This window comes from Cloeon dipterum, chromosome 3 (genome assembly GCF_949628265.1).
Source record: "Cloeon dipterum chromosome 3, ieCloDipt1.1, whole genome shotgun sequence".
NCBI lineage: Eukaryota > Metazoa > Arthropoda > Insecta > Ephemeroptera > Baetidae > Cloeon > Cloeon dipterum.
The window spans coordinates 27800199-27935690 of record NC_088788.1 but is presented as its reverse complement, the minus strand read 5'-3'; the positions used below and the strand labels follow the sequence as shown (position 1 = coordinate 27935690).

Below are 135492 nucleotides of genomic sequence, written 5' to 3'. Positions count from 1 at the left end.
AGTGCGCATGTTGATCTAGTGCCAGATAAATACCTATTAATTAAAAAAATTACAAATAAAGATGGTAATCATTTACATCATTGTTAATGACACAATGACGTTTTTTGTGCAAAACTACGCCTATTTCAATTATCGTTTGATAGCAGCTGCGCTTTCACAGTCAATTAAGTCTAGCCATGCAATTACGGGGAGCGCGAACAGCGAGCGAGCTAGAGGGAGTGCACGCCTAATTTTGAGCTACTTATTATTATTTGCGCCGGCCGGTCCGCACGATTTGTGCTCGCCGGTGCTCAGCTCAACATCAACAGGCGGCGGACATAATTACATTAAACGGCCGGGCATTCCGGGAATAGATATAAAAATATATACACGGCAGGCACTCGTTGCATGCACGCCGTGTCATTTACACGGACCAAGCGTCGCTAATCGAGCCGGACAATATTATTAATGAAGCGATGGATGGAAATTCGGCTGGAAAAGCCAAAACAACCCCGCCCTGCTGGCCAAGCGGGCGGCCGCAATGAGGGTTCGCCTCGTTTTAATTAGGCAGCTGGATTGTTTTTGTCTCGCGCGCATGCAACGCCGTCTGGTCGGTCGGTCGGCTGAGCAGGCCGAATGGAGAATGTAAATGAGATGCCCGGCAGCATATTTCGAATTCCTGCTCCGATGAGGGTCATCTCATTGGCGGCGGGGCCGGGGATCGGGCGAGCGGTCGTTAAAATTATTCCAGCCCCACACAAGCCATTTATTTGTTTTCGAAAAACGATGTGCAGTGCTGAGAAGGCATTAAATTTATACCGCGCCGCACAGGAAGCACTAAAAGCTCACTCGCGCCTGTCACCCGCGCGCATCAGCCTGGGCATGCAGGCGGCCGCGGCCAGCCGCGAACAGAGAATAAAAAAGCTTTTTATTCGGGGTGACTCAGCGAGTCTAATGGAGGATTTTTATTCAATTCAAAAGGGCCGTGATGATGATGATGAGTTTGTTGTTATCTCGAGTGATAATTCGTGATTGCCGAGCGGCCAACCGAAAGAAAGATGCGCGCTCCCACCGCTCGCCGGAGCCGCGCCTGACCCGGCGAACACGCAGCGTGTGGGTTTGGGGACCTCCGAGTCAATTGTTCCCGCCAGACAAAAAGATTGTGCTGTGCACTCTTCACTCGCCTCTGTAATGGCCCGACAATGAACTTGGCCAGTTTTATAATTTATGTATCTTCAGCCGCTCCAATTGGCGAGCAAACAAGCACTGCAAAACAAAAAAGTTCATGATATCGGTGCTGATGAAAAGATGAGTTCGCATACTCATCTTGGGATTGCTTTAAAATTTATAAGTTTTAATTTACGCCCCATAGTGCTGTATTTTTTTCTGAAAAAACACGTGAGAAATTTTTGTATTATTCTTTTGTTGGGATTTTTCTTATTTAATTCCACAAATTACCCAGATTAGAATTAAGCTGTGTAAGCCTATAAGTAAGAAAGAGGCTTTGAACATATCAGAAAAACAGTTTATTGTGAGCAGTTAATATACGTTTAAAACAGTTCATAGTATTATAAAATTAAACAAAATCATTTCCAGATAATAAAATTTTTTAATATCTCTACCACTTGAAAATGACCCGGTAAATTCGATCGTGCACCTTTAGCAACTTTCGTGCGGTTAATTTCAATTTTTCAGCCATATTCCAAGGTTTTCCTCTCTCATTTCTCTCCACGTCTTCATCCTCGCACACCAGAAATTCCTATGGTGTACGAAATTGACGTCGACAAGCTTTTTGTTACCCTTCATTCAATTTGATATTATTTTCAATTTTCAATCTCACTGCCGCCAGTACGAAATCAAGGGGAAATTGTTCGAAACCGCAACCGCAGACCAGCAGAATATATTTATGCCCAGCATGCAATGAACGAACGCGCGGTCTCCACTCCACGCACACAACATTCAAACTCGTATATCGAGGTGCCCTGAGACGCGAGAAGGTTGCTTTTCACGTTTCCCAGCAGCCGCAACGGCAGCACATAAGGAGATAAGCAACCCACTCGATGTCAATCAACCGGGTTTGTGTCATTTGGCTTTTCAATATAAATCTTTTTAAAATTGACAAGCACCATCAGAAAACGAAATTCATTATATTAATAACTCGGGCCAGAGAAAAAAACAAGCCTGCTGCGCGCACGAATGCTGATGTAAATTCTTCTTGGAGAAATATTTAAGAATTTTCCACTCACGACATGTTATATATTTTATAATGGGCTTTTGCGGCTGCCGATGTATATCGCCATTGGGGAGAGGAATTTCCTTTTAAGAGACAATTCTGTTGAAATTAATGTTAATGTAAAACTTCAACAGTCACATAATAAGTATCAAATTTCGTCAGCAAGGGGCTGCCGACGCGAGGAGCAGAAATTATATTAAAATAATCGAGCGGCACCAATGTAATGTTTGAGGAATACGATTTGCATTATAAATTTAGACAAAATTTTATTGGCGCAGCCTTAGGGTTTTGAATCATTTCACGTAAGGGGATGATTGCAATTTACTGGCGCCGACTCGCCACTTGCTGGTTTTCGCACCTTTCCAGCGGCTTAAGGGACAACTGTCCGGCATTTCAATAAAAGACCTCGGTGCGGGGAGGCGAAAAGATGGCCACATTGTTCCCAAGCTCGGGCCACTTGTTCCATGTTATCCGCTGGAAGATAATGTTATTTGGGACCTGGGACCCAGTGAGCTCATAGCCCACGGGAAGTGCTGAGCAGAGGTTAAAAAAATGAAATATTTTAAGTTATCATATATTAAAATTTTTTAAACATCCTTTTGTTAGCTCTAATAATTTCATTACTTACTTTTTTTCAATTTTTTTTTTAAAGAATGAGACCCCCGCCATTATGAGAATGAATATAATTTATTTTACTAGACTTCACCACTTGAAATTCGTACTATAGTTCAATTTTGCTATTGTCATAAGGTGTGAATCTGTGTTCACTATTTCCGCGATAGTTTGAGAATCAAAGAGTGCATTTAACTCTCGTTTTTCTTTTCGGAAGAATGCTTGTCTTGTTTTTCTTTGTCTTTTAACAGCTCCTCTAACTCATCTAACTCTTTCAAGTATTCCTGCAGATTTTCTACGCTATCAATCGTCTTGTAAACAAGTGCACGAAAACATAAATTTGCACTTAACAATCATCAGAAAATCCTTATATCCTGTTCACGTATGTATTTGCGTGCAAACGTGGCATTGAGTACTATTCTGTTGAAAAAATCGATAAATTGAAGACATAAGTGAGGAAAGCCGGGAGAGGACATTTTAAGCGCAGGTGAATACATCGAAATGCCATAAAAATTAAACACAGCTGAGTAGCAGCACTTTTCGGAGAATACGATTTGCATCAAATTAGGTAAAGTTTTTTATTGACAGCCTTGGGGGGTTGAATCGTATCCTCATAAGTAATAATTTTATTTAAATTACGCACACACATTTATAAATCCCCGGCGTTTCTCAAATTTTATTATAATTTCCCCGGTCGAATTCTCCGGCATCTGCAGCTCAAGCGGCAGCTTCCACTTTTTGTGTAATGGTCCGAGGCCGGAGGCACTTTTGTATAATTTTATGTAATATGCTGCGGGAGAGGAGTCTGGATCCGCTGGATTTGTGAGGTGCGGGCCACAAATCATTTTGGGGAAGTTATAGTCTAGCTGCATGCGCCGGGAATAATACACATTTATAGCGGGGCATATATATATATATATATATATATATAACGTGCGCGAGTGCTCTGCTTTTCGAGAGTCTTAAAACGAGATTCACCTAGAGCCAGGCACACAGACACGGCACTTTTCCCTTCGAGAGGGAAATTCGAGCAAAACCATCGCCGCAGAAACGTATTATACACGTCGACGACGAAAACCACCAAGAGCGTCGGCAGGAGACTTTTTAATTAAGCAAAGCGACGAAAATCGATATGCATGCATTCCTACCTCTCGGCAGGCATGGAAATTAGTTTAGCAACCGGCTAATTGTACTTCTGCAACAGAAATTAATGTTCGCCGCTGCCTCTCCTCGCCGTGAGCGGCTCATCCAATTATGCTCATCGTCGTTGCGGTTGAAATTTCAAGTGCATACTTTTCGAGCAATCAAACTTTCCGCATGCTAATTTCCCTCCTGGTCTCTCTCTCTCTCTCTCTCTCTTCAGCCAATTGACGTCATGCACGTCAGATGAATGAATTTCATCTCAAACATTTAGAAAATAAATTTGGTCTTACGACTCCAAGTTCTTCACTGATTCTATAGGGAATTTTAAGTAGGAAAAAAGCCTCATTCATATTAATGAGGATTACCGTATGCAAAATTACTAAAAATTATCTTTCAAAATATTTCAGACTTTTTAAGGTTTCCGCATAATGACGTCCTCCAAGCAAAATTAGCCAAAATCCTTTTAATTAATTCCATTTATATACAAATAAATCATCGAGTGATGACTGTTATTAGTGGTTATTATGTTCCAGGGTTGATAACTGGACGTCTTACAGGTGCCGCCCACTTTTTCATTAGTGTAAGCCTTTCAAAGTCTGTTACTTCTCGTCGTTGGACAGTAGAAACTGATCAGAGAAAACAAGGCACTTAAGCATAAAGCGATCGCACAAATTGAAACAAAACGTTTTTCAAGTGAAGCAATCTAACCTGGTTCTCCCACATTACTTTAGTGTACTTTTGCAACTTCAAAGAATGAATGGATTCCGAGCATCAGAAGCCGAGATGGAAGATAATAAATTGGCCAATAAAAAGTTGTTACTCAGCAAAAAGCCGACGGGCGCCGCCTTCAGCTCAAACTGAAATTGCTCCAAATCCGGTAACTCTCCTGCTGCGGTGTATACCACAAAAATGAAATTCCCAGGCACTCAAACCCCTTCCTCTTGCAGCCAAGCAAAATAGACGCGGCCGAATGCGAGATATTTTCGGCAAACGCACCGGATTCCGTTGCAGGATAGGCACTAAAAGTTTAATATCCAAAATAAAAATTGCGCGCGACGAGCGCTCTTTCGCGCCAGCAAAGATTTCCATTAGACCCTTTTGTCGATAGCGAGCCAGCCAGATTTCAATAGCGCTCGTAATAATAAAATCCCCGAAGTTTATTGCTTTGCAAGTTAAACCCCCTTTTAATACAAATGTCTGCGAAGATATGTAAACTCGTATATTGGAGGAGCACGGTTTAGGGTTGTGTAAAACAGTGGATTTATAGGTCGTTTTTTCATTTCATTTCTTCAAAAAATTTACTTCGCACATTTCCCTCGGTGTCGGTGTACCCCAGATCGAGGTTTATTTAATTTTGTTTTTCAAATTATTAAATTGATTAAACAGTATAATGCACCACATGAATGATTTAGATAAATCACTTAAATGTCATTAAACTATAAATCAAATCGCAAAATTTGGTAAAACATAATGTTTTGGTTATATTTACGAAGCAGAAGAAACAAAATACAAAGAAAATGCTCAAACAGCATTTTATAATGTCATAATAAATAAATGCAAATTGTTGAAATTAATGCTTTCATATCTGATTTATCAAAGAAATCACAGAAAAACGATCCAGATTCATATTGAATGTGTTTCACATCCCCTGGAAAGACAAATGAGGTTGTTCATAAATCCAAGCGAACTGTGAGCAGCAATAGGCAGGATACGCGCGTCTCGTCATAATACAAATTCGAGCAATCTGTTCCCGTACGCGGACAAAATCATAAATAAGAGACAGCTGAACAAAGAGCGAAAATGCTCGGCGGCGCAGATCAGGTCAATATAAAAAGCATCTCTTGAGCCAGACAGAGAGGCCGATTGAAAAATTCGAGCGCTGAAAAATAATAAAAATGACAATAACTCCGCGCGAGCTGAGAGCAGAGAGCGAGGTTGCTTGCTTGGTTTTCAATTTGTGAAGAGAGGATCTTGCTCGGCAGGCAGGCAGGCATTTTAGAGCGATAACAATGAAGAGCGGTGTTGGGTTGCCAAATTCACTGGATCCATTAGATAAACACATCTGCGCGCCGGCATCTGATACTCTAATGGCCTAATGAATTTAGCTGCATGTTGATACCTTTGATATATTGCGACTCACTCCATATGACGGCAGCGGCGGCGGCGGCGCATATTGTGGGGTTCACTAAACAATTTTACCTGCTGCTTCCAAGCAATGGGCCATCTGCTAGCAGCTAGCAGCCAAGCCCGAATAATAAAACACGGCAATCCACGTTGATAAGTGTATCAGCAGCGCGAGTTGAATGGATAAAATGCCTTTCTTTCCCCCTCGGCTCGCCCCCGAAAGCAGCCAGCCGGGCCTCCGAAGGCATTCACGGGAATCGAGTGTGAAAAATGCGTTTAGAAGTTGAAGCAAAGGTGCATTTTTCCTCCTCTCACTCACACACGCTTTTCTTTTGCCGTCGCCGCGCGGCTGCCGAGGACAAGAGATTTCTCTTCACGCGTTTCTCTCCGCACTCGAGACGCAACCTGGCTGGGTGGTTTTTCCTCTGAGCCACTCGAGAAATTGAGAGATTTCACACATTAAATTTTAGTCCTCTTCAAAGAGCACTCGATCCGAGAGCAGTCTGTGATCCCTTGGTCAAATATTTCCAGCTTGCGAGCTCAATGCGCGACTAATTTCGCCGTTACATCTTTTTTAAGAAAAAAAAAACGCTTTAGAATTGTCATACACGCTGGTTCTTCCAATGCCGGTAAGATCATAGAATGACATAGAGAGTAATGAATGTGTTGTCCCAGCTGGTGGTATATTTTAGGGAATCTATAGGACACTACTTTTTCTGCACTTGAAAAAACTTAACCTTTTTTGTGTACTTTGGGAACAAACGACATTCACAAAATTTCATCCATTCAACCCCTTGACAGCCCATAGACATATTTCACTAAACAAGAAAAATTATATTGTGCTTTCCAAAACGCAGGGTGTTTGCGCACAGTGTTTCTAGGCCAACAGACTGAGATGGTAGAGACAATGCTTTTTGTTATACCCTCCCTCCAATGCAATTTCTATAGTGCAGGCGTGCAGGGTAATTGATGACCAACTGTCAAAATTATCCTGCTCTCTAACACAGATTTGAAAAGAATTATGAGGAATGGTTCCAAACCTTTTCTTCTTTCTAAATGTCCCCTGGATTGCACGACTCGCGCAACGTTTAGCTAAAACTTTTGAATTCTTTTTTTTTTAAGGGTTCAGCAGTGTTTGAACAAACAGAAGGGATTCCTGACAGTTGCAATCCAGCAAGTATTTAAAAGATGATGATTCTGTTATTAAAATTGAAGATATTCATTGATACATATACATGAAAATTAACAAAACATATCATACACTTCAGGGGAACTTATTGAGATTATAGCTTTTAAGCCTTTCTGAAAGTTGACCTGAAACAACTTGGCTTCAGTTAGATCACCAGCAAAAGTTATTTACTCAAAGCATTCTTCAACCTTAAAATTGGTATGCCGTACCTGAATGTTTTCTTCGGATTGTTCTTGCAGACTAAACTTTTGGCACTTTTGGAAAAAATACTGTGCATGAAGCATTTCATTAACAACTCTTTTTACTTTAAGTTAAACAATTTATGTTTAATTGATGATAATATTACAATTTTGCCCGTTCACTCGAGAGGTTAATTGAATTTTTCCTTGACCGATTAATAATAAAAAAATAATTAAAAATTAAAAAAACCGTAAGATGGAATGATTTTGGTTTTTTTCTTTCTTGCGTGATTTTGAAATCTATCGTCCTGACCTTACAAGCAAATGTGAAAATAAATTTTCTTTTTGAAATCTTAAATAAAAGACGTGAAATGTAGCAATTAGTAGAGACCGGCTATAGTTTATTAAGAAATACATCTCTTTATTTTCTCACATATAATATTGATCTCACAATCCGCACAAGAGAGTGCTATGCTGCTGGTCCCATCAATTAACCGAGTTTTAGTTGCGCAAGTAAAAAAGCAGCCCCCAATTAGACACCGAGTATAGAGGATAAAAATGCACGGCGCGCGGTACATAAAAGCTCGACTAGTTAATCAGTCAATACACTATATCATTCCTTAACCTTTTTTTATCCCTCTTGTTGGAACAGGATACAAATAATCGTTTCAGCGGAGCAACTTGGGCAGCTGTAAAAACGCTTTCAAATTCAAAAGCCTTTCGGTGTAATCCACATTCCAGTCAATTCGCTGCGTTTTAATTGATCCCCGAAACACGAGTAGCAAAAACCCGTTCGCCGCCCTTTCTTGCGCACGTTCATACAACGCGCGCGCGGCGCATAAACAGGAATTCTCGGCACTAGCCGCGCCGCGCATCTCACGCTTGGCCAAGTCGAGGAGCAAAACAACAAAAAATCATGTTTCAATTACCAGGTCCAAACGATCATTAAATTTCCACGCACACTACTCCTACTCGCTAACAACCCTGGCTCTGTATTTGAGGGTTGTGAAAAACGGCCTCTTGTTCTACAGAATATAATAATATCAAATATTTTTTCAGAGTTGGAAAGCAATTTTCGGTATGCTCTTAAATTTAAATATTTAAGAAAAGATCCAATTATTATTTTAATTTGAAAAATATTGCCACGTGCATTTCAGGTGTTTGGTGGCTATGAAAATTATTTTAAATTTATTCTTCAACACAAAAGGTGGTGTCTAGCATTTTTCATTTGATACGTATTCCTATACCCTCAATCTTGCACATTAGATTCTTTTTTTTTTTTTTTTTTGCTCATTTTATCCCTGTCCGAGGACCGGAGGACCGGGAAGGGCGCGCACTGCACTAGCACGAATGCTGAAACCCGGGTCCCAATAACACCGCGAACGGATAACATGGGCGCACCGGGCCGCACAGGGACCCAGCCTACTATGAAGGGCCACTTGCCTCCGCACCGAGGACTGCATTGAAACGCTAGACATTCGTCCCGTGAAGCCAAATCACGCATGCTGGAAAGGTGCAAACCAGCAAGTAGCGAGTCGGCGCCGGTGCGCCTCCCAGCCCGTTGAGCAATTTGAGCAATTCGAGTCACTAAACTAACCACTTTTTGCCATCTCTGACATTGGGTAGCCAGTATTAGATCTCCCAACTGCTCAAATACCTCACATTGCTTTGACACTCCTGAGAGTGCCTTAACAATGCGAGCCAATTATTCATTCAAATTATTCATTCAGAATAATTTTAATTCCAATTGAAACGATTTAAAGAGACCTTTAATAATCTGACATTTATAAATGGGATTGTTACAAGTCACTACAAAGCATATAGGTTTGAGTAAATTAACAATTAATTTTATTAATGAGCATGGATATTAATTTCCGTTTTAACCCGTTTTTCACGACCCCAAGCAGCAGGCACCGCAGCGCTAATTCACTTCTCTCTTTTCGCCGTGAGCCTGCTCATTTATTCGTCGAGGCAAAACAAAATTTGCCTGCAGGCTGCTCTCTATATTTGCGCCCTGTTCTAATAGACTCTGGCTGCCTCGTTTTCCCTCTGTAATATTTTCCTGCTCGCTCGACTTTTTTCCGCTGTTCCGCGCGCGCCTCACTCAGCCAGCCCCGTGTGCTGCCAATGCGCGGAAAATGTGAAAATAAAAAACGGCGACGAGCGAACGAGCAGCGCCCCCAGCGAAATGACAAAAAGATTTTGAGGGTTTTCCTCTGAGGTGGGGAGACGTGTTTTTCGTGTTTTTTGTCGCGCCGCGTCTGACGTCCTCTCGTAGTAAATCACGTCGCGTCACCACCGCCATTCCTGTTCGCCGCTGTCGGGAGGAAGCTGCAGTCGACCTTTTCGAGAATTATTCTTCCTTTTCATTCGAAAGGTATATACGAGGTGGCCACCGCTCGCGAGATGTCGACTGAAAGGGCCTGAAAAGAGCGGCTAATTTCTCAACATCTCTCAGGGGTGGCATCGTCGCCTCCCTTCCGCCTGCAGCGGGGGGCCACCTCCTCAACTCTGGCATTAGGGGACCATAACCAGCCGACTTTTCAATGAGAATGCTGACTAAATTACTGCGTTCTACTCCAGGGGATGTGAAAAATAGTTGCTTAGAGAATTATGACCTCTAGGTAGTCCTTGTTAATGATTGTGTTGTGGCAGAAAAATGTTTTCGGAAGGTAAAAATCTTCAAAGTGAACTCCTGCATCGAAGAAAACAACATTCTTCTCGGTGGAACATTAAATTGGACCCAAAGTAATATGGAAAAACAATTTTGTTGTAGAGTTGGTTTTATGAAACCATGACTACGGAACCCTTTAAATTAAAAATAGTATAGAAATGAGAACTTTTAAATGTATTTGAAGTTTTAATTTGTCTCCAACAGGCGCTACACAATTTAACTTTTTAAATGTCGTTTTTTTCTCTGGGGTTGAATGAAATAAACAGAGGGAAAAGGAGATTCATACACATGAGTGAATTTTGGTAAACTTAATAATTGAAAAAATAGGGAGAGGACATTATTTTCAATTTTTTTCAACTCGAACAGAATAATACAAGTGACCGATTCTGACCATTTATCACATCCCTTGCCGCGCACTCAAAGGGGAAACTCGATCGTCAAATTGGCCGGGGTAATAATTTAATTGAAGTCGGCCTGCGGTGCGTGCTGTGCCATTTACATATCAACAATTGCAATTTCAACGTCGCAGCGGCAGCAGACAGTCGAGGGGGAAATCAAAAAGAAAACAGTGGCAGCAGTTTAATAAAGCCATCCGCAGCTTCTCGCCTCTCTTTTATCAACGAGCATTTTTCTGACGGATTCCGAACGATTTTTCTTCTTCTCCGCACTCTCTCCTCCTTTCGTTATTTCTTTTCATACCGACGGAGAATTAGAATAACAAATTAGACAGATGGAATTCTCGCCGAGTGCGTGCAGCTGGGTGGCCCAAAGTGGCAAGTTTCGGTTTCGCGGCAAAACGGCTGGAAAAAACACAGAAGCTTTGCTCTCGCCGTAATCCCGTGCCGCCAAACTTTTGCCGCGCGCGTGTAATTAAATTTCCTGCTGGTGCGAAAAGTGCCGCTTTGAATAATTTCCCTTTTTCTTTTGCTTCCCCCTTTGAAATAATATAAAAATGCTCTAAACGCCGCGCGCAGGGACCGAAGCAAGGCGAGGATTATAAATTTCGCTGCGGAAAAGCGGTCATGCCGCCGGCGTTGCTTTGAATATATGCGTCTTGGGGGATGTATTTTCCTTTACGGCTTCAAGGAGCACTTTATTATTTACTGATTACAACGAACGTCATTTCTCGTTGGGAATAATTACAAAATGATAAATTGCTTAAATTACAGCTACTTACAGCTTGATATTTTATATTTCCAGTCTCTTTCACGGCGAAACCTTTTCAAAAGAAACATGATGCAATGAAAAAAATGATGATTCTACTGATCATACAATAATAGCTACTCCCACAAGCAAACAAATAGGCATGGAAGGCTATATAATAAATTGAAAAATTTGTAAAAGAAAAATTAATATCACGCGCTCTCGTATAGTACAGCAGCTGCCCTTATTAAAGCAGAATAATTTTACTCCAAAACAAGATTCATAGCCACAGTTTTAGCTGCAGAGAATTTAGAATCAGTAGAAAAGCAAGTGATATTAGTTTTTTTTTTAAATTTTTCAGTTTGTTAGCCCTACGTTCCTATTTGTTTGAGTGTGTGAGTAGTCATTGTAAAATCAATATAAAGAATTGAATTCAGCTCTCATGATTTTCCTTCTTCTCTAATTTAAAAAAAATGATTAAAAATTTGGCAAGGGAAAACCTTGCTCTCCATTTTTCATTTCAAAACGGATGTTTTAATATCTTTTTTTATTGAAGAACAAGGGAAAGGAAGCGATAAAAACAAATGGCATGCAGCGCAGCAGGACACTCACGCCCAAAATGATTGCATAACCCATAAATGCGAAATTATCATGATGAGCAGTAAAATCCTCATTTAACTTGGTGTTACTTGAATACGCCACGGCAGTAAAGTAGATTTTATGTCACTTTCAAGTGTATCGCACGCAATATGCAGTGCTTGGACACCAATTAAAACAGTCTTAATCAAAAAAGTTATTACGCAGAGCAGCTCGTTAAACACGCTGACAAACACACACCAACGTGAGGCAATTAATGATAATTTTCCACTTGGCATGTGTGCGCAGCGCCCGGTGAATTATGTTTATGACAATCTAGCAGCACAGGGTCGGCGTGACAGCAAAACATCAGCAGCCCTGCTTGCGTAACACATATATGTAAAAAAAAAAAACACACACACACACACAAACACAAAGAGAGTACATACAATTTTCCCAAAACCACGTGTGCACTTTTTCATATTACCTGCCGCGTGCAAAATGGTGTAGCGAAGATAGAACCGGAGGCACAACGGGTGGTGAATTTTAATCATTTTTGCCCATCTGGTGATTTTTTGCGCGTTTTGAGCATGGCTATGGTAACAAAATATATGCAGAAAACGCAGTATCATCAAAATTAAATATTTCAGACCAGAGATTAGACTTTCATATAGCTTGTTAAATATAAATATTTTCATAAAAATTAGTCAGAAGCGAAGGAAATATAGTTTTGGATTAAATATCCCGGAGTAAAAAAAACTAAAGAGTGTAAAAAATAGAAAACTAAATTTCATTTTCCAACATGGAAAGCAGTGTGTATATGACCGCTATGAAACGCTGATTCAATTTGATCCTGATTTCAGCGAACAGGCTAAATTTGAATCAGTGTTGTGCATTTTTGAACCAGGATAAAAGCATTCGCCATCCCAATATAGAGCTGAGTTTTAACATTCGTGGTCTGACTTTTATTAGTATACTTATCAGGTTCAAACATTGACGTTTTTTCTAAAAAGCCTGAACAGTAAATTTTACTCTGGCTAATTACCCGCTAAAAATTGGGGTAGACGAGCTACGAGCTTCAAATTATTTCAAAAGAATAATTAATATCGTAATCAACGAATGACAAAGATTTCTTTGAAAACTTGATACAACTCATGAACGCACACACAAAAGCGAAAAAGACTAAAATTCTCATTCCTGGACACACACAATTTTCGTTTTGAAACATTGTTCGCGTTAAACACATACCATTACAATTTCGCGGTCGCGTAATTTTTATTTCAGCAGAAGCGTAGCGCGCAGAGTTTTTGCAGGCGCACTCGAAGCGAGTCGACTACCAAATTATGGGGTGATGCATGGCTTGCATCACCAAAACGCTAAGCGACCCGCACCGCGAGCAGATTTGCCGACAAAAAGTGTGACATTGCTCACTTAGCTTTTTACATGCATATACATAGTCGGGGCCGTGCGCGCATGACGTGCATACTTAATTGTGCAAAAGCTCCATCCGCGCGCGAGTATACAAGAAGAGCCGCATGCGGCTCTCTCGAGCCGGCCGAAAAGTTTTCCAGCACTCCGCCCACCTGACAGTGTAATATCTGTTTCATTATGTATAGAAGACACGGCGCAGCTAAATATAAAAGGGTTAAAGTGGTGTGCAATATAAGCAGCATCCCCAGCGCTGTGTGCACGAGTTGCCGACTTCTATATAGATATATCTTTCTCTGCTCTCACGCGCGTTTGATAGATTTAATGATGCGCGCTGCCGCCCGGATGAAAAAGTTAGCAGTCAGCAGAGAGTTGGCTCGTCGGAATATATTTATGTTCGTAATTGGAATGGTGCCGGGGCAGAGCTACTGCCGCTGGAAAAATTAATGAACGGCACCAGGTTCAACTGTGAGAGCCACTGGCGGCATTTTCCACAGCAGCTTTACGGCGGCCGATCCGTACCGTCAGCACCGCCGAACCCCGGTGAAAAACTGCTCCCGGGAAACGAGCCGGCTAACTTTTTCAAAACAACCTTTCACCTCAATCCAGCCAGCGGTGCAGACGACCTCCAGGGGACACGCGTGCATCCGCATTGTTGGAATAAATATTGCTACCCTTTAAATCATTTCAAATTATTGTTCTGCTTTGCATGAATTGCACGCCTTTTTCCAGCACGTCCTCTGTTTTCATCACAACTGGTGCACGGCGAACTTCCGACCTCAATATCATAATGGTGTCCACAATTCCTATTTAAAGTTCAAATGCTTTTCATTGTTGAATTCCTCGGTGTTTCTATATCAAGTGCTATAGTTATATTGCGTATATTATCTATATATTAGATTATTCAACCTCATTATGTACCTGGTTATTCTTGCCTTATCGATACATAAAATGCATTATAGTAAAATATTGTAAATGAGATATTGTATAGCTAGAAAGGGCAAACAATGCTAGCAAATTATTGAAAAAACGATTATTTACAAGAGTAATATCTCTCGCCGCACTGAAGCTATACATGGTGCTACAAATTTATATAACTTAATTTTAAAGACGCATACACAAAGAAAAATGGGCATTTTATGTATGAATGCGATTCAAACTGTCTAAAACCAGCAAAAAATGGCAAAGATTTCATATTAATAAAATAATAATTCGCTTGGAAGTCCTTATAGGAGATATTTCCTAAACGTATAATATATTTATTTTTCCTTTCGTTCAGTTACATTGCGTATTGCTTTTCTCTTTCTCTAAAAAGACATGATTGAAGATATTTTTTAATTTCAAATATGAGATAACTAAAAAATGTTGCCACAGTTTCGTTTCCTTTTGGTGACGTTTAAAAAAAGGCATCATCGTGATTGATTTGTAAAAAATTATTAAATGAGTATTAAACAGTAATCAATTTTTTCCAACTATTGCATTTTCCGTATTTGCGGTAAGTAATAATTTATTGGTATTGGCATTTGACTTAATGTGCTAATATATTCGGTACAATTTAGTCTTCAAAAACTGACAGTAAGAAATTAATGGAAGTTTTCAATAAAAATGACCTGCATATAGTTTGACATAAAATTGGTTTTTAGCTTCAAGCATAAGTCGCTAAAAGTTATTGGAAATGAAGCTTCAGAGTCTATTATCACGTCAATTATATTTGAATCATTGACCTGAAGTTTTTTAAATATTATTAAACATGATAGTAATTATAATTAAGCTTTTTTCAGTTCCATGTAAAAAATTAAAATTAATTACATAATTAATGGGAAAGGCAGGAAATTTTTCATCTATTGGTGTATTTCATATAAAATCGAAATCATCTTATAACATAAAAATGCTTAATCATTTTATACCAATAAAAACAAATTGATGCTATATGACAGTCAGATTTGTTGTCATTAGTCCCACTTTAGCACGGTTTATCCTGAAATCCCTCTCCTTTAGAAGAGCATTCTTTGAGGGCACGAACATTTTCCATCAACGAAGTCACTTTTTGTGAGGATTTCAAAAGAAAACATTAAACATCATCTTTTGTGTGTTCAAAACTACCTACGATATGTTGGAAAGTTTGTCCCAAGGGATTTGTTATTTCAAAAACATGCGATTATCCTCAAACCGTGAAAGATTAGGAAACAAGAAACGAGTGTACTCCTATTGAAGCAAATTCCAGCCTTTCTGCAATTGTATACCCCCTTTGGAGAGTAGCAAAGCAGCACCCTTATTTGTCCGTGGCAAAAAAGGTCCATTCGCGCCACTGGCCATCATTATTCATCGTGTCGGGCGTGCACATATCGAGACGTGTCAATTCGGTCGGGTGCTTAAATTTAATCAGCCGAAACACAGCTCGTCCATTAAACACAAAAAGTGACCCATTTGGCCACTATCGAGGAGAGCTATGGTGAGTGCGAGAGGAGAAGGAAGCAGCAAGCTCGCTGGCTCGACTCGGCTGCTCGCTGAGCTTGGCCGTGTGTGTTTGACTCGCTCCTTCCGGGGCCACCTGGGAAAGGGCCTTAGCACGACCTGTACGAAATAACATGGCTCAGAAGTCAAGAGAAAAATGAGAAAAAATCAAAGGAATCGTTAAACTTTGCGATAGCAAATTAACGAAATTTTCCTTCGTTACAACAGTCGCCTTTTTTCAGTGTCTTGCGTTTATCTAGAGGTCTCAGCCGCAAGATTTAAGGCGGCTGGCGCGACCAGCTTGGCCGAATTTTTTCTGGCGGCGGCTGGCTATTTTTACCGGCGGCTGGATCGTGAAGTTTGAAAGTGCTTAAAAGCCTGAAGGACCGAAAGACATTTTTTCTCTTGCACTTTTTCATATTTGACCCTTTTTCGCCGGTGGCTGGTGCAGCTTAACCAGTTCACGGTGGCTGGCGGCTGTCCACGTGACCCAAACTATTCCGGCTGGTGCGGCGCAGCGCGGCTGGCTGCGACCACTACATTGATCTAAAAAATAATAAAATAGCTGCAAAGAAGACAAGTTTCAAAAAATGTTAATATAATGTAAAGTTTTACAAAATTTACTCTCGTACTTAGAGTGATGAAATTTTCACTTCTTTCCCACGGCTGTTTATCCTCCCCCGCACGTGTTAAAGCCATTCGGCAGTGGGCCCGTTTGGCGGAGGAGGCCCCGGCTCAACCCACCACGAGTGCAGCCGCGGCGCTGGTAACGGAGAGCGCAGAAGCGAGGAGTAGTATCCAGCAGCTCGGCCAGCTCGACTAGTCAGACCGAAGCCGTTCGAGTGGATAAGTCGCTGCGTGCGTGATGCCGACAAATTGAGCCGAATTGAGTCGGCAAAGTGTGTTGTGCGAGTGGTACGTTTGGTCAAAGGGAGAGTCCTTGTTTTCGACGCGGCCGCCGATCGACGCCGTGGCGCCGATCCGCCTCGGCCCGACGATTCCCGTCGACGACTGCACTTTTGTTATCGGTCGGAGGAGATGCGCCGAAGCTGCTGCTGCTGAAAAACGCAGTCGACTCGCCCGCCGAATAATGATCGTTAGACAAACAGGTACGTTGTTTATGTGCGCTTGACAGACGGTCCGTGTGTGTGTTTGCTTTTTACCCCGGCGCACTTTTTCTCCAGCGTGAAAAAGCGACTGTCGTGTTTGTATTCCGAAACGAAATGACGTGATCATTATTTAACGTCAAACTTGTGTTTGTATACGTTGGATTTTAGCCAGAATGACTGTTTTTGTACAGCTGCCATATAGACGACAGGCCGGTATTATACTCACGCGAATAATCTGATATCATTCTGTGAAATGTGAATTTAAAAATTCATTTTTTACAACCGCAAAGAGAGAGATACGGCAAATAATATGTACTTGTTGATTTTTGCTCGACACAGAGAAACAGCAGCAACGGTGAATTAAGTCATTAATTGCGTCTAACGTGATTGTTATGGAAAGTGCATTTCCCATGTTTCGCGATTCGCATTTCCACGAGATCAAAAGAGTTAGTTCTTTCGAAACAATCGTGTTTTTGGGTCAAAGCTGTTATGCAATTTTCATCAGTTGCACCCAACGGGTTGCATACTTTTGAAAATTGGAAAGGCCAATCACGAGTATTATTATACGCAGTAAATCGGGATTAATGAGGTCTTATTGTGCATTATGAAACGGCACGGAATTATTTTGAACGCGTATGGAGCAGAGTGGAGAATGTTTCGACGCTCGTATCTGAACCTAGATCAAATATAGTTTCTGCTGCAATATCGAAGGGCCATTAATTTTCGTCCAGACAATAGAATTTTAGGGTTTGGAATGCAAGTTATTTCTAGAAAAAACATCAACCCCTAAGACTTGACGTTGAGAAATTAGGTCTCTGCAGATGTGTCGCAAAGGTCTATTCAACTCTTTTGTCTGGACAAGAGCGTAACACCCTGGGATCTCTCCCTGCATCATTTACCGATTTCCAATAACAAACTTTGTTTGCGTTCCTTAGTTTGAAAGCGCACGGCCCACAAGCAGAACTAAAAAGTAACAGGAAAATCCACATAACAATGCGCTCTCACTTGAGTTTATTACCACTTTAGTGTTGAAAAAGCAAAGGAAAGCACGGCAGCAGTGCTTTCCCGAACAATGCATCGAGAGGATTGCTTCCTCTGCGAGCGCAAGCATCTTGAAGCAGGGAAGTGACCCAAAAAAGTGCGTGGCGAATTTTAAACGGTCCACTCTCCCGAGGCGTAAATTGCAGCGCTGAGCATGAAAAAGAAACGTGTCGCCCATTTACATTTTTACATAATTGAAAACTCGGGTTTGACACAGCGATTAGAAAGCAGGCCTGGGAAAGAAAGAAGAGAATGAGCTCGAAGAGGAGTTAGGAGAATAATGACGCGACTGCTTTTCTCTGTTCAAAAGTCTCCGCTCAGTGGCGGAACGTCGATATTTATTGTAAGGAGCACAGCAAGAAGTTTTGTTTCGATGCTTACAACAAAGTATTATTCAAGATGAAAATAAGAGCTCTGAGAGGAAAAATGGAAGCATCTTCAATCGGAACCTTTTTATTTGATAAAAGTTTGAAAGAACTCTTTTGTTTTCAATTTTATTCATCCAATCGATAACTTTCGGTGTATAATAATCATAATTCAATATTAAAAAAGAAAATCAGCTGCGTAACTTCTTATTAATTATCACCCAGCATTCAGGAAATTCCGTGAGGCAACCTTATTATTTTCCACTAGATTTAAAGCCAACAAACACCTGTTAAGAATTTACCTAATTTTAAAGGCTTCCCCTTAATGAGATGCGGCTGGTGTTACGATTCGACGAGAAATCTGTCCCGAAGCCGAACAAAAACACGCGGAATTCGCTGAATTATCGCCCTACTCGCTTCTCTCGAGCCTCGAGGGCCCTTGGATAAATATGTGCAACGCGAGTAGCGCCACTGCGACTCAGCTGGCACTCGTCGCCTGCTTTTTGTTCGCTGGATGCACTGCTCTTTTCCATTCTCTCATTCCTCCCGAGAGCAGGGCATGAATTTTTTCAGAGTGTTCTGCACGCCGGCGAGCGGTGCATTCGCCCCGACATTTCAATAATATTTCTCTCTGCGCCGGTCGTTGGTTTGGTTTGCTCGCTAGCTCGCTCGCTTCGATGGCCGCCGCGAGCGTGCATGAATTATTGTCGTCGACTGCGAATCCATTAGGATGCTGGATTTCCATGATTTAACACCGTGTAAGCCGGCCAATGATTTGTTGTTGGTCAGCTACCCGTGCGCTAAACCCTGTTGTTTTCACGAAAGTATCAAATTACCTGCTGCGCCGCCAATCGTTCACGGCTCGGCTCGCTGCTTTTTCACACGCGATCCTTTTTCCAATTGCAACAAGCTCTCCCTCTTTTGTCAGCCCAGGGAAAAAGTCTCCAGCGGCCGAAACCGCAAAAAGGGAGATTTTCTTTCCGTGCCCGGCGTCGTTGGTGGAAACGAAATTCCCATAATTACTGCCGCCGCCCTTCTGCGCCCGCACGCCCGTCCGCCGCTGAAAAACAGCCAAATTACCTTTTCTATATTGTGTATAAGCAATTGTCTTTTGATTTTGCCAGCCAAATTACTTCTTTCTGCTGGTGTGCCCGCTCACTCGTTCGCCAGCCCGCTGATTGCGCTTTTTGTGCGCGCGGGAGAGAGTAAAAATATTTCCTCTATCTCTTTCCCAGGGAAGTGAAAGACTGCACATGTCGCTGATTATGTGGAGACCATTTAGAAATTTTTCAGCGATTCAATTGTCTGCTATTGCGTGAAGTTCATGATGGTCCTCAAATTTCCGTCCACCAATCTTATAACGTGAGAGTTTGCGATTTTTAAGTGTATTTACTGGTCTTAAAGGTTTACAAATTGGTATGAATAGAAGCTCAATACCAATAAGGACGATTTTTCATTGGATTTTTTTTTACGGAAATTCATAAGTTTCAATAAAAGTAAATTTAATCTACTAAATATAGACTTTTAAAATTATTCTGCTCGATCCTATTACCTCGTTGACTTGTTAGGAATCCTGAATGATTACGTTGTTAAGCAAAATATTCCCTTCGTCAGTTATTTATAGGATGATCGTATCTTTTTATCAGGGAATTAGTTTCAACCTCTTTTGAAGCACCAATGAGAATTATTGGGAATCTCAAAATGAGAATTTCGCCTTCGCAGAATATCTGACGTCATTAGTCGATTGGGTGCCACGAATAGCGACTCCGTTTTTCACATCCCCGCAGACTCATTCGCTGTATGGCAGCCTGGTTATTATTATCAGAGCCAACAAATCTTTCCTTTCATTAAAACTTGTGAAACAGCAGCAGTAGCGGCGGGCCGCGCTGAATCAACAAATGCCGAGCAAACTAACTTTTAACTCGGGCAGAGAACCGACCGACAAGCCAATAAAAACTATTATTTTTCGTATTGAAAAGAGGTGGCAGATACTATAAATAACGGGCAGGCAGCGGGCTGTGCAGCAGCAAAATGATTTAATTAAAGCATCCACTGACTAATCTCGTCATATTACAAAAGATTAGAGCTGCTTTTCTTGCTGCTCCGACTCGTGATTAATTGCCCAAAGCGGCTATTTGTGCCTTTTTTCCGTTCCCTGCCGTATTTTTGCTGCAACAAAGTGGAATTTGATTAAATATCATTCCATGCGATGCGTGTTTTGCGCTTTCCGAGCAAATTGCTGAGCCGTTTTTTATGTGTCTTTTTCACCATATTTTCCGGCGTCGGCGGTCATAAACCGCGTTTTATGACTCTTCGTAATAGAAATAATGCGTCTGATTAAAGAATAAAAAAAGAACGCCTGTTGGACGCGAAATAATTACTCACTTGGATCACCCGCGGCTGCTTAATATGCAATATGTACGCAATTAAGGCTTTTTAATTTTCAAAACTTGTGATAAATAGTCCAATAAAAGGAAGATTATGCCCTCACCAAGTTTCTCGCCGCGGTGGCGGCGGCTGCTGTTAGAAATTTTAATATGGGAAACGACATGAATCACGCGGGCATTATTCAGCATAACTTTCATCTGGCCTGACGTTAAAACTTCGGCGCGCCAAGTGTGGAAAATTTTAAATTATTTTTATGTCTCTCCCGTTCGCCTGCGCGCGGAGGAAATTATTTTCTTATTATTCTCTGCCGGCAGCTCCTGCGCGGCCGGAAAACCTTGAAATTAAACTTTTCAAAAGGGGATTAGCAGCAGCGAGCAGTTCGCCATCGCGGACAAAAAGTGTCGTGGCAAAAATAAAAAGCATGATTTATCCGAGTGTCATGAGAGTCGCGATTTGTTAGATGTCTTTCTAGTGAAATTATCGAGATTGTTTATACCAAATAATGTAGTGGAAGTTATTTTAGACCTGTCAAATACCAACCGCAACAGGCATTCGTTACCGAAATAGAGGACATTGAAATTAAATGTTGTGGAAATATTTACAAGAGGCTTATAAATTCCTATCGTTCGGGTAAATAATTTTCCCATTTTTCATTACAGTCGCATTTTTTCTACTTTGTTTCCATTTCAAAATAATGGTAATTTGGTCATGCCTTCTCCACACCGAGCTGAAATTGGGAATTTTACAATGTCAGTTCACTTGACTGAGTAAATTCGACGGTTTTTGAGCTAAACAACTCTCGCGTCGGTGCAAATTCAATCTCGCTTAAGTGGTTCTGAAAAGGTTCGTGTTCAGTCAGCGCGAATGATTGGCTTCAATATTCAATCTGTCTCAAATTCCCGACCCGCGCGCATTCATTGTCATTTGTTGCAATCGAAGTCGTTTTCGGGAAAATCGGCAACTGTTCATGCGAAAAGCAAGCAGCAGCTCGACGCGATGGCGGTCTCTTTTTGCCACGCGACAGCTGCCAGCAGCCCGACGCGGCCATTTTCCAGATGCTTTTCCCTCCGCCACTCTATGTGTCTATATGTGTGTGCATGTGTGAATAATATTTTGCTTTTATTTTTGTTCTTGCCGCTATGAAATTCCTCCGTCCGCATGCAAATAGCTGCGAAATTTGCACATAAAATATTTATCCTGCATAAATTTGTGGCGAAAGAGTTTTTCTCCAATTTCGCTTTCTCGTGGCGCACGGACTGCCATGAAAGGCAAACAAGGGCATTTCTGGGGGGAAAATTGAAACTGCCGCGAGTGAGCAACAAAATTCCGAGTTAATACACAAGCCACATACACAATAGGGCTGAGGAACACGCGTTTTTTGTATGTGTATATATTCTACATTCAAATTCATCACTGCTTGGAATGCTGAATGAGTTGCCACCAGGGGGATTTTTTCGCCGGGTGCTGGAATATCTTAACCTCGTCGTGTTCGTGTATACTCGCACACAACGTCCAGCAGCAATTTGTTTATATTGCAGTTTGTGTATATTTAGATGCGAATAAATAGAGCCGGAGGGTTCTTTCCAGCAGCCTGCAACCACTTGAGCTTGTATTCAAAGAAATGGGTCTCGCAGAAGATGTTGCGGGATTTTATTCATGTTCATTAAAAAAGTGTCAAGGACGACACTTCCTCTATCTCTATGTTTTATTTTTGTTAAGTTAAAACGCAATGATTAAAATCGAATTTTGTATCTTCAAGTGGATTTTTTTAAAATCAAGTTTGTTTATTTTTATGTCCGTTTTCCAAGGTTTTTTTCAGTACACGCAATATATAGGAATAGGAAATTATATTTAGAACGGGCGTTTGGAGTGCAAACAGAACCTAAATGTAATTCTAAGAACATTTGATTCGGCATTTCCATTAAACTATCAAGGAGCATCTCGAGCTGCTTTCATAGACGAGCAAACTTTAATTTCAATCAACATCACTTGCGCATCTCGAGAGGAATTTCCATTAGTTCAAAATCTGCACGATTTGCGTGCCTTTTAGCAGAAGGCATTTGCTTGAGCAACTCTCGCGCTCAGTCGGCTTCTTGCCGCTGCCGTGGCACTTTAAGTCATTTGTAACACAAACACAGCGGATTTCGAGGCAAAAACTTGGGCCGAAAGAGACGTCTGCGTTTGTGTAAGATTCCACTCGGCAGATTGCAAAAAGCCGCCACCAACAACCACTGGCACCACCGAAACTTGTTTTAATCCCACAAGTCGCCTTTCCATCTTTCCGCAATTTCTTGATCTTGTTAAAACTTGAGCGTTTTGTTTATCTTTCTTGAAACCACTCGAATTTCGTGTTGTATTTTCGCTCTTTTTCTTCGTGGCGAAACGAGACTGCTGGATGCTGAGCTGCAACGAATTTAATCAAAAAAGTAATTGCAAAAAGTTGCGGCGGGCCCTCCAAACGGTGCCGGGATAAGCAAAAGCGGCACGGCACACGTTCACGCGCATGTATTCTTATGTACTCGCACGCTGTGGGAAAAGCAGGAAAGTTCCTTCATCCCCCTTTTGAACGGCGGCAGCGAAATCCTGCTGTGTGCCGTGCCCTCGGATGAATCATTTGCGTGGAGGCTGCCTTGTTTTGAGATAGATCACGCAACTCTCGTTCTGACACATAAAACAGCACATTCTCCCGTGAGCACGAGAGCTGCAAGACGAGACGTGCTTGAATCTCGGAGCAGGAAAGAAAATATGAAAAATGGAACCTGGATGGCGGCGGCTGGTGCATTCTAGTCGATCAAAAGTTTCTAGTCATCGCTTGAACCTAAAGGTCCCCTGTACTGGTTAACTATGAAATAGATAAAAGCGCATCAAGTATGAAGAAAATGCTTTAAATTTCAAGGGCTCTAATTTACTGAATGAATTTTTTAACTGTACCGCCCTCTTGAATAACTATTTGATGAGGCATATAGATCAATGAAATGCTATTAAAAAGTATACTATTGATTAATTGAAATTTTGTATAGCTCTACAATCTTTGACTTTTCGAGTCAGTTTATTGTTAACTGTAAAAAAACAGTTCAATCCGGGCTTACTTGTAATATTTGTTCGACTCCTTTAAGAGAGTGTTTTGCGTCAACTAGAAATGACGATCCAGGCTTTATTAGTTAAATGCACCCTTTTGTGAGTTCAATTCAGCCACTCTGTGAGTGCAATTCAATATTCAATCAATGACAATTGAATTCATTGGCATATTATGTCCTGTCGCAGGCGCTTATTCATGAGAATATAATTCCGAACCCTTTATCCGCCTTGGATAACAGACGCATGAATATTTTAAGAACGTACTCTGGATAATAAATAACCGACCTGTAGCGTAATTAAAAAATATTTCCAGCGCGTGTTATTAAAATTCCGAAGATTGTTCTGTTTCTCGGTCTTTTTCTCTCCTGAGGAGAGATTTTTATGAGATGTTAAAAGGAGCAGAGAGGAAGACGACACACGCACGCAAAAAGCGATTTTTCTGGCCGACACCAGAGCAGAGGTTGAATTGAATTTTATTGCCAGGTAGCTTGGGCTTGAGAAATGATTTCTTCCCTGGATGATTGTGGTCGTCCGTTCCGTCGTCGGTTTTGTGAGCTGCAGACACGTCATCTCGAAATATCTTTCCTGTGTATGTGTGTGTGAATGTCGGAGGATATGGCCCCGAACATAACTCATAAATACAGTGGTATATACTGTACACAGATTGAGAGCCAGTTGGTTTCTTCTCACCGACATTCCTGATCCATTAAACACACAACACGCAAGCCAATAGATAACAATGGCACAATATCGGCCGGGAAATATTTCCGAGGATTTTCCGCTTGAAGACAAACTCCTTATTCTGCAGCACCTCTAATCCTATTAGCCGCGCCAGGCACGGACTGCGAATTAAAACCGGCTCATCGGAAACCACTGTCGTTTTGCAGGCGGATTTGCTTGCCTTCGCCTCCAAACGGGATCTTTCGGGATGGGATTTCTAGGCGGTTCGTCTATGTTTGCGTTGTGGCTGTGAAGCGGCAATGAAATTTGCCAACACACTCACAGTAATATTTGACTGTTAAAGTGCCACATTAGCAAATTACATGCTTTCCAAAACTATTAAGCTGCCTCGCAGCTACTGACTTGAGATAATTTAATTGGGTGTCTTCAAAAAAAGGCTTTATAGTCGTTTAATTAAATAGCACATTAAAAAAGATAAAAACCCACATCAAAGGAGAGAGAGCATAATTTACACTGGCCCTAAATTTAATCTGCCAGGTGGTCTCACGCATTCAACTATAAATTCGCTCCCTTAGCGATTCTTTGCCTCTCTTGGTCCTTTTTTGCCGCTGCCGTGAAGGGTAAGATTTGTCGGTCTCTATCTCTTCTCTCCTGCGTATACCGGTTAAATACCTTTATTTGATTAAGGCAATTAAAAGCTCTGGAGCACCTCTCGTTAATCAGCTCGACTGCGGAAATTGGATTTTGAGCCACTCCATCTAAATATCTCTTTTTGCCACCGCCGCCGCTGCCGCCGGAGCGATTTTCCCTGGTGACTCACTTTTTTACGCTCGCTTTCGCAGCCAAATGAAAATGGATTATTTTCGTCACACTAAAAGGTCTACCCGGTGGAATCAAACTTTGAGCAAAGGCACTCCCCCAAAACGGAAAAGCGTCAGATGCGCAATGAAGGCTACAAACCCATCTCACTTGCGCCCCTTTCTCCTCCATACACATTATGACGGTTTCCGATCACAATAGGATTTTTGCCATCCTTTATTAAGCCCCCGAAAGTTTGCAATTCGAGAGCTAACAGCCAGGCCAGAATTCCGTCCGAAATTAATATCTGAAGAGAGGAAATGGAGGCTGCTCTTTTGTTTGAAATATTCAATAGGTTCCCCCTGCCAGACAAAAGTTTAAAGTATTTTTCAATGTGCGCTACATCGACAGGGCACCATATCCAAGCTTTTCAATTGCACTATCTGCCAATTTAAAACCGTATCTAAAACGATCTATTTTGAAACACAGCATTTAATGAGATTATAACAGCGATTTTCCTCCCGCTCAATTTGCAGGTTTGCTCTCTCACCGAAAAATTTCCAAATTCCACCTTTTAGCAGCCATTAACAAACGAGCTGAACATTGAATCGGCTTTTCCTAATTAATATATTATTTGAGCGCAAATAACCGTTTCTGCGCCGCAAAAGTAATCCGCACACACATTTTGAAAGGCTTCCGCAAATCCATCGATGGTATTACGAATTCAACCCTTTTACGCTGGAATTCGCGCCCTCGAAACTCTTTGCGAAGCCTTTCATTCGTTTGGCTGGTGTTTAATTACTACTCGATGGAAAGTGAATTCGATTGTGCGGTTGGCTGCGTACACATGCCAAAAAGGTGCTCGCCGAAAGGGATCCGAATCAATTGTCCTTGCCAATGGAATGCGTACTTACACATTTAGAGGCGACTTTTCAAAGCGACTTTGCTCACTAGCTGGGATAAAGAGCAGAGAAAAGAAAGAAAGAAAAATAAAGAAAGAAAAGCCAGTCTCTCTCTCTCTCTCTCTCGCGCGCGCACAACGAGTTGATTGAAGCAGATCAAAACTCTCATTTTGCCGGCTCGCTCTCGCTTTTTATTCCTTTTGTGTGCGCTTTTGATAATCGAGGCCGATCTAACGAAATGCCGGCTCGAAGCCTTTTCACGCAGAGACCTCCCGCACGAGATGACACCGTTCTCGGCCGATTTTTCAGGCTTCGGAGGTGGCCCAGTCCGGACCTAATCTGACCTGAAACTTTATAAAAGGTCCGCCGCGAGAGCCGACGAATGCGGTATGTAATGATAATGGTAATAACAATGCTCGCTGGCGCGCGGCTCTTTGTCCCCTGGAATAAACTCTGGTAATAAAACACGGGCTCCAACTCAACGCTGAGCTGGGGTCCCGACCAACAAATAAGAGGGTATTTTCTCCGAGAGCCTTTTTTCTCTTTCATTCTGCATGTGATTCCGGCCGCCGCCTCAGCCGTTTATTGAGCAATCGGCTCCGTTTTAAAGCTTTTACAGGCCGTTTTATCCGGTGAATTATTTTTTTAGGTTCGTTCGCTTTTTCCGGACGGAAAAGCAGGTCGTAAAGGATGTAATCGCGTTTATGAGGCCCCGCGGCGCGTCGGCGAGGAGTTGCTGATTTTGCCATCCGACGTGAAAAATAAATTCCAAATTCGTGGCCTGGCCTGATGTTTCTGCCTTTGTCATTTGCGCCGCAGAAATCAATTTTCAATTACCCACTTCCTTTGTGCCATTGCCAGACTTGCCAGCACCCGGGTACTTTGAGTTTTGCTTTTGATGCACTCCTCCCTCCCTTTGATGCCTCGAGGCTTTTTACGTTCCAATCGCAAATTTTTCGCCCTTGCATCTGATACATGCGGTAATTCACTCAAGTGCGAGCTACCCTCGCACACTGCGCAGGGTTGCCAGTGGTCAAGAGGCGGAAATGAAATGTTTCGGCACGGACTGACAGTTTAAGGAGGCCTACTCGATCCCACTATGGCAGTCGTTTTCCACTTTCCCCAGTGGAACCATTAAAAATGCCTACGCTGTTTAAGCTCCAAAACTTGAATACTGTTCGATTAAAAAATGTTTTAAATACTGGAAAAATTCTTCAATTTTTAAAAAAAATAAAAAAGCATAAATGAAATATTTAAGGATCTGATCGCTGCAAATTGATGTACAAATTTATAAATTTTCAAACGCAACTGATGAAACATTAAATATCGAAGAGCATTACTTAGCAAAAGCAGACCAAGGCCTTTGTAATACCTCATTTATTTCTGCCAGAACAATCAAGCGAATCTTGACTAGTGATAAACGACACTCTTCTGGGTTTGGCAACCCTAGGCTACAAACAGGAGCCAGCCAGTTTCCTCTCCCATGATTTTCCCACTTATAAATTTTTCCGCGTGCACCTCGGGCTCATTTTAGCCGAGCGAATCGGAATAAAGTGTCAGGTTTGATGGAACGACGGTTGCTGCCTCGGCAGTGGCAATATCGCTCCAGATGATGAGCTGCTTTTTCCTGCTCGAATTCATTTCCTCGAGAGCTTTTTTGCTAATAAATTGCGTTGCAAGTCACACGGTACTCTTTTTTCTCTCCCTGGTGAATTACTTCATCAAAAAGATTCCCTTGCAAATTCTCTTTCGCGGGAATGATTTGTTTCGGACGTAACAGCATTTAGTCGCCCGCGGTGATCGATGATGATGATGATTCAGTTTCCTCGCCAGGCGAGATTAATCGTTCGCCGGTCTTTCTTGTAAAAGGACAATGCAAAAAGAAACGCTGAGCGGTGATTGATCGTCTGTATTGACAAGCAGCTAGTTTTTCCGCCAGCAAATTGTGCGATTTTGAAATTTTGATCCCACTCCAGATGAATATTTCATATAAAACATGCAACATGAATTTCTCTGCGAACGGTTTCGCGTAAAATTCATGCATACTGGGTTTTGATTTTCCATTCAATAATGTAATCTCTGGGCTTTATACAACATACGTGGTTGTTCGGCCTTTTTTATTTATCAAAATTCACGTTGTGAACCTTCGCAGCCGCCACACACGCTGCGCGCGCGATATTTTCATTTATTTATTGTTCGGCACTCGCGCACCGGTCTTCATGAATAAATCAGTTTTATGCGTGATTTTGATTAATATTTGGTGTGTAGCGTAAACGTATGCATCACCAGCGTGATGGATATGCGAGTATGAATTATTGTGTGCTCTGTTTACTCATTCCTCCCGTGGCATAATTATAAGCCATAGGCCGCGAGCTCTGTGTCTGGCTGGAAATTAATTTTCCAAATATTTGAATGAGATTGTGTGCTTGTTGTTGGGGTACCAAAGTGTTTGGGTTTACGATTTAATGAGTTTCGCGAGATTGATCAACACCGTTCTGGCTTTGTCAGCGTGGATTTGCGATTAAACTTGTCAAAAATTATTCCTGCGTGTACAATAAAAAATAATAATCAATAAATCCAGCAACGTTTACTAATAGAACATTCATTTTTATTTTCAGGGCTGATGTTTGTCGCGGCGCTGTGTTTGCTGCTTACTTGGGTGTCCGGCGCGTCCGCTTTGGACGAAAACTGGGCGCACTCGGCGTGGCTGGATGACCGGTACTTGGTGCGATGGACGCCGGGCGCAGAGGACATCACGTTCGAGGTTACCGTGGGCACGCTGGGCTACGTGGGTTTCGGCGTGTCGCTGGACGGGAGCATGCAAGGCTCGGACGTGGTGATCGGCTGGGTGCAGCACGGCCGCACCATCTTCCAGGACAGACACGTGTCCCGGGGCCACGTGGAGCCCATCGTGGACGCCAGCCAGGACTGGGAGCTGCTGCAGGGCATGGAGAACGACACGCACACCGTGCTCACCTTCCGCAGGGCCTACGACACCTGCGATAGGGATCAAGACATCAGAATAACGGTAATTATTTATACGCGCTGATGATGTATTGCGGTCGGATTCGTGGAGCGCCTGAAATTTGCTCCAGAGGTCGGTCGCCGCTTGAATTTATCGTCGCGCCGACTGAGAGAGAGAGAGAAAAGTAAACACTCGAGATAATAATTTAATAGCACTCAGAACGATATTTAATAGTTTTGTCCAAGCCTACCTGCTGTGCAATTGCCGTAAGCCTGAAGACATATTAAATATGTATTTCGCTATGTTCAGTTTTTTATGCAAATATTTAAATCATCTGCCTTGTTACAATCAGGCGGTTTCAATCTAATATGAACATATTTGTATGCTCCTTTACTTCTACTTTGCTAAAACTCCTAATCCATAATTATAGGTGTGTGCTCATGGCGATTTTTTCGCTTAAAGATTTTTAAACTAATGACCAAATAATTTTTTGAAGCAAGAGACTAATCCAGCACTAATCCCATTTAATGGCTACGCTTCCCTCTCAGACCTTATTTCCACACAAAAAGTTTGTGACAAACGCGCACAGACGTGTTTTCCTATAAAAATATGATGAGTCAGGCTTTCACAAAAGTGACCAATGCGCCCAGTGCGACAGATTGTAAGGCTTAGATAAATCTTGCAGGCAAGGGAAACACAAATAATCCGCTGACGGCAGCTTGCCAGTCATGGAGGGAAAATTCGGAATTCTTTTCATGCCGCGACCATTTTCCGCTTAATTAAATAAATAAACTCTGACAGAGCTTATCGGTGCCCAGTGACTTAACAAAACTGTTTTCTGGCTGCAAAATTCCGAGTGAGTGTGTGTACTTTGAGCAGCATTTAGTTAGCCATTGGCCCCGAGAGTTAACAATGCACCAGCTGGGCGTCTCAGAGAGAATGGATATCGAGGTACAATGCAAAAACTCCGTTTCTCTATTCTCTCAGTCTAATGGATATTGCAATTTTCAAAGCTGCTGATGAAACTGTGAAGTGAGCGGCAAACAAAAACCGAAGAATCCCATCCCGTATGGCTAGAAGACAGAGAAGCCGCTTTTAATACGGCGAGCGAGCCGAGACAAAAGACCCAGCCGGCCGTCGCGGTTCTTGAAGTTTCGCTCGGCCACATTCGAACTTAGTTCGTTCCGACTTACGTGCATGCAGACCAAAGTAATCAAAGGGCTAAAAATTGGGTCGATTTTGAAGCTCTCTCGAATAGCGTAAAGACGATCTCGCTCAGTCGCGACGGCAGTCGAGCGCGCGCGTAGGTCGATGCAGCGCAACAGACACCGTGTTTGCGCAACTTTGGCTTTGGAATTTATTTGTATGTGCACGCCGAGCCATAGACTAGTTATTTCTGGCCGAAATAAATCAATTGTGCAGGCAGAGAGAGCAATATTAATGAGGCGGCTCGCTATATGTATACAGTACTCGTGCTCTCTCACTCACTCGATAAAGGATTTCACGCACACTGCATATTATTCCACAGGGACGTGATAAATAGCAGGTAGCCATGGAACCGTCAGAGCTGAGCTGATTGCAGTAGTTTTTAGGGAACTTCGGTATCAGAGATTTGATGTTTACCATTATCCTTCCAAGATTATTTGACTTCTCACACATTTACCTGAAAGTATTCACGCATCGCATTCGCGTTGCAGGTTATCAAAGGAGATTTGAGAAACTTTTTTAAGTTAATAAATTTGATCATTAATCAGAATAATTAATGTTAATTCTGAGTAAACTCACTAGTAGGAAAGGGTGCATGTAATTTTGGCTAGCAAGGAAATTTCTCCGTAAATCGTAGTAGTAAATGTCTAAACTAATTTGAAAAACTTGCTTTTCATTTTTGCTTGTGTTACATCCTGGTTATGCAACTTTGTAGTCAGAAGTATGCCTTTAGCTCCCTAATTTCACAACTTAAATAGCATGCGTGAATTCACCCCAAAAGATTGGCAAAAGTTTTAATTGGCCATTTGGGTTCTTTAGGCCCTAACGTGAAGTTGACGGGTACGTAGAGTTTCCACCTCTACCTACATCGTTCTCTTGCAAGAGAATGAGAAATCATAGATGATTCAACGTCTGTGCTCGTAAAATATTAAATGTATAGCGTCTTTCGGAAAATGAGCCGGGTTCGTATTTCATCATGGATTTTAAGAGAAGTAAAAAGAATTCGACTCTTTCGCACACCCCTGTCCACTAACTCACACACAAGGTTCATTATTATATGGTGGGGGCCTCGTTGATTTTATTGAAGCATTGATTTTAACACAATAGAGCGAGTGCGAGCTAGAGAGAGCAAAGAGTAACTTTATTATCGAGCCGATGTCTTTCTCTCTGCCAGCAAGGCGTAATTATTCCGCATGAAATGCCGTGCTCCTAGTTAATTAATATTTAATTGCCCTTTTGCTTTGTGCGTTGAATCTTGCGCCGCTGCCGCCGCGCTTGCATTATTATTATTAAAGCTATCGTCCGGTGTAATCTCGTCAAGTAGGTTGGAAAATGGGAAACGCGCGTCGGCCGGATTTTCCATGTCAACAGTCAAGTGAATTTTTTCATAACGCTTCGCTACTCCCTCTTTCGCAAATGCGCGAATAAGCCGCCGCCGCTGATGGAAGAGCTGCTGCTTTGCCTTTACCGTTGAAATACTCGTGGAATATGAAATACGCTCTATCTGCTTTTCTTTTTGAGGTTGACGCTTCGCAGACGAGCTTAGGGGGCCTACCGTGAAAGGAAAATTGCAAAAGTGAAATGGCGGGCTCGAGGTTCGACCGATTTTTGTATGCAAAAAAAATACAGGTTTGTTCAAAAAGAAGAATATCAAGTAGAGTAAATCGTCGTAAGGGATAATAAAGTGGATTGATACAGGGCAACAATTGAAAATGTTTGAATTATTTATTCATTTATTTTGCAACAGTAAAAAAGGACCTTGCTACAGTATAAATTCAAATTTTCTTTCTCCAAAATTTACAGTTTTCCCCAAATTTTCTTGGCAGATTTCGATTCCTCTGGTCGAGGTCTATTCAACATTGTATGAAACCTTTTGGGGAAATTTTTTTGTGAAATAAAATCAGATTTCAAGTAGGGAGACAGTCGGTCCTCACCATTTGAAAAGCATGCTAACTTTGCAGCCAGCACTTTTCTAAAAAATTTACAGTGCTGCTTAGGTCAATATTGGCTACAACTGAATCCAAAGGGATGAGTTAATGCATTGACATCAAGGATGTTCCATGGTTTTGCTGTATCAATTCTTTAATTGTCTATAATTAAAAATTGGAGAGTTCCACAACAATATTTGAAACATATACTTGAGCCTTGAACACTGGTTCGCTCAATTTCACTTCAGTTAAGTCTGATGTGCTGTGTCAACGACGCCGCTGAGCGCCTCCAGTGTCATTTCTATAGTTGCGGTACAAAAAACTTCCCCGCAATTTTTTCGCAATTATCGCAAGCCCTCTGGTTTTTTCATCTTTTTTACACCGCCAGTGGCTCAATAATGGGAGGGAAAACGTCTTAAGTACAGGCTGGCCGTGTGTGCCGCGCCGGGATGAATATTTTAGGAGCGAGCAAGCGAGGGCTCTTGCTTATTTGGCTCCTACTTAGGTTTCCCATGCACGCCACCAAGAGAAAATGATTTGCGGGGATCACAAAATATGCTGCGAGTGTATGCTAAATAATTTTTCAAGAGTTGGCCTCTTCTTGTAAGGATGAAATTTTATTCCCCCGCAGACTGATATAATGTATATTCATGGTGCAGCAAAAACTGGTTTTGCAGTGGTTAGGAATCAGCGGGCATGCCGTAATATTCGCTTGAAAAATATCACACGCGCGCGCGGGAGAGCAAAAAAGTCCGGGTAAAAATTAACAGCCGGCCCAAGAGCTAGTTTTGTAGAAAGCTTGCAGAATTTGGCCAAAAACCATAGATCCAGCGTATTAGAGATCGTTTCTTACTTGAGACTTATTAAACGGCTGCTCTCGAACCCGTACATATAATTCTCTCGGACGTGCCGCTCGGTGCCAACTTTTGAAGGCCCTCTGAATTTGCCGTTTTTATTCCTCCGCTTAAGACAAGTTGTATTTTACCCGAATATTCGACCGCTCATTTCTGTATCCGCACAATTTTAGAACTTTTCATGCTCACAGAAATGTACAGATAGCAATGGAATGCCACCGTTAAGTTCGGCCATAACTCAAAAAAGCTGCTTTTTATCTTGCTCGGTGATCTTCAGTGTTTAAGAATTTTTTGTATCGTAAATATAGGATCGAAATAGACATCTTTCCATGATGGAATAAAACTTATATAACTCGTTGTTAATAAAATTTCATTTCCACTCCGTCAGTCGGCATTAAGTATTTTAAACTCCGTTGAGCAAGTCAAAATGTCCAAAAAATCAAGCTGAAAAGCCCACTAATATAGGCAAAAATCCCTATTTTATTCAAGCAAGTATTACATTCTGAGGTTTTTTATTTTTTCTTTAAAATCAGCATATTTGAGAAAATAATTATTTTGGGCCAATTATCCAAATAAGAAAATTTGTGCCTTTAATGATGGTATGTAGCTTCCTAAGAATTAATGATCATTTCCATATCAGGACATTTATACATGACGGCTCACTGAAGCTTTAAAACGAAATGCTTTTTATTCAAATGGCATCAAAAGCTATTCGTTCTCTCTGTAGAACCAACAGGCAGCGTATTTCCTCAAAAAATCACTTCAATGCACCATTTCTCATTTCTTGTTACTCACAAAAAAAATGGTGAGCAATTTTGCGAGAAAAGCGGCATTGCCACTCACCCTAATTAAATAAAATATGAAAAAGCACGCTGTTTTGCCAGCAGGATTAAATTGAATTGCCAATTAGCGATGATTTTCACTCCTCCCAGGAGCCAAATGAATGCCGCGCGTCGTGTTCATTATTTTTCCCAGCGAAAAAAGTAGAAACAGGCGCGCAAGCTTCTCTGCTTCTTCTTCTTCTCCGTGAGCCGCTCAATTCAAGTGAGCAGCAGCCAGCAAGATTCCTTTGAGACCTGCTCGAGTGAATTTTTATCTTGCGCGGTTAATAATTAAATGATACAACCCGCCCGCCTGCCTGGCCGTCCGGCTGTGTCCGTCCTTAAGAAAAAGTTGCAAATGATGCCTGCCTGTTCAATTAGTGTCGAATGAGCAGTTTTCCCCCCAGGGTGGTGAAGTGTTTTGCAGGCAGGCAGCTGCACAATTAAGAATTCAGGCACAGCTTTCCAACATCTACTTGAATATTTATAAGCAATGAACGCAGCCGCATATTTTGCATGTTGAAAAATGCTCGGGAAGCAGCCCATTTGCATGTGGCAAAAATGGGCTGTGTTGTTCAGGGGCTGTGAAAAAATGGATTTACTTTCCAAGGCACTCTCTAATCTTTTTTTTTATTTAAGTTCTAAAGAAAAACTTTAAAAAAATGGAGGTCATGGATTGTTTTAATTTTGTTATGATATTATATGAGTGATTATTCTACTCGTTACACATTTAGAAATTAGGTTTTATCGTGCCTCTAGTGTGAAACTTGAACTGACCCAAGAGTGGGTTGTCAAACTCTTGGATTCACAAAAAATGCTTCAATTTTATCATGTTGAATATTGGATAACAAATTATACAGGAGGCGAAGAATTTATTTTGCCTTTTTGTTCAATTTGCAGCATTGTCTTTTTCACGTCCCCTCTATTCTCTGGCTGTCGTCTCGTCGCCGAGAAACTTTTTAATCCAATTCAATTTTGCCAGAAAATGTCGCTTTTCTCACCCGAAACTTTTTCACCCAGTGCGCGCGCTCTGCTTGCTTTTTCGTGCACACTTCCACGAGCAAATACAAATAATCCGGACGCGCTTTTGCGCTCAGCATTTGGATAATTTATTCTCCTGGCGTGTGCTGCTGTTTTGCTGGCGCTCTCCTGTTTTTGCCAGCCGCTTTTTGTGCGTGAAAAACAAGGGCACAAATTAATATATTCATTTCCGAGTAAGTCACGCGGACGGCAGATATGCGTGCGGATTTTAAATTTGAAATTCGCCATGCCTGCACCGTCAAAAGTTCCCTCGATTTGAATAATCGCGATTGTGACGTTTGTGCGGGAAATTAGTGGCCAGAGATGGGCGCATCACACAAGCATTTAGGAGGACAAAAAACTTTTGCTTCATATACAAAGTCGTGCTTTATGAATAAGAAAGGGTTAATTCTCTTTTTTGGCGTCGAAACGATTAATCATTGTTTTCTTGCACAGCAGTAAAAATGAGTCCCACGGGAGTGTTCACTTTTTAAGCGGCTTCCTCTCTCTCATTCTCTCTCTCTTTCGAGCAATTTTCAAGCTGCTAGCGCTTTGCATACTTATATATATGTATATATTTCTCTTTTTCTTTCTCTCGGTGGAAAGCTCTTCTGCTGATGCAGAAAAAATCAACATGCTGAAATATCACTTGCGCAGCAGCATTTCAGGATTATACAAAAACTAGTTTCCAATGGCTTATGTGTGCCGCTTACTTAGATATTGCTGGAAGATGCTTGCTGGCTGCATCCTTTAATAAATTTAGCGATAAAATGAGAGGCGCTTTTCAGCATACATAAAAAGCAGCTCCGACCAAACAACATGGGCTGAAGGGTTCCCTCCTTGTACACACGGTGCGAGCGTAAAAAAACGCAAGAAAAGTCACCAGGCGGGCACCTCCTCTGTTTAATTTCCATGTAAACCCTGACATTATTGAGGCACTCTTTACCTGGCCGCAGAGCCGGTGAGAGAGAGAGCAACGAGAGAATGTATGAATTTCTTGGTGGTGCCGGATGCTTATCTGCGCGCGAACACGCTCATCAATAAATAAATAAGTAACGAGACGCTCTCTGACTCTGCTTTTCCCACAGAACGACACGATGAAGATGGTGTGGGCGTACCACAGTGAAGACCCGGTGCCCGGCCTGCCCATGCCCTACCACGGACCCGGCCAGCGCGGCGCCAGGTCGGCCTTCCTCGTGCTCAGGGTGGATCAGTCGCAGCCGAGTCAAGAGGTGCTGCACACCTGGGAGCTGCGAAATCCCTCGGTGAGTTATTGCTGGCCGATCGATGCCAAGGATTTGCCAAAAGCAGCCGCCGCCGTGCACGCGCCAAAGTTGCCCCGACGACGCCGTAGAACCCTCTGTGGCGAGGGCCTGGCCGACGAAACGGCGCCACCCCCGCGAGCAACCCCTTTTTGCTTGTGCTCATCCTCTCTCCCTGCTGTATCGCGCTGGTCAATCAAATTACAAAGCGTCCCATTAGTAATTCCCCCCTCTTTTTGTGCTTATGCTCAGGCGAGACGCCGGCATGCAAAAAATTGAGTACAGATAGCCTTGAAAAAGATGAGCCTCTGTATCTGAACCCAGTGTGCTTGCCCTCTAACGCTCAGGCGGCTCAAATTATAAAATTTTTCCTTGGTGTTCATTTCAGTGCAGCGATTAATTTTAGTTAATATAAAACCAGTTAAACGTTTACTGCAGAAATCTACTACTAATGCACCAGAGGTGTGCTCATTCAAAATTAAACAACAATTATGGTCGACAATAAACATATTGTACGAAAACAAAATTAATTTTCTCAATAAACTTGAAAACCTTTAAACTCTGATACTAGGCGTTCAGCTAACACAAAATAACTCGGTAAAAGTCTAATTTACGTTTTAGATTTTGATCAATTTTCCCTGTATGTCGTAACAATTTGGTGCGATCCTTGAGACACAATATACATGAATAGAATTTTGATAGCTCCCTAAAGTTGATAAGATATCTTATTAACGCATACATAAAAACTACTATTTCGCGCATCATGTCCTCGTGAACGTTGGCCTGCAATGGGGCGGGCGTCCCTCGACTTTGAGCGTGGTCCAAAACTTGATGAAAAAGTTGCTGCATCCCGTTTACGACTTTTGCGTGCCAAATTCCGCGTCACCCTGGTTCATTGATCAGCCAATGAGGCCCCAAGGGGAGATGGTCCCTTGTTAGGCCAAATGACGGTCGTCCTTACTTTTGAGGGCGGTAATAAAGTGTCACTGGTCTGATTCGGGAAATCCGCCTAGTAAATTTTTGATCCAGCCTCCGATTTGTCCCGACTGGCTGTAAAAATTTCACCGGTGTGTCTTGCGCCGCACACGACTTTGCAGGGATTTATCCCCGAAACTTATTTGCCCGCGCGCGACTTTTCTTCTCACTATACTTATCTGACCGTCTTTCCCTGCCTAGGTGCTGCTGCCGAGTACGCAAGAGTCGCTCAACTGGTGCAAAATCTTCAAACTGCCTGCCACCATGACTGAGAAAAGTCACATTATTCGAGTAAGTTTACTATCTGCAACTCGGCAAAAAGTTCCTTCTCCTTCTTTTCAAACACATGCCTCGCGCCTTACTTTTTAACCAGATAAATTTCCCTAGCTCCTAACTTCTACGCCGCTATTTGTACTCTGCTTCCAACCCTGTTCAAACATAAAAGATTTCTCTTGGATTTCTTTTTAAAAATGCATTTCTCTGCAGTACGAACCAGTGACACAGCCAGGCAACCGCCCCTATATGCACTACGTACACATCTACGAGTGTGAAAATGACCCAGGACTAGAAGATTTGTACCATTCACCCGGTGTCCCTTGTTATCAGCCAGACACACCGAAGCCTTACACTTCCTGCACAAATATCGTCTTAGCCTGGGCGTATGGCTCTGAGGTATGCAACAATTTTAATGTTAAAATACACAGGAAACATTTAAACTGTCTCAAAATACTTATCAAAACACGATAAGATATTTCAAATAAAAGCAAATCATTCTTTTTTCCAGGGTTTTACTTTCCCACCTGAGGCAGGCTACCCACTGGACCCTCGGAGTGGCTCTCGCTACTTTAAGATGGAAACCCACTACATAAATCCTACCCTTCACGCTGGAGTCAAGGATTCATCTGGAATCAAAATTTTTTATACAACTAAATTACGGCCAAACGACGCTGGGGTTCTCTCAGTCGGTATTGACCCGAATTGGAGACACATAGTTCCCCCCGGACAGCGAGCAGTTGTCTCGGAGGGCCACTGCATGGGTGTCTGCACCAACAGGTCGTTTCCCAGTCAAGGGGTTCAAGTCTTTGGAGTGATGTTGCACACTCACCAACTAGGTAAAGATGATATTTGCCAAACTGGAGTCGCGTTTTGAACATTTTTTTTCGTTGACAGGTCGAAAGGCAAGTTTGCGTCACATCAGAGGAAACAGAGAACTGGCGCCCTTAGCTTCTGATTCAAACTACGATCCGGAATATCAGGAGTTCAGGCGGCTGCCAGTGCCAACCCAGGTCATGCCTGGCGATCATCTTTACAGTGAATGCGTCTACAACAGCTCTGCACGCAGCGCCATCACCCTCGGAGGAGTAACCATTCGAGAGGAGATGTGCATGGCCGTCGCTCTCTACTGGCCTAAGGTCCAACTATCCCTCTGCTATTCCCTGCCCTCGCTGCCCACTGTCCTCCACTCGCTCGGCATTGAGGAGCTTTATCCGTAAGTTAAATAATTTTATTTTTACTTCTGATTTTTAATTTTGATCATCTAGTGGTTCTAACCCGGTGAAAATCAAGTCACCCCTGGAGCTGGCCAACATGACGCTGGAACACCGTCTGCGCAACTATGACTGGAAAAAAAACTTTTTCCATTTCCAGAAGACAACCCACTTTGGCTCCTTTAAGCCGCTGTGCTGGCACAGTGCCAAAAGAGGCATCTTGCCTGTGAGTGCCAAAATTTTTCACCTGCTTCTTATTTTTTTTTATTTCCGCTGGAACATAAATTACTACCAGCCTTGTTTTTATCCATTCTGCCCTGCTGATAATTTATGGTTATCATATTTTTTGTTCTCCTTTTTTGCCAAGTCGGAGCAAAGTAGAAAAACAATCTGTATGATAAAGCGCTCCTAGAAAACCAAATACGATGCACAGCAGCACATAAATTCACTGTCAGATTGCCAAGAGCAGCTCTTAGGAATCAATCACTTACTGTTGCAGGATACGGAGGAAAAACTGTTCTTCTTCCCGAATGTGAGCCGTCTTCACCGAGAGCCAAATCTAGGGATTTGCCGGTCTCGCAAGAAAAAGCTTGACGACCCCGGCCGGGTAGAGGTGAGCAACAGCATCGAGCACAACTCGGGCTTGATCAGCGAGACGTCGAGTCTCAACATCGGGCCAAGCCTGCAGGCTGGCCGGCTGCTAGCCCTGCTGGCTGGAGGCCTGCTCTGTGTTCTCGTGTAACGTGCTGTGCCGTCTGTGATTGTGTCTGCGCCCCCCCTGGGGGCCAGGAACACTCGTCCTCCTCCCCTCCTCTTGTCGACTTCTATGTCCTTGGAGCCATTTGTGTTGCGTTTGCCCATCCGTGTGCGTGCGCGAGAGATTTGTATGTTGCAGAAGAAAGCGTTTTAGTCTTGGCGTACTAGTGGCCAAGTCGACCGATTCGTTAAGAATTTGATGTTAATTTATCAATCATGAAAGTTAAAGTCGACGTGGATTTGGAATTTGCACTAATGTTTTTGTAGGTGGTAGCACGCAAATGGACCATGATTTGCATTCCTGCTCAGACTGAACGAGCACCCCATCATGATCTCTAGTCATCATGTACATACCATGATAATAGCAGTTGAGCTATAACTTGAATGTTCATTTCCACGTAACCATAGCTGCAGGATTGAAATGATAAAACTATTTTCCCCTTGCATTTGAATGAAACGGTAGCTAAAGTATTCATAATATATTGTATTGACAGCTGAAAAGATCTCAATATATATTTTGATGATAACACAGCGCAGCTATGGAAGCATAATAACAATATTCCTAATCAAATGGAAATAATTATACTTTGTCTGTACGCAACTGGAATCAAATTGATAAAATTCTGAGCAGAGCACAAAATTTTCAATGCCATGACAAAGTATCACAATAAAGTAATTCATTTAGCACAACAGGCAATGTGTATCAATTATAACATTTAACATACTCCGTATAAAGCAAACATTCCAGACCAGCAGAATTGAGTTGGTTCAATACTTTTCATATATAAAAAACAGAAACCTTCACTGAGATGTACCCCCAGATTTAAGTTATTGGTAGCGTAAAGGAGAATGTTCTGTAAATATGTATTGTGATAACTTGTATCATAAAAACGGACTATATTCAAAATGATGGACTTTTTTGTTTTGATTATTTGTATGAGAATTGATATTAAAAGTCACGAAAATTAAATTAAAGCTTCTTTATTTCAATCCTTTTCTAGAAAATATACTTGATAGTCTTTGGATGGAATTACTGGCATCAGTTAAGGTTCAGGTGCTGTAAGGCATTGTGCTTATGACTAAAATTGTTCGCACCGCATGTAACATTACATTTCTTTGATGTTCCCATGAGATCTATTTCTGCAGCAGTGGCTCTTTTAAATTTGTCCACTTCAGACTTCTGGACCAAAGACTTGCAGCATAGTCGCGACGTTGACAAAACTCACTTGGATCACCCTCACGACACTCACTGAAAATTAAATTAAAATTCCTTGCTTCATTTTATATTAATACTTCAGTACCTGATGTAGCAGCCATTTCTGATTTGAGGGCATAAAATGGAATGTAGAACGCTTTGCGCGCCCTGCGTTGGGGTTTTCACCACAAAAAACCTGATGGGCCATAAGAGAAACTTGAAAATTGGATTGGTAAGCAGAGGGTAGTTTCTGAAGATATTTGTCGCCACATTCCCAGGGTTCACAGATACTGAGACCACATCCTTTTGAGTTGAAGCCAGCTCTAATGTGAAGAGGTTCAAGCACGCTTTGGAATGGCCATAAACATCAAGCAAGTTGGCCTCCTCAGGTAAGTCCAAGTCATTGCAGAATTTGTGCGCCTCTGAGGAGACGTTGATGATTCTGCCATTCTTTGCCATTTTGGGGAGCAATGTCATTGTCATATAGAATGGCCCTGAAAATTCGTAAATTACCATATGCTTCTAAAGATAATTTTAATTTTACCTAAGTAGTTTGTTTGAAACGTCACATCATAGTTATCAGTCGTCAATTCCCTAGGATGGTAAAATACTGCAGCATTGTTAACGAGAGCGTAAATTTCATGCTCGCCTTCAAGAATCACATTATTCGTGAGAGTAAAATATGAAATCTCATTCCTTACATTCTGCCAATTCTTTGCAAAATTCTCGAATGCTTTTGAAGTCTGTAAGGTCAAGGTCCAAAGCGTACACTCCTTCATTCCCCGTCTTAAAGGCGATTTCATTAGCTACATCCCAAGCAGCATCAATATTTCGACAACCCAAAATCACTTGTGCGCCTGCAAAACGATGCAAACTGAATCATGTATGTAGCAAAAAGGAAAATTCACAAAAGTTAACCTCTCTTCGCCACCTCGTACGCTAAAGCTTTGCCGATTCCACTTGTAGCTCCAGTAATGACTACTGCTTTGCAATCTAGCCGTGCCCTACATTTGCACTTAGCCCCGCCAAAGTAGCGTCTGGAAGTTTGGGAATGTTAGTAGTAACAATAAAATCCTAGTATACATATTAACGAAAGCATTTTTGCTCAAATGCATTCCTACTTTATTGACACGGCAAGGGCAGTGACCGCACAGCACACGCTGACACTGATAAGAGTAACTCTCATTTCAATGGAACCTCTGTAAACCACACAACATTATGATTAATCTGATTGTATTTTATAGCTGTTGTAAACTAAATCAAAAGGAAATAAATATTCTAATGCGAGATAGAGGTACAAAAAAGAGGTTCTTCATTTATAAATGTATTTTAATTTTCATAGCTGCAGCTGGTCACCTTACCCAGAAACAAAAAAAATCTGTGAGATGAAACTTAAAGGTGTGTGAAACCGAAAAGAGGAAAATCGTGGGCTTTAGGGCTTTGCAAAGGGACTGTTCAATTAAGAAGACACTACAAGGCATGTACACGGTGCACAGAATATCTGGAAATTTTGTCATTTTACCGTCGGCCTGTATTTATTTAAAAATGTGATCCATTTATTCCTACCCCATAAAATTTATTTTGTGAGTTTAGAATTGCTACACTCCAGGGTTGCCTTTTAATTTTCGAGGTAAAAACAAAACACGTCTGCATAAACCATTAAGAAACGAGAAAAACACTGACGCTATCTGACTGACGCTATAGTTAATATGCTTTTTTATCTGCGAGCTCTAAATACGTAAGACATATATGTGGAAATCAGAATACCAAAAGTTGTTTTTGTTAGTGGAATGGTTGATGCGTTAGGTATTTTCAGAAATTTGTTGCGTTTGTAGAGTTATGCATTGTCTGTAAAAATTTTACTTCAAAAATAAATTTACAAATAACTTGAACTCATTTAAGAAGGCAATGCAAAAGAAATTAAGTAAAATCATTATGAGAAATTTTATAATATTAAATGGATAATTTAGAGCAAATGCGGATATGAACTCAATGTCATCATTACTATCACCCCAACTAAGCCTGCTACACAATTAAACCCAACAATAAGACAAGTGTAATTTGGATCTTTAACACGCTCGAAAACTGACCCAGGGTTTAAGCAGCTAGCTTGTTTAATGAATAGCAAAATTGTATGTGTTTTTCTCAAGATCATGTGTATACAAAATATACACGTATAATATATCCTGCAACATCTACAATGCTATTTGAAAAATTAAAATAATCACCATCCTATTAGGTCATTAGCGAGTATATAGAAAAGCTACAGTTCTCGCCGACTTTACCGTTTACACGCATCAAATCTGTCGTCCCTATACTAATAACATTGAAAGGCGAAAACTGTAACTCGGCGAGAACTGTAACTTTTCCATAATTTAAAATTATTCGTGACAAAAATTACAGGTGCATGATAAATTTCATAATATATCATTGTTACATAAGTAATAAATTGCACTTTCTCTCGTTATGTTTTTCAAAGAGATAATATGATAGGGAGCAAAAGTTCAAAATATATCATTTAGTAAAAACTGAGCATTTTTGTGCTTTCTTATATATGCTCTGAAACAGTAACAAAAAATAGGGCATGGGCAAAGACCAACGTAACTAGACTTCGTCTAATCTGACCAAGGCAAAAGACATTTTTAGAATATCTTTCTACGATGATAAAAATTATCTGTCCAGAACCGTAAGGACATTATAATAAATGTGTAAAATAAATGTATCATATATAACGTACTGAATTATTTCGATTATTTCATTATTAATTTATATGTATATTATGTATATCCCATTAGGTCCTCAGTAACGATTTAGTGATTGCCGAAGATTTCTCCTGAGTTTTCTTGCTCTGTTAACGCGGTTAACGCAACGCAAAATATTTTTGCGCAATCCGCAATCCGATCAGTATTGTGCTAGCAGTGCGTAATGCGTACAGCGACAGTGTAAGCGTGTGAGCCTTCATAGGTTTCAAAATTGCCGTGCGAGTGCTCTGTTCCACTCTGTTCTGCAGTGATTTTAAGAGGTGACAATAGTGTGAACGTGAATGTGAGATCGAGAAAAGAAAAATTGAATGCTGAATGCTGATTATGAAATGCCTTGTTACTTAGTGTTTTCGTTGTTCGTCACACCTCTGCACCACGTGGTTGAGTGGTTGAAAAGAAAGGGCACACGCAAAGAGCAGAAACACCAACAACCACTGACAACTGCTGACGGACACTGACTGACACTGACACTACAAAATCACCTGCTGAATAATAATTGTAATATTAGTTCGGATTAAATCTTCAGATGGCATACTATACTCTTACTCTCCACTGCATGAGAAAACCCCGCACAACTTGTTTACACACATCCGATCCCCACCACTTTGTCCTCTCCCAACTCCTAAGCGAACCAGCATGGTTGTAGAGAAGAGAGACAGAAGGGGAGGAGCAGGAAAATTTTGCTTGAGCGATGTGACCAGAGTAAGGACAGTATGATGTTATAATCTAAGACCGTCATCCTTTGACGACTTATTTAATTGCTAATAATTATTGCGCTCTCGTTATCTCCCTGAAAACCTAGGTAGGTCATTTTGAAAACTTTCAATTTTTTTGCTTGAATATAATGAAAATGGTGTGTCAAAATTGTGTTTTATGTGAAGCGTTTAGTATGTACGCGATATATGCGTATAATTGGTACTTTACCAAACTAAGCTCGCACTTATCGTATTTCGCTTGGTGGGGTTAATGATTCACACTGATTCATGCCACAATATTTACATTAGGTTCTTGTTTGCTCGTAGTGAGGTTGGGGACTGACCGAGTTTGAGGTAAAACAAACGAATTGGACTCCTTTACCCCTTAACCATGGAAGGTCTCAAACTGCAAATTTTGGAGGAGCCGAGTGCAGCATTCAGATATAGGTACAAGTCTGAAATGCACGGTGCTCACGGACACATCGCAGGCGAAAGGTCGCAGAAGAGCAGCAAAACTCTGCCACGGGTGCGCCTCCTTGGATGGTTCAAACCTGCATACATTCGATGCACTTTGGCCACTGAAAACGAAGAGAAAGAACATCCACACCTGTTAGTCATGAAGATGAAAAAGAACGAGGAGGTATGTAATTTACTGTCTTAGGATTTTTTAATTATTTGTATTATTGTATATTATTCATTTCAGAAGAGTGAGCCTCACTATGCTGAAATTAATGCGGAAAATAGATGGGAGGCTGAATTTAAGGTAGGCATCATCCAAACGGCCAAGAGAGACGCAGAGAAGGTTCTGAAGGAGAAGAAATTAAGACGTAGAGAGGAATGTGGAATTCGGCGTACTTTGACGACTAAGGAAAAAACGATGATTAACAAAGAAGCTGCTGATGAGGCCATGGATGTAAAACTGATAATTTTCAATTATTAGAGTAGTAAATAAATTTACATCTCATGTCTCACAAGATTGACCTGAATGCTGTGAGGCTGAGATTTGAGGCTGTTGATGGTAACTACGAGCCAATTGAGGACTGCCGTGGAAAGCCAGTGGTTGTATACTCCAGACCGATTTTGAACAAGAAATGCGCTGCAAATGCTGAGCTGAAAATCATTAAAGCCAGCGTGACTGCCGGAACCTGCAGGGGCAACACAGAGGTGATGCTGTTTGTCGACAAAGTGGACAAGAAGAACATCAAGATCCGGTTTTTCGAGGAAGACTCTGAGGGAGGCATGTCCTGGCAGGATTATGGAGTTTTCAATGATTGTGATGTGCACCACCAGTACGGCATTGTGTTCAACACTCCGCCTTACAGGAGGCTGGATATTGAGAATAACACAGAAGTGAGTAATTTTCAACCTGAATTTAATGTTATTTCTTACATTTATAAATCTGTCTGATTTGCTAGGTCTTCTTTGAGCTTGTGAGACCAAAAGACAATGAAAGATCCTCTGCTATTCAATTTGTTTATCTGCCATGTGAAGAAAGCCCTGGGAAGAAGAGAAAATTGGAAAATACCAGTGAATTCCTTGAGGTTGACTATCAACTAGAAACCGAACTAATGTCAGTGGTGCCTAAAGAAACAAACAGTTTCAATAGCTTCTTACACGAAGTCATTCCCAACCCGGACAATGAGGTATATTTAAAATGGTTTTTGGTTGCTCCTGTTCTTAGATGGATTTTTCATTTTACAGGTCACAAGCTCAAACTATTTGGATTTGCCTGTAGATTGTTCGCAACTAATCGATTATAATATGGAAGGAATTGATGACCAAATTCTCACAGACTTACTCATTGGTTCCTCTAGTATCCAGGTAGATGGTCCGGGCAGAAGAAGGAAAGTGTTAAAGCGCTCACCAACAGAAAATATTCAGCAGAAAATTTGGTCTGCCATATATCGAAAGGACTTGAAAACCTTGACTCAAATAATAGATCACCTTGAGCAGCAGCATCAGAACATCAATGCTAATTGTCTTCTAAATGAATTCAACAATGTTGGTCAAGCATCCATCCACATGGCTGCTGCCACTGGAGATTTTGAAATCCTCTCCTTCTTGCTGTCCCGAGGAGTAGACGCCACTAGTGCAGAAAAAAGTGGAGGGAAAACCCCTTTGCACATAGCTGCACGTGCAGGACAAGAGGCTTGTGTGAAGCTTTTAGTTAGAGAAGCAGCTTCTGCAGTTGATGCCCGTGACTTTAAAGGGCAGACTGCCTTGCATTACGCTGCTGGGACTGGGAAAAAGAACATTTGCGAGACTTTGCTGGACGCGGAGTCTGACCCTGAAACTCCAAATCTGGACGATGTTACCCCGCTTGATGTTGCTCGAGAGAATGAAGCCTTAGTGCAAATCTTTGCAAGGTACATAAACAGAATTGAAAAGAGAATTGGCCAAATAAAGATTGAGTCAGAATAGGCGTAGTGATAGCATTTTCAAAATATCTGGCTGAGACCATTAATTAAATTTTGACAAAATTTGTTAGAAAAAGAATTATGAACAGGAAGCAAAATTGGCTATCAATTTATCAAACATAATTTGTGTCTTATCGCGACAGTATACTATGTTGATACACATGCTGTGATGAGTTAGAAAATGAGTCATGTATCAGATGAACAAAATAATAGATAAATAAATAGCAAAATTATTGTTTTATACACAAATTCGTCTATTTTAATACATTAAATTTCCTTTAAAGATTTTGTCGCAAATTAAAATCTACAACTTGATTTTGATATGCACCACGTTCTAGGGAATCATCCTTGTATTTATTTATTTATAATCTTTTTTCACTGATATCACATAATACAAAAGAAGTGAAAAAGGCACAGCATATCATAAATAATGTACAATGCGAAAATGCCGCTGAAACGTCGGCAAATTAAATCGGCAAATACTAAAAATTCACAACTCGCTAAAACACTTTCAATTTCATTAAATTTGGGTTACAAGACTCATATTGGTGAGAAAGGAATGATCATGTTAAAAGATATCAGTTGATGATAAGAGTGGAGTTGTGGAGTTCATCATGTATACAGGTGATTGGATATTGGATGGTTGATGGTTTGCACTTTGCATCAACCCACCAGTACCAACCAGCCCACATCCCACCACGTGTCAGCTAACAGCTGTGTGATGTTTTGATGTCAGAGAGTAAAAAATAGGAAAAATACAAAAATAGTGTCCGGTATTAGTAATACTACGACTAGCTGGCTATGTCGTAACATATATTTTTATATCTACTGAGGGAGAGGAGTGGACATTATAGAATATTTTATATTTATCCTCTGTAGAACTGGAAGAATTGCTTGCTGTTAAACCAATCCAAAACAGGGCGGAGGCTGAATAGTGGCCTTGCAACTTTCGGCCACTTGGTGACAAGAGAAAATAATTTTTTCACCCTAGGCTTGCAGTTTTGATTAACACTTTTTGATCGACTGATATATATACATATATATATATATATATATATATATATATATATATATACACAAGTCTTCTCAGTGAGATAGGGTAAAACATTGATCCTTGCAGACCGAACAAGTAGTGTGAAGTACATAAACGGACAGCGTGAGTACACCTTGTACGTATATTTCGTTTACTAGTGTACGAATAATTATTGACAGAAATTTTCAAAAAAGGAAGAATAATTAAATAATCATGGAGGACCAGTTGCGATTGGAGATTTTAGAAGAACCGACCAGCACCTTCAGATTCAGGTATTCGACTGAAAATCACGGCGCACATGGCTACATTGCTGGAGCGAGTTCTTTGAAAATCAAGAAAACGTTTCCTACCGTCCGACTATGGGGATGTCAGAAGCCTGCTGCTGCTATACGATGCACCTTGGCGACCATTGGAGAGGACAAGGAGCACCCAAACCTACTTGTGGCGAGGAAGAAAAAGAAGGATGTATGTTATATTCGTTATATTATATTTTTTTGTTCAAAAAATTATTATAAACGATTCATGAGACTCATAAATATATTCTTCTCGTCATATATTAAGTAATGATTGTGATATAATATCATATATCTCATTATGAGTTTTAAAAACCCAAGGTGTATGATCTGTACAATTGATAAAAGTATGCTCATGAAGCATATTATAGTTAATAATTATAACTTTTTCAAAACACGGTCCAGGTTGAGGAGCCACACATAGAAGAAGTAAATGAAGAGAGTAATTGGGAAGCAAAATTTAAACTAGGCATTTTAAGCACCACAAGGAAGCAAGCAAACAAAGTGCTGAGGGCCAAAAAAATTCGGAGGAGAAATGAGTGTGGTGTGGTCCAGCCTCACTCTCCCAAGGATAAAAAACAAATAGAAAAAGAAGCAGTCTGTGAAGCCAAAGCAGTAAGATTCTTTAATTATGTACATCTTGGAAAAACGTTTTTAATTGTTAATGCTATTTTCCGCCAGGTTAATCTCAATGCAGTAAGACTGAGATTTGAAGCTGTTAACCCGATCAACAACTCTCCTTTGATGGACTGTTACGGAAATCCATTGGTTGTGTTTTCCACGCCAATTTTGAACACAAAATGCGCTGCTAACAAGGAGCTTAAAATCACCAAGGCTAGTGTGACCTCTGGGACCTGTTATGGCAACACAGAAGTCATGCTTTTTGTTGACAAAGTGAACAAGAGAGATGTCAAAATCAGATTTTTTGAAGAAGATGACGAGGGTGAAATTATTTGGCAAGCCTTTGGAACATTCAATGAGTGCGATGTTCATTATCAGTACGGCATTGTATTTTTCACCCCTCAGTACAGGAATTTAAATCTTCAAAATCATGTTGATGTATAATGTGTTTTTCTTATCAAATATCACACTAATTTGTTACTTAGGTATTTTACGAGCTAGTGAGGCCATCCGACGATTCAAAATCGACTGCAATTCCATTCACGTATCTTCCTGACTTAAATGGGTGCCCCTGCAAGAAAAGAAAATTTGAAGATGATTTAGATTTAGATACTGACCAACTGGTGTCTTCAATTCCCTTTGAGAGAAATGCGTTGAACGAAGTTGAGGATGAAGTTTTCCCTGATCTCGAGGTAATGTGATAATTTAAGCCTTTTTGTCTAAGCGCACTCAGTGTACATTCATTTTCTCACTTCCAGGCAGTGTAAGAAATTGAGTTATAAAATTAACTTCAGTTTTTTCACTATTGTTTGGTCTCTTAAGAGCATAACAATTTAATTTGCATGTTTAAAAATTGCGCAAATGTCTCATTCCACGTTATTGGTTAAGAAATTTTGAGTAACATGCGATGCCACCTTGAGTATACAAAACAAATTTGAAAATAACTCAAGCCTCAATGGCTTTTTCAGTTAGCACCAACTAATTACACAATTTTAATTCTGTAAGCCACGTCAGTCACTGCATTGTGAGGTTATTGCGGCAGTAATTTTCAGTTAGCATCTGCCTTAAAAGGCTCACCTCGTCATTTTAATTATATAGTTGCAACCTCTCACATCTAATTCTTAAAAAAATTGCAGATGCCAAGCAACACCTGTTCAAGAGAACTGTCTTCTAACAACGAATCAGAATTCGATGAACTACTACCAGATATCGAGTCTCTACTGAATGCAATTGAGGCGGATGGAGCCAGTAGGACTATGAGCAGTTTCGAACATTCAACTGAAGAAAATATTCAGGAGAGAATTTGGCTTTCCATTGTTGAAGAAAACATTGCATCCCTGACGGAAATAGCGATTAAACATCAAGAAGCTAAATATTTGTTTGCTGAATTCAACAACTCGGGCCAGTCAGCCATCCACTTGGCCACTACCACTGGAAACCAGGAAATTGTCTCTTTCTTGCTGACCCATGAAGTTGACGCGGCGATTGCAGAGAAGAGTGGAGGGCTGACTCCACTGCACATTGCTGCCCGAGGCGGGCATGAGGCTTGCGTGAAGCTTCTGGTGAGGGAAGCTGCTTCCTCTATTGATGTCCGCGACTGGAAAGGACTGACTGCCCTTCATTATGCTGCTGCGACTGGACACAGAGGCATTTGCGAAGTCTTGTTGGATGCCGAGTCTGACCCTGAAACGCTGAACTTAGAGGGTTTGACTCCATCTGAAATTGCTGAAGGGAATGAAGCGCTGGTGCAGCTATTCAGAAAATATAGTGATAACCTTGAAGATCAAATTTCTGTGATGAAGATCGAGTCTAAATGAGATATAAAGATAGATCTCTTGAGTCCGTTTGAAATCCTAAGTGCTGTCATTTAGTAAAATGGTATGCTAAGAGTACAGCTATATATTTCTGAAGTTTACAATTATTTGACATTTTGTTATATGTTTTAAATTTCATATAATTAAGGAATCCCATTGTTTCAAGGGATGAGGATCCAATTATTTTATTGTGTATATGATGTATGTCTCGTGGAAAACGCCAGATAAGCTATTTGTTCGATTTGAATCAGTCCCTGAATGCTTATTTATTATGCATAAATAAACATCAAGTAGTTACGGTATATTTTGCAACAAAGTTTTTTTGCAGCTTACCCCTAAAAGGTGACACCAAAAAGACCTAATTGCTACTACATATTTATCTATCACTTATTTACGAGCATATAGGCAAGACAAAAATATTTTGTAAACTTAAAACCAAAATTTGGTGGTATGTGAGCAATTTAATTTTTCAAAATCAAGATTGTTTTGCTGGTGGCCAACATTTGATAATACCTAGAATTACATTGTAAGGTCACATATTAATTAAGATATGTGTTACGTCTACAACATATTATGAAGAAGTAAAGTTCACCACAAATAGACCAATCACATTTCTTAAGAATATATAACAATACTAATTTGAACTATGATAACATACATTAATGTTTAAGGAGAGAAGTGAATTAAAAACTGATCACATTAAAGACTTAGAGCATTATGTTTAATTCGTGAAACATACACAACATACATATTTTATTGGGGTCTGAAGGGAATATCTCTGAGGAGGATCTGAAGGGCCACGCCGCGCGCAGGTGGGATGCGCCTGGCCAACTGTCAGGGTTGAACTCTTGACATTTTACAAAGTTTCTAGAACTAGACAACCTGAGGCTTCATTTCTAGTCTTGGGTTAATGTTCATGCCCATTAACTCAGAAAACAACAACTTGGTGGCATAAGGCATTCGGACAGTGGCAATATTTTCACTGCTGCGGCAAAACTGGCACCATCCCTGGTAGCCAAAAGATCCACACTTCTCACAAACATCCATCAATGCGACATCGCTGGCCAACATCAGTCTCTCAATAAGCAAATTGCTGAAACAAAACAATCAATATTAGTCAGATAAAGCAATGAAGAGAAATTGATGAACTAAACTATTTAATTGAACTCTTATGAAAATGAAGTGCAGATGCTGATGAAATGTTAAATTAATCTAATTTTCAACATCAATTCCACGAAAATCACCTGGCTCCGTAGCTGATCAGACAGTCTCTTTCCATTTCACCAACTCGAAGTCCACCATCTCTTGCTCGTCCTTCCAGAGGCTGTCTTGTCAAAACAGCTTTTGATCCTGTGGCTCTTGCATGCATTTTGTCAATGACCATGTGCTTCAGTCTTTGGTAGAAGACAGGTCCATGGTAGATGTAAGCTTCTATTGGTTCTCCTGTGAGACCAGAGTACAGCAAGTCCTTTCCTTTATAGTTGAATCCATTGTTTTCAAGCTCTTTCATCACGTCTGCAACTTTTGAACCGCCAAATGCTGCAAGATAAAGTTGATGAATAAGCGTTTCACAATTTGTTTGGAATTCACCTGTTCCATAGTGGAATTTTCCCTCCAAAGATCCAGCTTTACCAGCAAGGAGTTCAATCAGCTTTCCAACTGTCATTCGAGAAGGGAAACCATGTGGATTCATGATGACATCAGGACAAATGCCAAGCTCGTTGAAAGGCATGTCTTCCTGAGGTACAATCAAGCCAACTACGCCCTTCTGCCCGTGACGACTGCTAAATTTGTCGCCGACCTCAGGAATCCGAGATTGTCGTAGGAGAATCTAGAAAAAAATTACCTTTTAGACTAAACACAGCATCATATCGTTAAGCTCTCACCTTGATCAAAGTTGAATTGTCTTTGGTAGCGGTGATTAACGACTTGTCAACATACCAGGTGGATCCTCGAGGGGTCTTTGTCTTGGTTGATTGTTCACCCTGAGGAGTGTGCCTGTTCACCAACACAGACCGATCCTTGACAATGTCTCCTGGGTGTGCAATGCCGTCACTGTCCAGTGCCGCATGGAATGCCATTGGATTTCTGGTTAAAGGGTCTATCTTTGGGCCTGGGATCGAGTCACTGCCTGAAGCGTAATGCCTCAGCAAAGTTTTGTAGCCTTTGTATACTACCACTCGACCATACCCTCTATCAACTGAAGCCCTTCAACAAAAAAATTAAAAATTAAAATGTTTCCTGATAATGGCTACAAATATTTCTGTTTTGTAAATTTTATTTTCGCTCCTAAACTTCGCCTCACAAATTTATTATTAAGTATATGACATGCAGTGTGAAAATTATCATGTATTGCAGATACCACAATTTCTCTTACTTGTTCAAAATGAGGGCATCTTCAATGTCAAAACCGCTGTAGCTCATCACAGCGACAATGGCATTCTGCCCTGCTGGCAACTGGTCGTAGCTAACTAGTTCCATCGGTCTAGTTTTAACCAGTGGGCATTGGGGATGGACCATATTGTACTGCAGAGTGTCCAGTCTGATTCGCTGATTGTATCCAATCGTGCCCATTGCCTGTTTGCCCATGGCGCATTGATAGGTGTTCCTGGGCGATTGGTTGTGGTGGGGGTAAGGAATCACAGCAGCCACAGCCCCTGAAAAGGAAAATTTTTAGTTCAATCTGAGCAAAGATATCTCATCACTAAAAACCTACCAAGAATTGTGAATGGTTCGATCTCTAAATGAGTAGTGTCCTTAGTGATTTCAGACACTTGGATGGCGATGAGACTGTCATTCTCCTCATTCACGTCCAAGAACTCAACCAGTCCTTCGTCCACAAAATCCATGAAGGTCATGCTACCCTCCTTGAGCGCCTCCAAGTGGTGTTGCTTCACCAAGGACTGGCTATTTTCAACTACAATGTAAGGTCGGCATAGTCGTCCAGCATCAGCACTGATGTGCACCTGACGGTGGCTCTCAGAGGCAGCGATGGACACGTAAGGACGGATAAAGCGGCGCCGACGGTTCTCCCTGAAATTCCTCAGGAGCTCCTTGTGGCAGTTTGTCAAGCCAATTATGTTTCCTATAATCCAAATAAATACATTTGCTTAAGATGAGATTAATTAGTTACCATTGAGGAAGACTAGATAAGAGTCTGCCTGGTATATTCCCTCTGTGCCTGCTATTCCAAGATGCTGCACACCCATGTTACACAAGGCTTTAACCAGATATTCTTCTTCAGCAGCAGTTGTCACATGAGCCATCAAGGCCAGGTTCTTCACCAGACCACAAGATTCTCCTTCAGGAGTGTCAGATGGACAAAGAATGCCCCATTGCGACGGCTGGAGAGATCTTGGACCCGACACTTTACGCGTCTTTTCAAATTGTGAGTTGATTCTCATCATCATTCCTGCGGATAAAATTTAATTTATGAAAAGCTGTAGAACAGATTTTAAGGGGGAGCTAACCTAAAGCCGAGATGTAGGAAAGTCGGCTCAAAATTCCAGTGACACCTTTACGTGCCATCCTGAATCGTTTGATGTTCCAATTTCCAGAGCTCAAAGCCGTCTCAATCCCATTTGTTACTTTGTCTTCTCTAATGTGGCGTGAGATATCAAATTGGGATGCTTTTATTTTGGTTAGATGATGATTTGCTGTGGTCTTGAGATCCGTGTTAAGGAACTTAAAAGTGTCTTCAAACATGAGCGCCAATAGTGAACCAGCCAATTCAATACGCTTGTTGCCATAGTAGTCTCGGCTGTCTATCCAGGTTGGGTCTGTCTCAGCAAGGATGATGCGCCGAACCATTTGTCCCAGGTACAGTACTTTCATGTATGCGTTGTCTTTCTCAACCTGTATAAAATTACATTATTTTTTGGTGCTGTTGTCACTAATAATTTTAATTTCACCCACCGGCACCTGCGAAAGCAAAACATTTTTCAGATGACTCAAGGCTTCCTCCTCTGGCGGTCTTCTAGAGCCACCAAATCTCTTGGTCTTCAGTCTGGAAGCGCAATAAGCAATAGCCTGCTGCTCTGTGAAGACTCCAGCTCTTTTGCACTCCCAGAGAGAGGCTGACAAAGCTTCCTGCACATGGGGCTCAGTACCTACAAGCCGGACGATGTCAATGTCTGCAAAGTTCCCTAGAGCCTTGACCACGATAACGAAAGGAAGGGGCTCAGAGAAAGGGCTGCAAGCCACGTAGAAGCGACCTTTTTTCACTTCGACTGCTGTTCGGGCCTTGGTGCCATGGGTTGCGGCCACAACAGAGCAAATAAATCCCTGCTTTGTTTTCTCCAGCATAGCTCTGTTTTTAGAAGCTTGTTCGTGCATCAAGACAACCTGGAGAAAATTATAATATTAAAATAAATTAATTGTGGCTCTTGTGTACTTAAGTCAAGTGTGAAAAGCAAGAATTATGAACATGCTTAAGTTCAAAATCATATAAACATGCCTTTTCCTGTCCTCGAACAATGAAATAGCCACCAGGGTCGAGTGGGCACTCGCCAAGCTTGGCTAATTCTGCCTCAGATTTGCCATTCAAGACGCACTTGTCACTCTTGAGCATGATGGGCAGTCGTCCAATGCACACATTCTTCTTAGCGTGTGTCTCGTGTCCAGAAACGTACCTGATGTCGCAATAAATAGGGGCAGCGTAAGTCATGTCCCTCAGTCTGCACTCGTGCGGTGTGGCGGGTCGTCCTTCGTCGGGACCAACCTCTTCAATGCGCGGCTCTCCCACTCTAACATCCTCATACTGCAGGTAGAAGTTGGGATCATGGTCGGACATGACCCTGTTGTTGGCTTCTACAATTTTCTTAATTTCATGTCCCACGAAGTAATTGAAAGAATCGATGTGCGGAGCGACCAGGCCCTTGATTTGAAGGTAGGCGGGCACCAACTTCCACTTTTCCTCCAAATTATTCACAGGTCGTCTCAGATCATCTTTCGTGTCTCCAAAGAGCAACTTAGCCGTATCAGCCGTGTTCATATTTAAAGTATGTAGATTATGCCTGTTCAATCTGTAGATTTAATTTGGAATAAAACACAGGTCGACTACAAATTTGATATAATTATGGCAGTTTTACCTCAACAATTCACAGTGAAAAAATGGCTCAAAACATGTTAAAAATGTGCAAACAACAAAAAATAGCACGTGTGTAGGTATGAATATGAAGTGGCAGCGGTATGCGTTTGTGTTTGCAGCATGAAGGAGGGGCGGTTGGTTTGTTTTGATTTTTGTAAAAGCGATTGTAGCGCCCTGCCAAGACAAAGTCGAGACTTTTAATTTGGTTGTGGTTGATTCCCTCCTCCCTCGACCAATAGAAACGTAGTATAGCAAAAGATATGTTATTAACCGGTTCTAATTTATGACACAAATCGGTTGTATTTCATAATTAAATTAGAAATACAAAGAAGACCTACGAAATTTTTATCATTCGAAACTGAAATGTTTCTTCATAGTGATCAATTATGTGCTTTTTTTAAATTTTCCTTTTTATTTTGACATCGACCTGCAACAATAATTATTACTGTTCAAAAACCGGTTTCATCCCTCAGCCTTGCCGCCAGGTGGTGTTATAAGCGAGTAAATAGTTCGCTCACTGTTGTGGGGCACTTATACATACTGTGGTCTCATCGATCCAGACGAGAGGAATAGTGGACCAACACCCGCAGGGATGTGACCGATGGCCAGGGCCACCCTGAAGCTGCTGCTGACCGTGGTGGTGGTGTGTTTAGTGCTGCTGGCCAGTTTCTGGTCCCAATGCGGTCCAACTCCGCTAGCCAGGGCCCCGCAGCCCCTGCAGGTGAGGAAGCACCTTATTGTTGACATTAATACAATCACGCTCAGATACACCCAGGATACTCCGTGACCTCGCTAAGTACAGTGGCTATGGTTGCACCTTTATTTACACCCACACGGCATTCGTTCACAAAGTTCGGTTAAATAGTACTGAGTTGAATAATATTTAATTACATATCTTCTGCGTGCGGAAGAGTAAGATTTGTGTACACCAACCGCAAAAAAATATTTTTTGCGCAAACACGCCTAATTTTTAAAGTTGGCACCTGGTGGATAATCCTTATCTTGACATTTTGAATTATTGCTGTGAGTGTATGTATATACAATATACCAACTGGAAGCAGTCAAATAAATTACTTCCTGTTTAAATAATTTAGATAAATTATGAATATCGGTAAAAGAACTATATAAAACATAGCAAAAATATGATTAACGTTTGTGTTATCTCGTATTTCTATTATTGAGATGAAAGAGGCAGTTTTAAAAAAAACGATTTACAGGTTATCCACGAAGCTTTCTTACGACTAAGATAGCTTAACCTTAACACATAATACCAGCCCGTTGGCTCGCAGTTCGGGAATCTATTACTGGCTGCCCAATGTCAGAGATGACAAAAGGTGGTTAAGTTAAGTTACTCGAAATGCTCAAAAATCTTGCCCATTGAGCTAATTGAGCATTTAGAGTCACTTAATTAATCACCTTGTGCCATCTCTGACTTTGGGCAGCAAGTAGCAGATCCCCGAAATGCACCAATATCTCCCAGTGCCTTAATAATGCGAGCCCACAGGCGGGTATTAGAATGAACTTAGTACATTTTATAATTATATACTTCGCTTTAACAAACACAAATTGTGATTTTAATCAGTAGTTGGATAATTATTTTTGCACTGCAGTCTTAGAAGCTTGCGACATAGATAATTTATTTTTTTCTTATCACAGAAGAGAAAATGGTAAAAGTTAATCTTTTTATCACAGCTGCGATTCTAAATGAAAACTTTGTTTTTACGTATCAAGTAGTGGAGCCCGTGACATGCGTGTCGCGTTAGCGCGTGCCTTTTCTCGTAACAAGATGATTATCCATATTTGATATTCTAAACATACAGTCTTCACCCTCCACTTTTACTTCTCGGTTAAATTGTTATTCTTATAGAAAAAACGAGGAGTATAAGTGAGCGAAAAGCGCGCAAAAAGCGAAAAGGGTGCATGTTGAATCAGCAAATGCACTGGCTTTAGTATATGGATGCGTTAATTGTGCTCGTCTCCTTCCTGCAGCCTTTTTTGTGTTTATTTTTAGCGATACAACGAGGCCCACATGGTCTAATTCAGATTGTATGTGCATCTGAATCGAGCCTTTGACATTAGTTGGCGCTGACCATATGGCCAATTTTAGTGTGGAGTAACTCGACGCCAAGAAAAGCCCATATTTTTTTCCTCCTCCCATATCTCTGGAGAAGATCATCCAGACGTTGCACGCTTGATGGGAGATCAAAGCACTCATGAAAGTGATGCGCGCCCGAAACAAAAATGATGATGCTATGCAAAGTCTGGCGGAGTTAGTAATACATGTCTGCACATGTGACACGTGATTGAGTGTCTCGGCGACCCCCAGTCGGCTGGCTTACAGGGGACAACAGGGATCATAATTATTATTAAACCACCACGCGCGTTGTTATCATCGCTTGTGCGTTTGAACACGACATACTTGCGCAAATTTTTATTTTTTTATGTCCGTTGAAACTTTTGCTGGTGCTTTATCCCCAACCGTTCATATTTAAGATTTCAACAAAATGCGTGTATAACAGCCCCCTTTTTTGTTACAGTATAAACCATTTTAAAATTCCAAAAAACAATATTCTCATTTTGTTTAAGGATTCAAAAGTAGGATAGATAATCAATTTTAATAAAAACTCATCCCCTTTTCTCAAATTTCCACTTTATTTGTTGGAAAAATCATTTTTAAATACATATTGTGTTTTCATCTTGTGAGGTTGTGAGATCTTCTGGCATTTCCTCTTGATGCAATAATGATGATAATTTTAATAATTAGGTATTGGCGGCGATAGTCACTTTTGTTCGGTTGTGATGAAACTTGATCACAGGACGCACTAATGCAGCGTCTTTCCGGTACTCGCTAAATCATTGGTAGTAAAAAATATATGTGATTGGATGCAAAACATCGTCGCCAAAACCGAACCTAAACTTGCTGATTTAAAACCTATATCTACTTAAATATTTTAAGTACATATACTATGCTGCATTGAGTAAAAAAGTTGTTGAAATCCCTGAGATTAAGCTAAGTTTATTTGAAAAATGAAAAATCTTGCGCAAAGAGAATTCGCAATCACGAGACATACCTGTCACGGTTTTCATTTTGTACAATGCCAAACCAAAGAGTATCATTGCGTGGCAAAGCCAACGTGTGTTTGCAAACTGTGTGGAAAAAATATGAAGTTCTACCACTTTCTAAGCTGTGATAATACCCAAACTAACACAAGCAGCTAAGTCTGCTTATTATATTTATTTAAACAAGTGATATCATAGATAACGTTAGTTGTATGTACACGATTTGTGTTTAATAAAACTTGATTGACTGTAAAAGAATTCGCTTTTCGCATTCGTATACAGCTTCTGATAAGCAGACAATTTAGGTAGTATGAAGTTATTGAAATTGCATTTATACACGCCGTGCCCATAAACTGACACCATATTATTCCCAGTTATTAGTTTGAACCCGGCTCCAACTAGAGCTACTGACCTTAATTTTTTACCAACGCTTCATGTCGAGAGCGCAGAAATGAAAGAGACGACTTTCATCTCTTCAGATTAATGACCAGGTTGCACAACCAGTTTCAACTGAGCAAAGCAAAGTTCAACTGAGAGTTGAAATTTTTTAGGTGATATCTTTTAAGAAGCGATTAAGCAAAATGTTCTTTATAATTTAATATTTCGTTGTTTATGACATAATACACGCCCAATCATGGTATCCACTCTCCAGGCACCTCAAATGCCAGCTCATTTTAGATTCCCCCTTTATTTCAAACTCAGCGTAAATGAATGCCAAGGAAAACATTCCAGACGCCGTTGCGCATGAATTATGAGACAATCTTTCTGGCAACGGCTAAGTAAACAGCCTGTGTAGATTTATTATGCCGTATAAATGTCTTTCCAGCGTTTACAAAGCCATATTTTGGATGAAATGTTTAAAGATTCTTAACAAGCTTTAGTAGAATATTTAACTTGATCCTTTTCTTCAATAATATTTGGTTCAAAGTTAAGTTCAGTGCCAGGTAATGCTTTCTCAAAAATGAGACAGTGCTTTCGTTACGGTGTTGGTTGTAAGAGATATTCTGAGCTGAGCTAAATACGCATCAACAACCACAGACTACAGTCTTTTACGTGTCAGGCGTTTTAAGCTAGATGTTAAGCTTTTCACAAAACTACAAACGAGCAACTCAAGCAGCAAAAAATCCTTGGGAATGGCGCCAAAAATGCTGAGAAAGAATTTTGGCGAGTAACATGAACGAAATTAAAACTAAGCCGATCCATTCGTTTATGTCAACTCAAGCATATCGATCTGAAAATACCTTTCCACTTATTATTTATTCATCCTCAGGTGGAGTACCGCGACACCGAGTGCCGGATAAACGGCGAATACAGTGTGCCCTGTTTGCGACAAGATGAACAGGTGTGGCTACCTTTCTCATTCGTGCACAAGTACTTCGAGATCTTTGGCGAGTTCACCCAGCAGACGCCCGGGGGAAGCGAGCGCTTCGACTTGTGGCACTCGACATCCAAGGTTTACAAGCCCAAGACTAACTATGACCCCAGGGGCGTCTTTCTCTTCTTTGACAACTACAACGTGGAGGTTCGAGATAGGGTCATGTGCGTCTCTGCAGACGAAGGTAACCTTCTTATTTCCAACGTAATTCAAAAGAAAATGCAATGCAAGTGAATTAAATTCTACTGATTTAACAATGGCAAGCAAAAATCAGGCACGGAAGGCTAACAAGTGTTAACAATTGTATATAATAAAAGATGGCACAGTACTAGAGCGTGTGATGGTATTTTTTGTTAGCCTTTCCTGCCATATTTTTGCTGTTGAGAGTAGCAATTGTAAAATCAGTTGAATTTCATATATCTGTTAAGATAATTTGTATTTCTTCTCTATATGCTGAGTTAAAATTTTAAAAAAAATATCACTTGCAGGAGTTCCTATTTCTACCCAATGGGACTCTTCAGGATATTACTACCCTACTCAAGTGGCTCAGTTTGGATTGGCCCACTACAGCAAAAATCTCACTCAGCCTAAAGTTACGAGGAAGGTCCTCGAAGACGGGGGAGACACCAGCAAGACGACTTGGTTAGTGTCTGACTCGTCATTCGCAAAACGAGAGAAGTATGGATCATCCAAAGTATTAATTTTTGCCGGTCGCGTACACGCTCCAGTCTCCTCTGATATGGCTTACCTGGACGTGAACATTACCTTGGCCAGCAACAGTTCTCTATGGGTGGCTATCGAGCAGAAGCACCAGCCAACAAGACGTATGCACTACGTTTGCGGCGAGACGCGGCCTATTTGGACCGACGGCCGCGACTGCTTTTACGGCATGGGCCACTGCGGCCAGTGGAACAGACTTAGCCGTGACTTGGCCTTGGACTTACAAAAAGCGATCCGTGTCTCGAAGCGGCCGCGAAATCTGCGCGTGGTGGCCATCGGCCTCGAGGGCTCCGGTCGGCTAGACGACCTCTCGCTATCCAATGGCTCAGACCACGATGCCCTCTTCTGGGCAGCTGCGCGCTGGTTTGTCCGACACCAGTCCTCTGACGGGGGCTGGCCCATTCCAGCCCGGCGCCGCCTGGTTGCCGGCATGAGTATCCTAGCCCCTGGCTGGCTCTCGGCCATGGCCCAGGGCCACGCGGCTTCCTTACTGGCGCGAGCCTACCACCGCTCCGGCGATCCGCAGTACTTAGAAGCAGCAGAAAAAGGCCTGGCTCCGTTCCGGTTACCCTCGACCAAGGGCGGTGTGCGCGCCTCTTTGTGGGGCCACACGTGGTTTGAGGAGTACCCCACGACGCCGCCGTCGCTTGTGCTCAATGGATTCATTTACGCCCTGCTGGGTCTGCACGACCTGCGCATGATTGGGAACTCCAAGAATGCCAGCATCCTCTACTCTGAGGGAATTGAGTCCCTGCGCGCCCTGCTACCCGTTTATGACACTGGCAGCGCCTCCGTTTATGATCTGCGCCACGTGACGCTGGGCAGTGCGCCTAACGTGGCCCGCTGGGACTATCACGCCACCCACGTGAACCAACTGCTGATGCTGGCCACGATAGAGCCCCAGGTGGAGCTGTTCAAGCGAACGGCCATGCGCTGGGCCGACTACATGCTCGGCCACCGCGCAGCACACAATTGATTAATATTTAATTTATTCGCTGTTGTTCGACAACTCGGAGCGTTGTACATTTTGCTTTTGGAGCTGTGAATGACAGCATGTGCTCTCTGACCTAGACCCTGATAAATGCAAACTTAAAGCTGCTATTCAAATTCGAAAGTGATTTTGTGTGGTCTGAGTTACTAGAGCAACTGCTGTGGTGAGCGGTCTCCAACGTACTACTATTAGTGCTTGCTCAACTAGCGACGCATAGGAGCTTACCAGCACTCGACAATATCATGTGATAACTCTTGCCGCATTCCTGACTAACTTGTTAAATTAATCGATTGTATTAGCGTATTTAGAAAAAGGGAACTAAATGCACCGTTCTATGATAAAATTCTGGTCGGCACAAGGCCACTTCGTGGAAGTAGAAATCCATTTCTTTTTTCAATGGTGTAGACAAGGTATTAAGGAAAATCTGCGAGATGTTGATCTTTTAAAGAAACTGCTCTATTAGAGAATATATTTAGAAAAAAAACTGAGATATTAAAATTGTACAAAATAAAAGTCCCTGCCTTTGTAGGAAATCAAAATACCATTGTTTATTGCAAGAATATCAATATATTAATTTATTGAACTATCACATAATCGTTTTTTAGGTCTAACCTAAGGAAAAGAGAGGTGAGGAGCCGACAAGGCGATTTTTATGGCAGAGAATCAAATATTATGTCCCATTGTCGTATCGTGGTCTCTGCAATCCTTAGTTGAACCTTCCTATCCTTGAGATTGAAACATGCTAAAGCTTGTGCGATAGTGAACCTTCATCACCTTCTTAATTATACATTATTTGAGATGATTTGCAAAAACAACGTTACATTAAGTTCATTCTAACGCAATATGATATCCGGGATAAAGTTATAAATATCAAACTGGATATCCCGGAAAAAACTTGATTGGAATTTTTGTAGAAATCAGCGCCTGGTTCACTCTCAAGGGTCAATCAAAAAGGTTTGGACAACAATTAATCTCACAGCCGGCCTTACATAGCCTTGTTAACAAGCGGCTCCCGCACAGCAGTTTGTACAATGGCTCGCAGTCCGTGCGCAGACTTGCGGATCTCCTCTTCCTCATCCTCGAAACTCATTTGCGCATGAATGCACTGAGTGGGCGACCGCCCTAACCTCGGTGATCTTGCAAGTCGCGGTGACCTCTTGTTCATTTGCTTCTCCACCCACTTGAGCATGATGAGAACTGCGTCTGGATCGGCTAACCTGTATCACAATTCAGTGAATTAATCCAAATTCAGCTCATTCAGTTTTTATGTTTAATAAATAGGATTGAACTGTCAACTTTTCCAAATTTTGTTCAATATAATAAACGAATTGAAGGAAGCTACTATTCAAGTATTTCAGGCTGGGGTAGTCTTCTGGGCTGAAGAGTTCTCGATTAATTTGATTTTACTGTCTTGAATAATTCCAACTGAATGACTAACTGCTTGACATCTATGAAATATTTAACTGGCTTTGCTTATTTTGAAAGCCTGCTTTTCGAATGTTTAGGAAACAAAGGGGATTTATATTTTTGAGAATATTCTACTGATGTGATGAGACCTAGATGAAATTAAACAACAATTAGTGGTGGGCATTACCTAAAGTTTGCTGCGGTGCGAACAGCTGGACTTGAGTCTACCCTGAATGTGCAAGCAATACCCTGCAGGGCTTGCATCGCGTCTTCATTACCCGCGTAGATGACGCGCACCCTCTCCGTCCAGTCGACGCCGTACATGGTGCGCAAGATGTAGATGGAAGCTCGGCCCTGATCCCATTTCACTGGTGGCTTCGCCTCTATCGCCATGTGTGCCGCGTGAGGCTCGAATCCAGCCTGTTTGAAAATCTGTCCTGCTCGCTTGACGATGGCCTCCCTGGCGGTGACCGGCGTCTCCCGATAGTGAAACGTAAGCAGGACGCCCTTGTTCTCAACCCACGCTCCGTCACGACAAACCTGTGAGTTGAGAGTCAAAGGTTAAATCGTTAATTAGTTTTTCTATAGTAGGTAGAATGACATATGAAACCAGTTGATCACGCGTGTTGCGGGGGTTGCATACATTTTATAATTGCAGGCGTTTGTAAATAATCTGAATCCATGAAACAAATTTATCAAGCGTTATTTATATTTTATGTCTACTACTGGGGAAATTTCCTTATATTTTGGGGATTTAAGTGAAAGCGGGAATTTTGCACACCTCATCCTGCAGGGCTCTCAACAACTCGCGCAACTTCTCTTCGTACTCCAGTGGCACTGGATGGACGAATTTAGTTCCGTCAGGGTGCAAGATCTCCAGACCGTGGCTACCCGCGTATGTGATGCCTTCAATGCCGACCATTCTGCTCAAGTTACCCAGCGACCTGCCGGAGATGACCACCACGTTGACGTCGGACAGATTGGCCAGTCGCTCAAGCACCCTTCTTGTCTCAGTTGGCATGATGGCGAGATCAGGGTGGGAGGCAAGGTGCGCCAAAGTACCGTCGTAGTCGAGGATCAGACTGAGCTTGCAGGCGGCGTCCAGGTCCAGATACTGCCCGAAGTCGTCCAGAGTGAGCCGCGCCAGGTTGCCGACGAGCGATGTCTCGTCGTTCACACCGTCCATGGCGTCCAGGAAGGATTCGAGCCAGCGCGACACGTCGTTCTTTCTTTCGCGTCTGCGCAGCTGCGTCATCCTGAGCTCGCGTTCGTCCAGCGGCATGCTCAGAGCCCTGTGGATGGTTTCGGCCACCTGGTCCAGCTCGTAAGGGTTGACGACCAGGGCCTCGTGCATGGAGCCCCCTGCCCCCGCGAATGGTGAAAGAATGAGCACGCCCGGCTCCCTGATCTGACACGCGACGTATTCCTTTGCTACGAGATTCATTCCATCGCGTAACGGCGTCACTAGTGCCACTGCAGAGTCGCGGTAGAACGCGGCGAGCTGGTTCTGCGACACGCAGCCGTAGATATAGCGGATGGGAGACCAGTTGGCATGCGAGAATCGGCCGTTGACACGCCCGATCAGTTGGTCCATTTCCTCCTTCAGCTGGCGGTACTCGCGGACGTCTGTGCGCGACGGAACGGAAATTTGCAGCAGTGTCACTTTTTCGATGTGCTCGGGGTGCTTCTCTAGAAGCAGCTCGAAAGCGAGGATGCGGTTGACAAGGCCTTTGGTGTAGTCAAGGCGGTCCACGCCGAGAATAGTTTTCTCCTCTGTCGTCTTCAGCACCTGGAGCACAGCATGAAAATTTTGAAATCTAAAAAATTAACCACTCTTCGATCTATAAATAGGATTTCCTCAATTACGCAGTCAATGCCTATTTTTGTTTTTTAAGTTGCCTTTGTAATATTTGCATTCTCTTATCCCACTGGCAAAAACAGAATGCACAACAAGAGATCAAATGATTAGATAATACTACACAGTTTACGACACACTATTTGCACGTTTGAGTTCAAGGATACTTGTAGCTCATCCACTTGAAGCTATCACAAAGGAAGACCTTTGCTTGAAAAAGATTTATTATTTTGCAACGCCATAGTGTTAGAAACATGCCGTGATAATTGCTTTTGCAGTTTAATCTCGTTAATTTAGACATGATTTTAGCCACTTGAGTTCGAAGAAATAGGCCAGATCATAATAATCATTGTAAACTGAATGGTCTTGGCAAGAGATAAAATGTGTTGAGTGGCGATTCAATTATGATCTCAGACTCAAAGAACAACGCTATGAAAAAAAGTAAATGTACTACTTCAAGTGGTATTTCTTCGTAATAATGCGTCTCTTTTTTGTTCCTTAAAAATCTCGTGTTGATTACTGTTATATATCCCAAGTATTCACGCAGATATTTCATGAATGTGTGCACGCAGAGAGTGCGGAGTGTGAAATAAATTTAGTCAATCTAACAATACAATTACTATTTTTTTAAAAAAAAACAATCTGTATTTACTTGGCTGCAGCCGTTTGGTGGCAGAGAAATCGAATCTCTGCCACCACCCTTCAAATCTCCATAGTGTCTATGCCTTCTGCTAAATTTGGGATCTGTTTGTTTGCATCTTTTCAAGAGAAAGAAGTTGGACGCCTCACCTTTGGAGCATTTTCGGCAAGTTCAACAAATCGTTCGAAAGGAATGCCGATGGGCAGGGCTTTTACGTGGACAGTGCGTCCGGCCAACTCGACCATCATTTGGTTCCGGTCGACTCTGCAGCCAAGTCGACGGCAACAGCAATCAATGAAGTTCAGGCAGTAGTCCTCAATGTGAAAGCCAACCACGTCACAAGCTGTGCAAAAGAAGTAAAACTTCAGTGGATATTTGTGATTTTATGTAGTAGCAAACACACGTACCTAACATCCCTTGCAGAATCTGGTCGTCCCAAGGAAAGAGTCGCATGATGTCCCACGAGGGAAAAGGAATGTGTAAGAAAAATCCGAGCCTGAAGCGGAGGCCTTCCTCTTCGGCCGCCTTCCTGATCGACGCCGCGGCCACCAGGAGTTGGTAATCGTGCACCCAAACGATGGGGGCCACGTTCACACGGCCCTCCGCGTCCAGTTTAGCCACGGTCGCACGCAGGGCAGCCAGGGTGTTTTGGGCGAACTCTTCGTTGACCTCACAGTATGCCTGGAATCGCAGCAGATTCGTCATTTACGTCAGAGTAAACATCAAACGGTATAAGTGGCTATTTTTTATTTAATGTGCGTTTAACTCGACTTTGATTTTCCCAGAAATTAGGCGTGTTGATCGCCGTAGAGATTGGAAATAATCGGCCACGTCCCGTGCCACTTTTATCATATCTTATTTAATTTCATTTGCGATATAGATAGTGTATATTTTATCAAATCTGAACTTTTCCCAAAAGAAAATTGTGTTTTCGTGTCCTTGCTTTCGCGATTCGTTCTCTCGAAGGCCGAGGTCATTGCTATAGAGAATATAATCACGTCTGAGAAGGGTTGCAAATTTGACAGCCATAATCGCGTTATCAAGAGAAAACAAAGTAAACAATTTTGACAGACCAATGTGAAAAATAATGTAGCGTGTGTGAATTTTATTCTGTTGCCGACTAAGCCCCACTCTTATGTGCTAAAATGACACAGCAACTTACATTCCATGTGTCGGCTTTGAACACGGCCCTATCAGGCATGGAGTGGAATAAAGGCCAAAAGGTTCCATTGCAGCATCCGTTATAGTATGCGTCAAACTTGTCCTTGGCCACGTTGACAGCAACGACCTTAATTTGCAAATTAATTGAAAGTTCGCGAAAACGAATAAAAGCCAAACCTGACTAGACTTGAGGCCTGCGGTTGGTGCCTGATCACTTGCGTCCGATTCAGGTATTGCCTCTCCAGGGCGCATTTCGTACGTCCCTGGCCATCCGACCCAGGTTCCTTTGCACTCGATCACAACAGGGGCAACGGCGGTCACCAGACCTCCGGCGCTAAATAAAGTATTGACTTTGAAAATCTAACTTTTTTAAATGTCTCGCTAAAATCCACCCAAATTAATTAACTCTGCGGGATGGTATGATCAACATTTATGCAGGACAAATAGCCGAGTGTAAGTTTCCAGGGCCAAATCAACTAAAAGTAAATTAGCCTGACAAACAAGCACGGCTCTAATTATTACCCAGTGTGCAAACAAACACTTGACACTCGAATTGGATCACCTGATGCTATCTCGGACAATGTTATCACTAAAAGTGAGAGCAAACGAGCAAAGCACTTGGTAGCTAGTTACTCACTGACACTTGTTTTTTTCCAAGTTAAGTGGGGTAATTGCGTGTCGGCAGAGAAATTGCAAATTATTTACTTTGAAGAACAACAGCTTTCCATGTTGGCAATATTGGTCAGAATTAATTCTCACCTCTGCCTGCGTTCGAGCCGACCGTCGAGCCCGCGGGCCAGGATGAAGGGCAGTCTGTTGGAGACGACCACCAGTGGTGCCTGGGATACTCGGCCAGGCACCATCTCTCGCTTTATTTGGGGCGTAATTCTGTAAAAATGCAACGACAGTAGGTGTTACATATTAGTTTTACATTCTTATCACGATGGAATTTTGCAAATGTTTGTGTTTTTCTCGGATGGTTATATTTTATGATGTTTGTTGGTGCGGCGCAGTTGGACTACGTGATTAAACTAGCGTCCCTTCTGTTTAGATATACGGCTTATCTAGATGCGACAATAGTTTGTTTGTTAACAGTTTGGTTTTGGGAAGAAATGATCATATGTCTTGCTTTGGCGGTTAGTTCTTTTTTGCAACCATTACATAAGCAAGATTTTTATTCCGCTTTTGTAAAATGTGTTTTTTACTACAATGCCAAAATAAACAGAAGAAACATTACAGTAATTACAAAAAGGCGCTAATGGCATGAAAAACAGTGCGAAATGACATACTTATGTAAGATAACTGTCATTAATTATCCAAGTAGATAACAAGAAGGTTTGTTATTCATAGGAAAAAAGAGTTAGTCAATGAAAGAAACTCCGTTGCAATTAGCAACCAGACGTAATAAATGCACATTCATTTTTACTTAATCCGTTCGACAGAGAAGGAATCGTTCTTTAAAACATATTTTAACTAATGCAGCCAAGAAATTCCTCGCTCAATTGATAAGACCGTGGCTATTAATAAATTAATATATGGGGACAGTTGATGCATTACTTTTGTATCCCTGATAACGTGGAACATGTTGCCGACACGCGGCCGAGGCATGATCTCTTAATGAAACGGAATTACACACGGAAAGTGAGTCATTTCTTTGAGAAATTACACGCAAGCAGCGCGGCGATAACAATGAGCGCTTCACTCGCGGGGCGCGCGCAAATTATGTAAACGGTATATCAACGGAAAGAAGTCGTGGGTGAGGGAATCACGTGAAAAACACGTGGGGTTGCGCCACACACGATCCCGCTGACCCGGTGGGCTCTACTCGCGCCCATTATTAATAGATGGATGTTGTTGTCCAGACGCGATCTTCAACGAACTGATAACCGAGGTCCAAAAGTAGCTTGGCGAAATTGATTGCTCTATCAGAATGCAATAAAATTTATTGGGAATATATTAAGATTTGCTGCAGTTCTAAAAATGGCCTCCGCAAATAATGAAAAAAATTTCACGTTATTTCATGTTAGTTCTGGGGTTTCATTCGATTTTGGCCGCGTCACGGCAACAACACAATAAAAATACTAAACTCGTTTAACGTGCCGCGCACACGGTGCACACTGACAGTTGCAAAAGTTGTTGACAAGCACCAAGATTCGCAATCTGCGCTGCTACTGCTGCCTCTGGCCTCGTTTGCTCCGTGTTTATCTCTGGGTGATAATGACGAGCGCAATTATAGCCCACGCTCTGATTGTGACCGTAAAAATACACGCCAAACCTTCTGGACAGTGTGCGCTTCAGGGGGATTCTGATTGTTATTTGTGTGTATTTTCTTCCTGATAAGAATGTACCTTTCAACTTTTTATATATTTTTCATAGTTTCATTATCTGTGTTGTTCTGGAAAGCGAGCATAATCTTTCGGTAAATAAGATTGATCGGACATTCGAACGCGCACACCTCTACTGACAATGAGCTTTGAAACCTGGCTCTAATAGGTTATCGACCTTCAAATTTTGCGCCTCTTCGAAATGCTGAAACCACGTGTGGCATTTTACTTGCATTTTCATTTAGAACTCGGTTAGCTTGATGTTGTATAATGTGACTCTATGGCGTTAAAATAAAAATAATCTAATAATCGTGGAATCATTAATAGGCCAACGTAAATGCTTTTTGCGCTCTGACTTGACCTCGGAGAACGTATTTTGTGAACTTTGTGATTTGAACGGTCAAGAATTAGCGTCCACGTGAGGTCAAACGACCAACAAGCCGGCAAATGGACCATCTCAACACATCAAAATATACGTCACGCGCCAAGTTTCAATGTTATCAAATTAATAGTGATTTGTTTCTAATGATGTAGGTTAAGTGCGACTGAAATGTTATACTACGCAGTGATACTAGTTGGAAGAAGGAGTTTTTTATTTAAATAAAAGTATGTTATGTAAATAAATCTGTGTTCGTAAAAACGGCACATTGAAAAGAAAACAATATATAGTCAACTTAATGAGCGCAAGAGACAATCATTTCATAACACTTTTGATACACAAATACATAATGAACAAAATCTGTGCCACCACCTACGAACGCTTTTTTACAATGTGGTGGTTTCAATGATTGTTTTTTTTTTTTAAATATTTTTGATAAAGGTGAGAATGATAAAACAGTAATAATAAATTCGTTGACTACCTTGCTGGACTCGCCACTTTTGCTTTACGGACATTTTCACGAGATTCCCTTAGCCATGCGATAAAGTCCATGAATTTCGAAACAAAAATAACTGGTGGAAACCTAAACTAATAATTCGGTAGATATGAGAATTCCATGTTATCAACTAAGTAGTCAAGAGACACACCTTGAAAAAAAAATATTTTGTATATTTTTTTGGAAAAATGTGCAGGTCGTAATAAATAAAAACATGTGAAAAATAAACTATTACGCCGCTTACCTGAAAGCTTTTTAATCCAGTGGCAAGTGCAAAATACAGCGTTGATTGAGACTGGAGAGGTCCAGCGACTAGCCGATGGCTTTTATATCATTTGCTCCTCCCAAGCGTGGTGTCAAGTAAAATCGTCTCTCCCACCTCCCTTATCACTGTGTGCTGCGTATCTTATGCCTCTTGTTTTTTTCTTCGGAATAGCAAGCTGCACTTACAATTAATGACGGAGGTGGCTAAATGTACCGACTAAATCAATCGTTTCGTTTTCCGCATTTCTCCTGTATACAGGGTGCACGAAGATTCCTGAACACTTTCGCGGAATCCGCAGTGATAGCGCGGGTCACCGGGATTGAGACAAACGGCCTGCTGATTAGCGGCCAAGGCCTCTGCGCAGTGGCCTCGCAGACGACCCCCTGAGGCTGGGACCTGCTCTTATGGCTTCGCCATCAGCTGCCCCACATTTGGCCGCCCTCGCCCAAGGCATTGAACTTTACAACTTTGTGCGAGATCGGTCAAACGTGCTTTGAATATTGATCCGCGACCGCGAGCTCAATATTCTGTCCCGGAAAATTCGCTCATCTTAATTAATCGGTCATGCATCCTCAACTGGTAGGCAATTGAATTTTTTTATCGCTTGCGCTTGCACACACAAGCAGCAAAACAATGACTTTTGCACATTTCTGCTGGCTTTTGCAAGACTTCTCTCTGTAATTTCCGCCAGAAAGTGAAAAATATCCGACGTAAGCTAGATAAAAAAAATGCCATAATTGCAAATACATGAAGAATCGATGTTTGCATAACTGGGAAGTAGGAAAGAGTGTGAGTTCACATTAAATCGTATTTTTATTCAAATGCAAACGCAACAAATAAAACGCAATTTTTCCGGTCTAAACTGACATTTTTAATTCAATTCTGCACGAAATTTTCGCAATATCGTCTCAACCGGTTTGCGAGGAAACTGGCGAAAACTGCGACGGAACAAAATAGCCAGGTACATGCGTCTGCGAGCATAAGCGTGAGACTTCTTATACAGGGCATTGAGCAATTAACGGAAACTTTCCGTCGTAGTGGTCACAAAGTGAAAAACAAAAAGCTGCTGACAAAGGTGTTGACGGGAGGTCTTAACAAAATAGCTGCCCGCCACGATGTTGGCTCCTGTTTGCTCTCGTCCGCTGGTCGAAAGCGAAGAAGCGGTTGTCTTTTTCCGAGCATCAGGTGTCATCGCGCCAAGCCAGATTTTGCACTCTACATATGTGTAAACGTAAACGCGTTCTTGCCGAGTAAATGCACTGCAGAGTACAAAGACCGTTTGCGACGTCACTCTCCTAACACCTGCTCGCCACGTGCACTCGCTTTTCGTAACCAACAATTTGGATTGCATTATTGATGATTCAGTACGCTGCACTCTCGATAAACTCACTTAAATCGACGGGAAGCTTTATGGAAAAGTTCCAAAAAAGCGTTGTTTCTCAATTTTAAAAGCTGAACCTTTTTATCCATTAAAAAGCGTTTCATTCCTAAATTTTTTATATTTATATGTTTAAAGTGCATTAAAAATAAAGTGTTTGAGACTATCATGTTTTATTAAAAACTAGTGGTATTGTGAAGGTTTCATTTTGAGTACCATCATAAGGGTTTCGCAATTATTAATTAATGTATATATATTATTGCAAAATAGTGATTTGCTGGTAAGGAGGATTTTTGTGCTTATGTGTTTTTAAAAATCATTCTAACATTTCCCCATATAGATATTTTCATTAAAAATGTAAAAGTCGTTAAGAACATTATATAAACTTTTGGCGTAGACTTTGGCACCTGCGGAAAGTGTGTATTCAGTTGTACTTACTTGTAACGTGTACCAGTCAGAATATCAGTATTCGATTTTACAGAATTCATTTGAATCAAACCCGATTTATTGAATATCTTACCTCTAAAACATTTTTGCTCGTAAAGACTTCCGAAATCGCCAAATCAGTATAGCAATCACTACGAGTGGATTTCTTGGCAATATTATGTAAGAGCCTTCTTTTCAGTCTCAACTATCTCTTGTCTCGAGTAATCGCGAACTACGTTAAAAAATTTTTCTAAAAGTATAAATGCTTGGTGCTGATTGCAATCGGTGTTAGGGCTGGTTTTTCCATTAATTATGTAACAATAGTTAATCATTTATTGCCATAGGGTATAGCTTAAGAACTGTTACTTGTTGCTAAAATATTTAAAACTAGTAAAAAATGTTTTTTTAGTCTTCTTTATTTTGTGTGAACAATAATTAGTACAACCCATGTTTATTTACAGTTAGATTTTCGTTAACCTAAATATTCTGGGTGTTAGTTACGCGCGTGTGTTATACAAAGTTGAACGAAACGATTGTGGCTCAATGGTAGTGACGGAAAGTGGCCGGCATGCGCACTGCCAGCTCTGTCACGGCTTCTCCCTGGCGCGAAGAGATGTGTGCGAACAGCGATCATAATGCTTCTTGTCACAAAACACTGGTAACGGGTAACAGCCAATTCTGGCCACTGGCCGCGGATTCGCTTGCTATTTCCATCCTCGCGGTCGCGCGATTTTTTGGCACTCTGCCTGGGCCGGAGCTTATGCAATGCGCGCGCGGCGATGAGATAATTTTACTTGAAAACGAGAGCGACCATAGAAAGCAGTGTAGCCTTTTGGCGGGAAAATGCGATACGGTCGGTGCCAAAAATAGGCCGGTCACGTGCGTGTCCACGCGCCTGGTCAATTAAGGTGATATGCGGTGGCGTCGGCGGGAATGAGATGATATATTATAGCTCATTTATAAAACAAATATAAATCAAGGCCCTTTATTGTGTCCAGATACATTTCTCTCAATATGAGCATTTGATAACAAGAATGGCTGCTTGAGTATGCGCGGCGAAATGAAAAATAAATAAATAATAATAATAATAATGCTGCACGGCGACATTAGTCCAGCAGGGGCAGGCGGACGGTTTGGCCGTTGTTGGTGGACAATAATAAAGATACGGGCGGCGGCGGCTGCTGCTGCTGACGCGCTTAGAAGCACTTGCGGTGGACGATTCCAGGGCCGGACTCGTCGTACTCCTGCTTGGAGATCCACATCTGCTGGAAGGTGGACAGGGAAGCCAGGATGGAACCACCGATCCAGACGGAGTACTTTCTCTCAGGGGGAGCGATGATCTTGATCTTGATGGTGCTGGGAGCGAGGGCGGTGATCTCCTTCTGCATTCTGTCAGCGATACCGGGGTACATGGTGGTGCCACCGGACAGGACGGTGTTGGCGTACAGGTCCTTGCGGATGTCGACGTCGCACTTCATGATGGAGTTGTAGACGGTCTCGTGGATGCCGCAGGACTCCATGCCCAGGAAAGAGGGCTGGAAGAGAGCCTCAGGGCAGCGGAAACGCTCGTTGCCGATGGTGATGACCTGACCGTCGGGAAGCTCGTAGGACTTCTCGAGGGAGGTGGAAGCGGCGGCGGTGGCCATTTCCTGCTCGAAGTCCAGGGCGACATAGCACAGCTTCTCCTTGATGTCACGCACGATTTCACGCTCGGCTGCGGGCAGAGATTTTCAGATAAGTATACACGTGTCTGCAAACACGACCGTACCTGCCCACCGACCCGCGGGTCGGCGAGCAGCAAGGTCGTAAAGGCGAATGCTTACCGGTGGTGGTGAAAGAGTAGCCACGCTCGGTGAGGATCTTCATCAGGTAGTCAGTAAGATCACGGCCAGCCAGGTCGAGACGGAGGATGGCGTGAGGAAGGGCATAACCTTCATAGATGGGGACGGTGTGGGAGACACCATCGCCAGAGTCAAGCACGATACCGGTGGTACGGCCAGAGGCGTACAGGGAGAGCACAGCCTGGATGGCGACGTACATGGCGGGGGTGTTGAAGGTCTCAAACATGATCTGGGTCATCTTTTCGCGGTTAGCCTTGGGGTTGAGGGGAGCCTCAGTGAGCAGGATGGGGTGCTCCTCGGGGGCAACGCGGAGCTCGTTGTAGAAGGTGTGATGCCAGATCTTCTCCATATCATCCCAGTTGGTGATGATGCCGTGCTCAATGGGGTACTTCAGGGTGAGGATACCACGCTTGGACTGAGCCTCATCACCGACATAGGAGTCCTTCTGACCCATACCGACCATCACACCCTGTGCAAGAGAGAAATTTTCATATTAGTTTAACGGCGAAAAGAGCGCAGATTTCATTATCATCTTGGTTTTTACATTCTATCGAAGAAGCCACCCAAAAAATAGGCTTTTAAATTTAGAAATTTTGCTCCATTAAATATCTTTAAATAGTTTATTCTCTTTAGAACAAAACATAATGCATTATTTCGAGTGACGAGTTAATTTTAACTTCAGTTTTATTACTTGGTAGCTTGCAATAGAGAGATGATTTTATTTATTTTTCTCAAAAACTAATATTGTAAAGTTAAATTTAATTGTAAAATGATTATACCTGGTGACGGGGGCGGCCCACGATGGATGGGAAGACGGCGCGGGGAGCGTCATCTCCGGCGAAACCGGCCTTGCACATGCCGGAGCCGTTGTCAACGACCAAAGCAGCAACATCGTCGTCACACATGGTGGAGGTCTGTTCTTTTCAACCTGAGGGTAAAAAATGAATGAAAATTAGTTAAATGTTGAGGTTTTTCATCTAAATTTAAACTATTAAAATTTCTCAAGTTTAAAAATCAAAATAAAATTAAGGAAAGTCGTGATAACAAAAACTTGTTTGTCAATCCGAAAAAATATTATCGAGACTAGATAATTGTGGAAAATGAGGAAAAAGATAAGCGAGCCTTGGAAAGTGAAAAGAGAAATCAGACCGGTCGGAGCGAAAGTGCGGCGGAGGCCCAAGCGGAGCTGAGACTGAGTGAGGCCGTCCGCCATCCGCGCCTCCCCTCGCGTTCTATTCCTGTCCTACCCCCCGACCGAGGCTCATCACCAAATATGGTCATGAGGCCCGCACCGCACCGCTAGCGGCCCCGATTCCTCCGAGGCCACCACGGCGCGAAAAAGAGCCGCGTGAATGGCACGCCAGCCAGCGATAAATTATGCACTCGTAGCATCCCCCAAGTTGAGTTTGCAGCTGAATCCGTACAAAAATTCAGTTTGTTGGCCTGATCGGCGCTAAACTGTTTTAAAAATGATCAAAAATAAGAACCGAATTAAGTTAAAAGTAAATTAGAAAATTAAAAAATCAGAATAAAAATAAAATTGGAAATTTAGACTGTGTTCAAGTTTGGAAAAAAATGTAAAAAGTTACGAAAATGCAGCTGCGAAATCAACTGCCGGCGCACTATAAAATCCAAAAAGCACTCGCGGAAAATCACTTTGAAGGCTCGCTCTCGTTCTCACTCAAAAACCAAAAGCACTATATCCTGAGAAGCACACGCGTACCCTGCTTGGGATGCTCCGGCGTGCTCGGTAACCAAGTATCGAGTGGACTCCGACGTGTGGCGAACCACTATCTATATCCTCCGCTCCTCCTCCTCTCCCGAAATACCCAGGCGCCCGCCAAACAAGGGCATCCCCGACGAGCGCCGTCTTCCCCTCCGCGCACTCCTTTTCAGGGATGCATCCCTCGCTGCACCGGACCTATTTTTAGCCCCCAAACAACCCTGTCGTGTGGTGACTGTGATTGCTGCACCACCGCCGCCGCCAATGCCGACGCATTCTTGCACAAGTCGAGTCTGTGCGAGACCCAAATTTGGAAGAAACGAGCCCGACGCTAACTATAGCGCGAGAGCGGGGGCGCCGTGTTTTCAAACTGTCTCGCCGAGGAAACGTAAACTTGCACGCTTCGACAGCTTCCGATTTCTTTGCCAGTCTTAAAACTGATTTGTTTGGAAGGGAAAAATGCTAAAGAAATTCTTGTTCCAAGCCAAATATTAAATTTATTATGTATGTAGCGGTACAACAGCGCGGTCCTGCTTTTTGTTAGCAGCCAACAACTGTCGGCGGTTCTAAATATTGTAATTTTGCATTATTGTTTAATAGCAGGAAGATGATTTTAAAATAAGAATTCATTTTTCGCCCGTCAGCCACACGGTACTGACGTGAGTCGTTTAATAGAGCAGAACCCGATTCAAAGGGGTGAGTCCAACAGTCAGTTAGCAAAAGAATTTATCACTTATTATTGCAAAACTATTTCCGTTCTGGTATTTGATTTGTGTCCGATCGGATTAAAACTGTTATTATTATTCTTGTTTATTCTCATCATATCATAATACAAATACAGTACACATATAGTACATCATGTCAAAGTCAAAAATTATCGATGAGTAAAAGGCAACAATGCTAGCGGAAAATCGATTTAACAGACCATTACAACAGCCAAATATATAATGTAATTATGTTTTATGTATTTTTGACTTAGATGAAAATAAACAAGTATAATAATTAAATTTCAAAATAGGTAATGATCATTAATGTAACTCACGCCTTACTATGTTCGTTAACACAAGGATACTGTCTTTAATAATTTTTTCCTTTCGTTTATCAAGTCTCAATCATAACTTTAGATGTGATTTTTAATGATGTCTTATTTCACGTGCAATTCAAACTGCTGACTAAAAGTGAAATTCTGAAAGACAACTACTAATCCTTATATAATCCTGCGTGATCGTGATCACTGATCAGTAAACATACGGGCGTCAATCTACCACGATTTCCACTGTCACGTGAACAGCTGAATCTTAGATAATACATGCTGGCAATGCGTGATATTACATTACTAAAGTTGATTGAGCTTACTACCGGCAGATTACCCTGTCAATCAAAATAATTGTTAGGGTACTAATGCAATAAAAAGTTGGCATGCCTTATGTCTTATCACTGGGAAAAGAAAATCCGCGGTGTTTAATCGCATCAAATCCACTTCCACGCGATAGATAAATACTTTGAGCTTTTGAAATCTGTTTTCTTGTTGTAATACATGCACTGATTTGCTTGGCGCACTTTCTTGTTGTTTTCGGGGACAAATAGTGTTTTGCAAAAGCGATAACGCGAACTGCATTTCGTTGTTCCGCAGTGATAAACATTGCGCACGCGAGAATCTAATTTTATATTTCAACTCTCGCGGCTCAAAATGCTTTCGGTCTGTCATTTTTAAAGGCGCCTTTTTTGTATGCATTATTTTTAGACTTTCCCAATAGAAGTCTTCCTGAAAATCTCCCTCTCTCCAGCCATCCTCGCTCTTTTAATAAAATGCTTTTCGTTAAAATGTAGCTCTATAATTGTTAGGTTTTAAAACTAGAAATTATTGCAACATTTTTAAAGTGTTTACAAAGCGGGACTACACAAATGATTGTCAATGAATCCCAAAATAAGTTTGACGTGAGCCATGCAACAAACAGGGACTGTTAAACTGTACTTATAGTCAATTTATCTTTAAACCTTTAAACATTTGCCAAATTCGCTTTAAACTAAACACAAACCCAATCAATAAAAAAATTATTAATTAGTTGATTTTTGGAAGTTCCCAAATTGAGGATATTCTTCCAATGGAAATTCAACGTTCTGACTGTGAGAATAAACATATTTCAAGCTTCTAGTTTTTTCTCCTGTTGTCATTTCACTTTTTACTTCATCTGCAACAGCTGCATCCTTAAAGGGAAGACGGCCGCTCTGCACAGCGTCAGCCGCCGGCATCTATTTTTAGCACCACTCGCGTCGTCGTGAACTTGACCCAACACGGACTTAAATTCACGCTCCCACCCTCATGAGCCGGATGGTGCGGCTAATTACAGAACAATCTATTTAATTATCAGTTTGTGATTCATTTCAGAAAACGTCAAAAAAGTCCAACTCGATGATATTATTTTTATGCTTTTATATTTTGTAATTATGTAAGAGAAACTTAACACTTAAATTTTTCAAATAGTGCATGATTAGAATAGGCTTTCTAAGTACTTGCAAACAGCCTTGGGAGCTGACTGAAAATTTGGTTTTGGGCCGCGGGCGCACCATTTATGGGGCGCGCTGCTCGAGGTTCCCACGTCGTTATTTCTGGCTAGATAGGGCGAGAAATAGCGGCGTGATGCAGGGGGTCAGTGGAGGCAGAGGCGCGCGCGTTGACGCTCCACTGTGTGCCTCTGTGGTCCGCCCGTCGGATGCTGGCTGGCACAGCGGCCGCCGCCAGATGCAACGCCTTTTTTGGCCGCCTCTCTGCCGCTGCCGCCAGATCAATTAAATAATTGCCGATCCAACGGTTTGATGCACAATAATTTTTCTTCTGCAAGACATTTAATTGATGCTGGCTAGTTGGTTCAATTAGTGGTAATTTCGTTGATTCAATTTGTTAGCTCGCGAGCATCTGTGCTCGCGCCAACAACTGCGAAGCGCTTTCTCTATGACCATTTATGGAAGCGGGCCGGTGGTTATTAAATTTTCGAGTTTTTTCGGTTTTTAAAAGACCATGCTCTATACTTGGTCTCGTTTTGATATTCGTAGCTGATTTTGGACCATGAAGATTTATCAAGTATATTTTCACTGCTCACGTTGGATTTTATTTTTGCATGAAAGCTTTATTCATTAAGGGAAAGCTAATGATGTTATTATTAACTCAGAGTTTTTCTGAGTTAGCGTGTTTTTCCGTTTAATTAGGTTTAAATTTTAAAAACGATAATATATTTTCCCTCATAACATTATTAGTTTGCTGCCGTTCAAGAAAAAACTGAATATTGAGACATTTTTAGAATAAAACGAATATAATCTGATAGGATATTATTCAAATAAAAAGAGCTATTATGTTATTTTTACTTCTGTAGTTTAAAAATAGCTGATCAGAATAAAAATCCCTGAGCCTGAGTCAGGTGTTTCACCCTTACCTTACGCTGATATATTTTACTGAAGTAAATGCTTTGTGTGTCCATGTCCATAATCGACTGGCAGTTTCATTCAATTAAAATTTTTATATAGCATTTATTTATCAATATTTTGAAGAACGCATTCATTCACAATTTTGTTGAAACTAAAAAATAAATGACTTGCTAAACTCCTCTTCTTAGTTGCAAAAGTAGATAAATCTTATCAGTTTTGCAGTAATTTTTTGATGATATCGTTAATTTTCATCAGTCATTAGTGTTTTGGGTTTATGCACACCCACATACCCTAAATTTGGCTGATGCTGGCCAAAAATTGATATAGTTATTTTGCATTGTTGGTTTCAGTGAGTGGTCGATTGATTGCGTGAAAATAGGAAAAATTGACCACCAGTGTTCAGAACTCAAACGATAGCAAATTAAGTGTTACATAAAAATCCAAATTTTGTGAATTTACTTGGATATTTTTAGTTCCTCACAGTGGTTCCATGTCTGATTTTGATTCCTGTCATTCAAATCTATAAAAAACGGTGTACACCTTGTTTTGGGAAAATTCTTTGGAATGAAATAAAATGAGATTTAAACAGTCGCATTTCTCAAAGTTTACACTGAATAAATTCTAGCTTTTAATTCAATCTTCATAGCATTGGCTTATATAATTGTTTCTTACATGTTTCTTATTTCTCCCAATTAGTCATAAATACAATAATATAGTCAAAGTCAAAATTAAAAGCACGAGAGAAAGGGTGACACATCACTTCTTCAAGACCCTATGAGGACAAAGCCAAAGTGGGCCCAGAGATATTTGCAGTTTCGAAGTATTAATCTTCTTTAAAAATACCAGTGATGTAATGGAACCCACGCGCACATTCCAGATAAGTATGCATCATTTCGCTCCTGAAATATCGAATCACCCTGTCATCTTATCAGTTTTAAAAACGTTTGCTATTATATTTTTCCCTGCGTACCCAATCCACTGATGCGCATCTGACGTGAATGGTTTTCTCAACTTTCTCAGAACCCAAGCACGCACACTCCAGATAATAGAGCTACCTATTTGCACACCCAACAATTTTAGCGTATATATCGCCTTGTGACTTATTACACCAAAAACATTTTGTCGGCTTGCAGCATGTGCAAAGTCCTAACGATAAGAGCAAAAAAGTTAGCCGCTTTCAGTCAATTCGGCCTCCTGCAGCGTCTCCCCGCGTGTTTTGTCAGCCAGCGCATCAGCGAAGATAATAAGCAAACGAGAGGGACGTGTGTCTGCTCCGTCTGTTGTCTGTAGGGTTGTCGCGTCACACACCGCGCCGGCATTAGCAGCAACAATGAGGAAACGCGTGTGTGACGCCGGCCGCAAGGCTGCGCTCACGGGGCCACATTTAATTTTGCAGCTCGTCCCATGTTCTGTTGAGAGAACTCGACTATTTCAAATGGGTTGCGAATTTTAAACCGGGCCTGACTGATTTCCGTGTGCACACTCTTTGCTGCCTTGCTAAACGAAACTCAAACTCACAAAAAATAGCAAATAAATTGCGAAAAGAAATGAATATTCAATTGTTCCAGGCTTAAGTTTTTTCTGTTCTAAAATCGAAATAAGATATATGAAATTAAAATATTAGCTTGGACTAAAAATTTAAATTTTTTTGTATTTTTTGTTCGTAAGAAAGTGCAGCATCCGATGTCAAATGCACTGATTAAAAATTATCTCTGCTATAAATTAACCAAACATTTTAATTTCCCCAATACAGTTTGAGTAGAAAATTTTTAATATACCCTCATGAAAAATCAATATTGCACCAGGTCTTGACAAGTTTAGCTGTAGTTGCATCTGAGGGCTGATTTATTTAATTGTTTAGCAACGCTTATTTTTCTTGACATCATATTGTAGCTCCCAATAAATCAAACTTACGCATCTAAAAATAGGTTTTAGTTGTTTAAAATTCGCAGCCCTGGCGAAATGCATCTTTTCGAAGACAAGCCCAATTCGGACCGCGTGCTGGCTTGAGTTGTATTTTATTTTATTTCGCCTACCTCACCGCTAGGGAATCCAGCAGCGGAGGCACTTGACTTGACACACCATCTATTCTAGACCATTCTCTGCTATACTTATAGTTTCGGACCGCTAAAATACATAAATACACATTCTTTTGCTTGTTTCATCAGCACGTACTCATAGTCTCTCGTGTCTTCAGCGCAATTTTTCACCTGTTAATCACATTAGGCTATTTTATACAATTTAGAGTCAGCTCATTGAGGGTTATCAAATATATACGCATTTGCTTGAACATTCAGAACCTCAATAGCTGCGTTAGTTAATAACTTAACTTTTAATTATTTTTAATCAAGTTAAAAATGCGAGCTCAATTATTAATACGATTAATACCAATGATTTTATCTTTTTGCGCCTGGACTCAAAATGTATGGTTTTAAGAGGTTAATAATGATGATGTTTGAATTTCAATAGATCTAAATCTGTTTTAGGTCATGTGAGGTTTGTAAAAGGATTTTAAATAAAAAAATCTTTAAGAATAAAATCAACCATTTTAATCAGAGTTTTAAAATTGTAGGATACAATTCAATTTCAAGATTGTAAGGCCAGGATATTGAAATATAATGCTCTCTCGTTGTCTCGTTTCAAATGAACTGTTTGTATTATATTTCAATTTCCTGACCGTTTAAAACTACGGGAAAATATCTCATTCCATCTTGAGATTTATTTTTCCTAACAAAACTCCTTAAAATTACATAATTTCCGTCCAAAGCTTACATTCCAAATTTTCCTCGTTGAAAAAATCGTAATTCAAGTACATAATTTTCATATTTTTTTAAAATACGTATTCTTTGATTTATTATATTGACATGAAATTTGTTATCTAATTTTTTTATTAATAAATTCCATTATTTCCAATTTTTTCTTTGCTCATTTCCTTGATACTTGTGCAACTGGCACGACCGCTAATGCAATAATATAGTACGTGTATTGACTCACTCAGCAGTCTCAGCACACGATTCGTGTAACGTGTAATCATGGGAGTTTAAATTGTAGTTGGTTTTAAAAGTCAAATTCATTCTTTAGCCATACTGCCTAGAAAAATCAACATAACTTTATTATTTTCCAAATATATAGATCAGTCAAGTCAATAACTGCTGACTTCGCGGGCGAAGTGAATTATTTTATCTCAAATCTTTCAGTTCTTTTGTTTGCATGGGTTACGCCCCAACGCCCCCTTTTCCGACGTAAACATAAGAGGCGAGGAGATGGATAACTTTACCGAGGCAGAATCGTCAAGAAAGGCCGGAATGGGTGAAGAGGAAACCAAAAAAGAGGAGGACTCGGACGATTCAGGGGAAGAAGGCGAGGGGGCAGCTGGGGTGCCCGAAGAAGAGGCCCCAAAGGAGGAGGAGCCCTCTGGACAAGACGACTCTGAATGGAGCCAGCAGCACAGAGAGGTGACTGGCAAGATTCACGAGATTTTTAGTAACGTCAGTCAGTCCGAGGGCAGAGGGCAACCTGCGTGTTTGATCTTGTGCGTCAGACGACGGACCTCTGATGCTCATACGCCATTAAATTAAATGCCGATTCTCAGGGCTTTAATTAGTTTGTGCCAAGGTTCATTATGAATCGTGGTGATAATGATTTGTACAATTTTTTGCCCAAGAATGCATGTAGAAACTATACTGAACAAATGTTGACTTGATGCAAATTATCCAAAATTCAAGAATTCATCAACCCCCTTTATTTTGTATGCAGGAAGTGCACCTAGAGGTCCTTCAAATCAAAGCAGAAGCAAATAAACAATTCAAAGAAGGTCTCTGGGAAGATGCAGCAGCCGGCTACGGCCGAGGTCTCCAGCTATGTCCACGCTCGATGGCCAAGGACTTGGCGATCCTGCATGCCAATAGGGCAGCTGCCCTTCTGAAGGTGGCCCTCGTGGACGAGGCCATCAAGGACTGCGACAAGGCTGTTGAATTGGACCCCAAGTATGTGAGGGCGTTTGCAAGAAGGGCGGGGGCCTACGAGACCAAGGAAAAGCTGGACGAAGCCCTTGAAGACTGGAAACAGGTCCTCGAAATCGACCCTGACCACAGAGAGGCCAGAGCAGCTATCCATGTAATTATTATTATTGTGGAAGGTTGTTTTGATCTTACTGCGGGGATTTTTGTTTCCAGAGGCTTCCAGGAGAAATAAATGAGAGGAATGAGAAACTAAAAGCAGATATGATCGGTATTTATTTAACAAAATTTAGTCTCAGTTGCTAATTATTGATAACCATCTTTCCTACTTAATTTTTTTTTAATTAACTGGCCAACGTCTTTGTGCCATTTATAAACACAGTTTAAATCAAACTACAGAGTTCTAGTACTGTTTGGTCTTGAAGTTTATTGTAACAAAATTTTGATTTTCAGACAAACTGAAGGGTTTGGGTGACATGATTCTTCGTCCATTCAACTTGTCCACAAACAATTTTAAACTGACTCCAAATGAGGCTGGTGGATATTCTGTCCAGTTCGAAAAGTGACTGCAGTTCCTTTTTTCTTCACAAACATTCGCATAATTATGTACACACAAATTGGCCTCGAATTTTGCCCTTGTGGTTATGTCGTGGCCCAAGGCAAACTCATTGGAGTGGGGTTCTGCAGATAGGACATGACCACAGAGGATATGGACAGCATAAAACTGGAGAGGATCTGCTTTGTATCGTCGTTGACCTTCGAGTTGGCAAAGCTGATGCACGAGCAATACAGAGCCACCCAGGCGCACCATTTTAGCTGTAATCAAATTGAATTTGTAAGAGGCCAATTTTGTTATTCATTTTGCCAACAAATAAAATATCTAATAAGTCACTTCCCCTTGTTCGTGAATTTAACTCAAGGCAAAACATACCCTCATCATTAACCCGCACATGCTAAATATCATTCCAAGAATGTTCATGTAGTCGGGGGTGAGATCTTCTCCTGGGGCTGCTCCAGAAGCCTGCGACAGGGGTGCGGGCGCTTTGTACCTGAGAGAGAATTAAAGTGTCATATTAATTCACATAATTTGGTGATGTGTATTGGATAGTTTTCATTTGGTCTAAAGAATAAGAAGAAAAATAGAGAGCCTAAATTTAAAATGTGAATTTGACAGAGGAAACCTTAAAGCCCCTATATTAACACCTAATTTGAAATGGTCTAAATGGAATTCTGCTACATTTCTGTATTGTTTTGAAAAAAGTAGCACTACATTTATATTTGCACCTAAAATTAGGTATTTTTAAACACAATTAAGTGTTAAAGCTTCTGAAAATTCAGTTATATCTATGAGAAAAGTAACAATATTTTTTCAGCTGCGACATGTTTTGATAATAATTTATTTACGCTCAATAGCCTAGATTGGCATTATAATAATCTCTGTGTAGCAAGAATAATTAAATTAAAGAAATTTAATTAAAAAATATTCGAATTTTTCAGGATCAAAAGCATCTTGCAAGAGTAGAAGGGTCTTCGTTGGTGAGCAACGCACTAAATAATATTTCTTAAATTTGGATTTGGACTGTCGATCTACTTGAAAAATTACAGTTTTCGCCACCCTCACTTTTTATGTGATTCTCATAAAAACTGGCGAGATGTTTTACCCGGCAGAAACTGTAACTTTGCCATAAATCATACTCAATAATAAATAATAAATGGTTCGGAACTTAAGAACAAACTTTAAATAATAATACCTGACTATTTTATCCGGTCTCCGCGGATCGGCCTGAGAAACTGGTGATCCGTGCATTTTGATGTCCAAGTTGTCGAAAATCGCAAAATAATAAGTGGAAATAGTCTAATATGCTAGTTAATTAAATTTGAGGTGTGCTCTCTGTATTGCCTGTGTTTCCTTGCCTAAACAATGACGTTTATAAAACAGCTGCGCAATCATGCCTCACGCCCTGCTACTCGTGGAACCCGTGTTTTTCTGATACTAGAAGACCTCTATCGGACTGTTCTGAACTAAATTTACGCTATGGCTTTGCGGCCGTGACTCAATACTGTGAGAACGCTGAAACGGATATCGGTTTTCGCAATTTTATGAATTCCAATTATAAATGATTGCAAAAAGAAGATTTAAATAAATTGGTTCTTCATTAAAAACTGCAAAACAATGCCTTGGAGTACAGGTGTTTAAAATTTAAAAAAAAATGTAGGAAATGTTCTATAATGTTATGTGTTAGGTTTTATTTCTGTGTATACATTATAGAGTCCGCAGCTCAAATCGTTCAGGTCTTCTTCGTCTGCAACGCACAGCAGGCCACACAGTCGATTTTTGCCACCATTGCTAAACCGACGGTTATTCATGTTTTAGTGTCTCCTGCGAACAGGATCACATAAGTCCCCGGTGAAGATTTATTAATGAACACCACTGAATTATTTAACCACCTCTCTGATAATGAGGATTTTTTAAAAATCTCAATTATTTTGCAATACATTCATCTTACATTATATCAAATCAACTCTGACGAATTATTTTAAGCTAGAGGTAATTAACATAAAATTACAATTTCAAGTATTAAAATAACGATGATAATTTGTTGTTCAAAATCACATTAGAAAGAAAATGCGGTATATCAAGAAGAATGATGCACGAACAAAAATATCTTAAAATTGACCCTTTAGCTAAATGCCAGGATCGGAAAGCGCGATGACTGCGTTGATTCTTCGCAAGAGCGATGTGCGCAAAAGGAAGAGAAAAAATTATTTTAATACGAATTCATGCATAAGAGAGCTCGCGATATATCTGAGGCCGCGAGTGTGTGTGTGTGTGTGTGTGTTTGGGGATAACAGTACCTGGCGAGAGGTAGCGGGGCTGCGCGCCTGAGAAGCGAACCAAAGACCAAGCCTGCCGAAGAACGAGCTGGCAAGCAGGGGCCAGTCTGCCACGCGCTCTCCTCAGGTGCACCCGGCATGCCCTTTACTTCCTCCGGCTAGAAACACCAGCACTTTTGTCTGCAATGGAGGCACTCAAGAGATCGGCGATCGGGACGTTTTTCCTACTCGTAAGTTTTCCATTTTTTTTTTAAATCAATTAAATTATTTTAGTTCGATATTTAGGTGACACATTGCACTGTGTCGTCCAATAAGCAAATTTAATTTTATTCAAATTATAGCATATTAATAACGTTAATTAATTATTTTATTTTTTCAATAGTTTGTTTGAAAATTTTTAAGCATATTAACAACTTAAGTAAGAAAAGGAACTTTAAAAATTTAAATAGCTTGCGAGTTATGTTTTTTTAAAAATCATCAGTAAACGCATTCTATACTCTCTGTGATTTTTTTGCGATTTAACGTTGAGGCAATAAAGGGTCGTCGATCCAACGCCAAACAGTTTGAGCATTTTATAGTATCGCTTGTTGTGGCCGTTCTGTTTTATGAGATATTTCGTGACTCGCAGGAACACTTATCAAGTTCACCTCTCCGTCACAAAGTGGTCAGTCTGTGTTCCTCTCGTCTGACGCAAACACGCGGCCAAGTCACATCTCAGATATAAATTGCTGCTTCCATAGCGACCAACGAGCCAGGCGCGCGCATTCTATGTATTTATGAGCCCTCGCGGCTCTTTCAGGGAAGATTGTTGACCTTCAGGCTGACATCTGTTTGAGATTTTAGACAAAAGAAATAAGCTCGCACCTCCATAATTCGAGCATGACCATAGTTTATGCGGCACATTAATTCTTTCTGCGCGTCAGCATAGTCTGCAAACTTAAAATTCCTTAAATGCGGGTATATGTTCGTTTACACAACAGTAGTTGGAGTGCATGTATTCCTCCGGTGAAATTGAGAGTAGATAAGCATTTCCATGCTCATTTTGGGTTTGAACAAATAATTAATTTACCATTTCACCTACAGTGAGTTAGTGCACATTAGGATAAGTGAGTTAACTCTCGCTAAATTCATGAATAATTTATTCCATTATATTTTTAAATTAATAACTGTGCCACTTGGGAATGGAAGAAAGCCAGTGATTTTAAATATTTCAATGCTAAATATGGAGCATTTATTCATTTTTAAACCAAGCTATTTATTTTCCGTCTATATTTTTGTCTTGAGAGTATTTCCAGATTATATATGTATTTTTCTTCGATTAGCCCTAAAAACTGCTGATACAACAACCAGAAAGCTTGTTTCATGCTAGCTAGGTTTCTTACTGATTCACATTGCTCATGTAATTTCTAAGCGCAAATTGAAATGATAGAATTTCTGTTGGTCCTTCTTCTCAAAAGAGACTTACTATTGGGAGAAGGGCGACTACACTTTGAATATTTCGCTGAAGCAAACGCGTAAATCGAAAGAGGGCTAATCGTAGAGAGCCAAGAGCAGTTAGCTGAGCGCGAATATAAAGCGTTTTCTTAGCGCAAAACAAACAGTGCGGTCATTGCGACCACGTCGGCTAATTAGCACTGCATGCCTAAATAAATGTGTGCCACGGCGGAAGAAATAAAGAAAGAGACTCGCAGCGAATAAATGCGCCGGCCGCTCGCTCGCACACACAATTGCTGATGATCGGCAGTGCGCTACTTGCGCCGACTAATTTATGCGACAGCTGTCTTTGTGTGTCATTAGGAAAAAGGAACTCGATCGCATCCAAACACAAACGCTGAGTTTTGACACGCGCGAGAATGAGATGACGCCGATCATTTTGCAATGGACAAGAATATAATAACTTAGTATGACTTTGAAAGAGTTGCCTGTAGATGTACACAACAAATTCAACGGTTAATTTTCTGTTGTAATCTTGCTTATTTGCCAACCATTGAGGTTCAAAGATCTAAATATTTAACTCTGAAAAATCTCCATCCATTTGAAAAAAAAATTATAATTTATTTCCCTTACTCACCCTCAAGAAAGCCATCAGTAGCATATTATACGTTGCATAAATTTATTATTTTTTTTCTAATTTCGGTTTTAAGACAAGCATAAATCTAAAACAAAGCAATTCTGTTGACGGAATTGTTTCTATATATATTATCGATATAAACTAATTTACCTCCACGAGAAAAAATGGTTCTTTAAGAGATCGAGATCATCAAGAACTTAATAGCAGGTTGTAAAGCTTGCAGCGGTAAAACTATTTCTTAGTTGGTCAATCATAGAATTCATTCTTGTAATAATTAGCACAGAACCAACCGCTGTTTTGCCTGAAATATACTGTGACAGCTGCTATGTATTTCAGGTTTCCTATATGTTTAATTTGGCATGTCCAAGAACAAAGTAAAAAAGTAGAGTGTACAATTAATCACCAAAGCCGCACAAAACGCGTTCTTTTCAAAAGACGAGCAGCAAAATTTTCTTTCCCTCTCAAGAATGAAAAACTTGAATAAGATGATCCAGTTTCCAGTTCCCTATTTCGCGAGTATAACGAAGAGATCACAATGTGCATTCTGCGATTAACACCAAAAGGCGAGAGTCATTGTGTCTGTCAGGACAGAGGAAATATAAAGGCTTCGGTGCTTTTCTGCTCCTTTTAATGGCATTATTCGGGAAAGGATTTACTCTCGTGCACAATAGTGCTCCTCAGATGCCAATTCCGACACTCAACGTGAATCACGTCGTGTGAAAAGTGCATGGGAACATTTGGGGAGACGCTTAAACGAATGCTAAAATTTTAGCGAGTAATTCTCTTCCTTTCCTTTTTTAAACTCTTAAATTTAAAGATTTAGTATTTAACCTCAATCATTTTTCACTGGACAGTTTTGAGATGCAATTAAAAAATTTCCAGCTATCACTTTTCAAGTTAATTAAATATTCACGTTGGCTCAAATTACAAACCCTCAAAAAGCTTTCAAATATATAAAATATATCATACAGTATGAAAATTAAAACAGACCAAGACTTAGTCTTGTCGGTCTGTGCCCTTTCTGGCTATGCAAATGTCATTGCCCCAAAAATTAGGATTACATTTTTATATCTTAATTAAAAAACAATAAAAATAAGGTTATTCTATTTTGAAAAGTTTCAAATTACACAGGAAGTGTCACTTTTATGTAGTTTTATAAGCATTTTTAACCAAATTGGGTTCCACTACAAATTTACAATTATATGTACTTTTAAAATATCCATTTATTGAAATTTGATAAGCCATTGACACATTCCAAAATAGTGAGAAGAAAATCAAGCTGTCAACTGAAGCTGAAAAGGATTCATTGTGATGTTTAACAAGAACCTCAATGACGCTTTAAAGTGAGCTTTTGTCAGTTGTCGGCGATGGTTGGCTGATGAAAAGCAAAATCCGCGCTACCAGCAGTGAATCTATGAGCGCTTTCAGTGAAAGAACAGTTTCGAAGCCTCACCTTTGCGTGCGTAGGTGAGTCATCCAGTTCCGTCTGATGGCCAAGTTCAAGAAAATGAGAATGCTAGCACGCCCACCAGAGAAAGTATTGAAAAATTCATGGTGCGAAATTGCTGGTGGCGGGGCTCTTTGGTGAATTCTAATGAAGAAAATAAATTTCTGTGACCTTCATTTTGCACCTACGAGCATATTCACTGCAGTATATTTGAAAGAGAGAAAATCTCTTTCAATTCAATTCATTTCGTTTTTATTTTTACAAACATCTTCATTCACATTCAGAGAAATAAGGCATTTTGTAGTGTTAGCGAGCAACCCGCTGAAAATCTTGAGCATAATAATAGCAAAATTTGCCACTACTTTAAACATTCATCATATCTTCATTGAAGTTTGATCATATTTTATTTTAGAAAATTATTTTATATAAAATGCAGTGTGTCGAATAATAATTTTCCGGTCCCAAAAAATTGTATTTTATTTTCCGTTGGAAATTTTCAATTAATTTATAGTAAGCACAAAAATTAAATTAATCGTGAATTTCTGTAAAAAAAAAATAAAAATGCAATTCCCTCCTGCAGGTCAAATTACGGTTCTTTTGCATGTCCATCCCAATTAGTTGTCTGAAAAACTACAAGGCGTGCACATCCTTTTAGATCGAAACATATTTATAGCGTATAATTGCGTTTTGGCACCTGAATTAAATTATTACTTTTTTCATTTCCGCGTGTTTGCTGCGGTGATCAGAAAAAAGAATCCAACCGCAAGAGCTGAATGGCTAACTGTTGTGCATGCTGGGCATGGAAATAGATTTTCTCGCTTATTCCAGCCAAGCTTTGATCGCGTGTGTGCAGCCAAACGCACATGGGCGTATATGTACTATAAGTTATTGCTCGGCAAAAAATATGCCGATGTTCATACAAAGAAACAATGCAGCCCAAAGCGGAAATTGCGGAGTCACTGCTGTTTGAGTGGATCGAGTGTGGAATCAATTACTTGAATTGTACAAATTCAAATGAAATTAACGGATCATGACTTTTTCTACTCAATTCAAAAAGATTTAGCTCCGCTTTATTTTGTTGCACTTTTTTGGCACAGATCTATTTTCGGAGAAAAGATTTCTCAGTATAAAATGTCTCGCGATATTTTCATTCCAGTCCATTGAGGCAAATAAAACGGTTTACAGCTATACAATTACCATAATGGCAAATTCCTTGAAACGATCAGATCAATCAGCGAGGAGACAGAATCTTCCCACAAATCATGCCAGAGATCAGAAACCTCCGTCCAGCAATTTGCAGCGCGCGTTTTTCGGGGCTCGTGTGTCGCCGTCGCCCAAGCACAAAAACACGATTTTCCCGTCAAAGACGGCGACGATAACTGATTCGTCACAGTTAAACGGCTCCGCGCCGGAGAAGAGAATCAACGATTTGATTTGCCTGAGGAACCTGCGGCAGCGACGCACGTGTCATTTTTTCACTAATCTCTGCGAGTACCGTAATTAGCCGCACTCGCTTTTCCGTGTAGGTAAAAGGGCTGATGGAGCGTATCCATGAGCTGCTGCAAATTTCACTCAAGGTGTAAATGCATCGTCTGCGGATAACTTATTAAATCAGTCCTGAGATTCAATTATCATTTCGCTGGCTGGTTCCGCCGGTGAACACGGCACTTATAAAAGCACGTGTAAAGCAATCCAAAATTATTTAAACGGTGTTTTTTCAGTTTTTTATGTAGATAAAAATACGAATACAAAAAAGAAAAAAAAAGATGAAATTTTAATAATAAAAAAAGAAAATCAGCAATAAAGCTTGTTTAATGATTTTTGAAATAATGAAATTTCAACTATTCGCGAAATGCGACGGGTCAGCAAACCTGGTGCAAATTTCCACAAAGTGCGAGGGAAGTATTTGTTCAGTTGGGTCAACACTCGCGTTTGTTTGCCAATACCCTTTAAATCTTACACGCACAACTTGCATTTTCTTTAAAACGGCACCTCGCATAGTGTCAATTACCCCAACGATAAATGGCTCTTAAACTGCGGCAACATCAGTACCTGCTCGCGCGCACACACCACACAATAGAAACACATCACATGTAATATTATTCCGAGATTGATTTTCTCACGGCTCTAAAAGCGATTTGGTGGCACGTTGATTACAGTGCAGAACTGAACCCGCAACCAGCAATAACACCGATTCTTCAAACATATCTTTCGGGCGGATAAAAACGTGACAAAAAGCCCAAATCGTAATCACACACAACATCAACGGCCCATCGTGGCCAGCGGCGGCTCTTGAAAAGCGAGTTGCCGAGCGCCTTTTATTTTCACTTTTGCTGCGGGCCCAGTGGCGAGCCGTGCGAAATTCGCTTTTCTCCTCGGGCGCGGCTTAGGTTGACAAAATGCGAGGCGAGTTGGCAAGTGCAGCCCTCGCGGCAGGCCATCGCTTGGGTGGGTGAATGAGAAGAAGATCATTGACCGAAGCCGCAGCCGGCAGCACCTTTCCGAGCAGGTCCCGTTACCGGCTCTCGCAGTGATTATGCTCTTGAGCCGGCCCTGGATTTTCTCATTTCTGTATCACACACATGCACACTCCGTCTGCGTGCCGGGTATGACCTCACTCTTCTCTTCTGCGAGATGCCCTCTCGCACACGGAGCAAATAATGCAGAAAGCACCGGCGAACAGCAGTACTTTCTTTCCTGCATATCCCGTCTAATCGGATGAATCGCGCTGCAAATATTCCCTAAGCTGGCAATTTCCCTGTGACGACAACAAGGAAAATCATAGTCGAAATTGTTGTGACTTAGGTGATATGCTTGATTTCAAAATCTCTCTATAATGTCTGTCTTATCGGACGTGTATTATTAGCACCGCTCTTGTGAGGTTACCGGTTATCTCAAAACTAAGAGTGCGAATTTGAAAGAATCATCTTGTATCAGGAACGCATAATACCAAAGAAGTAAAGTCCGCCATAAAATTACCTTTGAATCTAAAGTCATTTCAACCCACCTGTTTATTTATTTTATCTTTAAATATTTTTAGACAGATAATACCCACATAGTTTTTTTTTTGCTTTTTACTTGACAATTTAGGTGAAATACTGTTAAAAAATCAACTAATACTTAAAACTGTTTTTTAATTGACTTAATTTTACTCCATAATAGTCGCGTATTCTCAAAATGATAGATAAATATCTGAACGATTAATGGAAATTATAATTTCCCTGATATTTTCAACATTTTCATCAAAGCGCATTTTAAAGCACTTAAAGTAGACATTTTAGCAACACAAATCATATATTTTCTGCCATTTCCCTCGCTAACTGGAAATTTTAAAATATTACATAACAGTTTATGGATTTATTAAGGAGGCTATGATAATTTCCCAGAGTATTATTAAGTGTGGCTCAGAATGTCTTCCCTTGTAATTGTGCACTTTCAAATTTATCATGTTTCTTTCTTTGTATAATATGCCATGCGTATACCTTCAACTAGAATTTATTATAGTTTTGCTACGTACATCAATTACAGTGTTCGTCATTCGCTCATTGTGTTCCTCTGCGATGCGCACCGCAGTCATTAAGCATAGTGGTAATGATGTATCTCGAGTCTCGAGTGTGCGAACGCAGCGGCGGTTTTATTTATTGTGTGCTGCCTGTCATGTGCATGCACGCTTGCCGAAATTATAATTTCCCATAGTGGTCCTCATTGTCAGCTGCATCACTGTGTGATGCCGCACAGAATAAAGTCGGTGGCTTTTGTCCTCGAACGGTGCTTCTCGTTTCATTTCCATGCACCTCTGAGCCCTCTGTCAAAATCCAATGTGCGCGCGAGAACGCCACTCGCAGCACTTAACAAAAGAGAAGATGCCAAATTTGTGTGTCAGCCAGGAAGTTATGTGGCCCATATTTCACAGCAATTTTGTACACGAGCAACAATTCCCACATTAAAAGCTATCAAAATTATGTCATACTGTTAACTTAGGAATATGGCATTTTTACAATGTTAAAGGAGATTTTTTTCATCGCAGTTTACTGTTCGCATTTATCTTTCGCCGATCACTTACTTTTCTGCTGTTCTTTACCACTATGAGGCCATATTTGATATCCTGTAAATTAGAGAATAACATTTTTGAACTCACACAGCAGCTCGTCACAGCAATCTCTTTTTCTCAGGTTGATAAAATTCATTCACGCTTGCTGGAACGGTTCAAACCAGCAAGAAGCGAGACTAAGTCGCACTCCTCCCAAACCTGAATGGAACGGCAATGCGATGGAGTCAAATTCCCGCATTAGGCCCCAACAAATTTGTTCAAATTCGATATCAAACCCCAAAAAAACACACGCTTTGTGCGAGCCATCAATTTGTTAACTTGCGATGTTTTAACTTTTTTATATAATTGCAATTAATATATCATTTTAATCATAGATCATTGAAAAACTTTTTTATCGTTTGGTGTATGTGATGCTAAATTGGCCAGATACAACTAATAATCGTAATAATACCCCCATGATTGAAGCAAATTTTAATTTTGTTGCAGGCGTGTCTGGCCAGAGTTGCGTGGAGCGCATCAGGAAGTAACTTGTGCAGCGGCAACCTCGGCGGCCAGCAGGGAAAATACACTTGGGGGGATGCCCTCACAGATTCTCCTGACTGCATCGGGCCGAAGGGCTCCCCTTATCCAAGGTATAATTAACATTCTTTCTTGACAATATATTATATAAATGGATTTCATGTCATAAATTGTGAATCAGAGTTGAGAATGATATTATTTTCTGACAGAACAAGACTTAATCAGATTTTTTAAAGTGTATTTTCATTATTGACAGTTATTTTTTAGTTTCAAACCATAAATCTAACCCATTAAAACGACCCTCAAAACAATGCTATATAATATGTAAATCGAGTCTCAGCATTTTTCCCTTTTTTATTCAATTTACTCACTTCTTCAGTTGCACATGCATTTTATAGGAATAAACAAATACACACTATTGACTAAGAATGAATTGCGTTTTGTATGTTAATTATTAATCACATATACAAGCGCAGTAACTGTTCACTTGTGCGGCAAGTTATAAGTTCCTTAAAAGTACTGTAACATAAAAACAAATTCCTCGCGTTAAAGCTAGCGGGGCTTCCTCTTCCACGCACAAATATTTCGCAAATACATATATGAATGAAAAATGTGGTCAAACAGGATATTATAAACTGATATTAAACTCAACCGATTGGGATTTCAGTGCTCAAATCGCCAGAATGTTTGGAAAATTGAGGGGTGGAGATGGATTTTGGACCGGTTCGTCGAGGACTGGGCGCGGAACCTTCGGCTCGACTCCCCTTATGGAACCCCTCGTGACAAGAAAAGCTTTGTTGAAGGCCTATGAAATCTCCAAAGGAAACAACGCCGTTGAGTCGATACGATCAGGTAAAAAGGCTGATTTTAGGCAATCATATAGGGGTGCTATAATATTTTAATGCGCAGGAAGGGGCAGCAGCAAAATGTTCCCGACAAGCCCGGCTACTGCGGCAGGTAAAGATGCTTGCGCGTACAACATGCCTGGCAGGCTGTGCAAAACCAGATACAACACCACAGCGCCTATGTACGGCGTGTCGCTCACCTCTGGGCAGCCAGTCACCATTGTCCAGAAGTTCCCAGACCTCTTGCAGCAGGTTGTGTTTGAAGTTTGCGAGTGAGTATTAATTTCCACAAAAGAAAATCCTTTTTTTGCTGGGGTGATTGACCAGGGTGGGATAAAATTTCACTTTTGGAAGCAATTCATATGTTCTACTTAATTGTCAGGGTGTTGGGTTTTCGTACCATCTAGATTTTTTCACAATTGTTTTTTTTTATAGTTAGGTTTTAACCAGTTGATTTTTACCGAATTATTGAGTAAAAAACGCAAGAAATTGTTTTGTCGATTTGTCCCCCAAGATATAATCCTAAATTTGATGTAGGTGGTGAAAAATTTCTGCTGCTATGTGTAGAGTTCTTGTTTGAAAATGCAACTTATGCCCTCAATTTCGCCAGAGTTTTCTGTCCACCCTCATATCAAATTAAATGTATCGACACAATAATAATAAAAAACAAACTGAAGGGCTAATCACTTCTGCATTATTGTAAACGAGAAAAATGAAAAAAAAACTAGTAGTGATCTGCATTTTTCCAAAAGTATTCGTTTTATTGCAACGTTATCTCTTCTCCTGTTTATCTCAATTTTTGTTTCGCATTTGTCACAGGTCGAAGGAGTGTGCAGTGATACAAGGCGAATGCACGCAAACATACGTGCCGTACCTCTTCTTGGTGATCCCCCTTGGCCCAGTGACCCTAACGGGCCAAGACTACGTTCTCGTCGAAAGCGGATGCACTTGCAGGCCAAAGTACGGCAGTACTGTGGCTGAAGAGGGCCTAGACTCGATTCCACCCCTGCCTAATTTCCCTTGAACTGCCCAGTTTTGAGTTTTTCCATCTGTCAAGTGAGCAAACAATCGTCGGTCAAGTGTCGATTGATTGTTACTTATTTATTGTGTGATTGTGCAGAAACTTGTGTGAGGGTAAAACAACTACTGGTACACAAGAATGTAATGTGTCACTTTGGCAAACCGAGAAAACTTAGAAGTATTTTGCCACTTGACACTTTACAGTGGAATTATTTAGTTCAGAACCCATGTTTGTCTGAAGCGTATGTGGATGTTACGTATTTTTAATTAAATTTTCCTTTAGTAGAGAATGCAGATGCATTGTGGTTTTAATTAATTTATATACTGATTGAATAACAAATACATTTTGCCTAAATTCTAATTTATATATACGACAATAAAAAAGAAGGCGAATAGACTGAAACATACAGTATTTTTCATCCATCACAAGACCTGACAAGGGAGCTTATCTTTGCCACTCAAAAATACAGGTTAAAAACATAGATTTAGCCAGGCTGTTAAGATGTATCACCGTGTAAGCATTTCTGTATCATATGTTATGCAGCTTAATTCACTTCCAACATTTAGCGTTAACTTTAAAAATTATTCTTTTATACAATCAGTGGTGTGATTTTCCAGCGTGGACAAAAGAAGAAGGTGCTCTATCCCTCCTGGCCAAAGTCGTCTTTGAATTTGTCCAGCTTAAACATGTCGTCAGCGTTGACAGTGGGCTTTGTGACCGCCAGAGAACGAAGCATGTCATTCTAAAGAACAAATATAGTTTTTTCATGGCTGTCAGCCAAGATGTTAAGGCAACTCACCATGCTGACGACGGGCTCAAGAAGTTTGTCTCCAGGGACGTCCATCCAGGTCATCTCGATTGCTCCTTGTTCCCCAGGTGAGCAAGGGGCGAGTAATTCGTGGTCAATGACATTAGGGTCAGCCCTTGAAGGTCCGCTGCAGCGCATGAAGTGTGTCGCGCACTGCACTTTTCTGATGGGCTGCATCAGGGCGTCTCTCACAATGATGCTGATGTCAGCTCCAGAGTACCTGCACGCAATTATAAATCAATTCAAAATTATTAAAAAGCTCTTTCCACGTTTCAACTTAGAATATATTATACAATTGCCAAGCAGAGAACTATTTACAAGTATAATTATAAAAATATCAATCAGTTACGTTTATATCTACTGTTTGAAGCACTACAAGACATTTTAACCGACTTTAACGTCCACTCATATGTTCGAGTAAATTAAATTTTCAGACAGGTGATGCCTATTTGTTCTACACATGCCAGAAAAATTGAGTCTCAAGTGAGCTAAAATATTTTATTGGCTAGACTATGTTTAGTTAAAATCCTAGATATGTGTTTAAGAGATAAAACTCAACAATATGCATTAAATTAAGAAAACATAGGCAATTCTCAGTGCTGAAAATATAAATAGCAACTTGCTGGTGGGTTTTCAACACTTCAAGTAATAAACTTAATGATTATTAACACTGCTGATCATTCCAAAAGATATGTACAGAAGCTATTTTGGCAAAACAAAGGCTGAGAAAACTGTAGGGGAATGCATGAAGTAACAATAACTAAACAGATTTCTGTTGATGTTTTGCTATATCAGTTGGTTTGAGTACACAAATATTTCTTATGATATTAACCAGGATGATAAGATAGTATTAATGAACTGAACAACTGAGATATACATTATTTTTATTCATTTCGGACCATAGTACTATTGAATGGTTTGTAATTTATCTGTCGGGTCCACAGAAGTTGCCTAGTATTAACTTAGCTTTTGCCATCAATATATGAAAATATTAGTCGGATTTTTATCAAAGAAAGAAATATGTTGTGAAATCCAACCCTAGGTGTCATGAAAATAAGAGCGCAGCTTTGCCAAAATTGCCAGACACATTGCATGATGTTTAAAGTTTCCAACTCAGAAGCAACAGGAGAAATGCTGGAGAAAATTGTGTTTAAATTAGTGGTACATTTTGCTACTGTTTTATTCACGAGTTGTTCACTAAAACTACAAATGCCTAACAGTTTCTGCCGCGGAAATACGGCCAATCTCTTTTACCGTTGGCAAAAATGGCTGTGTCATTCTTTACAAATGCGACGATAAGAGATGGGCTGTATTTCCGCAGCATAAACCTAATTTCTTCTAATGAGATTTTCATGACATTTAAGTATTTGTCAAATAATATGACTTGGAGAAATAAACACAAATAGAATTGAAAAACAACTCACCCCTCGGTTTTAGCTGCCAAAATCTTGAGATCCGAATCATTGAGAGAGGTCGGTGTGTTGCCAATGTTAATTTTGAACATGATGGCGCGAGCGTGCTCTTCAGGAAGAGGAATGTAGATTCTCTTCTCAAATCTTCGCCTAATGGCTGCATCCAGCACCCAGGGTATGTTTGTGGCGCCCAGCACCAAGATACCTTCATTGTTGCTCCCAACGCCTGCAACATTACGATTAAACCCAGATGGTTAGAGGACCGATATAATTTTTATCGTCATTTGCTCAGTTTGCTGAATGGAAAATGAATTAAACTACCTTGCATTTGAACAAGGAATTCGGTTTTGATCCTTCTGGCAGATTCAGATTCATTGTCCGAGCGGGACGAGCAGAGAGAGTCGATTTCATCGATGAAGACGATGGATGGTTTGTGCTCGCGTGCCATTTCGAAAAGACTCCTCACCAACTTTTCAGATTCGCCCAACCACTTGCTCACCAGATCAGAAGAGGAAATGGAGAAGAAGGTCGAGTTGTTGGCTTCGGTTGCCACAGCCTTGGCCAGGTAAGATTTTCCTGTACCTGGGGGCTGAAGTTGATACATTAGATTATTATTGCCACGCACATACAGGCTAAAGCATTACCCCAAACAACAAAATTCCTTTCCACGGAATCCTCTTGCCAGTGAAGAGATGAGGGAATTTAATGGGCAAAATGACTGCCTCCTTGAGAGCTTCTTTGGCTCCCTCGAGTCCAGCAACATCTGACCATTTAATGTGCGGCTTCTCCACAACAATAGCGCCTTCCAGTTTGGAGTGCATCTTTTTCTTCTCTGGGTCCTCCTCATCGCTGTCACTTTCACTTTTCTTCCTAGAATTCGCTACAGTTAAACCCGCTGAAAGCTGAGATTAAAACAAGAACATACTTTCCGCCTGAGTCACCTTCTTTAACTGGCTTTTTGCTTTTACCACTCTCCAGGTACTTTTTAAGTTTTTCAGCCCGCTCCAGGTACTGGACACACTTTTGCCTCAAGCTGTCTTTCGACTTCTCACCTTGTACCTCATCTGTTCAAAAACCAATAGCTAATTGTGACGAGGCTAACTAAATTATAGCTTACATTTGATGGCATGCAGGAAAAATTCTACTCCTTGCTCATAGAGCCTAAGGGCTTCGGCATAGTTCTTCTTTTTGTCTTCTGCTGTTGCTTGAGTAACCAGATCAATGGCTCTCTGCAAAATTATTGGATTTATGCAACCACTGTAACGACACAAGCACGTCTGCATCCTACCTGCAAAGTGTTTCCAGTCGCCATGACTTTTCTTTCTCTGGTATGTTACTTAACTTCTCCTTAGGAGGGCAGGTGAGGTTACTTCACCTAAAAATAAAAAATTGAAAATCTTTAATTTAAGTTTTTGGCACTCGGGCCTACCAGAATAAGTGCAAATAATTTACGGTATCAGAGTAGCTTGCTATGTAAGAAGAGAAACAAGAAACAACCACTGTTATTAACAAGTGTGCTTGAAAAGTAACAAAATAATATTATGTATCATGGTATGTATTCGACATGGCACAGTTAAACACATGGTTATTTATCATTTTTTGGCAGAAAAAAACTGTTTGTACGTAAACAAATGACGCAGCAGAGTAACAATTCGTTTTTGTACTATTGATTAACGAAATCGATGATGGGGTTAAATTAATTGAAGACTTCAGAAAGCGTGCTTGTAAAATGAGAATCAAACCCGAAATTAATTTGAGGAAGCAAGGAAATGATTCATCCCAATTTATGGTATAGGGACATAAATGTTTCACATTCTGCAGCACTTTATACGTACTATTTTCCTCTAATCGTTGTTCAGATGGATTAGACTACCATGCCCATCAGAAGAAATACAATATTATAGCTGTTTAGACGAAAATCCGGGTTGAAATTGGATGAAAAATAAAAATGTTGACGTCTGTTTAACAAGATTTCGGCCCAAATTCTAGGAGTTTACTGAATTCAGCTGCGGACAGTTCTACCAACATGTCAGTAACTTGCATATCAGTTAAGTTACTATTTTTACGCAAAAAGCTGCTATTGTTTTAATTGTTTTTATCTTAAAAGAGTTTTAATGAAAATGTCTAATATTACTGGCAAGGTCAATGACATCTGCGGGCTGACAATATTAGTTTGCACATTGAATTTGCAAAGTAATTTTGTGCGGGAAATTTAAAAACAAATTGCTCAATAAAACCTTTGTTTATGTTCTATGGTATTAATATATTCAAAAGCAGTAAAAATATAGTTGGAATGTGGTTGCAATTATGTCTTAATACTTTTTATTAAATTTTTATACACATATTAATTTGGAATCATTTAAAATGCACTGATTTCTTGTGTTTTGACTCTCAAGAAAAGACAAAAAATGACGTCATATAATATTACACTGCTTTACTGCCACCTTGGCCAACCACGAAAGCAAGGAGAGTAATGTTGGAGACTGGCGCTAGACGGTGCGCATGCGTGATAGCTACAACGAACAACAGTCAGGCCGGGACGAAGCCATTTGCGTTTGCCAATAAATTGTCTGTATTTTAAGTCGAATTCGGCGTCGAGCGGTGCGATCGAGCGATCGGCAAACATGTTCAAAGGGGAAAAGCCGGAGCAGGTGTTACAAATCGACCCGTCGAACGAGCTGCGCTTCACAGGTAATTATCAGATTCGGCGGCCGATTTTGCCCGTGCCCGCCACCGAGAGAGAGTATTTTCGTGCTCGAACGGATGATTTCACCCACCGTAGTTGAGTCCAAGAGTCCCGCAGGCCCGCCCCATCGTTTGAAGCGTCCATTCTGACGGCAGGCACGCTGAGTTCAGTGTAACTCGGTCCCGTGGGCCGGGGGGCTGACTGCGTTTTTAATCAGTGTGGCCTAATTAAACCCGCAGACAGCTGGATAAGGTGCCTGTTGGCAGTGATTCAGCTTTAATTAAGTCATCATACTATTTCTTGGTGTCCGACCAAAATTGCCTGTGAGAAGCTGATTATTTTGTTTTTTTGCAGGTCCCTTCACCAGCGCAGTCACTTCGTACATAACTCTGAAAAACCCGTCGGAGAAAAAGGTGTGCTATAAAATCAAAACCACAGCTCCCAAGCAGTACTGTGTAAGGCCCAACTCTGGAACTTTGGATCCCATGTCCTCTGTTGAGATAGCAGGTACGAAAAGTTCAACTAGCAACACCCATACGGGCTAATAGAATAGATATTTATCATACCTAACTCAAAGCGATAATACAACTATGTAATAATATTATGTACTTATCATTTCCCAACAGATCTCTGTGATGAAATACATATATTTGACAAAATGCTCTGCCATATTCTTTTATCAGAGATTTCTATGAATCCACTCTCATTAGGCTGGAACGCAAAATATTACACACGTAGGGCCGACAATCTCAAACGCAATAAATGTGCATGGATAGCTTTCCTGTTATCTGTGTATCATTAAGCCAGTAAATAGCAAAACAACAACAATTGAAACCCTATGATCAAGTATTACAAGAATAAACAAATAATTACAAGGACCCCTTGAAAGTTTCTTATTTCTGACTAAGTGTGGCACCATCAAAGTAATAAATTATTTTCATTTTATTTCAGTAAGCTTACAGCCTCAACAGGGTGATTTCCCAAGCAGTGAGAACTATAAGCACAAGTTCATGGTGCAGACAATGTTTGCGCCTGATGGTGACTACGATTCAGACCAATTAGTGAGTTTGCCTGAAAAAACTTAGTTGTTTGCCATATTAAATGATCGTGTTTTCAGTGGAAGGAGATAACACCTGACAAACTGATGGATTCCAAACTCAAATGCGTGTTTTCTAGTGGCTCGGAAGTTCCAGCAAACCAAGACTGTGTCAAAGAAGCGCCTGTGCAGGAAAAGAAAGTCACCAAGAGCAACAAGGTTAGCTCCGTAAAAAGCTCAATCAAGGTACTGTCACAGCTGCAAACTTCCTGCGCATGAATAATTCGTCCTATTTCTTACTCTTTTAAATTGCAAAGCTTTCCTCGATTTGATTGTTCTTTGATCAGCCACCAAGTTTCAAATTTATGCACTTGGCCTGTGAGTATAACTTGACAATTTGCATGGAGATTTGCAGCTGCAAAATTGGCACGTGACTGCCAACTTTGCATACAGTACACCTTGTAGCTTCATAGTTGTTTCGCCTTTTGACACCACTTCTGATTTCCTTTTAATTAAAGATCGATGATATTAACCATCAGGTTGGTACTCAGGCTGAAAATGAGCTGGCTCGTGCAGCTGCTGAGGTTAAGACACTTAGGGAAGAGGAGAGCACTCTTAGACAAGAAAATCTTGCCCTGAAGGTACAAAGCCTTAAACACATTCCTCTATACGCTTCAAATGGGGTTTGGTTCCACACAATTAACTAAATTTTAGTAAAACAATTCCCTAACCCATAGTATGGAAAAATTAAAAGATTTTATGTTTGTTGACATGTTGACAGTTGGAATTATTGCTTAATATTTATGTAATATTTTAAAATCAAAATGATTTCATTGCTCGATTTTTGATTTTCTGGGACAAAATCATAGTTTTTAATTAGATTATTAACCTTTCAATAAACATTGTTGAAAATAAACCCGTTCAATATTTCAATTTCAAAATGTGTTTTCATGGAACAGAAACGTGGTAAACTCCATCAAGGCGTTATTAATATTTCATTTGAAAATCTTTATTACGCAACCTTAAACGTCATTCATTCTCCTAAGTTTTAACTTATGGTTTTTAGTTTTGACCAGACCTGCATTGAATTTTATTTTTCTGAAATTTGATTTAATTTCCAGGAGGAAGTGTTGCGACTGCGTAAGGCCACTCGGGAGGCACGGGAGCAGTCAGGCGACTCGGCGATTGGAGGCGGCAGCGCCAATGCGCAGACACTCGCAAACATGGAGAACAACCGAGTTTACCTTATCCTGGGCATATTTGCGGTTTTGTTTGGTATATTGTTGGGAAAGTTCCTGCTCTGAGCCATACGTCACTTGTCACTCATCTCAAATCCACAAGCTCCGATCCAGTTTGCCTAAATGCTGCTGCTACTGATTGATTTGTTATCCAGACAAAATACAACTTGCATAGGATTTTGAAACCATAAGTACCAAAATGGTTCTTTTGTATGTACAAAAGTCAGCTGTATATTTCAACTGATTCGGTTTTGTCCTCAAGACGAATTCTTGTTAAAAACAAGCGCGGATTTCCGGCCCAACAATTTTTTAAAGGTAGTGGCCTGCTTGCTTTTGTCCATTGTCCCCAGAGCTTTCAACAGACCAGAGAGGTCTCACGAGTTATATCTGTTGGCAATAAAAGTGCTGATTTTACACAAAAATTCTTTAGTTTTGGCTGCGCAAATTTTTGGAAGTTTATCCTAAAATTAAGCCTGGTTTCCGCCATTCGCATTAATTACTCAATCGCTCTTTAACGCTAAAAAATGGATGTTGCGCAATCACCTCTCTGGGAGCTCTTCTGGATAACAAAACTGTTAATTGGTTTGAGCCCCCAGCTTGTGTAGTGCATGTTTTAAGCTCTAAGTACTCCCCCACTCATGTAGAAGCCTCCTAAGTTTTGAGAATGCGAGAAAGGGTGCTGTTGTAGATACTGGAACAATAATGGCCCCACTTAATTAGCACGCAAGTTAAAACACTGTACATAATGGAGTAAGTGAATTATGCAACCAATCAACTCATCCTGGACTGTAATTGGCTTGTGTATTTGATATGAACCATATTGATTATGTAAATTGTTAACTATTATTACATGAATATATAAAGTAATCAATAATTACGCTCTTTTCATTGTTTTTATTATTTATTTTGTGGAAGCGTCCTTGAAAAGGAATTTCAACCAACTTTGTATTGAAGACTAACCTTTTTTGAGCGCTTCCCCACTTTTCTTACTATGCACGTGAGTTTTGTTGTAAGCTTGACGAATCAATTCTTAAGAATGAGTGGCTCTGAGCTTTGAACTGAAAAGTAAAACTAAACCAAACATCCTTGGTCTCAGGCTTTCGATCCGAATCGCTCCATATTAACAGACAAATACACCCACCCTAAGCTTTAGCCTACAACTCCTGTAATTTTCCTTTTGCAGTATACGCTGATGTAAGGGAATCGATTTTGCTTCTTGCTATAGAGCGGCCTATTTCAGTTTCTTTATTTGAATCCGGAGAAAGAAATGCCTTATATTATTACCTTTTCCACTAATTTGGACCGCTATTACGCCACAATGCTGGAGAAAAGCCATTTTCTGCTAACATTTGTATGTCACATTTTGCCTAGATTGTGACACTTTGACTTGATGCTCAGCTGTCAGGTTAAAATTTCACAGTCCCGGTGACTAGTGGGCAGAGAGCAAGTGTGTGTTAAATTTATGAATAAACTGTATCTAGGAACAAAGAACTTGGAGACTGTGAATTTTACTTGCTTATTCCTTTAGTGTTTTAATGAAGATTGAGTTGAGATGTAATGAGTGAGAAACTCCTGCTATGCTATTCAACTGGAAGCTTTATCAGGTAAAATGGTTGAAATTGAAAGTGAAAAGAATATTTACAAGTCAAGTGCAAAACATTTAATTTGCAATAACCCTAGCTCCAATTTTGGAACATTCATGGGTCCTCATTTCTATTGCCCCAGGCAATAGCCAGCGCCAGAAGTGTAATAAACTACAAAACGTAAATTGAAGACTGAGCAGTCATGGCATCGTAAATAAAGGTGTTGTTGATTGGCTTATATTGGGATGTGATGAACTTGATGCCTTCTTGAGCGGCACAACCTCCTAAGGATTAAGATTTTATTAATATTCCATTGTCAGCAGTTGAGATCTTATTACCGATGAATGCAGAGACAGCGTGAAGTTCAGAGCCACCGTAACGACAAAATTCGTGTATTAGATCATCTTTTCCTATGGAGCTTATTCCCAGTTCTGCCAGCAATTTGTTCACGATGCTCTGATACAAAAAACCTTATCATTAGTACAATCCCAGTTTAACAGTTATCAATGACAACCTTCAATTCTACAATATCAGGCTCCAAGCTCTCATCAAAACTGCCAGGGTAAATGTTGTGTTCGGTGTAAAAGCGATCGATTCCTCTCATGATGACATACAGGGGCATCAGACTCTCAGGGTCTTCCAGCTGAGAGGCTGTGGAAAATGCAAAGTAACCAACAGAATCAATAAAAACAACTGGTCCACAAACCTATTTCTTGGGTGTTAGCAGTGCGTGGATCAACCTCGTCTGCAATGGAGCGGCCTCTTACGACGTGGAGATCATATGAATGCTTGCTGAAGTGTTTCACATCCTTCTCAGTAATTGTGTCTGGCGGCAAGTTGAGCTCCACAAGCAGCTGCTGAGCTCTTCTAAAGACCGATTCAACGTCTCGTTGTGACTGATCATGATATCTGTAATTAATTAGTAATATTGACATCCATCCCTAGGAAATTAGTGCAAAGAATGCACACACCGTTACAATAATTGATTATTTTTTAAGGTATACTTGAAAAATACATTATTTTTAACATTCACAGGATACTGTTTTAGACAAGTTTTCAATTTAACTTGTTTTGACTGTTTATGAAAGGAAACCCAGTTTGACAAGAACAAATTAAAATTACAGAACACTGAGCTGCGTAATTTTGAGGCGACGGATGGCTGTCTGCCTTGCGGCGGCTGACAAAATTTTTTAAAGTGGAGTTTGATGATGCTTAACGGCATGAAAGGTTGTAGACCTTTTTTTCGACTTTTGGCAAGTGGCTGGCTTGGCTGGCGCAGTTTAGCTAAAGTCACAGCAGCTGATGGCTGACCGCATGACCCAAAAATAGCTGGCTAGCGCGGCTGGCTGAGACCTCTGATGAGAATGACCTCTATGAACTTACGCAGTGAGGAGAGAGATGTATCTTGAAGTTTCTGCAGTCATATCCGGAAGAGAACCTCTAACTGGAAGCAGTCCACCTCCTTCCCCCTCGACAAAGTCTTTCAAGGCCCTTGTTGTAATCCAGAATGGATTGCTCTAAAATGGTTTACAAATTGATATAAAAGGTCAATTGCAAAATTTTCCTGCTCCACCTTTGACGTCAAATTGATGCAGCATGGATCATTCAGGATGTCTGTTACATTGCTTGGGATTCTTGAGGGTTGAATTTCTGCGTTGACAGCTCGAATCGCTTCCTCAAAATTCTCTTCTTCCAAGGGATCTCCATTTTCATCTCTCAGTTTCAAATCCTAAAATATTTCGACAGTAACTATAATAATTTTATGTCTGATAAAAGAATTATTACCTTTAGAATTTGCTTAAGCTCGTCCTTTTCTGCTTTTTTCAAAGGGTGGCTACCAGGGTGTCTTTTTCTGTATTCATGGAGCGCTTTGAAGAGAAGCACAACATACGGTATGTGCGCATGATCCTTGAGAGTCATGCTGCCCAAGTTGATGGCATCAACCAAGGCAATGAGTGCAGGAAATGGTTTGTCTAGCCGCAGGTCTGGCAAAGGGTGCTCAGGGTGTGTTTCAACAACAGCGTGCTCAGGAACTTGAACTCTTATGCTTCCAAACATACCAAAACTTCGACAGACAATCAAAGGGATGCCTTGACTCCACAGTTTCTTGGACAAGGGGAGCAGAGTCCTAAATTAAATATTATAATAATTTATGTTAGCAATCCAACAAATGATATTCATACCTCTCCGGAAGGGATACAGCATACACCACGGTAAAGTTGTCAAAAAAATCAGGGCTGTTGTTGAGCAATTGTTCCACTGACTCGTCCACAAAATCACCCCGCACGTCACTGTTCAATTCCATCAGCAATTTAGTGGCAATCTCTGCCCTAGATTTTCCGACTGAGTCTGGATCTAGAAAAAAGCTGATCAAAAGACAAAAGAACGTTTCATTATCCTATAAAGTTATGTATGTTGAAAATAAAAATACTTCGCCTCGACATCTTTTTCGCTTGTCATGTGTCCATCAACAATAGTGAAGGCTCCAATGCCGGGCAGGACAAGAGACTTCAATATCTCGGTGCCCAAGGTTGTAGCGTTCACCAGGCAAACGTGGCAAAAATCAAGTCTTGACTGGCCATGTTCACCCCATAATCTGAAATTAATTTTGAACCAATTTTAAAAAATTCAACCTAATCTGCTGTCAACGAAAGTTGGAGTTGCACATTAAATTTGCAGCTGATTTGTTACTCATAAAATTATACAATACTGTTCCATCGCATAGGTATTATATATATTCAATGGAAAATTTAATTAGACCAAGATACCTGATTTGACGATCATATTTCTTGCTTCTATCCGACTGTTCAGGTGACTTCGGCCCAGGCGACGCCATGATTTTAAGCTGCTATTTAAATCTGCCGCCGCGGCCTTTGTCGCAGTCCACCCTCCAATCTTCCAATCAAAAATCAAACAACAACAAAACTCTGCGGCCGGCTGAAAAGTTCGAAAAGGTTTTGCTGCGATCTTCAATTGTTGGCATTGTTTGTAAACAAGCAAGGATGGCAGACGACGGAGACACGGTAATGATTCTTAATTATTTATATGAACTCATTTCCATTAAAACAGCTTTATGTACCATGCTATTTCTAGGTTACTCAAGTCACAGTAAAGGAACCCTTGGACTTGATTCGATTGAGTCTTGACGAAAGGATTTACGTGAAAATGCGAAATGAACGCGAACTTAGGGGTCGCATCCATGTGAGTTTATATTGCGTTACATATATGTATCTATGATACTTATGATTATAATATTGCATAGGTAGAATGGTCTTTTTAACAATGTTTAATTTATGATTTTCTTTAAAACGATATGTACACATACCATACATACATACATACAATATCACGTTAATTTGTATCTTACTACATAACTTGATCACGGGCTGGCAATTTTGAATTCGGACTGGAATTTAAATTGTCGAGTGTTTTTCTAGTACATATGTATGTTATAATATATGAATGTACACTTTTATGTTTTATTCAAACTGCCTAATGATTATGTTCTATCATTAATTGAATAACTAAAGTAAAGCAAATTATCATTTAGGCTTATGACCAGCATCTGAACATGGTTCTCGGCGATGTTGAGGAAACAGTTACCACTGTTGAAATTGATGAAGAGACTTATGAAGAAGTGTACCAAACAACTAAAAGGAACATTCCCATGCTGTTCGTCCGTGGTGATGGAGTGATTTTAGTTTCTCCTCCTATGAGAGTGTAATCTGTCTCGTGAAATTCTTATAAATTAATCAAAGATGACATCATTGGTTTCCTTTCAATGATCTATCTTTCAATGATTTATCATACTACATATAACTCAAAATGAACTTTATTGCAAACAAATCAAACATCATGGCTTTGATCATCTTCAAAGGTATCAACGTAAAAGTACAAAATCACTTCACTAGCTAAAATTTATAACCAAGTAATCTAAATCATTGTTAAATTCATTCAAAACCGATTCATTGAAGGCATTGAAATATCTATGGTTATTTTGGGCTAGCATTGAAATTATTGAACGGTGCAGTTGTACATTAGGTTGATTTTTTCAAGATCGATTATACCGAAGCCCTCTCTCTGCCCTATTGGTATTCCAGGAGGCTAAAATATGGAACAGGAGCATCATTTCAAGTCCTAGAATGGAGGTTTTCACAAACCTTAGTGTCAATGGTGTTATTTCCATTGCTAGAAAATGAGTTTTCAGTGTAGTGCATCACGCTGCCATAGTCGTAATCCACTCCATAAGCATAGGAGTTTGGCATTGTCAAAAAGTTATGAAATTTTGCTATTTAAAATTTGTTATCGAGAAAGTCGTTCCAAATTAAATGTTTTGATTTACTTATATCAACGTTTTCCCAGTTGATTGTAACATAATCGTTCCTATCGATCCTCGACTGTTCATGGTAAAAGCCAACGGTGTGCATGAGCTCGTGAATTATGACTCCAAACTTGAATAATGGAACGGTTGGTGGGTGCGACTTATTAAATCGATATTGACTTTACTTGGACCTTACCCTCCGGATACAATTAGGCGGCTGCAAATTGACTGTTTGCTTGCCACCAAGTCTTCCAACCCCTGACCAGCATCCTGTGTTTCCGCCTTGAATGGAGATGTAGTCTGTCTGGTTTCCATCATATTCCACAAACCTCAAACACGTTTTAGAATGGTAATCAGCTATGGCTGCCAAAATAGACTGGACTTCCGTTTCGTCTAGAATGAGAATGGATTAATATTTAAGCGTCGCTCTTGAAAGCATTTTTAAGTACTAAAATCTGTTTCTTCAATCACGAAAGGGATTACGCCATCATGCCATCTGAAATAAGATCCGTTTATGCCATTTCTACCAGGTTCTTCGGGAACAGTTAGAATGTCCCCTTCAAAGTAAGAGCCTAGCTCCTCAGGGTTAGTTGTTGACTCCGCAGACCATTTACTTACAGCTTCCCCTAAAAAACCAAACATAATCAATTTGCTGTCTCTTATCACTTTTATTTTTTTCTAACGACACTGCTAATCGGATTTATTAATTAGTTAGTAGTCTCACTGTCCTGAGGACTAAACTAACTGATTTTTAAACGTATATATTTATTACTAAAATTTAAGCTCCAAGAATTTAAAGGCCAAAAATATACCAATATATAATTATTTTACGTTTTTCAAAATCTATCTATGAGAATAATTATACCTATTGTACTTACCAACACGCTCGTCAGGCAAACCTAAGCTCAGCTCTCTGATTTTTGATACCGTTTCCTCGTACGTAGCTTCATTCCTGCTAAGCACAGGAACGGATTGGATACCACAGAGTGACAGCCAAAGAAGGACGAATAGTTTAAGGATCATTGTGGCTACCTACCAGTCGCAAATAAAGCATCAAACAAAGGAGCAAACTAATATTTGTGTTTCGCGCCTGGGCTAATATCATTAAACTTGATAACGTCACTTTTATCAAACAATAAATGAATCGGAGATCTCTGAGCCGTTTTTATTTCTCATTCGCACACTGGTCAATTATTAAAAGTTGACACCGCTAGATGTTGAAACAGATATTAATTTTTAATAAAGTTGTAATATGATTTGTTAATAGCGAAAGATTTTTTAATTTTGATTATGCGACTCTTCTTGATAGGTCATAAATGATTTAAGTAAAGTTCAAAATAATTAAAACGATCGTTTCGTAGTTCTAGTATTATTTTGATAAGGAAATATTAATCTTCATGGTACACGGGATTCGTACTGGTGCGACGGATACTCTGCGTATTCAAAAGAGTAAGGTTATCTATATAATCTGTCAGTTTAGGGAATTCCATCTTATATATAAGCGTAAATATATAGGTATTTGAAAAACAATTATTATGTTACCTAAAATCTTTTTCTTTTAATGGTATATGAACTTCAGGATGTACGTAAAAACACTGTACATTACAGACTGTAAATTTAGAGATCAGTATATTGAGGAGATAAATTGTACGAAATCGTCTCAAAAAATATGGAAATAGTTTATCAGGCCGACTGTAAAAGGTATTCATACAAATAATTTGTCGATAGCTTACGTACTTTCAGTATATTCCAATGCGAACAATCACAATTATAAAAATTAGCATACAACATGCAAAGTGTAAAACCTTCATTACAGAAAATTTTAAAAGGAATTAAGTCATAACTTAAATTTATGTTTCTCAAATGAGGGAATCATCCGTCACAATTTTTGCAAAGGATTGACTGACATTCTGGTTTTTGATAAAAAAAAAAGATCCCGACAATGATCTTTTGCCTTTTAATTTAGCTGTATCAACACCATGATGTACGTAAAAACAACACTGGTCATCTGAAAAAGGTTAGTGAAAATAAAAATTTAGAGAGCTTATAGATATTGTGTCGAGATGGATAATACCGAAGCAAAAAATTGAAGTGACATGGAGAAGAAGGGTGCGCCTGGAAGGCACTGGCCGATTTTTTCACTTGCTGCAGAGCAAATAATCACAGCCGCGTGTTGCTTTGTGAATTCGTTCTCTATCCAAGGTCCTCTGTATACCTCAGAATGCAGTTCCATGACCTTAAATTACGGTGGAAAAAAATAAATATGAATTCACTACATCACTTAGAGATAATTTTGCACTAATAATTTTCATAAATTTTTGCTATCATAAGCCATAAATTTCTATTGAATTAAAAAATGAGTCACATTAAAATGTCTTTTTTTCAAGATTTTTTGCTTTTATTTCACATTACTATGCCAAACACAGAAGGAAATCATTTTTAAAATTCTTTATATAAAGTGCATAAACATATTCGCACTCTTTATTTTAATTTAAGCGAGAACACACTTACTTTATCTTTGATCCACTGGCCAAGCAGGCAGTACACAAATACTTGATAAATCGAACCAATTCCAAACATCAGGAATGACCAGATAATTGCCTTGTCATGCATCTATTGGATGATATAGAGGTATATAGTTAATTCGTTTAAATAAATTGACTTCAACAAAGTCGGTTTGCAGCTGCGAGATTTTTAGTGCGAGCTATTTGATGTCAATAACTGAGCAATTTGTGTTTAATATTTCAAATTTGAGAAAAATCTCTGATATAAAGAGCATCCTTTAGTCAACAATACAATCCCTATTGTTAATAAACGAATTTTAGCATACCTTTATCACCACGTAGGAAAGAATGCAAATTTGCAAGCTAGTGCAAACCACAGCCGCTACAATACCAGGCGATGACAATTCATTCACTTCTTGAAGCAATCTATTAAATATATATTATTTTTATGATTAAATAGTCTGGGACTTAATTTTAAACTGATATACTCGTTAATTGTATGATGAAATTGGATCCAATCAACCAGTCTTTTATCGTTCTCTTGTTTGTTCAACACGGCCGGCGCACTTTTGGCTAGCATGTGGTACCGATTGATGATGATGGCGTACCAGGAGTAAAATAAAATATCGGACACAATAATCCGACCGATGCCCAAAAAATTTATGACGTGCAGAAAAGCAGCGTACACTTTCAGCATGCCGGTGGACGGCCAGAGCTGGAAAAAGGCACAAACGTAGGTCCATGCCTCAACCACCTCGAGAGGCACTTGTTTGGACATCATCTGCTGGTTGATTTCCTCCTCGGTTCCATTCACATTGCCGAAAATATCCTCCAGTTGGCCAAAAGTAGAGAAGTAATTTGCACTGATGGAAACGATGAACGCGGAGAACAAAACAGTCACGAGTATCGTAATAATTCTGAAAATTAAGTTGTATTTAAGGTATGTATTTAACATTTAAATGTTTTATAACATCGTTTATCTTAAGAAATTATAAACTTAAATTATCTAACAGAATTTTTAAGATAAATGGCATTTTTTGTGTTCAAAGAATAAAAAAAATTACGCTACCATAGTGTCTAGGAATGATGGAATTATAAATAATCAGAATATTTTAGTTAAAAAAATATGAATGAGGTTATACTGTTTTAACCTTGACATCTTCACAATAAATGTTTTCTGCCTTTTTGCGTCTACTTCGGTGAATTCAAGCGTCTCATACACCCTGGCAGCGACATTTTCAATCTTCTTTCCGCATATTGTGGTGTAAGTGATGCGGATGAAGCACTCGAGCACCCCGAAAAAGCTAGACGCGATGAAGAGCGCGTGGCCAAAATTTTCACGGTACTTGAGAAATGTCAAAATCGTTGTCCCTACGCAAAATATCACCGCAAGATTGATGATCGATGAGTAGAGGAAGTGGACGACCCTCCAAAAGGTGCTTATTTTGAGATGTTTCGGTGGCAGGCGAATATTCTGCCCACACACCAAGTGCATAACGGACAATAGGGTGTACCCAAAACACGGTTGCTTTTGCTAGAACATGAAAATTTAGTTATTTACTGTAATTTACTGTGATGCATTGATGTATTTATGACAAAGTGTGAGAATAAACATCCAATAAAAATTTAAATAATATACAACCAATTAATATTTTATAGTTTCATAAGGTGTTCATTTTTAATTTATAAAACTCAATGCGGTCTTATCTAATGTATTTATATTAAATTAACTTTAAGAAATATACACACATAAGCTATTTTTTTAAATTTTAAATAGAATTACTTCGCGTGGAAATTAATTCAGGATGGTCCGTAATAGTGAAAATTCTGCGAGAAAATTATTAGCTGACCATCCTGAATTAAATTTCACGTGCAGTAGAGCCGTTCATTAATTTTAAATGAAATAACTTTTTTCTAATATTGGTCAAATTATAATCAAAGTCCTATAGTTACACCTTTAACTTTAAAGCGCTTGTATCTCAAGGTTCATGTCAAGATCATATTTTGTTTCAAATTTTCTGACTAATAATATTAATGCGGGAAGATTTTAAAATTAATTATGCACATAACTATAGGTATAGAAGGAATTATTGAAAAAATGATGTAATATTGCACTAACCTGGCTGTGAATAGGAAGCGTTTGGTCTTGCATAATGTCAAGTGAACTTTAGCCGACAGACGACAGTTTTTTCCAGAGATAGAGGTGTCACGCAGTGGAAGCGTGTTGTGCGCTAATGCTGTTACGGTGTGCTCTGAAGGCATTATCCACGTTATCGCCTGATATCTCAGAACCTGTAGCTTAGGAAATTAACCATCTGGCATATCAAGAAACTGCACGGAATATGGATCAATTAGCAAAATTGTGAGATTGATAAATTAATTTTACAGCGATGAACATGAGCCTTAATAATTATTCCAAAAAATGTTCTCGTGTGCTCTATAAGTAGAAAGCAATTGCATTTTTTACTATAGTTATTTATGGCAAATAACAATAGTTAATTAATTTTCTATTATAGGCGATCACAGCACGCTGCATCACCGATTAATTTTTCTTTGATGTGAAGCGCCTGTTTATCATTGTCGCCGCTTCTGCCCTCACCCCGTCTGCAGATAAGAAAGTCGCAATTGTCGCGCGGAGAGCCGCAGTTTAGGGGCTGCGTTCCATCGGGAATGAAATTGATCGGCGAGCCAGATTTCGGCCAGGGCCACAGGCTGCTGCTCATTTTCTGCGCCTTCTGCGGTCAGAGTTTTCTTAGTCTGACAGGATGGCGAGCCTTCCTGATGAAGACGCACAAATTTACCACTGATTTTATCACAATCGCATTTCTTGCTCTGGGAACCTACAACTTGTACCTAAGGTTTGGGTTTTAACTTCTGATATTGATTTGGTTCTGATTACATCGCATCAAATAGCTTTCACAAGTTTTCTCTGTTTCTCTACTTCTGCGCTGGTTACATTACCATCTCAGAGGCCGTCTTCAGAAGCGCTTTTGTCGCAATTAGGTAAAACATCTTTTTTTAATTGAAGCCTTTTAACTGAAGCTGTTTTAGGGAGAGAGAATTGCTCGAGTATTCAGTAAAAATACAACATTTCTTAAACCACCCGTATGTTCAAGCCCACAAGAAAGTTATATCGAGGAAGCTGTCGCGCTGGCTGCTTTTCTTAATTGTATATTTCATGTTTATGTTCGGCACCGCCTTGTACTTGAACGCTGCAGCCATGAATTCAACCATGCACAAAGTAATTCTGTAAATATTGCGACGCGTCGTCATAAACTAATGTCAAGACAAATAAAACAGGAAATCGCAGCAAAGAGTTCGCAGCATCGGTCATTTGACATCGTGGTCGGTCTTTCCAAGGTCCTCTCAGTCTTGAGCGGCCTCATCTATTTTTTGCCTCAGGAGCTTTGTGCCACCCTCATCGTCCTAACCTGCTACTTGTACTCCTTCTTCATGATTGGTCGGCTTGTGTCAATGGACCTCATTTTCTTTTCGTGGTACTTTAACTTCCTGGAAAGTTTTGCTTTGCTGACGCAACAACTGCCGCTGGCCATATCGAGGGACAAAAGAGTACAAAGAGTGTCATTGAAACAGTGGCTCTTATTCCAGCAGGATCTCTCAAGGTTATTTTTTTACTAACGCTTTTCATTAAATTTCTCTAACTCTAAAAGTCGCAGATTTCTTTGTGACATCAACAGATTTCTTTCGCCAGTAATTGGAGCTGTGGTGGTTCTAAGCGGCTTCAAAATATGCCTATTAGCGATCGCGTGTGTTAAAGTATTCAAACAACACTACACACATTTCTCTGCTTATTAAAAATGAATCTTTTTAGATGGCGTTTGAATTCAACTCAGCGTACATGATCCTTTCCGGCGTGATGCTGGTTCAGAGGGTATTTCTTTACTGCATGATGGGGCAGCAGATCAAAGAAAAGGTCCACATTTCCTCGCATTCATGCCAATTTCTACTCATGTGAGTGGATTTTCTGCCTTTTGACAGATCAGTGCGTTGCACGCCACCGCTTTCCGCAGCTCGTGGTTTGGGGCAAAAAAGCGTTTGCAAAACGCGGCACTAATGATTTGCTCGGCGGCCAACGAAAGAGCCGGTCTAACGCTTCCGGGTAGTCCGTTCTTCGCCCTTTCGCTCGAGTTTTTCGCCACGGTAAGCATTTCCTTTCCTAAAACACGTGTGTATATACTTGACATTTTCATGGCTGACTAACACAGTGTGCGCCAATGTTGCAGGTTATGAGCGCTGTTTTTACTTATTTCATCGTGATCATTCAAATACAAAAATGAGCTGGTCGAGATGAATCAAGGAGTTATGAAAAAACACAACTATTGAAAATGCCATGCGGTTCTCATCCCATTTAACGCCGTAAAATTTTCCCTGAAAACACTGATATCTAAGTTATATAATCATTTGAGTTATTGAGAGCTAGAATCCTTTTTTTCCTTTGGTAAAATGTAAAAAATATATGTCATATTCATGCTGTAAAAAATCAATAAATTTTTTAAGATTCATTAACGTGATGTAAAATCCAGCTAAATATTCGCTGTTTATTTCTATTTTCCTCAATCCATAGATAATGATGACAGTGTAAAAAGTATTGATAATCGTATGCTCTCTACCATAGATAATAGAATAGTTTTAATCAATTAACACGTCCAGATAGTTTTTTAACAGTAAGTATTTATATGATGCACAATCTGCGTCAGTGATTCACACAATAGTTTGAGAACATCGCATATATAATCTCCATTTTCTACCAGCCATCTGCTTGATGTTTACCATTTCTGCTATCTATCATCTAATAAATGCCAAATAGAAGCAAATCACCAAAGCATTTCTTATGCAACTGGCTCAAAGCTTTACTGCGATGGAGTTGATTAAGAATTCATTTGTGAAGCTCATGCAAGCTTTCCACAACAAGGGAAAAAGCAAGCTCCATGGAAGATGCGTACGGATTGTGCTGTTATTGAACGCTCTCCTGGGATTCCCCTTCGCATGGAGTGTTTTGAACGTGAAGCACCGCTCCTGCCAGTACTACCTGTGGAGGATCACCTTCGTTTTCAGCAACCTATCGATGATCGCATACACCCATCACTCTCTCCATTATTTCGCACTGATGGTCAAGAATGACAAATTGGAAATATCAACCCTTGCGTTTGTCGTTGCGAGCAGCGTCAGCGTCGTTTTAACATTCGTCAAATCACTGTGCGCTATTTCCAAACACTCGAAATACGTGGCTCTTTTCAAGTTCATAAAAACGTGTGATCAGATCGATGCCAAGAGCACCTTCAAAGCTGCCAAAAAATGCATTGTCTACCTTATTTTCCACGCGGTCGTATTTGCCGCATTCTTCATTATCACTATTATTATGGCCTTTCAGTTAATAGATGTGCTCTTTGATAAAAGGTAGGCCTGCGTTTGAAAAATTGAAAACGTTTGTTTTATATTAATTTAAATTTTTTATTTTTAGGACAGGAAGGTACATCTTTAATGCGACGGAAACAGATAAAACTTTGAAATACATGGAGAAATTTTCAACGCTTCAAGAATACATGTCCACACTGTCACCAACAATTTTTATTTTTCACATTTTCTTAAGCATATTTTTCGGAGTGATTGAGCTGTTCAAGCTCACAATCTGCGATGCCAATAATCATTTTTTCTACTTTATTGTCATCTCAATGCTTTGTGGATGTCGTGACGATGTAACAAAATATTTTCAGTCTGGAAACATCCTGCACATTGAAAAGTGGCTCAACAACTATCATCTTTGCATGAGGTATTTATTTTAGACTTTAATGAGAAAGCTTAAAATAATTTCTAAATATTCTAGATTCTTGCAAAAAATCAACAACTTGACAGCGCCTAGCGTGATCGCGACTGTTGTTTTATGTACTTTTCAAGTCTGCTTGTCTGATTACATTGCTGCTATGGTTCGTTTCAAAAAGTAGAAAAATTTGTTTAAATTTCTAAAGACGATTTTTTCAGGGCGTTGTCGATCCGTACCACGCTTTCAGTTTCTTTGTCATCGGAGTCCTGTCTTTACTGCAAATATTTATTTATTGTTACTTGGGCCACAAGATTCGCCAAGTAGTTTCTGAAATCCACACTACCGTGCACAGGGGGCAATGGACCCGACAGCCAAAACAAATTCAGCACGCGATAATGATGATTGCGAATTTGACTGACGGGCCAAACTGCATGCCGCGCATCGGCGCTCCGTTTTTCGATCTCTCCATGGAATTTTTCGTTTCGGTGAGATCTGTTAACGCCCAAATTATTTTAATTAAACTTAAATACCGTTGGATTGCAGATTATCGGTGTCACGATAACCTATCTTCTGGTCCTACTGCAGTTTAAGTAATATTGTAATCGGAAAAATGAAAAGTCTAATTACAAGTGTATGCAGAAGTTTAAATAAAATAATACCTAAACTCGTTATCTTTTTTGATCGAATCGATAGAATATAGAAACTGATAACACAACCCATTTTTTTTGTAAAGGCAGTAAATAAATTTAAGCTATAAGTATAATGTCAATAGCGTCAGTTGAAATCCTTACAATTGATGTGAAATCTAGAAAATCAATTTATTTGTAAGATATGATTTATTCCTGCAATTATTTTTTCTCCCTCTTCTCACCCCTTCTGGATACGCAAATAATCAATACTTTATCTCTTTCATATCATTATAATAATTATTAGTGTGATTGAGATTGCCTCCTTTAAACGAGCTTTGGCTTCATTGAAGAGAAGCGTGAGCAAATTCTGCTGAGGGAAGAAGTGAGCAAGAATCGCGCAATGGCAACGAAGAGCAAAGAAAATTGCAAGCTGCAAGGCTTCTGCGTGCGAGTTTTGCTGTTTTTGAACATTTTGCTGGGACATCCGTTCGCCATCCACGTGCTGAACGTGAAGCGGCACACTCTGAAATTCTACATAAGCTGGGCTTTCTTCATTTTCAGCAACTCTCTGATGCTGTTATACACCTACAACATTTTGCTTAATTGCATTTTGACGATCCAGTCCAAGGAATTGGAAATCACCGCCATCGCATTTGTCACCGCTGGCAGCATTGGCATCATTCTGACCTTCTTGAGGTCGCTTTTCACCATTGCAAAGAAAATCAAAATCGTTTCTCTGTTTAGGTTGATCAACCAAAGCAATCAAACTGATGAAAAAATTATTTTGGCCGCTGCGAGAAAGAGTCTGGTTTATTTGATTTGCAACATGTCATTTTTTGCTGCGTTTAGTGTCATCAGCGTTGCTACCGCAATGCAAATCAAGGATAGGCTCTATGACAAAGGGTATTATTTGCCATTTAATTTAGTGAAAAAGGCTAATTTTCTTTCAAGAACTGGAATGTACAACAGAAATGTGACTGCCGTTGACAAAACCATGAAGTACATTGAGAAATTTCCAAGCTACACGAATACTGTGACTAAAATGAGCTCCGGAATGTTCGTGACGTATGTCATCATCGCTTATTTCTCTGGATTAGTAGAGCTGGCAAAACTTACCATTTGCGACGTCAACCATCACTTTTTCTACTATACAGTCATTGGAATGCTTCGAAAGTCACTAAGGGAGGTCTCACAAGCATTGAATACCGGCGAAATAAAAAAAATTGAAAAGTGGATTTTTGAATACCACAATTGCATCAGGTACACTTTCAATGTTAATTCACATCTTCCATATTCATTGTTTTGATTCCAGGCTTTTTCAAAAAATCAACAACGTTACAGCACCAAATGTATTCGCCACAGTGATTCTCTGCACCCTTCAAGCTTGTTTGACTGATTACATCGTTGCATTGGTAACCAGTAATGTGTATATTAAAAATATTTTTTATTAAATTAGTGCACAATTATCATTATAAACAGGGTCTCATTGAATCATTTCACGCAAGCGTCCTCCTCTGTTTCGGAATCTTAGCACTGCTACAGATTTATATTTACTGCTTCTTTGGCCATAAGATTCGCCTGTTGGTCACCGAAATCCACACGGCCGCACATAGAGTGCTATGGATTCGGCAGCCAAAGCAAATTCAGCACGCGGTAATGATGATTGCAAGCGCCACCGATGGGCCAAACTCCGTGCCGCGCATCGGAGCTCCGTTTTTTGATCTCTCTATGGAATTCTTCGTTTCGGTGAGGTGGAGCAATTTTCAGGAACACAAATAGGGCTCACTAAAAATTTCGCAATTTATGTTTCAGATCGTCGGAGTAACAATTACATATTTCCTTGTATTGATGCAATTCAAGAAGGAGAAATAAAAAGTTCCAATGTATGACTATCATAATTCGCATTGACTTGAGGTTTAAGCAGTTTCTCAGAGAGAAATATGTTTTAAAAAAAGAACTTAAATTAGTTTCATTATGTTGTAATAAACAATAAGTTTAAACTACACGAATTTGTTTTTTACTTTAAACCCACGACTGAATTCTTAAAAGATAAAAATAAAATGGCCCTAATCTGCGTGAATAGACTGCAAGGAATTCTAATAACCCTTTTTTACAAGTAACAGAAAGTGTTCTACTTATGAGGCTATTGAGACAGGCCGAAACACAGTGGCTACCCAGTTCTAGAAAGTGCGAGATTGTTTTTTTTTTCTACAAATTGGACTTATATATTCATCCATCCTTAGTCAATTAAACAGTGATTTGTCAAAAAATTGTATATTTTCCTTTTTAAATCAAATTTGAATTCCTAATTTTTACTGTTTTGAACACAAAATAATTTTCTAATAACAGTCCCTATTTGCATTGGATATGAAAGCAAGTTTATCTAATAGTTTGATATAATCACTCAATATATATGACTCACCCAAAGTCCGCCGGCACATTATTGATTTCCTAGATTATCTGAATACGCAAAAGCCAAGTAACTTGCTCTTGTGTCATTTCTTTCAGCTATATGAAGCCGATCATAAATTCTCTGATGGCTTTCCGAGCAAAATTAGCCATGAAGAGGTCGGAAAAGTGCGACGGAAGAAGCAACTTGAGCGGATATTGTGTGCGAGGTCTGCTAGTTTTGAACGTTTTGATGGGCCTCCCGTTCGCTATACCTGTGCTCAACGTGAGGCGCCGTTCTGTGAAAATTTGCATTTGCTGGTTCTTCTTTGTAGCCAGCAATCTCACCATGATTATTTACACCTACACAATATTGCTGAATTTCACCTTCACGATCCTGGCAGACAAAATGGAACTCATCACCGTTGCCTTCGTTCTTGCGAGCAGCATTGGGGTTATTTTGGCATTTCTGAGAAACTGTTTCACGATCTATAAGCATTCAAATATGGTATCTCTTTTCCGATTTATCAAGAACAGTGACGAGGTTGGTGGCAAAACAACCTGTGAGGTTGCGAACAAATGCATCGCTTATTTAATCATAAATTTGTCATTCTTCATCATATTTATCAGTTTCAGTAGCTTACTATTCTCATTACAAATTAAGGAACTGCTCTTTGATCAACAGTAGGTGAAATATTACCATGATATAAATTTTTATCCTGCAAAATGTATTTCCACAGATCGAGAATTTACAACGAAAATGCAACAGAAACTGACACAACTGGATATTACGAGAAGTTTTCAACTTACAAAGAATATTTTTCTCAAATGACATCACAAGAGTACACAATATACCTATACATGATATACACTGCATCCCTTTTTCTCCTGGTGAAGTTCACTGTTTGCGACTCTAATTACCATTTTTTCTACCACCTTATTATCAAGATGCTTCGAAAGACTCGCGATGACGTACCAAAAGCATTGGATTCTGGAGACATAAAACAAATAGAAAGTTGGATCTTCAATTATCATGAATGCTTAAGGTTCATAATTTTAACACACATTTTGAAAACAAATTAATAAACTCACCATTCCCCATTCATAGGTTTTTGCAAAAAATCAACCAGACGACAGCACCAGGCGTGATCTGTTCTGTAATCATCTGCACCCTTCAGGCTTGTGTGACAGACTACATAGTTGTGATGGTATCAATCAATATCATTTACTAATTTTGATGCGAGAAAATATTATTGACTTTTGCGTGCTATTTATTTCAACTAATTATTTTCCAGTAAAGATTAATTTCAGTCTGATATATAATACGGTATGTAATGAACATTTTAGGGCTTTCTCACAACGACTCACGCCATCGCATTCTTCTGCTTTGGCGTCATCGCTCTTCTGCAGATTTTCATATACTGCTACTTTGGACACAAAATTCGTCTCCTGGTCTTTGAAATTCATTTGGCTGCTCACCGAGTTCAGTGGATTCAAGGAACGAAGCAAACCCAACACGCAATTCTGATGATCACAAACCTGACAAATGGATACAATTCCTTGCCGCAAATAGGAGCTCCATTTTTCAACCTCAATTTGGAGTTTTTCGTTTCAGTGAGACATTCAAGCCTAGTTTAATTATGACATCATTCTGTATTTGCATAAATATTTTGCAGATTCTTGGGGTCACGACTACGTACTTCTTGATTTTAATGCAGTTCAAGTAGGGATTTGGAATAAAAAAGCAGTTTGTGTAGTGGTTATTGTTTAATTGTACGTGTTTCTCACAGATTTTTAAAATTGCTTAAGAATAATTGCGAGTCAACTCAACTTTATGTATTTACAATATAAAGCAACGCAGGTAATAGCTTGTAGATCGAGATAGGGAAATATCAGTTAAATTTTATCAGCGTAATTATTTTGATTATTAGAATATGTGTCAAAGGTGTAGAGAATAAGTTTATTAGTTCGCCAGCAGAGAGTGAGTACCAACACAAAAAAGAGTTGTTAACACTCAAAGTTATACAATACATATATATTTACGCGCATTTGCGACTACCATACTATATGTGTGTTTTGTTTGTGCGTGTAATATTATGCTTTAATGCAATAAACTATCATTGTAAGTCATATATAGTTCAAAAATTGTGTTTGATTATTCACAATTAAAGCTTCATATCAACGAGTAGCGTGATGAAAAGATGAAAATTACAAATACTTTTTTGTTGTGTAGTATAGAATTCGCGCTTCTTATAAGTCGAGTCAGAAAATTTATATAACTATAGGAATATGCATGTTTGGGCATAAATAACAACATTTATTTTAGTAAAAAGAACCTTGTTTAAGTACTTTCTTTTAATACTGAATTGTGTATTAAATATATGGGACCTGTGTATAAAATATCAACTGAAAACAGTATATTTGTGTTATCTAAAAGTGCCACTCCTTTTCTCTCTCAGCGTGTTACCTTATATTACGGTTCCTGATGTTTTCAGACGGAAAAAGGGAGAAAAAGAAAGATTTTGTGCGTGTTCGAAGGTGGCGCGGTGGCACCTGCTTTCCTCTTACCAGACAGAACACTTCCTTACCGGGTTCATTGGCGATCCGAGCGGGCAGTTGAAAGCCTTGGAGAAGTCCTTGGAGTTGGACAGCGGCCCCATAACCCTGATCGGCCCTGGCGAGTGCACCGAAGAGCGGATCTTGGTTAGGGCGTCCTCGGGGCGCATCGATCCGCACCAGATTTGCGCGTAATTGAGGAAGAAGAGCTGGTCGTGCGTCAGCGAGATGCCCGGCAGGCGCGGCTCCTCTCCGTGACGCGCCACCCATTTTTTGTATGCCTAAAAACCGAGCATTTTTTGCTGTAGCATACAATGGATTGCATCCATTTTCGTGGTCCTTCAATTTGCAACAACAAATTGGACCATGAAACGATACGTCAGATTTTATTTCATTTTCCCCAAAATATCACGGCAAGAGGATCGTGTTTTTCCGCCTGATTTAGAATCGTCTCATGAAACGGCCTACGGCTTTGCAAGAAAAATTTCCTTGTAGCCGACATATTAAGGTTTCCAGTGGGCAAACTATAACGCACTTAAAAACCATGCGGAAAACTTTAGACCGATAATTTTCGCAAATTTACACTGCAAGGTAGAGAAATTTTAGCTATTGGAGATAGTAAAAAGATATCAATCAAAATTATTTATGAAAAAAGTAATCATCAATTATTTATTAATTAATCTCACCCTGTAAGATTGCTTGAGACCGCCATTGTCAGCAATGTTCTCGCCTTGTGTCATCCTGCCGTTGACAAACAAATCGACGTCCTCCAACTTGTACTTTGAATACTGATCTATGATGCATTTGGCGCGCTTCCGGAAGGCTTCGATGGTCGCGTTGTTCCACCACTGCATTAGATTTCCGTCTTTGTCAAACTGCCGACCTGCTCCGACAAAAATGAGCTAGATTTCATTTGGATTTTGTGATTGTCAAATGCACACCCTTGTCGTCGAATCCATGTGTGATTTCGTGGCCTATGACTACTCCTATGCCGCCATAGTTCAGAGATTTCGGGAAATGCTGGCTGTAGAAAAGCGGTTGCAAGATGCCTGCCGGGAAAACTAAAACAATCAGAAATTTAGTTAAATTAGAAATAGTCGTGAATAGACAACTCGCTTCACATGACTGTAGCGCGTGATGCATAGCTATTATTTTTGCAGGCGCTAAATAAAAAAATCCATTATAATGATTTATTTTAATCAAACGTGTTGGTTTGTTCATAAATGCTATTCTTTTCTTAATTTTATTTATTTATTTATTTTAACTTCGTGCAGTTAGTAGTCGCACCTATGTCGTTCTTGTTGGGATTGTAGAACGCGTTGACTACGGCAGGATCGGTGGACCACTTGTCCTTGTTCACCGGCTGCCGCAATTTTTGCAGATTATGGTAGGCATCGTAGCGCAGCACGTTGAAGATGTTCTCTAGGAACTCGTTCTCGGAGATGTTGAGCTGCAAAAGCAATTAGATGCACTCGTAAAGCGGCTCTCCTACGCGCCAGATTGCTTTTTAATGAGCGCGAGTCCCACTTTCCACATCCAGGACACTTTATTGCACTCAAGATTACGCACTCGCGGCAGGAGATAAGGTGGCAGTTTCGGCCTTGGAGCGCTGAACGCGAATTTAAGTGCGCAAACACTTACCATGATGTACTCATTACTGAGCTCCTTGGGGTCGGTGAGCAGTTCAGGGTAACCTATCCGCTCGTTCATCTGGTCCGCCTTTTCTTTGGCCACGGCTCGCGTTTCGTTATCCATCCAGTCGTTCTCGGCTAGCAGCTCGTTAAATGCTTCTCTGATCGTGTGGATCATCTCCAGAGCCGTCTCCTGCGTGGGAGTCAACATAGTGACAAATCATCTACGAATTTTAATGCAGTGCCCGAAACGTGACCCTCGTACCAGCCCCTGCCAAGAGGCCTTCCGTGATTTCATCTGCGCGGGTGATTGGGTTAAAATGTCGAGAGATATCAAATATCAACAAGTTTGCTTCAAGCTTTATTAAAATGTTGAATGTTTGTTTGTCTAATAATATTTTAATTTGGCAACAAGAAGAGCTCTTAGAAATGGTCTTGCAAATTATTACGTCGTGCGATTCGCGGTCGCACGCCAGACGTTCATGATAAAAATTCCTCAAACAAAATATCATTTGTGGCAGATTTTTATTTCAACATTAATTTGGATTTTTTCAAAAATAAAGAGATAAAATGCTTCAAAGATCCTACAAAAGTATTTTGCGTATAAAGTTCGCATTCCGTGAAAATAATAAAAAAGCAGTAAAATTTTTATCTTCTGACCTTGCTTTCGAGATTGAAGTTGTCCCTGATGAAGAGCGCACCGACGGCCATGCCCATCTTCTTATTGGTCCAGTCGACGCACTGACTCCACCTGTTCCTCTCTGCCAGGATGCCGAGGAGAATTTTGCGGAACTCTACCCTTTTCTGCTGGTAGTCGTCGATCATGTGCGGCATGATATTCATCACGAGACGCCATAGGACGTAGTTGTGCACGACGCGGCGGTCTGTTTCCTGCAGAATGCGGCCCATCTCCTTGAAGTAGGGCATCGCGTAGCTCACCACCGGCTCATCAGCATCCACCTTGGTGTGCAGGAAGGCGTTCAGGTACTCGAGCCAGTTGATCTGCGGCACCTCGGCCTGCAGCTGCCGCAGCGTCAATTTGCGGTAAATGCTGCTCGTGTCGTGCCTGTCCGCCTCAGGGAGCGACGCCTGCTTATAAAAAGTACAAAACCTGATATTACGAAAACATGTTGCAATAAACTTTATATTTATTAAAATGTGCTTCTCTTCGATCCTTAGTAATAATTTTAGACATATTCAAAACAAAATATTTGTGGGTATCTTTTATTTCAGGAAATATTCGATACTTGCATTAGCAAACCGCCTCTCCAGCTCCAGGACTTGTTTAAGCTCTTCAAACGCAGTTTTCTGCTTCGCTCCCAGCAACAGAGCTACTTCAATCATGTATTTATGGTAGGCGCGAATTTCATTCTCCGAGTTCTTTTTCAAGTAGTAATCGCGCCCAGGCAGAGCCAGGTCCATTTGATCCAGCTGAAAGTCGAAACATTGTAACACACTGAAAACAATGAAAATTAAATTTTGGGGAGACATTAAAATAAAGAGCAATTGTTTTGAGAAAATTGACGAGTTTATAGAAATTTAAGACCCTTCATTTGAACTAAAGTTAGCGTAAATCGAAAATGATGTGAATTCGTGAAGCATGTCATCGATTTGAGCAGGGGCAGAAGGGTGGGGAATATCTTCTTACTTGGGCCGCACCTGCAGGATGTTCACTGACGAATTCTTGTCGTCAGGGCCGACCCACTGCTCAACCAGCACCCTTTCATTGTATTCGCCCCGCAGCCGGCCCAGCATTATCTCGATGGAGTAGGACGGCGGCTGCCAGTTGTCCGTGGCCACTGGCCATCCGCCAAAGCTGGTCAACGCCCGTCGCAGTGGCTTGTCGCCCAGTACTCTGATTTTCGCTGTGCATTTGAACACGATTAATTCTCGAATCTCAAATTCACACTTCGCGACTCACCGATGTCCATGCACGATTTGTAAAATAATTTGGCTTTCTTAGTGGCATCGTTGTCATGCTCATCAAATGGTTCTTCCAAAACGCCTGAAAGCAAACCAACGATTGCAATTTATACAAAGTTGTTGAAACACTTTCAGGATAAATAATGAGTGTATTTCTGGTCATAAAATTTTTCTTTCATAAAATTTTTCTTTCTGAAGAATTATTCACTCGAGGAATGCATATGTTTAAGTAAAAATCAGGCATGTAGTGTTTCCATAAAATTTTATTTTTTTTCATCTGGATTCAGGTTTCAGCAACTCGTGTAGCCCTAGTCAAGAGAAAAAGCAGCGCCGAATTCGGCTCCCAAGAAAATAAAATTCAACTTTTTTGAAAACGCAAAAGAGAGCAAGTCCGGAAATTTTTTCTTCAATGAAATTTTGCGTTTCATTCTTAAAAGTTAATTATTTACTTGGGTCCGATCTAAATTAAATTTTCGTGAATTTCCAAGAATTTCAAGGGAAAGCTTGCTTTCTTGCTATTTCCAAATTGAACTCTCACCAGGTTTTCCGTAAGCACTAAAAGAAATCTTTTAATTTAGCATTCTTTTCGGCAATCATTGGGAAAAATATGAAATTTGAGCCATATTTATCGCTAACAAAAAAAAACATAAATTAAATTTCCCCAAAATCCAGTTTTTAAAAATAAAGATGTCTGCGTCTCAATCAATACGACTCTAATTTATTTCCAACGAGATTATTTTAGGTTTTCACCTCCAGAGATTGATACACTGAAAAAATTATTTGAGAACAGTCTTCCCGGTTTAAATTTTTTAGTCTTGTAAGAAAATGCCTATCTCTTAAGTTCGAGTAAGAACGGTGTTGGTGAAAAACTTTGGCGATGAAATTAGCCTCACGCTGCCGTGGTGGCAATTCTGCCTGATTTTGTCTTAAATTAATAATATCATATACACAAGCAAAATCAATTGATTTGGTCAAAGTTATAAATCATTGAATGCCATATGTTTAATTGTTTTATTTATATAATGCTAATTTGACCAAATTTTAATAGTTTATGCCAATCTTGAATTGGAATAAGGATTTGGAATTGTTGGAGCAAAAACAATCTGTTAGTTAATTTTATACATGGGAATAATTCTCAAGTGATGAGGCTCTTATTGTTCTCTGCACATCCATGTATAGTATAGTATTTCTTTATTTTACGTGACATAAGCCGAGAGCTAACGAATTTAAATCTGCAATGAAAACGGATACATATTACCTTTCACTCGTATTCCACACGCAACTGCAGTCATAACAAAAACAATATATTCGATTTTGCACGTCGTGCGTGCGATACTTTCATTATAGATATTAATTTGCACAAAGCAATCGCATTACTCGACTCGGATTGCCTAGTTTTTGTTTACCGTGGCTGTTGCTCGGTTGAAACTTAAGCCAAGGTGATCTGCAACTCTGGAAATGCGCGGAGATTTTTTTACTCGCGCGCTGGCGTTAAATCTGCATCAAACTATACCCACGAGCAATCGGGCCCTCATCTGTAGTCAAGCAGCGTAATTGCGTTTTTTCAAGCCGACCATCATTACTCTTGTCGGAAAATACAAATTGCGCGCGGTGCGACAGTGAACAGAGATCGAGGGCAATTGCACAGTTGGGAAAACAAACGCTGAGCTCAATTCGCGCGCTGCGAAAAAGCAATCTCGACAGTCGGAGCGAAACAAAGTAAAGGAATCTAGAGACGAAGGACCTGCAATTATTTGTTCGTCGCTTGGCACATAAAGCCAGACTGTTATTTACCACAGAGGTGCAATTTGTTTGCATTCTACTGTGGCTACTGACCTTTTAAAATGACCTGCAGCTGATCTGCCATGACTTCAAAGGTGCTGATGGAGCTCCGATCTTCGGGGATGATGTGTTTTTTGTTCCACGATCCGCACGCGTACTGAAAGAAATTTTGACACGGATCGGCTGTTGCGTCGATCGCTGACAGCAGAGAAGCAGCTGGAATCGCAAATTAGAACGTCTTTAAATTCTAGTCATGTCACTGTTTCCAGGCAATTTTATTTATTTTACTGTGGAGCACTTAGTAAATTAATCGATGCATAATTTTTGTAAGGTCAAAAAAATTAAAAATTAAATGCTGAGAGTTTATTAATTTTGATTAAATTAAAGGTGAATTTTAGTTCAATCTTCTAACAGTCCTGATTCTCCTGAAAGCCAGGCGGAGATTTCAAAAGAATTTGAAGAAGTCGTTACAAATTTTTATCAAATTCATGAAAGTATGCGGTCTTCTACAAGCTCGGCCGATACTGATTTTATCAACGTTTTGGAAACCAGCTGTCCACCAGCCACATCACTCATCGGTTATTTCACATTTTAACATCATTTCCGCCCTGACGTCACTACAAGGTTCACAACACATTCCAGCTAGCAACTTTGGAGTGAACCATCTGTGTTACCAGTGACTTTCGAGGTGATTGTGACATCAGTGCAAGAATTGAAAAGAAAATTTGAAATACATTATTTCATTTACTTCACACAAAAAAGTAGGATTCCAAATATAATTTGAATTTAATGCACGCGGCCTATTCTTGCGGCCGAAACTCTCTCCAGGCCTCTAGGCCCGTGCGGTACCCCCGTGGCTTTCAGCTCGCCAATTAATATGCCCTGAAAATCCATCACTGAAACGGATTAATTGGATTCAGCGGGTGTTTTCCATAAAAATAACTCCGTCCGCAGGAGGCAAACAAGGTGAATGAAAACAAAGCAAATAAGACTGGCTGACGCGCGGTGCATTTTTTCTTTTTCTTTTGTCAAACCAATTTATTGAATCAAAGAAACTTGTTAGGTCCAACCGAAACCTTGAGAAAATTGGCTCCTCGGCTCATATTTGATTTTTGTCAAAGTGTGCGTGTCGATATTTTGATTGATCGGCTCGGCTTACCTGTCCTTACACACTCCTCGCTCAGGCAGACGTTGGCTCCACCTGGAAACACGACAGAAATAGAATGATCAGAAACGCACGTCAGAAAATGGAAATTGAGTCTCGGCCGTCAGGATAAGGGGGAAACCCGAGGATGGCTTCGTTTATATATTTTTCCTTTATTTTCAGACGCAAATTCTACCTCAGTTCGCTCCATCATCGAATTTACTTTTCAATCTGAAAGCCCATCGTGCATCGTTTACGGAAAAATAATTTCCGTTATGCTGCCGGAGCACGCAAAACACTCACGCTTAATTGGATTCTTTTTTCTATTTCCGCCCTTATTACGGCCCGGCAGCAAAACTTCCCTCTCGACTCTAACGCTATTTTCTTCCCTTCGGCGGCAGTGCATTCGCATTTGACTTTTACTTCACGGCAATAACAAGCCGCGGCGTATAACCAAAATTCAGCTCCATCCACCAGATTGGTAAGAGGCCGAAACTCCTAGTTGTTAGCGGTAAAAAGCACTTTGCTTGATAAAAAAACGCACATAACAGCGGAGATGACTATTCATGTGCACTAGTAAAGTGTAATCTGCGGTTTCTTGTATTAAAACCATCGATCCCACCTCTCTCTCTCTCTCTCTCTCTCTCTCTCTCTCTCTCTCTCTCTCTCTCTCTCTCTCTCTCTCTCTCTCTCTCGCAGCAAGCCCAAGAGAAGAGAGGAAATCATCTTGCTGGAGCGTACCTGCTCCGTTTTGCGGTGCGACCTGATAGATGTGCAGGAGAGTATATAAAAGATTTGCGCAGCTCTCCCGCAGCATCCGCACGCTCCCAACGTAAGGTATATAGAGCCACGTGTCTTGTTCGTATAAGCGCGTACATGAAATATGTACGCCTGCGTTATGGAAGTGGCATACAGCCCTCTGGCAGAAGAGCGTTTCCCAACAAAGTGTGTTTTTTTTCTTATACTCTGATCTTGAAAATTTAGATTATTATCATGCAGCATGCGGGAAAGCTCTTTCATGCAAATTCATGAACAGAAATCATTTTTAAATTTATTTATCAAGATCAAATTATATGCATTGCGATACCTTAGAAGTTGCTGCTAATTTGCTAATCTTTTTCCAGAAATTTGTGTTTATGGCTGTACAAAAAACGAACATATATTTAGCATTTATCTGTGTAGAGACAGTGGTCCCTCTACGAACATTTTTTGCGTGATAATCAATACAATTTCATCTATATTAGCCAGCTGAGGGTTTTTTATGATAAAAATCACAAACTTTGACCAGCCCGTTGGCTCGTATTGTTAAGGCATTCTCAGGAAAGTCAAAGCAATGGGAGGTATTTGAGCAGTTCGGAGATCTAATACTGGCTACCCAATGTCAGAGATGGCAAAAAGTGGTTAGTTTAGTGACTCGAAATGCTCAAATTGCTCAACGGGCTAGGGGGCGCACCGGCGCCGACTCGCTACTTGCTGGTTTGCACCTTTCCAGCATGCGTGATTTGGCTTCACGGGACAAATGTCTAGCGTTTCAATGCAGTCCTCGGTGCGAAGGCAAGTGGCCCTTCAGTGAGCTGGGTCCCTGTGCGGCCTGGTGCGTCCATGTTATCCGTTCGCGGTGTAATTGGCACCCGGGTTTCACCATTCATGCCAGTGCAGTGCGCACCCTTCCCGGTCCTCGGACAGGGATAAAAAGAGCAAAAAAAAGTGAAAATTACATTTATTTTTAATTTCACGCAAGACAGGATAATTAATTTTTTTCCGCTCCTTGTCATACCTGAAAGGCGGCAAAATAAAATTTATCCCCTCAAAATTTATTGCATCCTGCTCGTAGCTTCCTTTAGCCGACTGAATGCCAAGCTTTTCCAGCGTAGACGGTAGTTTTAATGCGATATATCTCGCGCATAAAGCGGCCTTTTTATTGGGTGCATGTAAAAACGTGATTTACATCTGAGAGTGCTCTCTTTGGCGAGTGGCTTTTGGCTCGGCTCACAATGGCGTTAGGCAGATATATTGCCCCGCACACTGGATTATGTACACTCTCCGTCAAAGAGGATGAATCCATCCCAGCCATTGTTGTGCAAAATTTAATCTGCACACCAGCTAGGAGGCGCAAGCTTGCAAAAAGAGAATTGCAATTTTTTGCTGAAAGCTTTTTTCTGCCTCAGTTGCACAGATTGTTCCCAGAAGTTTTTCTTTGCATATGAAACATTTTTCACGTCAAAAGGTGTGTGGTACGTTTCCGTTGATCTGGTTGAATTATCAGAGGTGACAAAAAATAGGAAATTGATTGAGTTTTTGCTTGAAAGTATACACGCCCACTAATTAATGGTAAAATTATTGAATTCAAAAGCAATCATTGAAAATGCACAGATTAAAAGTGTTCACACAAAAAGCGTGGAAGTTTTATTTTTTATTTTTAATCTAATTATCCTTTGTTTGGCACAATAAAATCTCTTATTTTGGAGTGCAACTCTCCAGTGAATAGGTCGGCAGCTCCGCGTGCAGCAGACCATAATAAAGTCATTTTAGTTCCTCACATGGCAGTGGTAATGCACATTCTCGGGGCTCCCGCAGAAAGAACGGGTTTGGCTGTTCGGGTGTAATTCAAGTCGCCCCCCGTCGTCTGCAGCGAAATTGCGTAATTAGCTTAGGCGCACCCTTTGTCCGCCGACCGGCAACGTTGGCCAGCATTTTTGCACGCGGGAGAATCCAACAAAAGGCCTCTTTGCAGAGCCGAAATTCGCAGGCAATTATCTTTGCACGACAACATATCCTCTTCTTTGGTGAAAAGAATGGGAGAATGGGCAACGAGGCGCGGAGGGATGGTATGCGTAGCTGCTGCTGAACAAATCGCCGAAAGCGCGGCAAGACGCTCCAAAGCTTGAGCAAATATTGCCGTTGGGGACTCCTTTTTAATGGGGCGCGGCGTCGCTTACTTTTCGCTCAGCACAAAATGCGGACGCGCGCGCGAGACAACATACAAAAAAGCAGCTCTTGTCTGTCAAACGACCAAATACTCGCTATTATACGCGCGCTACCCTTTCCCCTCGCTCTCATTTTATATTCATCAGCGTCGTAAACATACGTTTTGAGGAGAGAACCGCGTACGTATAGATATCCACGGCCGCTTTTATTGCAGATCAAGACATAAAAATCATCACCTTTATGGTCGGGATTAGCTCTCGTTTTGAGCCTTTGACGTGAGCACATTCGTCCTTGCTTTGATTTCTGTGTGAATTTACAACCGGTTAAAAGGTTTTTGGCAGCTGCGAGCCGTCCCTACATCTTTGAAATTTATTACGCGTTCCGTACCGCTTTTATGCATCTCCCTTATCTTGCAAGATTAAAACGCGAAGCTCAGATTTTGCTGCCCACACGCACCGGTACAGCGAGCGCATCGTAAAAAGTTGGTCGTCCCTTGGCCATTTTTTCACCATCGCAACTTTCAAACATTTCACCACTGGTTGTACTCGGTCCTATTTGTATTTAATTTATTCAGCAGCGAATATATAATTGATGGTTGTTTTGTATATGTGTCAAGAACAAGTTTTGATCAATTTTAGCATGTTTGCTCGACAAGTCTATCTTTCCTTAAACAAAATCCTGCAAGAAAATAAAAACTAATTAGAAAAATGTTAAAAGATCAAACATTTTACGTATCATCGGACAAAGTTCACATTTACTGTTTTTAGCTTAGTGAGGGTGCGTGCTGTAGGCCGGACAATCAGCTTTAAAATACAACTGGTGCGTTACATAACAATGCTGCTACTATAATTTTCTTTGATGAAAGTGTTGGGTGCTTGCCCATTTCTACTCGGATTGTGGACACTTCAGCAACAGCAGGGAGGGTGAGAGTAAAAAGTGCTGCTTGCTCGGTAGAAGTTTCATCAAAGCCGAGAACAATAAAAGGCGACCACTTGGAAGCTGATTGCTGCCCCGAAAAGCGAGACGTCAATTAACAGGTGGTTTTCAGGACAGCTCGCAACTCAATCCGGCTCACCGGGAGGCGACAGCGACTGTCACAAAAAAATCAACCAGGAATACATCAACAGCTACCAAATGAGCAACTTAATCCGGAGGGAATCAAAACCGGATTGTGTTCATGCAGTTTAAAATTTAACCTTCGCTTCACAATCGGGAGAGCCTGATGATGCTTTGTTTTATTGCTTACTTTTCAAGCAGATTTTGCGTCTAACTCACTTGGCAAAATCATAGGATATTTTCTAGGAGAATTCATTTTTCACGAGTTTCTATAATTCAATTTCAGAAACTGAAATATAAGCCACACACATTTCATTTATATCGAATTTAAAATTTACTAAGCAAAAATTTGGACCAGAGATAATGTTTTGCTGTTAAGAGTAAACGTCAAAAGAGTGGAACGGGGAGCCGAAAGCGGCACTTGGGCAAACAACGCTAAGAGGTGGCCCCGCCGGCGGCGCGATCGAGACGGCAGAGGGATGAAATATTGCGAGGGAGCATTAGCAGAGAGCGAGAGAGAGAGCCACGTGCGCCCCGGCGACAACAAAACAACAGGTAGACAAGAGGGCCAAGTGAAGGCAGAGAGGGCTACTCACCGGCGGCGGCGGCGGCGTCGTTGGGGGCGGACGGCCTCAGCAGCAGCAGGGTGACGGCGAGCGTGAGCAGGCCGCCCCCGACGGCGGCGGCCGCCGCCACGCACAGGGGGTGGCGTCTGCGGGGGCCCGGGGGCGGCTGGCGGGCCGGCGGGGCGACCACCACCTCGGTGGGGCCCTCGGCCTGCCGCAGGAGCAGCAGCTCGGTTGGCGCGAGCGCCTCGTCGGAGGCGGCGGGGGCGGCCGCCGCTGGGGGCAGGAAGCCGTTGTTCTGCGGCGGCTGCTGGTCGCGTTCCTCGTCGGCCATGCCTGAGGTCAGCCTACTTCAACATCTTCCGCCGCACTGGATGCTGGCGGCCGCCGACCACCAAGATTTATATTCCGTCTCTCTCGCTCGCTCTCTCGCGTTCGGAGGCCGCCTCCTCCGCGCAGCCTCTCTCGCGGCCCCCGAGATCGATCACACGCGCGCGCCCTCGTGCTCTTCGGCAAACATCTCTCTCGCCTCTCGCTCATCTCCCTTGGCTCGAGGAAAATAGTCGGAATTTTTTTTCTGCCCGTCGAAAAATCCACATCGTTATTATTTTTGCAAAGCCGGTTTATGAGTGCGTATATATGTTGTGTGCTTGAAAATTGAAGACAACTCAATATAATTTGCTCCCAGACGACATACCTTCACGATTCAAAAAATCCTGTTTTTAAACGGTAAAGATGGGGATTTAATCCAATAAAATTGGTAATTAACACTTGTAATACATAAAAACTAAATTTATTACTTAAAAAATATCAAACCACCACAACGCAAACTGGGAAGACAAAGGAATTCATTCCAGATCAGCTACTCATAAGCTAAAAAATTAGCCGTCGGTCATATCATATAAACCGACAAAGGTACTGTAAAGGCTTAACTTTCAATAAAATTGAAACAAAATATTAATACCAATTAATTTTTTGGATAAGCACTATTGAAACCTGACGTTTAAAAAAATCAAACATCAAATCCGTTTGGCGGTGTTATAGGTGTTTATTGGGACCCGGTAAATTCAAAGTTCATAGCTCACGGATGTGCTGAGCAGAGGTTCAGTAAAAATAAGTCAAATAAAATCAATCTCTTCTGAAAACAAAAGCAAGGGAAACTCCCGTCTTTAGCATAGACACATGTTTTTTGGTAAAAATTGCTGAGTTACTGGATAATATGAAATTTTTAATATCAGACAGTTTGAAATTAATGAGGGATAGCGGACTTTTTCCTTTTATCGCCTATCATTGCTAGGAAATTATGCCGGCGGGAGGATGAAAAACGAACTTGTCCTCGATGTCAAGAGAATTGTTGATTTTTACTTATCTAGACTAGTTTTAGCTACGCTACAGTTAACAACTGGCCTTTTTAGAGGCAAAAGTGGCAAGTGTCACGCTTAAGAAGCGACAAGGAAATTATAGTCAAGATCAATAAAAATCAACAATTCTCTGTAAACGAGGGCAAGTCCGTTTTCCGTTAATACAATAATGCATTGTACTTTTTACAAGCGGATGCTATTTCAACTTGATAGCAAAATATTTTTCTGCCAGGACATTTACGAACAATCTGATCGATTACTAGTTGTGGCATTCGAAATATACAACAAATAAAATGCTCTAAGGATTACGTCCGTTAATGTTGAATATTTTATTGATGATTTTAAGGATAATTGATTCCTCCGCCGACTAATAATTAATTTTTTATTCCACCCAGTTCCACCAAGAAAATATCTTATCAGCCTGCGTATGTGTGCTCTTTTGGTACAGCAGAAAGCACTGTCCCAACAATTTTAATATGGTAAACACTTAATTAAAATGAAATCATTTTCCTTATTAAATACTTAATGAAATCATTTAAAAGCATAATGAACACCGAAAGTTATATTTATTTGTAAATGGTTGAAATATCAACAAATCAATGTAAAATCATATCTTTTTTGTAACTAGGAAAATTAAAAATTGCTGAGTTATTACAA

General features: G+C 40.5%; 19 protein-coding genes and 1 long non-coding RNA gene across 30 annotated transcripts; 10 read left to right on the top strand and 10 right to left on the bottom strand.

Moving 5' to 3' along the window:
* The first annotated feature begins 16529 nt into the window (after positions 1 to 16529).
* LOC135941502 (MOXD1 homolog 2-like) lies at positions 16530 to 40062 on the top strand. Its single transcript, XM_065487094.1, has 9 exons — positions 16530 to 16843; positions 28715 to 29124; positions 35979 to 36155; positions 37329 to 37418; positions 37614 to 37799; positions 37912 to 38239; positions 38298 to 38616; positions 38669 to 38840; positions 39114 to 40062. Exons 1-9 carry the CDS (start codon positions 16825 to 16827, stop codon positions 39354 to 39356), a joined length of 1944 nt encoding a protein of 647 aa, XP_065343166.1. The 5' UTR covers positions 16530 to 16824; the 3' UTR covers positions 39357 to 40062.
* Positions 40063 to 40335: 273 nt separating this feature from the next.
* LOC135941508 (retinol dehydrogenase 12-like) lies at positions 40336 to 43803 on the bottom strand. The gene is made up of 7 exons (XM_065487103.1): positions 43669 to 43803; positions 41687 to 41764; positions 41484 to 41602; positions 41267 to 41422; positions 41110 to 41214; positions 40672 to 41059; positions 40336 to 40619 (listed from the first exon to the last, which is right to left on the bottom strand). The coding sequence occupies exons 2-7, from the start codon at positions 41749 to 41751 to the stop codon at positions 40505 to 40507; spliced, it is 948 nt and encodes a 315-aa protein (XP_065343175.1). The 5' UTR covers positions 41752 to 41764; positions 43669 to 43803; the 3' UTR covers positions 40336 to 40504.
* A 165-nt stretch (positions 43804 to 43968) lies between these two features.
* On the top strand, positions 43969 to 46688 carry LOC135941503 (nuclear factor NF-kappa-B p105 subunit-like). 2 transcript variants are annotated; one of them, XM_065487095.1, is made up of 6 exons: positions 43969 to 44129; positions 44350 to 44662; positions 44726 to 44935; positions 44998 to 45372; positions 45438 to 45665; positions 45724 to 46688. In XM_065487095.1, exons 2-6 carry the CDS (start codon positions 44414 to 44416, stop codon positions 46441 to 46443), a joined length of 1782 nt encoding a protein of 593 aa, XP_065343167.1. In that variant the 5' UTR covers positions 43969 to 44129; positions 44350 to 44413; the 3' UTR covers positions 46444 to 46688. The 2 variants fall into 2 exon arrangements, with proteins under 2 accessions (XP_065343167.1, XP_065343168.1); XM_065487096.1 differs by having other exon boundaries at positions 44049 to 44129; positions 44354 to 44662.
* A 461-nt stretch (positions 46689 to 47149) lies between these two features.
* Positions 47150 to 50502, top strand: LOC135941505 (nuclear factor NF-kappa-B p105 subunit-like). Of its 2 annotated transcripts, none has more exons than XM_065487098.1 (6): positions 47150 to 47595; positions 47652 to 47937; positions 48171 to 48380; positions 48447 to 48824; positions 48872 to 49078; positions 49523 to 50502. In XM_065487098.1, the coding sequence occupies exons 2-6, from the start codon at positions 47686 to 47688 to the stop codon at positions 50201 to 50203; spliced, it is 1728 nt and encodes a 575-aa protein (XP_065343170.1). In that variant the 5' UTR covers positions 47150 to 47595; positions 47652 to 47685; the 3' UTR covers positions 50204 to 50502. The 2 variants fall into 2 exon arrangements, with proteins under 2 accessions (XP_065343170.1, XP_065343169.1); XM_065487097.1 differs by having other exon boundaries at positions 47150 to 47608; positions 47667 to 47937.
* A 397-nt stretch (positions 50503 to 50899) lies between these two features.
* RpIII128 (RNA polymerase III subunit RpIII128) lies at positions 50900 to 55422 on the bottom strand. Its single transcript, XM_065487088.1, has 11 exons — positions 55291 to 55422; positions 54657 to 55224; positions 54116 to 54544; positions 53671 to 54055; positions 53334 to 53612; positions 52917 to 53285; positions 52578 to 52857; positions 52087 to 52408; positions 51791 to 52031; positions 51445 to 51739; positions 50900 to 51293 (listed from the first exon to the last, which is right to left on the bottom strand). Exons 2-11 carry the CDS (start codon positions 55191 to 55193, stop codon positions 51074 to 51076), a joined length of 3357 nt encoding a protein of 1118 aa, XP_065343160.1. The 5' UTR covers positions 55194 to 55224; positions 55291 to 55422; the 3' UTR covers positions 50900 to 51073.
* Positions 55423 to 55810: 388 nt separating this feature from the next.
* On the top strand, positions 55811 to 72857 carry Hsepi (D-glucuronyl C5-epimerase). The gene is made up of 3 exons (XM_065487099.1): positions 55811 to 56010; positions 59620 to 59908; positions 60213 to 72857. The coding sequence occupies exons 1-3, from the start codon at positions 55891 to 55893 to the stop codon at positions 61418 to 61420; spliced, it is 1617 nt and encodes a 538-aa protein (XP_065343171.1). The 5' UTR covers positions 55811 to 55890; the 3' UTR covers positions 61421 to 72857.
* On the bottom strand, positions 61958 to 70075 carry Tps1 (Trehalose-6-phosphate synthase 1). Of its 5 annotated transcripts, none has more exons than XM_065487090.1 (10): positions 69942 to 70041; positions 69683 to 69784; positions 67258 to 67386; positions 66676 to 66832; positions 66500 to 66625; positions 65745 to 66018; positions 65487 to 65680; positions 63624 to 64631; positions 63030 to 63382; positions 61958 to 62652 (listed from the first exon to the last, which is right to left on the bottom strand). In XM_065487090.1, exons 2-10 carry the CDS (start codon positions 69751 to 69753, stop codon positions 62421 to 62423), a joined length of 2544 nt encoding a protein of 847 aa, XP_065343162.1. In that variant the 5' UTR covers positions 69754 to 69784; positions 69942 to 70041; the 3' UTR covers positions 61958 to 62420. The 5 variants fall into 5 exon arrangements, with proteins under 5 accessions (XP_065343162.1, XP_065343161.1, XP_065343164.1 ...); XM_065487089.1 differs by having other exon boundaries at positions 69683 to 69789; positions 69942 to 70038; XM_065487092.1 differs by having other exon boundaries at positions 69683 to 69730; positions 69942 to 69959.
* Positions 72738 to 75483, bottom strand: LOC135941507 (actin, muscle). Of its 2 annotated transcripts, none has more exons than XM_065487101.1 (4): positions 75331 to 75483; positions 74387 to 74535; positions 73590 to 74076; positions 72738 to 73480 (listed from the first exon to the last, which is right to left on the bottom strand). In XM_065487101.1, the coding sequence occupies exons 2-4, from the start codon at positions 74510 to 74512 to the stop codon at positions 72963 to 72965; spliced, it is 1131 nt and encodes a 376-aa protein (XP_065343173.1). In that variant the 5' UTR covers positions 74513 to 74535; positions 75331 to 75483; the 3' UTR covers positions 72738 to 72962. The 2 variants fall into 2 exon arrangements, with proteins under 2 accessions (XP_065343173.1, XP_065343174.1); XM_065487102.1 differs by lacking the exon at positions 75331 to 75483 and adding an exon at positions 74757 to 74886.
* A 6445-nt stretch (positions 75484 to 81928) lies between these two features.
* Positions 81929 to 83603, top strand: Ttc1 (Tetratricopeptide repeat domain 1). The gene is made up of 4 exons (XM_065484691.1): positions 81929 to 82208; positions 82510 to 82869; positions 82929 to 82983; positions 83166 to 83603. Exons 1-4 carry the CDS (start codon positions 82017 to 82019, stop codon positions 83276 to 83278), a joined length of 720 nt encoding a protein of 239 aa, XP_065340763.1. The 5' UTR covers positions 81929 to 82016; the 3' UTR covers positions 83279 to 83603.
* LOC135940041 (protein Asterix) lies at positions 83114 to 84634 on the bottom strand. Its single transcript, XM_065484693.1, has 3 exons — positions 84464 to 84634; positions 83644 to 83761; positions 83114 to 83528 (listed from the first exon to the last, which is right to left on the bottom strand). Exons 1-3 carry the CDS (start codon positions 84517 to 84519, stop codon positions 83355 to 83357), a joined length of 348 nt encoding a protein of 115 aa, XP_065340765.1. The 5' UTR covers positions 84520 to 84634; the 3' UTR covers positions 83114 to 83354.
* Positions 84635 to 85617: 983 nt separating this feature from the next.
* LOC135939250 (uncharacterized) lies at positions 85618 to 95794 on the top strand. The gene is made up of 5 exons (XM_065483530.1): positions 85618 to 85777; positions 93603 to 93748; positions 94303 to 94487; positions 94545 to 94752; positions 95300 to 95794. The coding sequence occupies exons 1-5, from the start codon at positions 85733 to 85735 to the stop codon at positions 95502 to 95504; spliced, it is 789 nt and encodes a 262-aa protein (XP_065339602.1). The 5' UTR covers positions 85618 to 85732; the 3' UTR covers positions 95505 to 95794.
* A 6-nt stretch (positions 95795 to 95800) lies between these two features.
* Vps4 (vacuolar protein sorting 4) lies at positions 95801 to 99727 on the bottom strand. Its single transcript, XM_065483528.1, has 9 exons — positions 99557 to 99727; positions 99010 to 99096; positions 98839 to 98950; positions 98647 to 98785; positions 98366 to 98591; positions 98043 to 98310; positions 97734 to 97947; positions 96301 to 96529; positions 95801 to 96243 (listed from the first exon to the last, which is right to left on the bottom strand). The coding sequence occupies exons 2-9, from the start codon at positions 99031 to 99033 to the stop codon at positions 96142 to 96144; spliced, it is 1314 nt and encodes a 437-aa protein (XP_065339600.1). The 5' UTR covers positions 99034 to 99096; positions 99557 to 99727; the 3' UTR covers positions 95801 to 96141.
* Positions 99728 to 100203: 476 nt separating this feature from the next.
* On the top strand, positions 100204 to 104178 carry LOC135938680 (vesicle-associated membrane protein-associated protein A-like). Of its 4 annotated transcripts, none has more exons than XM_065482520.1 (6): positions 100204 to 100412; positions 100762 to 100914; positions 101359 to 101468; positions 101525 to 101689; positions 101983 to 102084; positions 102565 to 104178. In XM_065482520.1, exons 1-6 carry the CDS (start codon positions 100346 to 100348, stop codon positions 102745 to 102747), a joined length of 780 nt encoding a protein of 259 aa, XP_065338592.1. In that variant the 5' UTR covers positions 100204 to 100345; the 3' UTR covers positions 102748 to 104178. The 4 variants fall into 4 exon arrangements, with proteins under 4 accessions (XP_065338592.1, XP_065338595.1, XP_065338594.1 ...); XM_065482522.1 differs by having other exon boundaries at positions 100206 to 100412; positions 101525 to 101662; XM_065482521.1 differs by having other exon boundaries at positions 100207 to 100412; positions 101525 to 101662; positions 101962 to 102084.
* Positions 104179 to 104318: 140 nt separating this feature from the next.
* On the bottom strand, positions 104319 to 107183 carry APP-BP1 (Nedd8-activating enzyme E1 regulatory subunit APP-BP1). The gene is made up of 10 exons (XM_065482516.1): positions 107033 to 107183; positions 106696 to 106860; positions 106448 to 106630; positions 106050 to 106392; positions 105838 to 105993; positions 105648 to 105781; positions 104971 to 105173; positions 104779 to 104915; positions 104603 to 104720; positions 104319 to 104548 (listed from the first exon to the last, which is right to left on the bottom strand). The coding sequence occupies exons 1-10, from the start codon at positions 107098 to 107100 to the stop codon at positions 104436 to 104438; spliced, it is 1620 nt and encodes a 539-aa protein (XP_065338588.1). The 5' UTR covers positions 107101 to 107183; the 3' UTR covers positions 104319 to 104435.
* LSm3 (U6 snRNA-associated Sm-like protein LSm3) lies at positions 107148 to 108026 on the top strand. Its single transcript, XM_065482524.1, has 3 exons — positions 107148 to 107287; positions 107358 to 107465; positions 107815 to 108026. The coding sequence occupies exons 1-3, from the start codon at positions 107267 to 107269 to the stop codon at positions 107986 to 107988; spliced, it is 303 nt and encodes a 100-aa protein (XP_065338596.1). The 5' UTR covers positions 107148 to 107266; the 3' UTR covers positions 107989 to 108026.
* Positions 108027 to 108080: 54 nt separating this feature from the next.
* Positions 108081 to 109655, bottom strand: LOC135938679 (zinc metalloproteinase nas-13-like). Its single transcript, XM_065482518.1, has 6 exons — positions 109464 to 109655; positions 109035 to 109211; positions 108782 to 108978; positions 108607 to 108715; positions 108425 to 108552; positions 108081 to 108368 (listed from the first exon to the last, which is right to left on the bottom strand). Exons 1-6 carry the CDS (start codon positions 109606 to 109608, stop codon positions 108279 to 108281), a joined length of 846 nt encoding a protein of 281 aa, XP_065338590.1. The 5' UTR covers positions 109609 to 109655; the 3' UTR covers positions 108081 to 108278.
* A 774-nt stretch (positions 109656 to 110429) lies between these two features.
* On the bottom strand, positions 110430 to 113292 carry LOC135938682 (uncharacterized). Its single transcript, XM_065482525.1, has 7 exons — positions 113209 to 113292; positions 112241 to 112623; positions 111578 to 112006; positions 111416 to 111515; positions 111097 to 111198; positions 110660 to 110821; positions 110430 to 110593 (listed from the first exon to the last, which is right to left on the bottom strand). Exons 1-7 carry the CDS (start codon positions 113239 to 113241, stop codon positions 110543 to 110545), a joined length of 1260 nt encoding a protein of 419 aa, XP_065338597.1. The 5' UTR covers positions 113242 to 113292; the 3' UTR covers positions 110430 to 110542.
* Positions 112604 to 117536, top strand: LOC135938678 (uncharacterized). The gene is made up of 11 exons (XM_065482517.1): positions 112604 to 113947; positions 114003 to 114092; positions 114141 to 114330; positions 114390 to 114712; positions 114767 to 114866; positions 114922 to 115023; positions 115089 to 115250; positions 115334 to 116880; positions 116935 to 117034; positions 117090 to 117356; positions 117415 to 117536. Exons 1-8 carry the CDS (start codon positions 113760 to 113762, stop codon positions 115385 to 115387), a joined length of 1209 nt encoding a protein of 402 aa, XP_065338589.1. The 5' UTR covers positions 112604 to 113759; the 3' UTR covers positions 115388 to 116880; positions 116935 to 117034; positions 117090 to 117356; positions 117415 to 117536.
* Positions 117537 to 117969: 433 nt separating this feature from the next.
* LOC135940386 (uncharacterized) lies at positions 117970 to 119431 on the top strand. The gene is made up of 4 exons (XR_010574846.1): positions 117970 to 118403; positions 118452 to 118912; positions 118980 to 119246; positions 119313 to 119431. It is a non-coding gene; the product is annotated as an uncharacterized LOC135940386 (long non-coding RNA).
* A 2205-nt stretch (positions 119432 to 121636) lies between these two features.
* On the bottom strand, positions 121637 to 133920 carry LOC135939712 (neprilysin-1-like). Its single transcript, XM_065484224.1, has 12 exons — positions 133505 to 133920; positions 128940 to 128981; positions 127835 to 127996; positions 125997 to 126080; positions 125735 to 125940; positions 125327 to 125506; positions 124736 to 125164; positions 124086 to 124268; positions 123732 to 123894; positions 123386 to 123505; positions 123131 to 123327; positions 121637 to 122725 (listed from the first exon to the last, which is right to left on the bottom strand). Exons 1-12 carry the CDS (start codon positions 133806 to 133808, stop codon positions 122453 to 122455), a joined length of 2343 nt encoding a protein of 780 aa, XP_065340296.1. The 5' UTR covers positions 133809 to 133920; the 3' UTR covers positions 121637 to 122452.
* Between the last annotated feature and the right edge of the window lie 1572 nt (positions 133921 to 135492).

Excerpts from the sequence above, each read along its gene's own strand:
- LOC135938679 (XM_065482518.1), bottom strand. The coding sequence starts at position 109,608 with ATGATCCTTAAACTATTCGTCCTTCTTTGGCTGTCACTCTGTGGTATC. Across the intron at positions 108,716-108,781 it reads CGCCTAATTGTATCCGGAGG|TTTGGAGTCATAATTCACGA; the intron begins GTAAGGTCCAAG and ends CCATTATTCAAG. Across the intron at positions 108,553-108,606 it reads CTGGGAAAACGTTGATATAA|CAAAATTTCATAACTTTTTG; the intron begins GTAAATCAAAAC and ends AATTTTAAATAG.
- LOC135941503 (XM_065487095.1), top strand. The coding sequence starts at position 44,414 with ATGGAAGGTCTCAAACTGCAAATTTTGGAGGAGCCGAGTGCAGCATTC. Across the intron at positions 45,373-45,437 it reads ATATTGAGAATAACACAGAA|GTCTTCTTTGAGCTTGTGAG; the intron begins GTGAGTAATTTT and ends CTGATTTGCTAG. Across the intron at positions 45,666-45,723 it reads TTCCCAACCCGGACAATGAG|GTCACAAGCTCAAACTATTT; the intron begins GTATATTTAAAA and ends TTCATTTTACAG.
- LOC135941505 (XM_065487098.1), top strand. The coding sequence starts at position 47,686 with ATGGAGGACCAGTTGCGATTGGAGATTTTAGAAGAACCGACCAGCACC. Across the intron at positions 48,825-48,871 it reads ATCTTCAAAATCATGTTGAT|GTATTTTACGAGCTAGTGAG; the intron begins GTATAATGTGTT and ends TTTGTTACTTAG. Across the intron at positions 49,079-49,522 it reads AAGTTTTCCCTGATCTCGAG|ATGCCAAGCAACACCTGTTC; the intron begins GTAATGTGATAA and ends AAAAAATTGCAG.
- Hsepi (XM_065487099.1), top strand. The coding sequence starts at position 55,891 with ATGGCCAGGGCCACCCTGAAGCTGCTGCTGACCGTGGTGGTGGTGTGT. Across the intron at positions 56,011-59,619 it reads GGGCCCCGCAGCCCCTGCAG|GTGGAGTACCGCGACACCGA; the intron begins GTGAGGAAGCAC and ends ATTCATCCTCAG. Across the intron at positions 59,909-60,212 it reads GTGCGTCTCTGCAGACGAAG|GAGTTCCTATTTCTACCCAA; the intron begins GTAACCTTCTTA and ends TATCACTTGCAG.
- LOC135938682 (XM_065482525.1), bottom strand. The coding sequence starts at position 113,241 with ATGCAAGACCAAACGCTTCCTATTCACAGCCAG. Across the intron at positions 111,199-111,415 it reads TTTCCTACGTGGTGATAAAG|ATGCATGACAAGGCAATTAT; the intron begins GTATGCTAAAAT and ends ATCATCCAATAG. Across the intron at positions 110,822-111,096 it reads GCCAGTGGATCAAAGATAAA|GTCATGGAACTGCATTCTGA; the intron begins GTAAGTGTGTTC and ends CCGTAATTTAAG.
- LOC135941502 (XM_065487094.1), top strand. Across the intron at positions 29,125-35,978 it reads ATCAAGACATCAGAATAACG|AACGACACGATGAAGATGGT; the intron begins GTAATTATTTAT and ends CTTTTCCCACAG. Across the intron at positions 36,156-37,328 it reads GGGAGCTGCGAAATCCCTCG|GTGCTGCTGCCGAGTACGCA; the intron begins GTGAGTTATTGC and ends TTCCCTGCCTAG.
- LOC135939712 (XM_065484224.1), bottom strand. The coding sequence starts at position 133,808 with ATGGCCGACGAGGAACGCGACCAGCAGCCGCCGCAGAACAACGGCTTC. Across the intron at positions 124,269-124,735 it reads ACTTCAATCTCGAAAGCAAG|GAGACGGCTCTGGAGATGAT; the intron begins GTCAGAAGATAA and ends ACTCCCACGCAG. Across the intron at positions 123,506-123,731 it reads TCCCAACAAGAACGACATAG|TTTTCCCGGCAGGCATCTTG; the intron begins GTGCGACTACTA and ends TGATTGTTTTAG.
- LOC135941507 (XM_065487101.1), bottom strand. The coding sequence starts at position 74,512 with ATGTGTGACGACGATGTTGCTGCTTTGGTCGTTGACAACGGCTCCGGC. Across the intron at positions 74,077-74,386 it reads TGGGCCGCCCCCGTCACCAG|GGTGTGATGGTCGGTATGGG; the intron begins GTATAATCATTT and ends TCTCTTGCACAG. Across the intron at positions 73,481-73,589 it reads CTACTCTTTCACCACCACCG|CCGAGCGTGAAATCGTGCGT; the intron begins GTAAGCATTCGC and ends CTCTGCCCGCAG.
- LOC135938678 (XM_065482517.1), top strand. The coding sequence starts at position 113,760 with ATGAAATTGATCGGCGAGCCAGATTTCGGCCAGGGCCACAGGCTGCTG. Across the intron at positions 114,093-114,140 it reads AGCGCTTTTGTCGCAATTAG|GGAGAGAGAATTGCTCGAGT; the intron begins GTAAAACATCTT and ends AAGCTGTTTTAG. Across the intron at positions 115,024-115,088 it reads GGCAGCAGATCAAAGAAAAG|ATCAGTGCGTTGCACGCCAC; the intron begins GTCCACATTTCC and ends GCCTTTTGACAG.
- APP-BP1 (XM_065482516.1), bottom strand. The coding sequence starts at position 107,100 with ATGGCGTCGCCTGGGCCGAAGTCACCTGAACAGTCGGATAGAAGCAAG. Across the intron at positions 106,861-107,032 it reads AAATATGATCGTCAAATCAG|ATTATGGGGTGAACATGGCC; the intron begins GTATCTTGGTCT and ends AATTAATTTCAG. Across the intron at positions 104,549-104,602 it reads CGCTGTCTCTGCATTCATCG|GAGGTTGTGCCGCTCAAGAA; the intron begins GTAATAAGATCT and ends CTTAATCCTTAG.
- Tps1 (XM_065487090.1), bottom strand. The coding sequence starts at position 69,753 with ATGGACTTTATCGCATGGCTAAGGGAATCTCGTGAAAATGTCCGTAAA. Across the intron at positions 66,833-67,257 it reads CGGCTCGAACGCAGGCAGAG|CGCCGGAGGTCTGGTGACCG; the intron begins GTGAGAATTAAT and ends TACTTTATTTAG. Across the intron at positions 64,632-65,486 it reads TTGCCGAAAATGCTCCAAAG|GTGCTGAAGACGACAGAGGA; the intron begins GTGAGGCGTCCA and ends GCTGTGCTCCAG.
- Ttc1 (XM_065484691.1), top strand. The coding sequence starts at position 82,017 with ATGGATAACTTTACCGAGGCAGAATCGTCAAGAAAGGCCGGAATGGGT. Across the intron at positions 82,209-82,509 it reads GGAGCCAGCAGCACAGAGAG|GAAGTGCACCTAGAGGTCCT; the intron begins GTGACTGGCAAG and ends TTTTGTATGCAG. Across the intron at positions 82,984-83,165 it reads ACTAAAAGCAGATATGATCG|ACAAACTGAAGGGTTTGGGT; the intron begins GTATTTATTTAA and ends TTTGATTTTCAG.
- LOC135938680 (XM_065482520.1), top strand. The coding sequence starts at position 100,346 with ATGTTCAAAGGGGAAAAGCCGGAGCAGGTGTTACAAATCGACCCGTCG. Across the intron at positions 100,915-101,358 it reads GTCCTCTGTTGAGATAGCAG|TAAGCTTACAGCCTCAACAG; the intron begins GTACGAAAAGTT and ends ATTTTATTTCAG. Across the intron at positions 102,085-102,564 it reads AAGAAAATCTTGCCCTGAAG|GAGGAAGTGTTGCGACTGCG; the intron begins GTACAAAGCCTT and ends TTTAATTTCCAG.
- LSm3 (XM_065482524.1), top strand. The coding sequence starts at position 107,267 with ATGGCAGACGACGGAGACACG. Across the intron at positions 107,288-107,357 it reads TGGCAGACGACGGAGACACG|GTTACTCAAGTCACAGTAAA; the intron begins GTAATGATTCTT and ends TGCTATTTCTAG. Across the intron at positions 107,466-107,814 it reads AACTTAGGGGTCGCATCCAT|GCTTATGACCAGCATCTGAA; the intron begins GTGAGTTTATAT and ends ATTATCATTTAG.
- LOC135940041 (XM_065484693.1), bottom strand. The coding sequence starts at position 84,519 with ATGCACGGATCACCAGTTTCTCAGGCCGATCCGCGGAGACCGGATAAA. Across the intron at positions 83,762-84,463 it reads AGACCGGATAAAATAGTCAG|GTACAAAGCGCCCGCACCCC; the intron begins GTATTATTATTT and ends ATTCTCTCTCAG. Across the intron at positions 83,529-83,643 it reads TGTGCGGGTTAATGATGAGG|CTAAAATGGTGCGCCTGGGT; the intron begins GTATGTTTTGCC and ends ATTTGATTACAG.
- Vps4 (XM_065483528.1), bottom strand. The coding sequence starts at position 99,033 with ATGGCGACTGGAAACACTTTGCAG. Across the intron at positions 98,786-98,838 it reads TTTCCTGCATGCCATCAAAT|ATGAGGTACAAGGTGAGAAG; the intron begins GTAAGCTATAAT and ends GTTTTTGAACAG. Across the intron at positions 98,592-98,646 it reads GAAGGTGACTCAGGCGGAAA|GAAGAAAAGTGAAAGTGACA; the intron begins GTATGTTCTTGT and ends AGCGAATTCTAG.
- LOC135939250 (XM_065483530.1), top strand. The coding sequence starts at position 85,733 with ATGGAGGCACTCAAGAGATCGGCGATCGGGACGTTTTTCCTACTC. Across the intron at positions 94,488-94,544 it reads CGTTGAGTCGATACGATCAG|GAAGGGGCAGCAGCAAAATG; the intron begins GTAAAAAGGCTG and ends TTTAATGCGCAG. Across the intron at positions 94,753-95,299 it reads GTTGTGTTTGAAGTTTGCGA|GTCGAAGGAGTGTGCAGTGA; the intron begins GTGAGTATTAAT and ends CATTTGTCACAG.
- RpIII128 (XM_065487088.1), bottom strand. The coding sequence starts at position 55,193 with ATGAACACGGCTGATACGGCTAAGTTGCTCTTTGGAGACACGAAAGAT. Across the intron at positions 54,545-54,656 it reads TTGTTCGAGGACAGGAAAAG|GTTGTCTTGATGCACGAACA; the intron begins GCATGTTTATAT and ends AATTTTCTCCAG. Across the intron at positions 51,294-51,444 it reads CTGATCAGCTACGGAGCCAG|CAATTTGCTTATTGAGAGAC; the intron begins GTGATTTTCGTG and ends GTTTTGTTTCAG.
- LOC135941508 (XM_065487103.1), bottom strand. The coding sequence starts at position 41,751 with ATGAGAGTTACTCTTATCAGTGTCAGCGTGTGCTGTGCGGTCACTGCC. Across the intron at positions 41,423-41,483 it reads GTACGAGGTGGCGAAGAGAG|GCGCACAAGTGATTTTGGGT; the intron begins GTTAACTTTTGT and ends ATCGTTTTGCAG. Across the intron at positions 40,620-40,671 it reads AGAAATGGCTGCTACATCAG|TGAGTGTCGTGAGGGTGATC; the intron begins GTACTGAAGTAT and ends TTTAATTTTCAG.